The sequence below is a fragment of the Podarcis tiliguerta genome (genome assembly GCF_965153285.1).
Source record: "Podarcis tiliguerta genome assembly, chromosome: 8".
Lineage (NCBI taxonomy): Eukaryota > Metazoa > Chordata > Lepidosauria > Squamata > Lacertidae > Podarcis > Podarcis tiliguerta.
The window spans coordinates 70,543,712-70,685,930 of NC_139541.1; the positions used below are offsets into that span (position 1 = coordinate 70,543,712).

At 45.1% G+C, this 142,219-nt stretch overlaps 8 protein-coding genes across 13 annotated transcripts; 5 read left to right on the forward strand and 3 right to left on the reverse strand.

The window, feature by feature from the left end:
• Positions 1-3,102: 3,102 nt before the first annotated feature.
• On the forward strand, positions 3,103-21,840 carry LOC310684270 (B-cell receptor CD22-like). 3 transcript variants are annotated; one of them, XM_083455109.1, is made up of 10 exons: positions 3,103-3,409; positions 5,686-5,762; positions 7,702-8,115; positions 9,359-9,631; positions 10,535-10,804; positions 10,989-11,396; positions 13,373-13,666; positions 15,973-16,245; positions 17,496-17,765; positions 19,955-21,840. In XM_083455109.1, the coding sequence occupies exons 2-10, from the start codon at positions 5,747-5,749 to the stop codon at positions 19,957-19,959; spliced, it is 2,223 nt and encodes a 740-aa protein (XP_083311235.1). In that variant the 5' UTR covers positions 3,103-3,409; positions 5,686-5,746; the 3' UTR covers positions 19,960-21,840. The 3 variants fall into 3 exon arrangements, with proteins under 3 accessions (XP_083311235.1, XP_083311234.1, XP_083311236.1); XM_083455108.1 differs by having other exon boundaries at positions 5,686-5,743; XM_083455110.1 differs by lacking the exon at positions 9,359-9,631 and having other exon boundaries at positions 5,686-5,743.
• Positions 21,841-23,525: 1,685 nt separating this feature from the next.
• On the forward strand, positions 23,526-36,503 carry LOC310683548 (B-cell receptor CD22-like). The gene is made up of 10 exons (XM_083453480.1): positions 23,526-23,815; positions 25,936-25,993; positions 26,485-26,898; positions 28,261-28,557; positions 28,898-29,158; positions 32,109-32,369; positions 33,259-33,519; positions 34,356-34,415; positions 34,518-34,700; positions 35,719-36,503. Exons 2-10 carry the CDS (start codon positions 25,960-25,962, stop codon positions 35,820-35,822), a joined length of 1,875 nt encoding a protein of 624 aa, XP_083309606.1. The 5' UTR covers positions 23,526-23,815; positions 25,936-25,959; the 3' UTR covers positions 35,823-36,503.
• Positions 36,504-40,346: 3,843 nt separating this feature from the next.
• Positions 40,347-57,308, forward strand: LOC310683549 (B-cell receptor CD22-like). The gene is made up of 10 exons (XM_083453481.1): positions 40,347-40,364; positions 41,646-41,703; positions 42,195-42,608; positions 43,972-44,268; positions 44,610-44,870; positions 52,361-52,621; positions 53,511-53,771; positions 54,860-54,919; positions 55,022-55,213; positions 56,492-57,308. The coding sequence occupies exons 2-10, from the start codon at positions 41,670-41,672 to the stop codon at positions 56,593-56,595; spliced, it is 1,884 nt and encodes a 627-aa protein (XP_083309607.1). The 5' UTR covers positions 40,347-40,364; positions 41,646-41,669; the 3' UTR covers positions 56,596-57,308.
• Positions 57,309-58,901: 1,593 nt separating this feature from the next.
• On the forward strand, positions 58,902-82,167 carry LOC310684158 (B-cell receptor CD22-like). Of its 3 annotated transcripts, XM_083454653.1 has the most exons (15): positions 58,902-59,152; positions 60,882-60,986; positions 62,807-62,864; positions 63,348-63,761; positions 65,130-65,426; positions 65,788-66,048; positions 67,717-67,977; positions 69,522-69,782; positions 70,391-70,651; positions 71,916-72,176; positions 72,921-73,020; positions 75,293-75,356; positions 75,943-76,100; positions 77,133-77,205; positions 81,222-82,167. In XM_083454653.1, exons 3-15 carry the CDS (start codon positions 62,831-62,833, stop codon positions 81,384-81,386), a joined length of 2,610 nt encoding a protein of 869 aa, XP_083310779.1. In that variant the 5' UTR covers positions 58,902-59,152; positions 60,882-60,986; positions 62,807-62,830; the 3' UTR covers positions 81,387-82,167. The 3 variants fall into 3 exon arrangements, with proteins under 3 accessions (XP_083310779.1, XP_083310778.1, XP_083310780.1); XM_083454652.1 differs by lacking the exon at positions 60,882-60,986; XM_083454654.1 differs by lacking the exons at positions 60,882-60,986; positions 69,522-69,782.
• An 11,221-nt stretch (positions 82,168-93,388) lies between these two features.
• LOC310683551 (G-protein coupled receptor 42-like) lies at positions 93,389-94,339 on the forward strand (the record flags this gene model as incomplete). Its single annotated transcript, XM_083453485.1, has 1 exon — positions 93,389-94,339. The coding sequence occupies one exon, from the start codon at positions 93,389-93,391 to the stop codon at positions 94,337-94,339; it is 951 nt and encodes a 316-aa protein (XP_083309611.1).
• Positions 94,340-101,003: 6,664 nt separating this feature from the next.
• On the reverse strand, positions 101,004-105,754 carry LOC310684538 (free fatty acid receptor 2-like). Its single transcript, XM_083455855.1, has 2 exons — positions 105,608-105,754; positions 101,004-104,250 (listed from the first exon to the last, which is right to left on the reverse strand). Exon 2 carries the CDS (start codon positions 104,240-104,242, stop codon positions 103,202-103,204), a length of 1,041 nt encoding a protein of 346 aa, XP_083311981.1. The 5' UTR covers positions 104,243-104,250; positions 105,608-105,754; the 3' UTR covers positions 101,004-103,201.
• Positions 105,755-114,809: 9,055 nt separating this feature from the next.
• Positions 114,810-126,920, reverse strand: LOC310684034 (free fatty acid receptor 2-like). Of its 2 annotated transcripts, none has more exons than XM_083454441.1 (3): positions 126,835-126,920; positions 118,326-118,417; positions 114,810-116,961 (listed from the first exon to the last, which is right to left on the reverse strand). In XM_083454441.1, the coding sequence occupies exon 3, from the start codon at positions 116,948-116,950 to the stop codon at positions 115,904-115,906; it is 1,047 nt and encodes a 348-aa protein (XP_083310567.1). In that variant the 5' UTR covers positions 116,951-116,961; positions 118,326-118,417; positions 126,835-126,920; the 3' UTR covers positions 114,810-115,903. The 2 variants fall into 2 exon arrangements, with proteins under 2 accessions (XP_083310567.1, XP_083310566.1); XM_083454440.1 differs by having other exon boundaries at positions 118,326-118,413; positions 126,835-126,914.
• On the reverse strand, positions 124,130-125,302 carry LOC310683552 (free fatty acid receptor 2-like; the record flags this gene model as incomplete). The annotated part of the gene is made up of 1 exon (XM_083453486.1): positions 124,130-125,302. The coding sequence occupies one exon, from the start codon at positions 125,300-125,302 to the stop codon at positions 124,130-124,132; it is 1,173 nt and encodes a 390-aa protein (XP_083309612.1).
• Positions 126,921-142,219: the final 15,299 nt, after the last annotated feature.

The window sequence follows — 142,219 nt, forward strand, 5'->3', positions numbered from 1 at the left end:
TCCACTGTCGAACAGCTCTTCCTGTCAGGAAGTTCTTCCTAATGTTTAGGTGGAATCTTCTTTCTTGTAGTTTGGATCCATTGCTCCGTGTCCGCTTCTCTGGAGCAGCAGAAAACAACCTTTCTCCCTCCTCTATGTGACATCCTTTTATATATTTGAACATGGCTATCATATAACCCCTTAACCTCCTCTTCTCCAGGCTAAACATGCCCAGCTCCCTTAGCCGTTCCTCATAAGGCATCATTTCCAGGCCTTTGACCATTTTGGTTGCCCTCCTCTGGACACGTTCCAGTTTGTCAGTGTCCTTCTTGAACTGTGGTGCCCAGAACTGGACACAGTACTCCAGGTGAGGTCTGACCAGAGCAGAATACAGTGGTGCTATTACTTCCCTTGATCTAGATGCTATACTCCTATTGATGCAGCCCAGAATTGCATTGGCTTTTTTAGCTGGCGCGTCACACTGTTGGCTCATGTCAAGTTTGTGGTCAACCAAGACTCCTAGAAATGGAAACACACTGCATCCTGGCCAACCCCAGGTTTCATTATTACCAAGGCCCTGGATGTGTATGTTAAATTACAGTTGCACTGTATTATGGACTTTGCAGTTAGGCCCATGAATGTTTTCATACATATGAACACTTCAACCATACCACGCCACATAGGTGGGTTTTGTAGTATACCAAAATTATGGTGCACTGTGACCATGAAACACATACATGTCAAAACATCTGGGGGTTGACTACAAAGCCCATAATGCAGTACAATTGTGATGAATGTGCATGTATGCATGAAAAGCACCAATGGCCTGAAAAACAGTGATCATTAATATACAATGATCAATGGGAGTCGTCATACATTTTGTGCAGTGGACACTTATGGTTGATTTCTGCAAAAAATAAAAAAATAAAATTAAGTGCAATAGTCACCTGGGCTATTGTACATGTGCATTCCAGTTCTTTCCTCTAAGGAGCTCAAGGCAGCATATACGGCTGCCACCCCCAATGTTATTCTCACTACTAACCTGCAAGGCAGGCTGTGGCTGAGAGACTGCCCCAAGGTCACCAAGTGAGGTTCATGGCTGAGTGAGGTTTTGAAACCTGGTCTTCCAGATCTGAAGTCCAATACTCTAACCACTACAACCCACTGGCAGTGGCATCATCCTGGGAGAATAAAGACACCAGGATCCCCAGGCACATGTTGTGTTACAGGTGACAAGTCAGGGGAATCCTAGGACAGTGGCATCCATGGGCACATCATGGCAGAGGAAACATGAACTGAGCGCTCCTGTCTATTTGTTCCAGGAGCCGATTGAGAAAATACATTTCAATTCTGGAGAAATAATAGCAACAATGAGCTGCAGATAACAAAATTATACTGGTCTATGCACCATCCATACAGTAACAACAACAATTAACTAAATTTCTATACCACCCTTCATCTGAGGAACAGTAGGGTGGTTTACAATATCAAAGCACAAAAATGCATACCATAATAACAAACAAAACAATACTCCACCCACAGTTTAAAAGGCCATTGATTCCCTCTAATGCCCATTACTAGATGCTGCTAGAATGCAGACAGCACCACCTGGTGTGTATAGAAAGGGAGACCAGCGGCAGAGGAAGCAGCCAGAAGTTCATCTATCGGTTCAGGCTTCATATATCTGCAAGGACAGCAGAGCCATGTTAAGCAAGTGAAATGGTTCTGGGAAAACCATTCCCTGCACTGACATAAGAAGGACTGTGGCTCAGGGGCTTTGTTTGCAAAAGGTCTCAGGTTTGGTCCCTGGCATTTCCAGGTAGTGCTGATGGGGGGGGGGGGGCATGTCCAAAACGAGATGGGCAAAATAGTGTTCGACTCACTATAAACAAGGCAGCTTCATAGGACATGAAACCAGCTTGGCTCCATCCACTGGTGATGAAGGAGCAGCTCCTTCAGTGCTTGGTTTCCTCTTAGCTTTCATAGTTAGCTGCCTTGGGTTCAGGAAGGAAAGGTGGGTATAAATGTTTTTAAACAAAAACGAACAATTGAGTCCCACTGTGGCTCTACCATTGCACCTGTGGCACCCTGACTTCACTGCCGCCCTGCCCAGGTAAGTGACAATGAGACTACTGCCAGGTCCAAGGCTGTGTGGTTAGTTCTGCCGCACCAACTCTGCAGCTGCCCCTGCACAGGAGGGAGTGTTCAGAGCAATTATTTGTCCATTGCAAATGTGAAACAAATAGCATTTTGGGAGGCTGGACCCAGTGCACAGCGGATATGTGAATGGCCTAATCTTGCAACCTGTAAACAGAAAATGCCATTTCCACCCTCAAGTGGGGTTAATTTTGCCACACACCCCTTTTCTCAAGCCTCAAGTGGTTTCTCCTGGGGGAGGGACATGTGGGGCTTTTGAGACCAATCAGGATGGGGTGGTGATCAGGCTTTTCACGGTCAAATGGTCCCATGTTCAGGTAAGGTAAAGGACCCCTGGACGGTTAAGTCCAGTCAAAGGCAACTATGGGGTTGTGGTGCTCATCTGGTTTTCAGGCTGAGGGAGCCAGCATTTGTCCACGGACAGCTTTCAGGGTCATGTGGCCAGCATGACTAAACCATTTCTGGTGCAACAGGATGCCGTGATGGAAACCAGAGCACACAGAAACACCATTTACCTTCCCGCCGGAGCGATACCTATTTATCTACTTGCACTGGCGTGCTTTCAAACTGCTAGATTGACAGGAGCTGGGACCAAGCAACGGGAGCTCACCCCATTGTGGGGATTCGAACCACCAACCTTCTGATTGGCAAGCCCAAGAGGCTCAGTGGTTTAAACCACAGCGCTACCCACACCCCCATGTTTAACCCCCAGCACCTCCAGGTAGGGTTCCCTGCCTGAAACATTGGAAGCCACTGTCATCCAGTATGGAGAACACTCAGCAAGATGGTCTAACTCATCTCCTTATGGCAGGAAGAGGCTCCACATTGTAGTTCTGGTAACTCACCACACAGGCTAGCCTCAGAAGGAGCTGGAGGTTTACAGTGGCTTCCAATGCAGAGATTAGGAGCAAAACAGAGATACTTGCCATTGGCAGCCAAAACTGTGAAGACGTGGCTCTCCAATTCCTTGCAGCACCCCTAAAAAACAAGTCTGGTTGCACCAGTACAGAAGCTGCTTGTTGGAGAAGAGGAAAATAAGAATGTTTGGCCATGCAATTATAATGCAAGCCATTGAGATGCCAACAACCGTCCTTGACTTATTCCTGGACCAGCCCCAACTCTCTCCACATATACAAACATTTGATCTGGGGGAAAACGCACACACCAAAGGGACAAACTGATGCTTGATTCCTCCATGTGACATACCTCAACTTAGCAACTTCTTCATTTCCAGGCAAGAACAGCTGCCAGTTCTCAGCTTACATATTCACAGGTGAGTTTGCCTTTGCTGTTGTTGCTCAGGATAGCTTGGGTTTGCTTTCTTAAGCAAAGAAAGGGGAGGAGAAACCCTACCTTCACCTTGTTTCCAGGCTGCCAAGTTCACCTCCCAATCTACAAGGTCGCCTACTTTTAAAGAAATTGGGTTCTGCTCCTAGGCCTCAATCAGAAACTTGAACTGTGGACATTAGCAGGTGATGCTGCTGACCTCCATGCTGTGAAAACGTGGCTATCCTGTTTCCTGTATAAACAGCCATTGTTAAAGGTACAGAAGCAGGCTGGGCTGGCGTTTTCTGGTCACTTGGGAACCCCCTGTCTGGATGGACAGATAACCTTAGGCTAAGCAATGTCACTTTAAGACCCTGAGCTGCAGGAGAAATGGAAGGCTTATTCCTATAGATGATTGACTCAAAAGGGGTTTTGTTTCCCAATGGATTCTATTAATGATTCACTGGAGAATGTTGCATTGGCAATAGTGACCCTTGCGTCCTATGGCTTATCTAGCTGCTGGAGCTGCTCCCATCCCTTCATCTCCATTCTAGGAAGAGTTGCACTTGCTGCGTGAGTCATGGGCAGGGGAAGGTTCTTCTCTGTGCCTGCCAGAGACGGTCAAAGAACAAACCAGGACAGAGGCACAAGTCAGGAGCAACAAATAAACAGGACCATACTCGAGTCGAAGAAGACCGCATGGCTTGAGCAAGGCTCACTTGACACAGGAAATTCTTCCTAGATCCCAGAGTTTCCAATGCCCAGACTGGGCTGGTGGACTTAGCCCAGTGCCTGAGAGTGCCTGCAGTACCATCTGCAGTTCAGCGATTTACCACATGGGACAGATTTCCACAAATCTCAGCAACTCCTGACAATTCTTGCTTTGCATGCAGCATGCCTCCCTAGCTCTCAAAATTGGACTCTAACCATCTACCTGGACAATACACTTCTTAGTGTAAGCATACAGAAGGTGACTTGGAAACTACAATTAATTCAGAATGCGGCTGCTAAACCGGTGACTGGGAATGGCCATCAGGACCATATAACGCCGGTCTTATAGGATCTACATTGGCTCTCAGTACGTTTCCGAGCACAATTCAAAGTGTTGGTGCTGATCTTTAAAGCTCTAAATGACTTTGGCCCTATATACCTGAAGGAGGCCCTATACACCTGAAGGTCTCCACCACCATTGCTCAGCCCAGACACTGGGATCAAGCACTGAGGGCCTTCTGGCAGTTCCTTAACTGCAAGAAGTGAGGTTACAGGGAACCAGGCAGAGGGCCTTCTCGGTAGTCAATGCCCTCCCATCAGATGTCAAGGAAATAAACAACTATTTGACTTTCGAAGGCATTTGAAGGCAGCCCTGTTTAGGGACGTTTTTAATATTTGATGTTTCATCATGTTTTTAATATTCTGTTTGGAGCTGCTCAGAGTGGCTGGGGCAACTGAGTCAGATGGGCAACATACAAATATAACAACAACAAGAACAACAACAACAACTACTACTACTACTAATGGTGTCTCTTGCAGCTCCCTCTCCTTTTAAAAACAAAAAAGACAGTGGCGTAGCGTGGGGGTGCAGGGGGGGGCCCGGCCGTACCGGGCGCAACATCTGGGGGGGCGCGCTCGCACTCGCAGCTCTCTGCCCCTACCTGGCTCACTCGCTCTCTCTCACTGCAGTGCTGGCTGTGCGAATCCGATCCGAGCCGCCGGGTCGCCGCCCACTGTGGAGGGGAGGATGCCAGGCGTGCGGTGCGGAGAGAGAGCGAGGGACTATCTGGGGGAGGGACAGTGCAGTGGGGGGGGGGCGCAAATTACTTGCCTTGCCCCGGGTTAGGGGGTGCAAATTACTTGCCTTGCCCCGGGTGCTGACAACCCACGCTACGCCACTGAAAAAAGATATCTTTTTCCCTGGGCACCCTGCAAATTATAGTGCTGGGAAGACTCTAGTTACTTGGGACTCAGCTATACAGCTGTAAATGTAACATTTTAAGTGCGTTATACAAATGTGACACTAGATGGTGATGGGGAGCTTATGGCAAAATCAATATATTTTTCAAAACTCTTTTTAAAAAGCATTTCACAGCATTTTCATGTGTCTAGATTCCAACCTGCTGTCTTAATTAGCCTAGGATCCCTGATCTCCCAGGTCCTAGTCTGACACCTTAGCCACTACACCACACTGGTTCCATTCCATCCTCCTCCTCCTCCCTCCTCCCCTACTGAGAAGCATAATGTGAATGAGTGAAGGCTCTAAGTAATAATCCACTTTTCCTTTCCCAGGCTTTGCACTTGCATGGACTCATAATGAGGCATTTCCTTTGGCTGCTGTTCCTTGCAGGTAATGCATGCAGGTTTCGGTATGTGCTAAGGAAAGTCGTCTGGGACATCTCAAGCCCCATTGCTCTCCTGGGTCTGTGGGGTAGCATTTGGAGGAAGGGTTGAAGAATATATGAGTGAGCAAGCAACAATACTTGCATGCATTGACTCTGGAGTCATTCAGCTCAAAATCAGTGGGACTTACTCCCAAGCAATAGTCTACATACCATGGTCCCAGAATCCAGCAGCAATCCAAAGAGTTGGAGGCTGCAGAAGAACCAGATACCTCCCTGGGTATGAAATAGAGGAGAAGTGTCCTTTAAAGCTTTGAAGTTCTCCACAAGGGAAAGGAGCCCAGAGGAGGTAGAATAGAGCCAGGGGCTTAAAAGGCCTCAGTGCTCCCAGCCTTTGTTAGAGTAGCTTAACTCACTTTGAGCTATCCATGGTCCTGAAATGGCTGCCTTCCCCATGGGACTGGGCACCAGCCATGACACCGACAAAGGAAGACTTGATAAGAAGAAGTAGCACGTGCAGAAAAGAGAAAAGGCTAAACCCCAAGCTAGAAAGTCACTTTCGGGACTTGAACACACTTAATACGACATTTTTGCTTTGTACAGCAGATGCCCTCCTTTCAAAACTCCTCTCAGATTCCTAAATATCTGGCCATGCAACCATGGGTGGTGGAGAGATGGATGTTTTGCACAGTGGGCATCCAGAGCCTCCTTGCACAGATTAAAATCATGGGGTTCTTTGCATTCTGGCCACTGCATTTACAAACAATAGAGAGGCATTTATCAGGGAAACAGTGGCCTATGAGCTGGATGGAGCCCATGGCCCCTCTCCATCTGGCCCACAGCACCCCCTTGCGCTGCCCGCCCAGCTCCGGCAATTAGATTTGGGGGAAGTGACGCGCAGCATAAATTAATAACACAGCCTTCTTCAGTAAAAGAATAAAAGCTAAACTTGTTTGCAAATAACTGCATAGTGAACAGAAGATTAAACTAGCTTCAGAGCATACACAGAGTTCCTGAGTCACACAGATGCTCCATTGGGCACAGGCTTCACAGAGCACAGGCTCCACCATACTCTTACTCACACATACACACACACACACACAGAGAGAGAGAGAGAGAGAGAGAGAGAGAGAGAGACAGACAGACAGACAGACAGACAGACAGACAGACAGGGACTGAGACACTGCCTGCAAGCAGATACAATACTTATACAGATAATGAGTCATCCTCAAGATGAGTCACAGTGATTCAGCATGCTGAGTGATTGTGCAGCTTTTCAGCATTTCACAGCATTTCTAGACTCCTTTACTGCTTCTGCTCTCAAATACCTTTGTCACATGACAGGAAGGCCATCTATTAAAGCCTATAGAAGACTTTTTTTGAAACTTTATTGTACAGGGAGCATGGGGGTGGGGTGGGGAGAGGAAGGCTCACAGCTCTGAAGAGAAGGGTTAATTCTCTCTCTGTGCTGCAACATCTCTGGCAAAAACTACTCCCCTTGACTAGAAGGCATTTTTCCAGCCTGACTACAGCAGGGTAAGAAGGGTAGAACGTGAGACTCAAAGTATGTGTTTGTGAGAGAATAATGAGTATGGGTATGCGCCTGTATACACGCACGGTGTGAATGGATTTGTGCAGTGTGAGCTAGTGGGTGGTGGCCCCACTCACTGCTCTCTCGGGCCATGGCCACTTTGGTTTTGGCTCCACCCACTGCTAGAATGTGGCCCTCAGAAAGTTGGCCGTGAGAGAATGCGGCCCGCTACATTTTGTACTTTTGCATCATCCGATGCAAACTTATTCATTGTCTTCATGGTCAAGGGAGATGATAAAAACATTAAGAGGTCTTGGTTAATTTCTCAGTTCTTGGAGACGAATTCAGTTTATGGGTGACATCAAGGAGCTGGAAGCGAATTTTCATAGTAAGTGAGTAACTGACCAACCTTTCGTATCCGCTTTCCCGTTTCAGGTTATATATATTGCGATTACCCCCTAAGAATAAGCCCCAAAACTTTGGTTGCTTGGAAGGGTTCCTGCATGGTGATTCCATGCCAGATCAGTGAAACACATAATTCTGCTGAGGTCCGTGCCACGGCCGTGGCTTGGTTTTTCCAGCCTGTTTGGGATAACAGCTTATTTGACTATAGCGGCAGTCTCTTATATGACAGTTCCAAAAGGAGGAAAGGCAACACAATGGCAGTAAGTCCTGCCTTTCAGGACCGGGTGAAGTTCATAGGCAATCTGGGCAACAGAGACTGCAGCCTGATGCTTACTCAGCTCCAGACAAAGGACAGCGGCACGTACGGGGCAAGAGTTATTGCTTCCGTTGGAAACTACAGTTGGACAAACAAATGGTTTCGTAACACTACGGTCAACATTATAGGTAAGAGTTTTGCAGAGCAGTTCTAATTTGCCTTCATTACTTATGAAGGATGTGGGACCAAAGCCCTTCGCTTTCAAAGTGTTGATAGCAGCGTTTAATATGGCAAGTTTCAGCCCATAAATGATGCCTGGAGGTTGCAAACTAGCAAAAGGATATGTGTAGGCTTGTGGCTGTAGGACACCCAAAGATTCTCTTCCTCTTATACAGTGGTACCTCAGGTTACAGATGCTTCAGGTGACAGATGCTTCAGGTTACAGACTCCGCTAACCCAGAAATAGTACCTTGGGTTAAGAACTTTGCTTCAGGATGAGAACAGAAATTGCACAGCAGCAGTGTGGCGGCAGCAAGAGACCCCATTAGCTAAAGTGGTGCTTCAGGTTAAGAACAGTTTCAGGTTAAGAACGGACCTCCAGAACGAATTAAGTTCTTAACCCGAGGTACCACTGTACTTAAGAACTTAAGAAGGGCCTGCTGGGTCAGACCAATGGCCCATCTAGTCCAGCACCCTGTTCTCATAGTGACTTGTGAGAAACCCACCCCAGGATCTGAGCAAAAGAGCACTCTCCCCTCCTGTGGTTTCTAGCAGTTGGCATTAGGAGTGTGGTAGAGTCTCCTTCTTTGGAGGTCTTTAAGCAGAGGCTTGACAACCATATGTCAGGAGTGCTCTGATGGTGTTTCCTGCTTGGCAGGGGGTTGGACTTGATGGCCCTTGTGGTCTCTTCCAACTCTATGATTCTGTGATTCTAGGATGCATTACTGCTTACTCCTAATCCCCTCCCAGAGCTACGGTTCCCAGAGTAGATTAACTATCAATCCCTCTTTGCAGGGAATCCTAGGAATTGTAGCGCTGAGAGGCGAATGGGGTCTCCTAACAACTCTCAGCGCCCTTAATAAACCACAGCTCCCAGAATTCTTTGGGGGAAGCCATGATTGGTCAAATGTATAGTGTGAACATTGCCTTAGATATGCCCATTAGTTTCAATGGGCCTACTCTGAGTAGGAGTTAGGTGGATATAAGCCTGGACATTGATGTAGGAAAGACACCAACATAATTAAAGATGCACATTAATTGATTGCCCAATGTGCTCAATCCCCATTTCTAACAGGTACTTACTTAAATGAGTCTCTTTTTTGTTGACTGGTTTTTAGCCACATTCTCCTATTCCCCTGAGTATGCAGATGCACTGTAATAATGTTGTGATACATGTCATCCAGAAAGAAACATTTTGATCTGATTTTCCAGACAGCCCCAAGGGTGTCCATGTTGGCATTATGAATGACCTGCCCATAAAAGAAGGAGACACGGTTGTGCTGTGCTGCTCTTCAGGCAGAAATTACTCCAGAGACAACTGGTACAATTGGGTCAAGTCAGATCGCCATTCAGTTGAACATAAGTATAGTGCTTCAGAGCTGTTAATCTTCCCTGCGACCTCTGAACCGGTCACATCTTATGAATGTGAAGCATGCAACAATGCTGGCTGTACTTTATCCCAAATGGTCACTGTGGATGTACACTGTGAGTAGCATCACTTTATTTACTAGCTGGGACCCTTAGGCATTCTGCAATGACAAATTCACAAGGCGAGGGAGAGCAGGTCACTCAGCATGTTTGGTCCATCCAAGGTACATAGCATAAATGCACACTCTACCTATTTATGCAGCAAATTCAGGGATTGCAGGTTGAATACAAATGGATGAAGTCCAGGTTCCTGCAGACAGAGCTTTCTTCTTCCATCGTCAGGTCCAGCGCTGAGGGCCTTCTGGCGGTTCCCTCACTGTGAGAAGCGAAGTTACAGGGAACCAGGCAGAGGACCTTCTCGGTAGTGGAACACCCTCCCATCAGATGTCAAGGAAATAAACAACTATCTGACTTTTAGAAGACATCTGAAGGCAGCCCTATTTGAGGAAGTTTTTAATGTTTGATCTTTTATTGCCTATTATTATTATTATTATTATTAGCCACCCAGAGTGGCTGGGGAAACCCAGTCAGATGGGCTGGGTATAATTTACTTACTTACTTACTTATTTATTATCATTGTTTGTGGCTAGATAATACACTGTGGATGTCAAATACTTGACAGTGTTGTGTTTTATGAAAGTTTGGACCTTTGCCCATAGAAACTGGGGACTATTGTTAGTTATCAGATAGATCCACTGAGGCAAAACCAATTTGGTGATCTTTTTCCATGCTCCTAGAAATTGAGAGTAATGTAAGCTGTGAGCATTCACAGTTGGCCCAAGAAAAGAATATGAGCGTCAAGAGTTTCAGGGCTGATAAATTATGTTGTTTTCCTGACTTCAGTGCTGTTTACTTGATATGCAACAGATCCTTAGATGATGTGACTTTCCCGGGTTCAATTGACCAGGTGTGGGGTGTCTTCATATGATGGTTTCTCTTTGTCCTCCTCTCTTCCTGAAGTTGCCCCCAAAGGTGTAAAAATAAAAATGACACCAGCAGGCAAGATCCAGGAAGGGAAGTCTGTTCAGCTGAAGTGTGAAGTCAGAAAGGCAAAACCCCAGAATCTCACATACGCATGGTACAAAGATGGTGAATGGCTGGAGATGGACTCTGCGACTGAAGAGTTGTCCATTCCAGAAGTTACTTTAGCACACTCTGGCAGATACTGGTGTGAAGCCGGCAATAGTGTGGGCACATCGCGTTCCTCACCAGTCACGCTCAGTGTTATTGGTGAGTAAGATAAAGAGAGAGAGAGAGACGTTGAAATTGTACTAATGATAAAATCTTAGAGAGCTTGATTTCTGTGTTGTAACCTCTTAAATATGACTATTATTACAACTACATCATTATGTGATATAATGAGGTGGACAGGCGCAAGCTTATGACCATCTTCCTTGACCTTTTCCCATTTCAGGTTTCTTGTCTGATGAAAGTGGACTGAGGAAACATGCTAACTCTTTGGTGGCCTGGAAAGGATCCTGTGTGCTGATTCCGTGCGAGATCAGTGGAACATTTAACTTTGCCACCGTCAATGCCACAGCTGTGGCTTGGTACTTTGAGCCTTTTTGGGACCACAATTTGCAGGATTATAATGGTACCCTGTTGTACAACAGCTTCGAATTCACAGAAGGCAATGCAAGAAGTGCTGCCTTTCAGGGTCGGGTGAAATTTTCAGGGGACCTAGGTAATAGAGATTGCAGCTTGATGATCACTCAGCTCAAGAAAAGTGACAGCGGCAGGTATGGTGCAAGAGTTGTTGCTTCTGTTGGAAACTATCCTTGGAGACTCAAGTGGTTCCTTGATGCCACAGTTAATGTTACAGGTAAGAGCTTGGCAGAACAGCTGTGATTTTTTTGCTCCATCCCATATAAAAGCGGTCTTTTAGTTGAGATGCAGAACCCTCCCTTTCAAATTATCATCAGCAGTGTTTGAATAGTCAGCTTTCAGGCCAGAAATGATGCTAGCAGTGAATCATTCCCTCTATTTCCAAACTTCAGAGGAGAGGGGAGGTTTCTGTGTAGCCAAACCCCATGCACAAGTGCTGAGTATTAGCAGGCTCGGGGTCAGTTCAAGGTTGGCATAAGTACAAGTGATCTTTAGGGGAAAAAACTAAGACAGGTTTAGGGATGTTGCTGCGCTTGCAGGTGAGAATCCAAAGAGAACTGAACATTCTCAGTGGCTGTGGAATGCTGATGGAATGTTGATGTCACCTGTTGAATTTCTTCACATCAAACTACTGAAGATGTCATGATAATTCTTCGATTGCATACATTGGTTTCTTTTAATGAGATAAAGGTAAAGGGACCCCTAACCATTAGGTCCAGTCGTGACCGACTCTGGGGTTGCGGCGCTCATCTCGCTTTATTGGCCAAGGCAGCCGGCATACAGCTTCCGGGTCATATGGCCAGCATGACTAAGCCGCTTCTGGTGAACCAGAGCAGCGCATAGAAACGCCGTTTACCTTCCCACTGGAGTGGTACCTCTTTATCTACTTGCACTTTGACGTGCTTTCGAACTGCCAGGTTGGCAGGAGCTGGGACCAAGCAACGGGAGCTCACCCCATCGCGGGGATTTGAACCGCCAACCTTCTGATCAGCAAGTCCTAGGCTCTGTGGTTTAACCCACAGTGCCATGGACTGCCTTAATTCTTCTTTAGCGGTTTCTAGCCATCTGGAGCAGCTACAACACGATGCTGAAAATGGAAGTGGTGGTACATTATGACATGCCGTCCTTTCCTAGATAGTTGCATCAAGAAAGTACGAGCGCAATCTTGTTGGTAGAACTGACTGGGCCCCAAGAAAGAGACAAGCAGGGGGCCCACAGGTCAGCCCATAGAGTATTGTGTCCAACAGCCCCCCAAGGCCTGGAACTGTGCTAAAACACAGGTGGATACTGATGTTTTGGAGAAACTCTGTAGCTCAGTGGTAGAGCAGCTGCTTTGCAAGCAGAAGGTCTCAGCCTCAGTTCCCAGCATCTCCAGATGCTTCATCCACACACACACATTTAAAGCACTCTTATACCACTAACAGTCATGGAAAGTTGTTGGCAATGTTGCTGGTTACCAGGGCTTTCCCACCCATCTGGAACTCACGAGAACTGAGTTCCGGCATCTCTCAGGTGAGCAGTACAGTGGTACCTCGGGTTACATACACTTCAGATTACATACCATTCAGGTTACAGACTCCGCTAACCCAGAAATAGTGCTTCAGGTTAAGAACTTTGCTTCAGGATGAGAACAGAAATTGTGCTCCAGCGGCACAGCAGCAGCGGGAGGCCCCATTTGCTAAAGTGGTGCTTCAAGTTAAGTACAGTTTCAGGTTAAGAACGGACCTCCGGAACGAATTAAGTACTTAACCAGAGGTACCACTGTATTGCCATTATAAGAGAACAAAGGAGGCGTTCATGGTGAGTTCCGGCAACTTTTTTCCTAGAAAAATAGCACTGCTTGTTATGGTTTTGGAAGTAATATCTCCATGAGTTCAGCACCCTTAACAAACCATAGTTCCCAGGATTCTCCTTGACTGTTAAAGTGGTATAAGAGTGTTTTAAACACTTTGTAGGATAGGACTGGGTGAGACTCCTGTCTCAAATCCTGGAGAGAGCAGCAGCTGCTCAGTGTAGAAAATATTGAGGTGGATGGAGCAATGGCTTGGCTCGGTATATGACAGCTTCCTATGTATTGGTGGCCAAGACATCAGGTTCTCAGCAGTATCAATCAGTTTATCCAGGAACTTTTTATCATCACTTTGCCCTAACTAGGGACTGCTATTTTTCTTTCCTTTCCTTCTGTGGATTCAGAGTCACCTCCAGAACCCAGGTTGGAAATAGTCCCTGCGATAGTCTACCAAGGGAGGACTACAGAAGTGATCTGCTCGGTGCCTTACCATTGCAGTGATGTGCTCGTACTCTTGACTCTCAGTGGCTTAGAGAAGCATCACTTGTCTCCACAAATAACCATGCTTGAAAATCAAATCACAAAGATGGTGACGTTTGAACCCACATGGGAGGACAACGGGAAAATGGTGGGCTGCTCGCTGAGCAATCTGGATGGGTCAGAGATATCCCACAGTACCATGAAACTGAATGTGAGATGTGAGTGCACAGTGGGAAAGGATGGGTCCTTTTGTGGATTGAGAAGATGGTGGGGGCAAAAATCAACTAATGTGATTAGCCGCGTCGTGACAAAGGCTGCAATAGTATGCACCAGGGGTAGTGAAAAAGTGACTCCCACGCAAAGGGCCATCTAAGCTCTGCATTTAAACCTCCAAGGAAGGAGAGTCCACTTCCTGATGTTTAGTCTGAATCTCCTTTCTTGTAACTTGAATCCACTAGTTTGGGCCCTAGTCTCCAGAAAAGCCCTTTAGATATTTGAAGATAATAATAATAATAATAATTTTTGATGTAAGATGTTAACTCAAAGACATACCCATATTGAACTCCTGCTGCCAGCGGACTACAGACTACATGTGACCGAGATCTCAAGTCACTGTGTGCATTGTCCCATAATCTTTGCTTTAGAACCTTTTGGGCGCCTTCATAGCCCAGGTAATACAGTTGGGGGAGGGAGACAGACCAATAGAGGTGGCTTTTTTAGCCATGGTTTTCTGCCATTTGCTGACAAATTCCTCATTGGTCAAATGTTGGTACAGACCCTTCCCTAGATTAAACACTGAAATCCTGAGCCAATGTTTTAGGGCAGCCCACCACGCTCTAGCTGAAATTGGGCATTCACCAGCTTCCAACAGAAGTACGGAGTTAGGGACGCAGTTAGGTACCTGCAGCAGAGAGCGTATAAATTTTGCCTGAAAGCCATCTAGCTTTGGCAGGTCCCCATTAAGCCAGACATTTGCTGCATACAGGAGTTGGGAAACGGGCTTTGCGTTGAAAACCCTTAAGGCTGCTGGAACATATTTGCCACCCTTTGTGTAGAAGAATCTATGTATGGCTAGCTTTGTAATCTCTGCCTTTTGAAGGGAGGTTTGCCAATGGTGCTTCCAAGATCCTGTATGATGGAATGTGAGCCCTAGGTAACTGAAGTATTTTACCTGTTCAAGATTATGGCCATCCAGCACCCATTTAGACTGGGAGAATCTTCTTTCGAAGACTAAAATTTTAGATTTTTCATAATTAATGGATAAACCATTTCCAGAACAGTAATAGGAAAATTTCCTCATCAGATAATTCAAGCCCGGTCTAGAACGCGAGATGATGGCCGCGTCATCAGCATACAACAACAAAGGGGTCCTTCTCATTCCTATTTTTGGAATGTGTCCATCTGGGTCCATTAAGTTCTCTTCTAGGTCATTTAAGAATAGACAAAACAATGTGGGGGCCAAAATACAACCCTGTCTCACCCCCCTAGTCATCTCGATGCTGTTTGATAGTTGTCCCTGTCGACGTTGGCAGTGGCAAAGTTTTTGGCGGTGGTTGTAAGAACAAACGAGCCCTATGTTCCAAACAAGGTGCTTGATTGACCTGGAGGTGGGTTGTATGAACTCTGTATTAATTTGTAATGTTTTGTTGGGTCTCTGGACCGTAATAAAGATTGATGATGATGATAATAATTTTTATTTATACCCCGCCCTTCCCAGCCAAGGCCGGGCTCAGTGCAATAATAAAACAAGTTGAATGAATACAACTTAAAAACAAGATTAAAATGCAACATTAAAATATTGAAACATCAAAATATTAAAATGCAGCCTCATCACAGGAGAAGAAAGAAAAAAGAAAGAAAGAGGAGGAGGGAATCAAATTGGCTCCAAGCCAAAGGCCAGACGGAACAGCTCTGTCTTACAGGCCCTGTGTAAAGAAATCAGATCCTGCAGGGCCCTGGTCTCATGAGGCAGAGTGTTCCACCAGGCCGGAGCCAGTGTTGAAAAGGCCCTGACTCTGGTTGAAGCTAGTATAACTTCGTTAGGGCCCGGGACCACTAGGGTGTTGCTGTTTATGGACCTTGAGGCTCTCTGTGGGGCATACCGGGAGAGGCGGTACGAGGGTCCTAGGCCATGAAGGGCTTTAAAGGTCAAAAGCAGCACCTTAAATCTGACCCTGTACTCCACCGGGAGCCAGTGCAGCTTGAAAAGCACTGGGTGAATATGCTCCCATGGCAGAGACCCCATGAGGAGCCTCGCTGCAGCATTCTGCACCCCCTGGAGTTTCTGGGACAGCTTCAAGGGCAGCCCCGCATGGAGCGAATTACAGTAGTCAAGCCTGGAGGTGACCGTCGCATGGATCACTGTGGCTGTCATATCTCCTCTCATTCTCCTCTTTACCAGGCTAAACATGCCCAACTGTTCCCCCAGCTGTTTCTCATAAGGCTTTGTTTCCAGACCCTTTATCACCTCGGTTTGTTATTATGTATGCAATCCACAAACAGGCACATTGACCTGATTTTCCAGATCCTCCCGAGGATGTCCAGCTTACCATTATGAATGATTTGCCAATCAAGGAAGGAGATGCCGTCATGCTGAACTGCTCTGTGGGCAGAAGTAACCCTGGAAACAACTGGTACAACTGGGTTAAATCAGATTCACATACAGTTGAACATAAGTATAGTGGCTCAAATGTATTGGCTTTCCCTGCGACAGCTGGATCTGAAACGTCTTACACATGTGAAGTGTGCAACTATGTTGGCTGTACCTCATCCCAAACAGTCACTTTGGATGTTCATTGTAAGTAATGCTACTTAATTTGCTTTCTAGAAGCCCTGGAGCACACATCATTGACCAATGTACATGCTCACAGGGAGAGGGAAGGCTTTTGGAGGCAAGTGTATTCATTCAACACATTTAACCTGTCCAAGACACAGCCTCTGCCCAGCCCATGAAGCAAATTCAGCCTGAATGCTCAAGCAACTAAATCCTCTGTTCATTTGCGGGTGGCTGTTACACTGTGGATTTCAGGTGCTTTGTAGCCTCGCTTTGAAACATGTCAATGGAAACTGTGGGCCACTGTCAGTTACAATTTATACATAAAGACCAAACAGAGGGGGGAGAATTTGCTTTGGAGAGTTTGAGGATGATGTAAGTAGCAAGAAGGAAGTGTGTGCCTGGGGTAGGGCTGCCACATTCTGTATGTATGTGTCTTTGGGGACAGTACAGGAAATTCCTCTCTTGTGCAACTGGCTTTCATGCATGCCATGGCACTGCCAGGCAAGGAATGTCCAGCGTGAGGAATTAACTCTTTATTAGAAGTACACTTGCAAGTTAGGAACAGGCATGTCCACCAGTTCTACGTCTCTCAGCTACTCCTAGGTGTGCACCTGATGAGGCAGTTGCAATGACAGAGAGGCCTCAACCTCAGCTTATGTATTTTCCCAGTGCTTCCCTCCCCCTAAAAAAAAAGGTTAGGGGTACTCTCATTTTGATTCAAGCAAATCACTATTTTATAGTTCAAATCGGGGAAAATAAAAACAATAAATGGACAAAAGTACAAAGGTTCACAAAATGTTTAGGGGTATGCATACCCCCGTGTCCCCCCAGAAAAAAAGCACTGTATCTCCCCTACCTGAGCTGTGTGCAAGCAGGCGAGGACTATGTCTGTGTGTAACCTGTTTCTGTGTCTCCCATTTCAGTTCTCTTCTGATCCTGGGAGACAGTGGAGCAGGAGAGGTGGGGGCAGGAGGCGGTGGCAGCGTGGGGGTCCTTGACTTTACACCAGCCTGACCCATCTCTTTCTCCTCCTGCACCTGTTCTTCACTCTCCAACACTGCAATTTCTCCTGCATCTGACTTCAACCCCCCTTTTCCTGGGTTTCTCCTCAGCAGCCAACCACCACTCCTCAGTGTCCAGTCAGTCTCTGATGGTGCAGCAGAACTGACATGCAGCAAAACCCTTGGTGCTGCAGTGATGATGATGATGATTTTGCATTCATTTGCTTGTGTCTTTGTGTGATGCTTTGTATTTGTCCTCCCTTCTTGCAGTTGCTCCCAAGGAGGTATACATTTTGGGAATGACAGAAAAGGTGGTCCATCAGTTTAGCCGTTTTCAGGTGAAGTGCGAAGTGAGAGCAGCTAACCCCCGAGAACTCAAATATGCATGGTACAAAGATGAGCAACAACTGCTGCAGGACTCTGCAGATAATGTGTTGACCATCGATGAAGCGAAACCAGAGGATTCCGGGACCTACCATTGTGAAGCAAGCAACAGCGCAGGCCCATCACGCTCCCCAGCCATTCTTGTGTCCGTTGTGAGTAAGACTGATTGAGCTTATTTATAGGCCACCTTTCCGCAGTGAGCTGTGCCCAAGGTGGCTTACAACAAACATCCCCTTATTACCAAAATACAAAGAATTGCAGGGGTAGTTGTGGCTAGGAGTGCCTTTCTTCTGTTCTGGCTGGTTCTCCAGCTACGAACCCTTTTGGATAGAGATGACTTGGTCACTGTACTCCATGGTCTGGTATCTTCCAGATTGGATTACTGCAACACACTCAACGTGGGGCTGCCCTTGAAGGCGATTCGGAAGCTTCAGCTGGTCCAAAATGCAGCAGCCTGATTACTGGCTGGTGTTCCATTTAGATATGATATAACCCCATTTGAAATAGCTGCCTTGGTTGCCATTTAATTTCTGGGCCCAGTTCAAGGTGTTCACATTGGCGTTTAAAACCCTTAAACATCTCAGGCCTCAAATATCTGAAAGAGTGCCTCCTTCTTAAGCCTCACTTGGTTGCTGAGATTGGCTCTATTGGTAGTTCCTCTGCCCTCAGAGGCTGAATGTGGTGAAGGCCTTGGACAGGGCATTCTTTGTGGTGGCCCCTAAGCTGTGGAACTCCCTCTCAACAGTGGTACACCTGGCACCTTCATTATACAACTTTCAGAGGATGCTGAAGATGCGCCTCTTTGCCCTCGCATTTAACAGTTGACGTGTACGCTTTTAGGATCTGCTTTGTTTTTATGGCTTAAAGTTGTTCTAAATTGTTTTTAATACTGTTTTAGTGCTGTAGCTTACCCCTGGATCTTAAGGTGAAGGATGGGTAATAACTGATTGATTGATTAATAATAATAATAATAATCTCTTCTCCAGAGGAGGTTGAGGGCAGCAAAATGGAAATACTGCAGAGGATAATGGTGGTAATGCCTCTTCTTCAGCCTCCTGGAAGTTCCAATTGCTGGAGCTAGTTTTATTGAAATGATGGGTTGTTGGAAGCCTTCTTTTGTTCTAATACCTAGGCACTAATCCTATTTCATCCCACAGCTGAGCACAGAATCCCAACATCTCAGACTCCGAGTCTCTGTTGTAGGTACCAGTGGCCTTTTTCTTATGTCATATTTTCAAGCAGAGGTCATGGATGCTCACTCCACCCCAGCTGATAGAAACCAAGTCATTGCTAGTAGAAGGTCACACAACCTTCAGGCAAAAAGCCAGCTTCATTCACTAATAGGATTGTGGGGCTAAAATGAAATGTTGCCTACATTAAGCATTCCCATATTCACATTCTGAATTTTGCATCTCGCAATGTTTTCCATTTTGCTTTCCAAAATTTGCCTTGGGGTTTTGAAAGGCATAGACCTATAAATGACCTAGGAATTAGGTGTGGAGCTGAGTAAACTGCAGAGCTCACCTTCAGTGGGTGGTGTTTAAGACTAGTCCTACTCAGGGTAGACCCATTGATGGACATGGCTAACTTAGGTCCATTAATTTCAATGGGTCTACTCTGCGTAGCACTTAATTGAATACTACCCAGTTTGTGCAAGAATTGGCAGGAACCACCTCAAAAGCAATATGCGTAAGAATCCTTTGGATTATATCTGGCCTAGAGATGTCCTGAGAGATCTGAGAGAGGTGCACAACTTTACAGAATGATGCAGATAATGCTAGGGGTCTGTTAGTTGTGGGGATGGTAGGATGACGGATGTAAGATGGCACCCTTTTCCACCACATGCAGCACTGTTTCCATGCTGCTGCAGTTCTTCCTCCAAAAACTACATTATTTGTCTTCCTGTCCACTGTGGGAAATTTATGTAGCTTATGCAATATATGTAATTAACTATGGTGTCATTACATTATTCCATCTCATTTATTTCAAAATAAAAGAAACACAGTGCAAATGGGAGCAAAAACAAAACACATAATAATAATAATAATAATAATAATAATAATAATAATTTATTATTTATACCCGGCTCACTCTGGGCGGCTTCCAACAAAATATTAAAATACAATAGTCTGTCAAACATTTAAAGCTTCCATAAACATTTGCAGTCTGAAAGCAACAACAACAACAACAGCAAAGCAATCATATTCATTGGACTGGGTTTTTCAGAATGGCATGGGATGATTAAGTGGGCGTAGACAATTTCTGCTCCTGTTTCTGTTTTTGTCATAATTCTCTGACATCTCTGGAATATGATGCTCAGTATGTTTTCTTTCTTTGCCCCAAAGCTTGATTTATAGGGATTTCAAAGAACTGAAACAAGCAGTCATCAATATTGTGACCACTTTTTGAGAACAAAGAAGCAGAGCAAAGCCCCAAAGGATATGTCTGGATAAGAGAACCTAGAAGAAACCACAAAAGAGGAGACGCAATCAAGATCCCAACTACATTCTCACAAGTGATGATTCTTCTGCCATACTTTCCACTCTTTTCTCAAATGTTGTCTTGTGTTCACATCCCTTTTGTAAGAGAATGAATTCTTGATAAACATCTCCTTAAGATGAATCTTGGTTTAAACCCCCATTTAGAATCAAACAATGTTTGTAGGGTACCACATTGGCTACGTTGGACCCAAAGCTTAGGCCAGTCTGGAAAGTCTCAGGTTTCCTGCCTCCTCATCTCCCCATTTTTGCCTTTTCCTTTTGTGCACCTTCTCTGTATACTGACTGGGAAGGGCCATTGCTCAGTGGCAGAGCATGTGCTTTTAATGGAAAAGGTCCCAGTTCCAAACCCTGCTATCTCTTGCTCTGGGCTGGGGAAGATTCCCATATGAAGCCCTGGAGAGCTGTTGGAAGCCAATAACAGCACTGACTTGAATGGACCAATGGGATGAGCTCAGAATCCAGCCCCTTTCCATGTTCCTAATTGCCAGGAAGAGAGTATTCCCTAGCATACATTGAGGATGGGCGGAGGGAGGGAAGAGATACTTTCATTTGCTTTTTCATACAAACTCACCTAAGCTAACCTTCCCAAAGCAAAACCCAACTCTCCTTTGAAATCTACTTCACCGAATTTTGCATTGCACTAGGGGATATCACTGGCAAAAATGAGCTTATTAGGCATAATTGCATACAAAAAATCCATACATTAGGAGATCTGTGCATGAAAATGTGTTTGAATCTTCTCAAACACATTCCCCAAATTGATGTAAAAATGCAGCGAACTTAACGACTGAAAAACATGAGAGAGGGAAACCAAAATGGGCAGATTTCTCTGACCCTCATGAACATGCACTGAATTTGACTTGCAAAAATGGAAGTCACTTTCAAACTCCCACCATCACCCCTAGCTATTGATCATGTTTGCTGGGGCTGAAGGGAGTTGTAGTTTAGCAACATCTGGAGGGCAAAAGGTTACACACTTGTACTATCAAGACAAGGGATGGAGGTCAGGAGATAAAGATGGTAGAATGGCCAGTACCAATGCTTTGTGGACAACATAAATGTATCCCCATGAATTGGTAGGGAGCGCTTCTTCTGTTGATGTCCTGAACCCATGGCCTACATTGCGGCAAGTCAGGAGTCAAGTCCCTAGTCCAGGGTCAATCCATATGTCCACATGTGTGCTGTGTCATGTGATTGATTATGTGTGGTGGGGCTTACCTGGGCCCCCACAGTACTTTATTCAACTTGGCACCCCTGCACTGTTGTGTTTTCTGAACAGCTGTTGTCTTGATTCTAATGAGTGTGTGTGAAAACCAGCCTACTGTTTGAAACTGAAATTTACATTCATTGCTCCTCCCACTTAATCTCTGGCCCCACCCACCACTGGCACCCAGAACAGAATGCAGTCCTTGGGATGAGTAAGGTTGACCACATCTGTTCTAATCCAAACTGAACCCTCATTTGGCATTTCTGTTCTTAGCTGTTAGTTTCCTCCTGTAGCTTGCTGAGCTGATCAAAGTGTCTTTAAATAACATATTAAACATTAGTGCTGGCATTGCTAACCAAATATGAATACTGCTGTACAAAGCAATTGCTAGTCTACATGATTTGACTTGTTTTTTGTTTTGCTTTCGTTTTTTAACAGACTGTTGTATTCATCCTTTGGGTTGCTCTGTATGTTTTGTTCTGTTTTCTGAAAAATAATAAAAATTTCAGTTTTAAGAATGAAAGATTTGGATAAGTAGATTAAGTCTGGACTCCAGGGTGCTGACATGGAACTGTAGCGAAAAGTACATCATTTTGAGCCCCTCATGCTATCGCTTTGATAGTCAGTAGGCGGAGCTGTTTCTTTTTCATCAGGCTAGTTTTGGCCAGAGTCACATCAGCAACTAGAGTCCCCTTGTTCATGAGAGCTTATTAGGCAAACACACAGAGCTTCCAAGGTATTCTGGGCCACCTGCTGGCTCTGGGAAGGAACTGTAAGTCTCCCTTGCTCAGCAGCATTGAGACACTGTGAGTGAGCCTATAAGCGAGGGGGGTGGCAGATGCAAAAAGATGACCAGGTCACACAGCCAATATGCTGACCCTTCTTCTACAAATCTTTTGAAATTGCAGGAGCCTCATTAGCCTCAATTGCACTTTCATCTGGCCACTCCACAACCTTGTCTTCCAATAGAACTCTGCTCCAAACAAGCCTCAAGTAGTAATGGTTCATTCAGGCAGACCTGCAATTCCAAGGGGCACCATCTCCCTCTCTATTGCTCAGCCTTCACTCCTGCTGAATGTGTTTTTCCTGTCAGCTTCGATCGCCTTTAGTATTAGAGCCCAAATGGAGTTGGGGAAGAGAATTGGGGGTGGGAGTTGTGTTTGACCAGCAGTAAAGGGAGGAGGGCTAGGGCAAAGGGTCCAGTATATCCTGTGCTTGCATCCCTCTGGTGTCTTCAATTGTAGTTAAATTGTAGACTTGTCTTTGAAGACATGGGTCTGCCACTGTGGTCTTTAACTAGGATGTGGAGGCCTTGAGGCTGAATGCAGCTTTCCTGGGTGTTTTTATCTCTCCCTCAGAGCTCTCTCCAGCCACAAACACACTTTGGCCCCTGAGTGTTGTTGCTTGGCTGGAATGTGTCCTTGAACTCTGATCATGTGTCTTGGAGAATACAGAGAAAACAGAAAGGTGAGTGAGTGTTCGCCTACTATACAAAGGTATAATTTACCTTCCTTGCTCCTTCCATTTCTGCCTCTCGCCCACCCACCAGTCACTCTGGGTGACTTCCAAGATATATGAAAACAAAATAAGTCACTAAACATTTAAAAACTTCCCTATACATGGCTGCCTTCAGATGTCATCTAAGGTTGTAAAGTTACTCATCTCCTTGGCTTGGGGTTCGCATAACTCCATGCCTTCCAATATTTCTCCCATGAAAATAGGGAGGTTCTAAAGAAAAGCAGGACAACCCGGGATCAAATCAATAACTGGGACGGCTTCTGTAAATTCAGGACTGTCCCTGGAAAATAGGGACACTTGGAGGGTATGGAATTCTGGAGGCTCCAAAATTGTTATATTGGTCACATCAGTTTTAAAATACTGTGAAAAGGAAGCATTTAAACTATGACATACAGCTTGAGGATTAAGCCAGTTAACACACAAACAGTTTAATCTTAACCGGAGTTCAAATAATATTAGCTAAAACACAAAATATTATGCAAAGCAGCATACAAATGTTATGTTGGTCACTATGGAGTTACGTTTGCTACCCTCTCTCTGCTACCCTGTTTTTCCTTCTTCCACCCCCCCCTTTCTTGCCACCCACATGAAATCCGGCAGATGCCTGCAGCTGATGTTTGGGCCCACCCCTTCCTTAAATGAAACATTGGATGGTCCTCTGCTGTCAGGGGTTCCTGCTGGCCAGCCATGCATTGCTCCGGTCTCAAACTCACAGCAACGTGGGTAGGCTACTCTTCTAACAAAAATACCTCACCCTGAACCGCAGAGACTCAGCCAAGCTTGAAGCAGCAGAACCAGATGCCCCAGATCTTCTGCTCAGGGCAGAAAAGGGGAAGTTCTTGTCACAGATGCACAGCTTTAGTTGCTGCTGGGTTTATTGTTATTTTGGGCCATCACAGCTTGGCTGAATTGGACCCTGGCAAAGTGCTGCACTCAGCTAAGCTGAGCTCCTCAGCCTTCGTCTGCATCTTCACTATCAGGTAAGAATACAAATGAATGATTTCCAGGGAAATAACTTTTACTTGAGAGCTTTCATCTCCTAAGGGGTTTTTAATGAATGCTCCATAAGTGGATGTCTCACAAGGGGTGTTCACAGGTGACACACAGCAAGGGTACAATCTGTGTACCTGTGTAGCTAGGCAGCTGAGCTGTACACATGCACAGTTATTCACATCTAATGTTCAAGGGGAGTCGATTCTGTGTACACAAGAGTTGAGCTTTGCAAATCAACACATGCAAACTGCTTAATGCAAACCCTTGTACTGTGTAGAGGCAGCTTGCACCTCTGTCCAGTCAACTGTGTGAACAAGGCAACTAGCATTTGTGATCCATGCAGGGCTGGCTGTAGGTTTGGCAGGTCCCTGGGCAAACTGGAGCTCCAGGTCCCTGGGCAAACTGTCTCTTCCAGACAGCAGCCCAATGTACAGGGTTTAGTTGGGGAAACATTTCCCATCACTTCCCTGCTGGGAGAAACTCTGTAAAGGACATGTAAATGTTACATAGCTGTGCCTTTCAATGCAGGTGTGTTTGTTTACAGATTGTCACTGTGGGGGACCCAATCAGGAAACAAGGCAGTGTTAATCCTTCACCCCCCCCCGTGGCTTCTCTTCACCTGCAATTTGCAAAGTAAAACAAGATTTTGTTTATCTCAGTTGCGTAGGTTTGGGACTCTCAATTCTGAGTGAGAATTGAAGCAAACAGTTAAAGCCTTCTAACAGGCACTCCTCCCTGCCTCTTGGGTCCCGATCTGGATCCAGTATCATGCTGTCAATATATGTAGTGGGGTGTGGTGTGGTGGGGGAAACCCTTCCATTCCATCCACTTTGAGACTCCTTTGGGTAGTGATAAAGTGGGATATCAAATCCAAACTCTTCTTCTTCTTCTTTCCAATACAACTGTGGTGGGCAAGCATACAGATTGCAAAGTCTATTTATTGCAAGGGGAGGATGAACTCTAGTAGAACAGCTCAGTCTGCTGAGTCTTGCCTCTGCGAAAAAGAGGAGATAGAGACAGGAGCAGCTGATGGGGCAGCCTGAGACCCCTGCACTACCTCGCACATAGGGCAGATATCACAGGGCCTGCCATGTCTAAGTCTTCTGATCCAAGCTTCACTGTACTTCATGCAGCATCTCAGCACGGCGGAGAAGCAGTAGCTGTCAGCGGACAGATCGAAACAGGCAGGAGTTTGAAAAGGGGCTTTCAATTTTGCAAGGCAAATTCAGTGCATGTTCACTATGGTTGGTGAAATTGGTCCATTTTGGTTTCTCCTTATTTCGAACTGTAAGTTCTGTTTGCAATATAGTTGCATTGTTTTGGAAATGTTCTTAAGAAGTCTCCTTGCTCTCATGCTGTTCAAGCTAGTATTTCTGAGCTCTGAGGGGGAAGTGGAGAGGTTGGTGTCTCCTATTTATATCCTACTTCTGAGCATTGATATGGGCTCTGCAGAAGGCCTGAAATGGATGTGGGAGTCAGACTGGAATATTTTGATTGAAGACAATGGGTGGACTTCTATGTGGTTAAGGTTCCCATTGACATCCGTTTTATCCACCATGAGAGAACATGCATTGAAAATAACGCAAAAATGGTATACGACTCCTATGAGACTGTTTTAAAGAAGGTGTCCAATTAGAGACCATTTTGGAGAGGATATAAGGAGCCTAGGTAATTTCCTGTCAGGTAGAGGACTTGTGACAAAGTGTCAGAGTTTTGGACTGTGGTCTTTGCAGAAATTTCTATAACGATTGGACAACAAGTATTGAAATCTCTGGAATGACTCCTGTTAAATAGGAAGGGGACTACATTAGCTGATTGGCAGAAAGCGGTTTGGGGAGTTGCTTTGGTAAACCCCCCCCCCAATAATCTGGTTAAACAAAGAAAATATTAAGTTTCTTTTGTACTGGTTTGGTGATTTTTATTGTTTATGAAAGTGAAGAGGAATTTCAAAGACATCTCTTAGCAGTGTGCAAAACTTTCTGGCTGATGTGAACATAATGGATTAGAACTGTCCATACACATTCTTATGACTCTGGGAATATATTTTTGATGGTAAATAACTGTTACTGAATGAATCAATAATCCATTTCCACCCCCTTGCTTCCAGATTTGGCCCTTGCATGAATCCACAATGAGGTGCTTCTTTTGTCTGCTCTTCCTTCCAGGTAATGCATGATGTGTGATGCAGGTTTATTTGTGCGAACAAAAGCAAATTGGGCTTCTGTTCTCTTTTCAGCACCACTGCTCTCTTCGGTCTTTAGAAAAGAATGAGGAGAAGGCAGTGGCGGATGTTTGGCTCTCAGATTTCAGCAGTGCCCTTTGCGACACTAAAATTCCACAAACCCCACCTCTGTAGCTCCATTCTGAAACCTTGTCTTGATGCCACCTGCAGGGTAGTGCTCAGTGGGACCACACCACTCCTGCCACCCTAAAAGTGCTTCTGATGATGTGTAAATGGTCCAGTTTAAATCCCCCACTATTGCATTGCTATTGACATGTTTCAGAATATTCCTGCTAAAAAGCCACCAGTCTGGAGAGGTAGTCAGAAGTTTAGTTTAGTTTTGATTAGAGAGCACTGCCTTCAAACCATTTTCATCATCCTTCTGAATGCATGGTGGGAGCTGAGCAAAAGATCACATGTTGTTTTCTGATTTAGGTATCTTGGGTTATAAAAGTATGTTGACTATTGCACCGAATAATCTGGCTGCGTGGGAAGGATCCTGTATTCTGATTCCATGCAAGATCGATCGAACATATAAGAACGTTCGGGTTGACAACTTCTTCCTGATTTGGTATTTTGACCCTAAGTATGAAGACAATCTGAAAGATTATACTGGTATCATGTTATACAATGGCTCTTCGACCTCAAAGAACTACCTGACTCCAATAAGTCCCCACTTTCTGGATCGGGTGAGGTTTGTTGGGAATTTAAACAGCAGAAACTGCAGCCTGAAGATCTCTCATCTCCAGAAAAATGACAGTGGCAAATATGGAGCAAGACTTTATGGCTTTGTTGGAATCAATCGTCATCTAGACAAGTGGTTTGCTGCTGCTTCTGTTAATGTTAACGGTAAGAAACTTTCAGAGATGATTTGTCCTCCATTCATGCCAAAGTGGTCAAGTAGTCTGGAAGCTAAGGGCACCTCCAGACTGTCACTGTTCTGTGGGAGAGATTCAAGTGCATACCACAAATGTAGATTTATGCTCTTTTAAGTGCTCTGTTGCCCTAGTGCAAGAATTCACTTTTAAAAAGAATCAGCCTTTCTGTAGCTTGGCAAGTGACAGGGTCATGCACTGAAATGTCTGGGGTGAGCAAATGACTAATGTGGGAAGATGAGTAAATACCTCATAAAGAAATCAATATGAATAACAGATGCATAACTGCCCTGTGATCAAATCAGAACAAATGGTCAACAAGGATATACTCTGTGCAAGTTTCATGCAAGCAAGTAAAGATGAACGCTCAATAAATAGGTCTTCGGGTGGAGTCCTAAACTTTCAATTTTCTAAGGCTGTAACTGTAATCTTATAGGAATAATAGAACCACAGAATTATGGAACTGGAAGGGATTTCAGGAGTAGACTAACAGTAATGGGTAGACTGGTAACTGAAGAACATTTCTGGAATCCCCTCCTATAAGGGTTTGTTCAATGACACAAATAATGTATTTGCTAGGAGGCCTTGACACATCTTTGTGTGAAACTAATGTGCCATTCATCAGCCAGCCCCCTACATTGTGTTGCATCAAACATTAGTCCACTCAGAGTAGACCCATTGAAAATAATGGACCTAAGTAGATTAACTACTATAGATACAATGCACTGTGTTCTTATTTGCCTTGCCAGTATCTAGCGCTGAGTTTTTCACAGCACTTTGTTATGCAAAAAGAATCAAACATTTATTTATTTATTTTACTACGTAACAAATTTATAATCTGCTTTATAGCCTGATGGCCCTGAATTGGTGTGCAAGTTAAATATGGGGATACTGTATACACAAGTTCAGCTTTTAAAAATAAAATAAAAAATTCATATGAACTTCAGATCAAGAAAACCACCTCTGCAAGTTCTACAAAAAAAGAATAAAATCATTTCTGCAAATGTCCATTTGTCAAATATCAACTCAGAGGCAGGTATAACTATGCTAACATGCAGCATCACAGAAGGGGTTCAAAACAGGCCTGGATGCTTCTTGCCATTTTTGGATAGATGACCAAGGCTCTTCTTTGCTCAACAGGTTCCCTTTAGATCAGGGAGGGGAACCTTTAAACTTCCAGAAGTTGCAGGATTAGAACCCCCATCACCCCTGACCATGCTGGCTGAGGGGAGTTGGGGTCCAAGGACATGCGGAGAATCACAAGTTCTCCATCTCTGGTCTAGAGCTTTGCCTGATCAATGACTTGGAATTTCCCTTTTTAATTTTCTGCATGCAGTGTCACCACCCAAACCCCAAATAGAAAGCAGAATGGCACAAATCCAAGAACTGATACCAGTGACAGTGACCTGCTGGGTATTTTACCACTGCCCCGATGAGCCAATTATGTTGACTTTCAGCGGCTTGGAGGAGAGTCGTATGTCTTCCCAAAAAACAACCAGTAGACATGGAAAGGTCCAGACTGTTCTGAGTTTTACTCCAACTTGGGAGGATCACGGGAAAACGCTGACATGCACTCTAAAAAGCCACAATGGGACAGAGATATCCGAGAGCACCATGACATTGGATGTGAAATGTGAGTATTCGGGTGATGAAAATGGGCTATGTGGGGGAAATCTGGAAAAAAGATATTCCGCCTGAACTGCACAAGATTCTGTTCCTCTGAAAAGCCATCGTCTGAACTCTGAATCTTGTGAGGGATGGTGGGCTTTGGCTTAGGCATTTACAATAGCAAGAAGCATGTGATTGTCACATTTGAAAGGATGTCTGTTCTTGAGTACAAAATGTGAGGGGATCCTTGCAAGATGGGAGGGGGTTATAATTAAGGGTCCCTGATTATATTCTAGGACCTCCAGCCTTGCAGCTGCTGTCACTTTCTGATGGTACTTATGACTTCCATATTTTATTTATTTCAGATGGTCCCAAAAGAGTTAAGCTGAGCACCATGCCTGGAATCGCAGTCCGAGAAGGGGAGAAACTCTCTCTTGCATGTACAGTCAACAGTAGCAACCCTGAAGTTACATACCAATGGTACTGGAAGGATGTGCGGAAATATGAATGGACGAGCCCAATAAAGGAATTTGATTCTGTAGGAGAGCAAGATTCTGGTGTCTATCGCTGTACAGCTGAAAACACATTTGGATTCAGTAGCTCAGAACTGACCATCAATGTCCAGTGTGAGTTTCTTTGTTGGGCTAGTGAATGATGACCATCAGGATTTACAGACATTGCTTGCCTCTTATTTCCTCTTCTGGGGGTCTTTTTGTATTTCAGAAGAGAACTACTTTCCCCTTCTGATTTTCATGCATTGTGTGACTATCAGGACAGGAAGCAGGAAATAGCTTGTTTAAAGCCCATTCTACACACACACCAATATAGTTTGTAAACCTGCATCATTGGTCTTGCATAAAATGTACCTTTAGAATACAAACCTAAATCTGTTCACCTTCAAAGATGGGCAGGGTTGCAACCAGGGCATGCTAGTGATTTGGTTGCTGGCTGGGTCTGGAGGGGGCATAGACATGGCCTCACTTAACCCCGTAGGTGCCGAACTGCAGTATCTGAACACCTTTCTGTATGCACGGACTTTCTCAGCACCCCCAAAGGAGAAATAACAGATATGATGAGAAAATTATTTAATGCTATCCCAAAATCTTCCTCCTGGGGTTGGGTTGACTCACCCTGATTAATGTGGCATGCTGGACCAGGATCTTCAGCAGCAGGATTATAATCCCCACTCAGACATGCAGGTTACTGGGAGTTCCTGGGCCCCAGTCACCATTTCTCTCTTTTTTTTTTTTAAAAAAAATTAAATTAATTTTCCAATACAGTTGTACATTTTTATCCAAATTTTAACAAATTATCTCTTTTTGGACTTCCTTCAGCTTCTCTGGCAATCATCCGTATTATCTCTTCAGTACGCATTCCCTTCATTTGTATTGCCATTTGTCTTCCCTCCCCCTTCTATTTCTTTTTAACAATACCTCTCAACTTTTACAGCGCCTCTTGAAACCCCACTAGCGTTGTTTGTACATCACATACATTTTTCAGATATTCTACAAACTTTCCCCAGTCTTCGATGAACTTTTGGTCTCGCACATATCTGATTTTCCCAGTTAATTTATCCAATTCCACATAGACTGTCAGTTTCATTCTCTATTCTTCTATCGTCGGTATTTCCTCTTGTTTCCATTTCTGGGCCAGTAAAATTCTTGCTGCTGTAACTGCATACTGAAAAAGTTTACAATCCTTTCTTCTTATTTCCTTTCCTGTAATCCCTAAAAGAAAAGCTTCTGGTTTCTTTACAAAAGTATATTTTAACATCTATTTCAATTCATTGTAAATCGCTTCCCAGAAACTTTTCACTTCCTTACATTCCCACCACATATGATAAAACGTTCCTTCTTTTTCTTTACATTTCCAACACTTATTGCATATCTTATACATTTTTGCTGTTTTACCGGTGTGATGTACCATCTATAAAACATTTTCATAACATTTTCCTTCAACGCCGTACCTGCAGTAAATTTTAAATTTTCTTTCCACAGTTTTTCACAGTCATCAAATTGAACATTATACCCAAAGTCTTTGACCCACTGTATCATTACCGATTTAACCTCCATCTTTCATATTCTATTCCAACAATATTTTATACATTTTTGACAAAATTTTACGTTCATTGTTTATTATATCTGTTTGAAACTTTGACTCTTTTTCTCCATAACCACTTTCTTTTATATCTTTTTTAAACATTTCATTAACCTGGAAATAATGCAACCAGTCATATACATGTTCTTTAACTTGTTCATATGGTTTTAGCTTCCATTTCCCCCCCTCTTTAATTAGCATTTCACCATACGTAATCCAATTACCTCTCATATTAATTTTCTTTACACTCATAGCTTCCAACGGAGATAGCCAATGTGGAACTCTTGGCTCCAATAGATTTTTGTACCTGTCCCATATTTCTATTAACGAATTCCTAAAGATGTGGTTCCCAAAACCTTTATGAATTTTCTTCTTGTCACACCATAAATATGCGTGCCATCCAAATCTGTTATCAAAACCTTCGAGATCTAATAATTCCTTATTTTCCAATTTTATCCATTCCTTTAACCAACATAGGCATACTGCTTCATAATAATATAATATAATATAATATAATATAATATAATATAATAGTCACCATTTCTCAGCCTAGCCTACTTCACAGGATTGATGTGATGCTGAAATGGGGAGGTGGAGAACCACACGCAGCAGCTTGAGCTCCTGGGAGGAAAGGTGGGGTGAAAATATATACAGAAATAATAGTTGGCCAAATTTGCACTGCAGCAGTAAACATCATAATCACCACCAGTTAATTAACTGATGATGATGATAGAGGGGGCAGTAGTGATTCTGTTGACACGGTGGTAGCAGAAGTGGCAGTCAATGGTGATGATAAATGTATAGTCGTACTCTGACTTCCCCTGTGTGTGAAGACAGGCTCTGGCAGATTGAGCAGATGAGACCAAAGTGGGTCCAATGGTCAAGGAGACAGTTTCTGCACTTGCTATAGAGGGGAGTGAGGGGCAGATGGGCTCATCAACCCTGGGAAGGTAGCCCATCTAGGAGAAGGAAAACTCTGATCTAGAGTGGAGTCTCTATGCTGGTTAGATGGTGCCATGTATGCCTCCTTCCAGCAACTCCTGCAGTCAAGCTGGTGCCAATCATATTGCTCTGCTTTCTTGTGGACAACATCAGCAAGTCAGAGAAGGGGGTCTTGTAATCTGGGCAGCCCAGGACCTCCATACCCACTGCCCAGGCTCACGCCATATTGATGCTGCTAATGCAGTGATTTGACAAAACCCCCGGAAGCACGCTCTGTTGTCTCTCAAGACAGGTGGATGCCAACAACAGTCACCATCAGCATAGTAATGATCTGTCTTCTAACAGTATCCCAAAATGTCCCTGCTGGAGTGGGCTGACTCACCCTTCCACATGGTGGGGCCAGTTTTGCTATCTTCACGAATCCCTGAATACACACGTTACTCTCTCACAGTTCTCTTGTCCCCCAAGGCAGCACACACATTTTCTTGCCCTGAAACAAGAGTCTTGATTTCAGTGTCCTTAATATCTCTACCCCAGATCCACCTAAGGATGTGAAGATTGACATGCCACCAGGGATAATCAAAGAAGGGGACTATGTGGTTTTGCGGTGCTCTTCCCGAGGGAATCCTGCCACCATCCACCATGGCTGGTATAAAGATAGTGAGTCTGGCATAATTGGAACTGACAAGGAGCTGCATTTTGAGGCGATCCAGTCCAGTGATTCCAGTACCTATTACTGCATAGCCAGCAACGCCATTGGAATTTCAACATCCTCATCTGTCACCCTGGACGTTCAGTGTAAGTAACCTCAGTTTCAGGAAGTGAAGGGTCTATAGGAACACAGGAAGTTGCCTTCCAGCAGCTCAGACTTTGACTGGCAGGATCACAGATGTGCTCCGCATCAGCTACCACCTGATTCTTTTAAAAATTAAAACCCTGGAGGTACCAGGAAAATTGACCACTTGCATGCAAAGTGCAACATCATATACAAATTTAAAGGAGAGTTAGATGTATTCACTGGGAAAGGTTATCTATGGCAGATATGTTGTATCTGCACCCGTCCCCAAGACAACACTCTGTAAGTAATGTGACCGGAAGTCCTGGAGCACATGTACCAGCCAAGCAGAGGTTATGGGAAGGCAGGTGCAGTCATTTCACAAACTTGATCCACACAGGCTATGTGACTCCACTACCTGTTTTGGAGAATTGCAGATTGAACTTAAATAACTTACCCAAATCACAAGAAGGATGTACTCTTTGGCATATAGAGCCTCTTGGCGTAGACTGATCTTACACCTGAGATCCCAACTTGTTAGCAGCCTTATACATGACAGAAGCCAGGATGCTTGCCTATAGAAATTGTGAGCCATTATCAGTTGCAACTTACACAGGCAGACCTGCTATGGCAGAAAGATTTTGGAGAATGTTTTTTTCTGATGCTCCTCAAGGGGTGAGCACCCACTGTTGGCAACATTTAATAAAAGGCAACTGCCAAAAGCAGGGCTGTTGAGTGCAGCAGGCATGTGTTGTCAAGCTGAAAATTGAGGTTGTGAACTTAGATTTACTACAGAGGACTGTGTACTCAACGGTTGTTGTGTACGTGTGGTGGGTTTTGCATGTGTGTTCAGGTGCTAAGACAGGTGGGGCACCTCTTGTGATACATTGCCTTTGGTCTCTCCTCCTGCAGTTGGTCCCAAGGACGTGAAAGTTGTGCAAGAACCCCTGGGGCTGATCACTGAAGGCAGCTTTGTTAAGCTGAGATGTGAAGTGAGAGACGCCAACCCCCAGGAGCTCACCTACATATGGTACAAAGAAGGGCAACAGCTGCAGCTGGACTCTACGGTGACCATCCCAAAAGTGACCCCTGAGCATTCTGGCAGTTACTATTGTGCAGCAAGCAACCAAGTAGGCTCAGCACAGTCCTCACCAGTTTGGCTGAGTGTCCGTGGTGAGTATGGAAAGGAGAGACTCCTGAAGATGGCTGATGAGGACCCCACCCCGAGTATCTTATTCCCTGACTCTGTTCTCAGGGGTGGCCCATCCATTCTCGGTGCTTTGAGGCAAAATGGAAAGTGCCACTCACTCACTCAGTGAGATTGCACCTGAAATCGGGGTCAATACCAGCCCCACTTCACCCCTGTAAATGGGGGCAGTGGGGCAGGTGGGGTCTGCTTAGGCAGCTTCTGCTGAGGCAGCATCCTCACCCTGCCAAATGGCATGTCTGGCCTGCCTGTCCTTTAACTTCGCTTCTAGCTGAGGACAATCTTCCAAGAGTCTTCCAAGAGTCTTCCAAGGGTCTTCAACCCTTGCCTTTTAATTAGAACCAGTGCTGTGTGATTCATTCTCCTTAGTCTCATTGTTTCCTTTCTAGAACACAGCAGGGAAAAAGGATGGGGACAAAATTAAAGTTAAAAAGTTGGATCTGCCTCTCAACGGCTCTGGCTTTACCTACTGTTAGTCTCTTTGCCTTCTGCCCTACAAGCCCTGAAGGGCACCAGCAATCCCTGAGTCGTACTGAGAGCCTTAAGGCAAATACTATGGTGGACATTTGCCTTTGAGACCCAGCTTGGCAGGCCACCATCCCAGGAAGTGCAGCCCAGCTGCGAAGGCTGGCAAAGCACGATCACACACCTGCTCTCAGTGGGTTTGCTGTGTTGTAAGTCAGATGTAGATGCCTGCCTACAATCAAAATCAAAGAAAAGAATCAAATCTAAATGGCCATGAGTCAGAATAGTGGGATGAGCCATAGGCCAAATAACTCATTGGATCATTTTCTTTTTCTAGCTACCTGCCTGGACGTGCTACCCCATGCCACCTCTGGGCCCACACCCAAGACAAAAGATGGTAAGCCGACATCACAGGTTTGAACAGATTTCATTATTTGACTTCATACTTGGAGGGGTGTATGTGCACACTTGTCCCAGATACTTCTCCTTCCCTTCTCAGACGAGACACAGGCCTCCTCGCTACCAGGCTGCACCCTGGAACAGATCTGCTCCCTGTGTCCGACGACTCAGGCTTCTCCCCAGCCTCAACCATCCTCTCCAATCCCTCCTTCCTCTTCTCAGACACCCTGCAAGTGCAATGCTTTCTGGGAAGAGTTCTGCTCCACCAGGAAATCGCATGGTCGTAAGTATGACCTCTACTATTCACCATGGAAGGCATCCATTAATGTTAGCATTTTCCTCATCTTTTCGTGAAGTTTATGCATCCACTTTGTATGCAGACAGTCCTATGTTTAATCCTTGGCATCTTCAGGGACGCAGGTGGCACTGCGCTCAACAACCCCAAAATATGCCATCTGAGGTGTGGTGCCTTTCCCTCTCTGATGTTAGGGCAATTGTAGAAGAGCTAAATGGGACCTCCTCAGAACATTTCCCAAAAATAGTGGGTAAAATACAACCATCAAAATAATGAACAATTAGTTGCCCTTTGATGGTACCTCAAAATAAACCACCCCAGGTGGGCTTCCTTGCCCTTGTTGCTTTTGTTTTAACACCCACACCCACACACCCCTCGCCACAGTGTGACATTGTTTGGACACCATGCTAAGCCGAATTTGGGTTAAGTGAGAAGCATCAAGTGTACCCAGAAAATCCTAGGCACTTTGTTCCTCACCCAGCTACGCTACCCAGAGTGAAGCCACAGCATGTTTTAGTATTGCATCCAAACTCAGGCTCATAGATTGCCTTTATCTCAGCAAGCCAAAAGCGATAAACCAAGAACAAGGCCTGGATACAGCTCATGTTTTCTTGGAACTGAGACAAACCACCACAAGCCTGGGTTTGCACACAATGTGAAAGCAAACCATGGCTTAGCTTTAGGTAGTGCTTTGGCAGCAGGACGTGGGGAGGAATGAAGAGCATGAGACATTTAATTTTGGGGTCATGGGTTTGAGCCCCACCTGGGCAAAAGATCCCTGCTTTGCCGGGGTTTGGACTAGATGACCCTTGTGATTCCTTCAAACTCTACAATTCTACGATTCTATGATTTAGGCAACTGAAGCAGAGGCCTTCACATCACCGCTCAGATGGTTGTCTTTTAACGGCACTCCAAAGGAAGCCACCTCGGACACGTTTCCTTGCTCTGTCCAATATTATGGCTGGCTCTGACTACTTACCATAGTGTTTTTCTTTCTCTCCCCCAGAAAACAAGATCCTTAGCATGATCAATGAATTAAGATCTGCAATTGACAAACTCACAAATGAGCTGCAGCAAGCAAGGCGCTGGATCCGGGACCTTGAATCTTAGGCCAGTGGTGTCAGGTGGACGGAGTCAGATGAAGCAGTAGAAGAGAAGGATTCAAACACCTTTCTCATGTGTTTTGATGTTTCTGCCTTATGTTCAATTCCTATTTCTCATTTTGCCTTGTGTTAACACCCATTTAAAAAGCTGGCTGAGGGCTGCAATCAAGATTCACATTTTTATTTTTATTGCTTTTTGCCTTGCAGAATAAACTAATGATGGGGAACACCAGTTAAATGAACAGAACTCTGATTCTACCCCTGCACTGTTGTGTTTTCTGAACAGCTGGTGTCTTGATTCTAATGAGTGTGTGTGAAAACAAGCCGGCTGTTTGAAACTGAAATTAACATCCATTGCTCCTCCTACTTAATCTCTGGCCCTGCTCACCACTGGCGCACAGTTGATAGAAGGTTGCCCAGGACAGAGTGCAGTCCTTGGGATGAGTAAGGTTGACCACATCTGTTCTAATCCAAATTTAACCCTCATTTGGCAATTCTGTTCTTAGCTGTTAGTTTCCTCCTGTAGCTTGCTGAGCTGATCAAAGTGTCTTTAAATAACATATTAAACATTAGTGTTGGCATTGGTAACTAAAAATGAATCCTGCTGTACAAAGCAATGGCTAGTCTGCATGATTTGGTGTGTGTTTTTGGTTTTTTACAGAATGGTGTATTCTTCCTTTGGGTTGCTCTGTATGTTTCCTGAAAAATAATAAAAATTTCAAGTTAAAAAAAAAAGAAGAGAAGAATTCTTTGGATAAGTAGGTTAAGTCTGGATTCCAGGGTGCTGTTATGGAACTGAAGCGAAGAGTACATCATTTTAAGCCCCTCATGCAATCGCTTTGATAGTCAGTAGGCAGAGCTCTTTCTTTTTCATCAGGCTAGTTTTGGCCAGAGTCACATAAGCAGCTAGGATCCCCTTGTTCACGAGAGGTTATTAGGCAAACACACAGAGCTTCCAAGGTATTCTGGGCCACCTGCTGGCTCTGGGAAGGAATTGTAAATCTCTCTTGCTCAGCAGCATTGAGACACTGTGAGTGAGTCTATAAGGGGGGGGGGCGAGGGGGGGCGGCAGATGCAAGAAGATGACCAGGTCACACAAGCAACATGCTGACACTTATTCTACAAAGCTTTAAAATTGCAGGAGCCTCATTAGCCTCAATTGCACTTTCATCTGGCCACTCCACAACCTTGTCTTCCAATTGAACTCTGCTCCAAACAAGTCTCAAGGAATAATGGTTCATTCAGGCAGACCTGCAATTCCAAGGGGCACCTTGGAGAATTGGGGGTGGGAGTTGTGTCTGACCAGCAGTAAAGGGAGGAGGGCTAGGGCAAAGGGTCCAGTATACCCTGTGCTTGCATCCCTCTGGTGTCTTCAATTGTACTTAAATTGTAGACCTGTCTTTGGGGACATGGGTTCTAAAGAAAAGCGGGACAACCCGGGATCAAATCAATAACTGGGACGGCTTCTGTAAATTCAGGACTGTCCCTGGAAAATAGGGACACTTGGAGGGTATGGAATTCTGGAGGCTCCAAAATTGTTATATTGGTCACATCAGTTTTAAAATACTGTGAAAAGAAAGCATTTAAACTATGACATACAGCTTGAGGATTAAACCAGTTAACATACAAATCTTAACTGGAGTTCAAATAATATTAGCTAAAACACAAAACATTATGCAAAGCAGCATACAAATGTTATATTGGTCACTATGGAGTTACTTTTGCTACCCTCTCTCTGCTACCCAGTTTTTCCTTCTTCCACCCCCCCTTTCTTGCCACCCACATGAAATCCGGCAGATGCCTGCAGTTGATGTTTGGGCCCACCCCTTCCTTAAATGAAACATTGGATGGTCCTCTGCTGTCAGGGGTTCCTGCTGACCAGCCATGCATTGCTCCGGTCTCAAACTCACAGCAACGTGGGTAGGTTACTCTTCTAACAAAAATACCTCACCCTGAACCGCAGAGACTCAGCCAAGCTTGAAGCAGCAGAACCAGATGCCCCAGATCTTCTGCTCAGGGTAGAAAGAGGGAAGTTCTTGTGACAGATGCACAGCCTTAGTTGCTGCTGGGTTTATTGTTATTTTGGGCCATCACAGCTTGGCTGAATCGGACCCTGGCAAACAGCTGCACTCAGCCCTGAAAGGGCACTCTTAAGACAGCTAAGCTGAGCTCCTCAGCCTTCGCCTGCATCTTCACTATCAGGTAGGAATACAAATGAATGATTCCTAGGGAAATAAGTCTTACTCGAGAGCTTTGATCTTCTAAGGGTTTTTTTATGAATGACCCATAAGGGGATGTCTCACCAGGGGTGTTCGCAGGTGACACACAGCAAGGGTACAATCTGTGTACCTGTGTAGCTAGGCAGTTGAGCTGTACACACTCGCAGATATTCACATCTAATGTTCAATGGGAGTTGGGTCTGTGTACACAACAGTGGAGCTTTGCAAATCAACGCATGCCAACTGTTTCATGCAAACCCTTGTACTGTGTAGAGGCAGCTGGCATCTCTGTTCAGTCTATTGTGTGAACAAGGCAACTAGCAGTTGTGATCCATGTAGGGCTGGCTGTAGGTCTGGCAGGTCCCTGGGCAAACTGTCTCCTCCAGACAGCAGCCCAATGTACAGGGTTTTAGGTGGGGAAACATTTCCCATCACTTCCCTGCTGGGAGAAACTCTGTAAAGGAGATGTAAATGTTACATAGCTGTGCCTTACAATGCAGGTGTGTTTGTTTACACAGATTGTCACTGTGGGGGACCCAATCAGGAAACAAGGCAGTGTTAACCCTTCACCCCCCACTGTGGCTTCTCTTCACCTGCAATTGGCAAAGTCAAACAAGATTTTGTTTATCTCAGTTGTGTAGGTGTGGGGCTCTCAATTCTGATTGAGATTTGAAGCAAACAGTTAAAGCCTTCTAACAGGCACTCCTCCCTGCCTCTTGGGTTCCGATCTGGATCCAGTATCATGCTGTCAAAATGTGTAGCAGGGTGGGGTGGGGGTGGGGAAACCCTTCCATTCCCTTCACTTAAAGATACAGCTACACAGGTAATACAAACTGTTCTTTGGCCCATGTGTTAGAAAGATTGGTAGTCGGATTTGCTGAAGTTGGCTTCGCTCCATTTCTCATGTATCCTATCTTAATTTTTGGTTTGCCACATTTCCACATTCGTTTGCTTTTTTCCTTTAAAGTATCTTTTTAAAAAATTGTACACCTTTGTATGCCATTTTGCCTTATAGATACATTTTTCCAAGCAAATTTACCCAACAGAAAGCATTTTTAATGTGGTCATTCCTACCAATATATGCATTTTAATGCATACTTCCCCCTCCATGTGCATTTTAAATGGGCGTTTTGATGGAAGACTTGTGCATTTGGAGAACGGCCAAAGGATAGCTGAGTTTTGGTCAACACTTTATTTCAGGAAATGAGAAGTAGGTAGTTGAACATTAAAATATAGACTGAACCAAACTTCGCTCCCAACCCTAGGGAGGTCTAACCACAAGCAGCCTTTGAATTCAGTTCAGAACTCTTTTCACCCATGTGTCTGTCTGTCTTTCTGTCTGTGATCAACTCCGGCCCAAGAAACCAATGTCCGCACTGTGGAAGGACATGTGGGTCCGGAATTGGCCTCCACAGTCACTTACCAACTCATTGTTAAAACTGTGTCTATGGAAGACAATCTTACTCGGCTACGAGCGATCGCCAAAGAAGAAGAAGATTTATTTTTACAATGTTGCATTTATTGTTCATGTTTTGTCTGTATATGCACACACAGTTAGTTGTATTTATTGATTTGGATTTTGTTCTCCCCCCCTCCGGCTTTCCCAAATGCAATACATAAATTCAAAGTTTTCTGTGCTTAAAATACTTCAGTTTTGTTTGCTTCCTCTAATAACTTTTGTACTTGATCAGGAGGAAATGCTCAAGCAAAGAAACTGATGTGAAAAGAATGTCCCTGTTTTCATCTGAGGAATGTCGGAGGGTATAGCTGCACATCCTATTGATGGCCTGACTCTGCAAGGGATGCTACAACTGGGGTGGGCAGGCATACAGGTTGCAAAGTCTATTTATTGCAAGGGGAGGATGAACTCTAGTAGAGCAGCTCAGTCTTGCCTCTGCGAAAAAGAGGAGACAGAGAGGATGGGGCCGATGGCAAAGTAAAACAAGATGGACAGCTGATGGGGCAGCCTGAGACCCCTGCCCTGCCCTGCACTCATAAGGGGGGATGTCACAGGGCCTGGCATGTCTAAGTCTTCTGATCCAAGCTTCACTGTACTTCCTGCAGCGTCTCAGCATGCCGGAGAAGCAGTAGCTGTCAGCGGACAGATCGAAACAGGCAGGAGTTTGAAAAGGGGCTTTCAGTTTTGCAAGGCAAATTCAGTGCATGTTCACTATGGTTGGTGAAATTGGTCCATTTTGGTTTCTCCTTATTTAGAATCATAAGTTCTGTTTGCAATATAGCTGCATTGTTTTGGAAATGTTCTTAAGAAGTCTCCTTGCTCTCATGCAGATCAAGCTAGTATTTCTGAGCTCTGAGGGGGAAGTGGAGAGGTTGGTGTCTCCTATTTATATCCTACTTCTGAGCATTGATATGGGCTCTGCAGAAGGCCTGAAATGGATGTGGGAGTCAGACTGGAATATTTTGATTGAAGACAATGGGTGGACTTCTATGTGGTTAAGGTTCCCATTGACATCCATTTTATCTACCATGAGAGAACATGCATTGAAAATAATGCAAAAATGGTATAAGACTGCTATGAGACTGTTTCAAACGAAGGTGTCTAATTAGAGATCCTGTTGGAGAGGATATAAGGAGCCGAGGTAATTTAAGGTCAGGTGGAGGACAAAGTGTCAGAGTTTTGGACTGTGGTCTTTGCAGAAATTTCTATAGTGATTGGACAACAAGTATTGAAATCTCTGGAAACACTACTGTTAAATAGGAAGGGGACTACATTAGCTGATTGGCAGAAAGCAGTTTGGGGAGTCGCTTTGGTGACCCCTCCCACAATAATCTGCTTAAAGAAACAAAATATTAATTCTCTTTTGTACTGGTTTGGTGATTTTTATTGTTTATGAAAGCAAGGATGAAATTCAAAGACAACTCCCAGCAGCATGCAAAACTTTCTGGCTCCTGTGAACATAATGGATTTGAATTTGTATTCCGCCCCCCCCCATCCTTTATGCTTACTGGAGACAGCTGTCTTCCTGGTAGTTAGGGACATTGAAAAGCGCCATACACAGAGTCAGCCCATTGGTATTATTTATTGTTTAGTTATTACATTTATATACCACCTTTCTTTTTCTAAGGCGCTCAAGGTGGTGCACATGGTTCCCTCCTCCCTTTCATCCTCACTACAACCCTGTGAGGCAGGTAAGGCGAAGAGATGGTGACTGGCCCAAGGTCACCCAGTGAGTTTCAGGGCAGAGTGGGGATTTGAACCCTGGTCTCCCAAGTCATAGTCCAGCACTCTAACCATTACACCACACGGGCTCATTGGTCCATTCAAGTCAATATTGCCTACTGACTGGCAGCAAATCTCCAGGACTTGAGGTAGGAATCTCTCCATGCCTTGCGATGACATGCATTGGATCTGGGACTTTTGCATGCAAATCATGTGCTCTGTCTCTGAGCTACGGCCCTTCCCATAGGAGTACTATGGGAGAAGAAGCTCAATAGAGAGGAGTAGAGCTTGTGACAGGTTCTCCTCCTTCCACCAAGGTGCATAAAAGCACATTTCCATACACATTCTTATGACTCTGGGAATATATTTTTGATGGTAAATAACTGTTACTGAATGAATCAATAATCCATTTCCACCCCCTTGCTTCCAGATTTGGCCCTTGCATGAATTCACAATGAGGAGCTTCTTTTGTCTGCTCTTCCTTCCAGGTAATGCATGATGTGTGATGCAGGTTTGATTTGTGCCAACAAAAGCAAATTGGGCTTCTGGTCTCATTTAAGCACCACTGCTCTCTTTGGTCTTTAGAAAAGAATGAGGAGAAGGCAGTGGTGGATGTGGGCTCTCAGATTTCAGCAGTGCCCTTTGCGACACTAAAATTCCATGAGCCCCCCCCCCATAGCTCCATTCTGAAACCTTGTCTTGATGCCCCCTGCAGGGTAGTGCTCAGTGGGACCACACCACTCCTGCCACCCTAAAAGTGCTTCTGATGATGTGTAAATGGTCCAGTTTAAATCCCCCACTATTGCATTGCTATTGACATGTTTCAGAATATTCCTACAAAAAAGCCACCAGTCTGGAGAGGTAGTCAGAAGTTTAGTTTAGTTTTGATTAGAGAGCACTGCCTTCAGATCATTTTCATCATCCTTCTGAATGCATGGTGGGAGCTGAGCAAAATATCACATGTTGTTTTCTGATTTAGGTGTCTTGGGTAATAAAAATATGTTGACTATTGCACCGAATAATCTGGCTGCGTGGGAAGGATCCTGTATTCTGATTCCATGCAAGATCGATCGAACATATAAGTACGTTCGGGTTGACAACTTCTTCCTGATTTGGTATTTTGACCCTAAGTATGAAGACAATCTGAAAGATTATACTGGTATCATGTTATACAATGGCTCTTCGACCTCAAAGAACTACCTGACTCCAACAAGTCTCCACTTTCTGGATCGGGTGAGGTTTGTTGGGAATTTAAACAGCAGAAACTGCAGCCTGAAGATCTCTCATCTCCAGAAAAATGACAGTGGCAAATATGGAGCAAGACTTTATAACTTCGTTGGAAACAATCGTTATCTAGACAAGTGGTTTGCTGCTGCTTCTGTTAATGTTAACGGTAAGAAACTTTCAGAGATGATTTGTCCTCCATTCATGCCAAAGTGGTCAAGTAGTCTTGAAACCAAGAGTACCTCCAGGCTGTCACTGTTTTGTGGGAGAGATTCAAGTGCATACTACAAATGTAGATTTATGCTTTTTTAAGTGCTCTGTTGCCCTAGTGCAAGAATTCACTTTTAAAAAGAATCAGCCTTTCTGTAGCTTGGCAAGTGACAGGGTCATGCACTGAAATGTCTGGGTGAGCAAATGACTAATGAGGAAGATGAGTAAATACCTCATAACGAAATCAATATGAATAACAGATGCATAACTGCCCTGTGATCAAATCAGAACAAATGGTCAACAAGGATATACTCTGTGCAAGTTTCATGCAAGCAAGTAAAGATGAACGCTCAATAAATAGGTCTTCGGGTGGAGTCCTAAACTTTCAATTTTCTAAGGCTGTAACTGTAATCTTATAGGAATAATAGAACCACAGAATTATGGAACTGGAAGGGATTTCAGGAGTAGACTAACAGTAATGGGTAGACTGGTAACTGAAGAACATTTCTGGAATCCCCTCCTATAAGGGTTTGTTCAATGACACAAATAATGTATTTGCTAGGAGGCCTTGACACATCTTTGTGTGAAACTAATGTGCCATTCATCAGCCAGCCCCCTACATTGTGTTGCATCAAATGTTAGTCCACTCAGAGTAGACCCATTGAAAATAATGGACCTAAGTAGATTAACTATAGATACAATGCACTGTGTTCTTATTTGCCTTGCCAGTATCTAGCGCTGAGTTTTTCACAGCACTTTGTTATGCAAAAAGAATCAAATATTTATTTATTTATTTTACTATGTAACAAATTTATAATCTGCTTTATAGCCTGATGGCCCTGAATTGGTGTGCAAGTTAAATATAGGGATACTATATACACAAGTTCAGCTTTAAAAAATAAAATAAAAAAATCATATGAACTTCAGATCAAGAAAACCACCGCTGCAAGTTCTACAAAAAAAGAATAAAATCATTTCTGCAAATGTCCATTTGTCAAATATCAACTCAGAGGCAGGTATAACTATGCTAACATGCAGCATCACAGAAGGGGTTCAAAATAGGCCTGGATGCTTCTTGCCATTTTTGGATAGAAGATCAAGGCTCTTATTTGCTCAACAGCTTCCTTTTAGATCAGGGAGGGGAACCTTTAAACTTCCAGAAGTTGCAGGATTAGAACCCCCATCACCCCTGACCATGCTGGCTGAGGCTGATGGTAGTTGGGGTCCAAGGACATGCGGAGAATCACAAGTTCTCCATCTCTGGTCTACAGCTTTGCCTGATCAATGACTTGGAATTTCCCTTTTTAATTTTCTGCATGCAGTGTCACCACCCAAACCCAAGATAGAAAGCAGAATGGCACAAATCCAAGAATGGATACCAGCGACAGTGACCTGCTGGGTATTTTACCACTGCCCCGATGAGCCAATTATGTTGACGTTCAGCGGCTTGGAGGAGAGTCGTATGTCTTCCCAAAAAACAACCAATAGAAATGGAAAAGTCCAGACTGTTCTGAGTTTTACTCCAACTTGGGAGGATCATGGGAAAACGCTGATATGCACTCTAAAAAGCCACAATGGGACAGAGATATCCCAGAGCACCATGACATTGGATGTGAAATGTGAGTATTCAGGGGGATGAAACTGGACTATGTGGGGGAAATCTGGAAAAAAGATATTCCGCCTGAACTGCACAAGATTCTGTTCCTCTGAAAAGCCATTGTCTGAACTCTGAATCTTGTGAGGGGTGGTGGGCTTTGGCTTAGGCATTTACAATAGCAAGAAGCATGTGATTGTCACATTTGAAAGGATGTCTGTTATTGAGTACAAAATGTGAGGGGAACCTTGCAAGATGGGAGGGGGTTATAATTAAGGGTCCCTGATTATATTCTAGGACCTCCAGCCTTGCAGCTGCTGTCACTTTCTGATGGTACTTATGACTTCCATATTTTATTTATTTCAGATGGTCCCAAAAGAGTTAAGCTGAGTGCTATGCTTGGAATCACGGTCCGAGAAGGGGAGAAACTCTCTCTTGCATGCACAGTCAACAGTAGCAACCCTGAAGTTACATACCAATGGTACTGGAAGGATGTGCGGAAATATGAATGGACGAGCCCAATAAAGGAATTTGATTCTGTAGGAGAGCAAGATTCTGGTGTCTATCGCTGTACAGCTGAAAACGCAGTTGGATCCAGTAGCTCAGAACTGACCATCAATGTCCAGTGTGAGTTTCTTTGTTGGGCTGGTGAATGATGACCATCAAGATTTACAGACATTGCTTGCCTCTTATTTCCTCTTCTGGGGGTCTTTTTGTATTTCAGAAGAGAACTACTTTCCCCTTCTGATTTTCATGCATTGTGTGACTATCCGGACAGGAAGCAGGAAATAGCTTGTTTAAAGCCCATTCTACACACACACCAATATAATTTGTAAACATGCATCATTGGTCTTGCATAAAATGTACCTTTAGAATACAATCCTAAATCTGTTCACCTTCAAAGATGGGCAGGGTTGCAACCAGGGCATGCTAGTGATTTGGTGGCTGGCTGGGTCTGGAGGGGGCATAGACATGGCCTCACATAACCCCGTAGGTGCTGAACTGCAGTATCTGAACAGCTTTCTGTATGCACGGACTTTCTCAGCACCCCCAAATGAGAAATAACAGATATGATGACAAAATTATTTAATGCTATCCCAAAATCTTCCTCCTGGGGTTGGGTTGACTCACCCTGATTAATGTGGCATGCTGGAGCAGGATCTTCAGCAGCAGGATTATAATCCCCACTCAGACATGCAGGTCACTGGGAGTTCCTGGGCCCCAGTCATAGAATCATAGAATCATAGAATCATAGAATCATAGAGTTGGAAGAGACCACAAGGGCCATCGAGTCCAACCCCCTGCCAAGCAGGAAACACCATCAGAGCACTCCTGACATATGGTTGTCAAGCCTCTGCTTAAAGACCTCCAAAAAAGGAGACTCCACCACACTCCTTGGCAGCAAATTCCACTGTCGAACAGCTCTTACTGTCAGGAAGTTCTTCCTAATGTTTAGGTGGAATCTTCTTTCTTGTAGTTTGGATCCATTGCTCCGTGTCCGTTTCTCTGGAGCAGGAGAAAACAACCTTTCTCCCTCCTCTATGTGACATCCTTTTATATATTTGAACATGTCTATCATATCCCCCCTTAACCTCCTCTTCTCCAGGCTAAACATGCCCAGCTCCCTTAGCCGTTCCTCATAAGGCATCGTTTCCAGGCCTTTGACCATTTTGGTTGCCCTCCTCTGGACACGTTCCAGTTTGTCAGTGTCCTTCTTGAACTGTGGTGCCCAGAACTGGACACAGTACTCCAGGTGAGGTCTGACCAGAGCAGAATACAGTGGCACTATTACTTCCCTTGATCTAGATTCTATACTCCTATTGATGCAGCCCAGAATTGCATTGGCTTTGTTAGCTGCCGCATCACACTGTTGGCTCATGTCAAGTTTGTGGTCAACCAAGACTCCTAGATCCTTTTCACATGTACTGCTCTCAAGCCAGGTGTCACCCATCTTGTATTTGTGCCTCTCATTTTTTTTGCCCAAGTGCAATACTTTACATTTCTCCCTGTTAAAATTCATCTTGTTTGTTTTGGCCCAGTTCTCTAATCTGTCAAGGTCGTTTTGAAGTGTGATCCTGTCCTCTGGGGTGTTAGCCACCCCTCCCAGTTTGGTGTCATCTGCAAATTTGATCAGGATGCCCTTGAGTCCATCATCCAAGTCGTTGATAAAGATGTTGAATAAGACCGGGCCCAAGACAGAACCCTGTGGCACCCCACTAGTCACTCTTCTCCAGGATGAAGAGGAACCATTGATGAGCACCCTTTGGGTCCGGTCAGTCAGCCAGTTACAAATCCACTGAGTGGTAGCATAGTCAAGACCGCATTTTACCAGCTTCTTTACAAGAATATCATGGGGCACGTTGTCAAATGCCTTGCTGAAATCAAGGTAGGCTACATCCACTGCGTTCCCTTCATCTACCAGGCTTGTAATTCTGTCAAAAATCGAGATCAGGTTAGTCTGACATGACTTATTTTTCAGAAATCCATGCTGACTATTGGTGATCACAGCATTCCTTTCTAGGTGCTCACAGATTGTTTGCTTGATGATCTGCTCCAGAATCTTCCCTGGTATTGATGTCAGACTGACTGGGCGGTAATTATTTGGGTCCTCTCTTTTCCCCTTTTTGAAAATAGGGACAACATTTGCCCTCCTCCAGTCTGCTGGGACTTCGCCTGTTCTCCAGGAATTCTCAAAGATGATTGCCAGTGGTTCTGAGATCACATCTGCCAGTTCTTTTAATACTCTTGGATGCAGTTCATCTGGCCCTGGAGACTTGAATACATCTAAACTAGCCAAGTATTCTTGTACTATCTCCTTAGTTATTCTGGGCTGTGTTTTCTCTACTGAATCATTTGCTCCAAATTCTTCAGGTCGGGCATTGTTTTCTTTATTGGAGAAGACTGAGGCAAAGAAGGCATTGAGGAGTTCAGCCCTTTCTGTGTCCCCTGTTTGCATTTCACCATCTTCTCCTCTGAGTGACCCCACTGTTTCTTTGTTCTTCCTTTTGCTACGAACATACCCATAAAAGCCTTTTTTGTTGCTTTTAACCTCTCTAGCAAGCCTGAGTTCATTCTGTGCTTTAGCTTTTCTGACTTTGTGTCTACACGTGCTGGCTATTTGTTTGAATTCCTCTTTGGTGGTTTCCCCCCTTTTCCATTTTTTGTACACATCCTTTTAACTCAGTTAGAAGTTCTTTAGATAGCCACCCTGGCTTCTTTAGGCACCTTCCATGTTTCCGTCTCATTGGTATTGCCTGAAGTTGTGCTTTTACTATCTCCCTCTTAACAAACTCCCAGCCATCATGAACTCCCTTTCCTTTTAGTATTACTGTCCATGGGATCTCACCCAGCACTTCCCTAAGTTTTATGAAGTCGGCTTTCTTAAAGTCAAGAAATTGAGTCCTAGTATGCTTGGCTGCTCCTTTCCGTTGTATAGTAAACTTCAGAAGAGCATGATCACTTGCGCCTAATGATCCTTCCACTTCTACCCCATTAACCAGGTCATCGACATTGGTTAGGACCAGATCTAAAATGGCTGTTCCTCTTGTTGCATCTCCCACTTTCTGGACAATGAAGTTGTCTGCAAGGCCAGTGAGGAATCTGTTTGACCTTATGCTCTTGGCTGAGTTTGACATCCAACAAATATCCGGGTAATTGAAGTCCCCCATTACTACTATCTCCCTTCCTTTTGCATGCTTGGCCATCTGTTCCAGGAAGGCATCATCTATGTCCTCCGTTTGGCTTGGGGATCTATAGTAAACTCCCACAATGAGGTCACTGTTATTCTTCTCTCCCTTAATTTTGACCCAAATGCTCTCCCTTTGGCTTTGAGGTTCTAAATATTGGATCTCTTCACAGGTATACACATCCCTGACATATAACGCCACTCCTCCTCCTTTCTTGTCTGGTCTGTTTCTCTGAAATAGATCGTATCCCTCCATTTTTACATTCCAATCGTGGGACTTATCCCACCAGGTTTCAGTGATGCCTATTATGTCATATTTAGTTTGCTGTACCAAGAGCTCAAGCTCATCTTGTTTATTTCCCATGCTTTGTGCATTAGTGTACAGACATTGAAGTCCATTAGTCATTCCCCCGTGTCTCTTATTTAAGGATTTTTTCCTCCCACCACTAGGTCTGCTTGCTGTTTGCTCCATTTGGTCTATGACATTTGGATGATCATCTTCATCAATTGATAGACTCCTACCTTCAGGAGCACTGTCTCCCTCCCCCACATTAGTCAGTTTAAAGCCCTCCTGATGAGGTTTCTGAGTTTTTTGGCAAAAACATTCCTCCCAACCGTTGTGAGGTGCAGCCCATCGCTTGCCAGAAGTCCATCTTCAAGAAATTGCAGTCCGTGATCTAAGAATCCAAACCGTTCCTGTTTACACCATTTGCGAAGCCAGCTGTTTACTTCCACTATTTTCCCCTCTCTCCCTGGGCCACGTCGTTCAACTGGGAGGACAGATGAGATGACGATTTGTGCATTTAATTGCTTCAATTTCCTGCCCAGAGCCTCGTAGTCTCTTTTGATCTTCTGGAGGCTATTGCTTGCAGTGTCATTGGTTCCTACATGAACCAAGAGGAAGGGGTATTTGTCAGTGGGTTTTATGATTCCTGGCAGTCGTTCAGTTACATCTTGGATCTTAGCCCCGGGGAGACAGCACACTTCCCGAGACATCCTGTCAGGCCCACAGATCACTGCTTCTGTTCCCCTCAGTAGGGAATCCCCTATCACCACTACACGCCTCTTCTTAGCTTTGGTCGGGGTTCTTCCGTGAGCGGTCCGTTCCAAGGTCGCCTGCACATTCTCTGAGGACTGACTTTGCTGTTCATCTTCATATACCTGATCGACTGTAATGAGGGAGAGATCCTCAAATGGAGTCTGCTCTTCATCTTCCATGCTAGGGGAGAGGACCTGAAAGCGATTGTGTATTTCTAAACAATCAGAGCGAACCCTGGGCCTCCTACTTCTTTGAGTCACGTTTCTCCACATATCTGGCTCCTGTGTTGCTGAACTAGCCTCCTTCCCAGGGGAGTCCCCTGTCTCCTCCTTGGTGGAGACGGTGTGCTCTGCTGCTTCCAAGAAGAGCTCCAGCTCTCTAATTCTTTGGAGTGTAGCTACACGTTCCTCCAGTTGCTGGACTTTGTCTTTTAGGAGGGCAATCAACATGCAATTGCTGCATGTAAAGCTGCCTGCAACCTTTGGCAAGATGGCAAGCATTGCGCAGGAACTGCAGGCGACTGCAGCTGTTCCCTCCCCCTCCATCTTGAGAATGTGTTGTTGGGGGTGGCTACAGCGGTCCTGCATCATAAAAAGTGTGAAGACACTCCCCCCCAAAAATAATAACTCCCCCCCAAAAAACCTAGGTCTCCCCCAACAAACGTTTGAGACTAGCTCCCCTAAATCTAAAAGATGGATCAAACTACGCGCGCCGGTAGGCGCGCGCCGCTGGCCTGCAAGGTCTGATAAGCTCCTCCCACAGCTAATCACCTGCCTCAACAGAAACCCTGCCCCCTCTGACCTTTGTACAGGGAGAGCAGCTGATTAGCCACAAAGAATCACACACACAAGAAAACCCTTTTGGCTCCTTCTTCAGCCGCTGGCCTGCAAGGTCTGATAAGCTCCTCCCACAGCTAATCACCTGCCTCAACAGAAACCCTGCCCCCTCTGACCTTTGTACAGGGAGAGCAGCTGATTAGCCACAAAGAATCACACACACAAGAAAACCCTTTTGGCTCCTTCTTCAGCCGCTGGCCTGCAAGGTCACCATTTCTCTTTTTTTTTTTAAAAAAAATAAATTTAAATTAATTTTCCAATACAGTTGTACATTTTTATCCAAATTTTAACAAATTATCTCTTTTTGGACTTCCTTCAGCTTCTCTGGCAATCATCTGTATTTATCTCTTCAGTACGCATTCCCTTCATTTGTATTGCCATTTGTCTTCCCTCCCCCTTCTATTTCTTTTTAACAATACCTCTCAACTTTTACAGCGCCTCTTGAAACCCCACTAGCGTTGTTTGTACATCACATACATTTTTCAGATATTCTACAAACTTTCCCCAGTCTTCGATGAACTTTTGGTCTCGCACATATCTGATTTTCCCAGTTAATTTATCCAATTCCACATAGACTGTCAGTTTCATTCTCTATTCTTCTATCGTCGGTATTTCCTCTTGTTTCCATTTCTGGGCCAGTAAAATTCTTGCTGCTGTAACTGCATACTGAAAAAGTTTACAATCCTTTCTTCTTATTTCCTTTCCTGTAATCCCTAAAAGAAAAGCTTCTGGTTTCTTTACAAAAGTATATTTTAACATCTATTTCAATTCATTGTAAATTGCTTCCCAGAAACTTTTCACTTTCTTACATTCCCACCACATATGATAAAACGTTCCTTCTTTTTCTTTACATTTCCAACACTTATTGCATATCTTATACATTTTTGCTAGTTTTACCGGTGTGATGTACCATCTATAAAACATTTTCATAACATTTTCCTTCAACGCCGTACATGCAGTAAATTTTAAATTTTCTTTCCAGTTTTTCCCAGTCATCAAATTGAACATTATACCCAAAGTCTTTGGCTCACTGTATCATTACCGATTTAACCTCTTCATCTTTCATATTCCATTCCAACAATATTTTATACATTTTTGACAAAATTTTACATTCATTATTTATTATATCTGTTTGAAACCTTGACTCTTTTTCTCCATAACCACTTTCTTTTATATCTTTTTTAAACATTTCATTAACCTGGAAATAATTCTTTAACTTGTTCATATGGTTTTAGCTTCCATTTCCCCCCCTCTTTAATTACCATTTCACCATATGTAATCCAATTACCTCTCATATTAATTTTCTTTACACTCATAACTTCCAATGGAGATAGCCAATGTGGAACTCTTGGCTCCAATAGATTTTTGTACCTGTCCCATATTTCTATTAACGAATTCCTAAAGATGTGGTTCCCAAAACCTTTATGAATTTTCTTCTTGTCACACCATAAATATGTGTGCCATCCAAATCTGTTATCAAATCCTTATTTTCCAATTTTATCCATTCCTTTAACCAACATAGGCATACTGCTTCATAATAATATAATATAATATAATATAATATAATATAATATAATAATAATGTCACCATTTCTCAGCCCAGCCTACTTCACAGGATTGATGTCAGGCTGAAATGGGGAGGTGGAGAACCACATGCAGCAGCTTGAGCTCCTGTGAGGAAAGGTGGGGTGAAAATATATACAGAAATAATAGTTGGCCAAATTTGCACCGCAGCAGTAAACATCATAATCACCACCAGTTAATTAACTGATGATGATGATAATGATGATAGAGGGGGTAGTAGTGATTCTGTTGACACGGTGGTAGCAGAAGTGGCAGTCAATGGTGATGATAAAAGTGAAGTCTTACTCTGACTTCCCCTGTGTGTGAAGACAGGCTCTGGCAGATTGAGCAGATGAGACCAAAGTGGGTCCAATGGTCAAGGAGACAGTTTCTGCACTTGCTATAGAGGGGAGTGAGGGGCAGATGGGCTCATCAACCCTGGGAAGGTAGCCCATCTAGGAGAAGGAAAATTCTGGTCTGGAGTGGTGTCCCTATGACGGTTAGATGGTGCCTTGTATAGATGGTGCCTCCTTCTGGCAACTCCTGCAGTCAAGCTGGTGCCAATCATATTGCTCTGCTTTCTTGTGGACCACACAAGCAAATAGGAGAATGGGGTCTTCTCGTCTTGGCAGCCCAGGACCTCCATACACACTGCCCAGGCTCACGCCATATGGAGGTCACTTGGATGCTGCTAACGCAGCAATTTGACTAAACCCCCGGAAACACGCTCTGTTATCTCTCAAGACAGGTGGATGCCAACAACAGTCACCATCAGCATAGTAATGATCTGTTTTCTTAACAATAACTCAAAATGTCCCTGCTGGAGTGGGCTGACTCACCCTTCCTTATGGTGGGGCCAGTTTTGCTATCTTCACCAATCCCTGAATACACACGTTACTCTCTCACAGTTCTCTTGTCCCCCAAGGCAGCACACACATTTTCTTGCCCTGAAACAAGAGTCTTGATTTCAGTGTCCTTAATATCTCTACCCCAGATCCACCTAAGGATGTGAAGATTGACATGCCACCAGGGATAATCAAAGAAGGGGACTATGTGGTTTTGCGGTGCTCTTCCCGAGGGAATCCTGCCACCAACCACCATGGCTGGTATAAAGATAGTGAGTCTGGCATAATTGGAACTGACAAGGAGCTGCGTTTTGAGGCGATCCAGTCCAGTGATTCCAGTACCTATCACTGCATAGCCAGCAACGCCATTGGAAATTCAACATCCTCATCTGTCACCCTGGACGTTCAGTGTAGGTAACCTCATTTTCAGGCAGTGAAGGGTCTATAGGAACACAGGAAGTTGCCTTCCAGCAGCTCAGACTTTGACTGGCAGGATCACAGATGTGCTCCGCATCAGCTACCACCTGATTCTTTTAAAAATTAAAACCCTGGAGGTACCAGGAAAATTGACCACTTGCATGCAAAGTGCAACATCATATACAAATTTAAAGGAGAGTTAGATGTATTCACTGGGAAAGGTTATCTATGGCAGATATGTTGTATCTGCACCCGTCCCCGAGACAACACTCTGTAAGTAATGTGACCGGAAGTCCTGGAGCACATGTACCAGCCAAGCAGAGGTTATGGGAAGGCAGGTGCAGTCATTTCACAAACTTGATCCACACAGGCTATGTGACTCCACTACCTGTTTTGGAGAATTGCAGATTGAACTTAAATAACTTACCCAAATCACAAGAAGGATGTACTCTTTGGCATATAGAGCCTCTTGGCGTAGACTGATCTTACACCTGAGATCCCAACTTGTTAGCAGCCTTATACATGACAGAAGCCAGGATGCTTGCCTATAGAAATTGTGAGCCATTATCAGTCGCGACTTACACAGGCAGACCCGCTATGACAGAAATATTTTGGAGAATGTTTTTTTCTGATGCTCCTCAAGGGGTGAGCACCCACTGTTGGCAACATTTAATAAAAGGCAACTGCCCAAAGCAGGGCTGTTGAGTGCAGCAGGCATGTGTTGTCAAGCTGAAAATTGAGGTTGTGAACTTAGATTTACTACAGAGGACTGTGTACTCAACGGTTGTTGTGTACGTGTGGTGGGTTTTGCATGTGTGTTCAGGTGCTAGGACAGGTGGGGCACCTCTTGTGATACATTGCCTTTGGTCTCTCCTCCTGCAGTTGGTCCCAAGGACGTGAAAGTTGTGCAAGAACCCCTGGGGCTGATCACTGAAGGCAGCTTTGTTAAGCTGAGATGCGAAGTGAGAGATGCCAACCCCCAGGAGCTCACCTACATATGGTACAAAGAAGGGCAACAGCTGCAGCTGGACTCTACGGTGACCATCCCAAAAGTGACCCCTGAGCATTCTGGCAGTTACTATTGTGCAGCAAGCAACCAAGTAGGCTCAGCACAGTCCTCACCAGTTTGGCTGAGTGTCCGTTGTGAGTATGGAAAGGAGAGACTCCTGAAGATGGCTGACGAGGACCCCACCCTGAGTATCTTATTCCCTGACTCTGTCCTCAGGGGTGGCCCATCCATTCTCGCTGCTTTGAGGCAAAATGGGAAGTGACACTCACTCACTCAGTGAGATTTCACCTGAAATCGGGGTCAATACCAGCCCCACTTCACCCCTGTAAATGGGGGCAGTGGGGCAGGTGGGGTCTGCTTAGGCAGCTTCTGCTGAGGCAGCATCCTCACCCTGCCAAATGGCATGTCTGCCCTGCCTGTCCTCTAAGCTTCGCTTCTAGCTGAGGACAATCTTCCAAGAGTCTTTGAAGAGTCTTCCAAGGGTCTTCAACCTTTGCCTTTTAATTAGAACCAGTGCTGTCTGATTCATTCTCCTTAGTCTCATTGTTTCCTTTCTAGAACACAGCAGGGAAAAAGGATGGGGACAAAATTAAAGTTAAAAAGTTGGATCTGCCTCTCAACGGCTCTGGCTTTACCTACTCTTAGTCTCTTTGCCTTCTGCCCTACAAGCCCTGAAGGGCACCAGCAATCCCTGAGAGCCTTAAGACAAATACTATGGTGGACATTTGCCTTTGAGACCCAGCTTGGCAGGCCACCATCCCAGGAAGTGCAGCCCAGCTGCGAAGGCTGGCAAAGCACGATCACACACCTGCTCTCAGTGGGTTTGCTGTGTTGTAAGTCAGATGCAGATGCCTGCCTACAATCAAAATCAAAGAAAAGAATCAAATCTAAATGGCCATGAGTCATAATAGTGGGATGAGCCATAGGCCAAATACCGTATTTTTTGCTCTATAAGACTCACTTTTTCCCTCCTAAAAAGTTAGGGGAAATGTGTGTGCGTCTTATGGAGCGAATGCAGGCTGCGCAGCTATCACAGAAGCCAGAACAGCAAGAGGGATTGCTGCTTTCACTGCGCAGCTATCCCTCTTGCTGTTCTGGCTTCGGAGGTTCAGAATATTTCTTTTCTTGTTTTCCTCCTCCAAAAACTAGGTGCGTCTTGTGGTCTAGTGCGTCTTATAGAGCGAAAAATACGGTAACTCATTGGATCATTTTCTTTTTCTAGCTACCTGCCTGGACGTGCTACCCCATGCCACCTCTGGGCCCACACCCAAGACAAAAGATGGTAAGCCGACATCACAGGTTTGAACAGATTTCATTATTTGACTTCATTCTTGGAGGGGTGTATGTGCACACTTGTCCTAGATACTTCTCCTTCCCTTCTCAGACGAGACACAGGCCTCCTCGCTACCAGGCTGCACCCTGGAACAGATCTGCTCCTTGTGTCCGACAACTCAGGCTTCTCCCCAGCCTCAACCATCCTCTCCAAGCCCGCTTGCTCTCCCTTCCTCTTCTCAGACACCCTGCAAGTGCAATGCTTTCTGGGAAGAGTTCTGCTCCACCAGGAAATCGCATGGTCGTAAGTATGACCTCTACTATTCACCATGGAAGGCATCCATTAACGTTAGCATTTTCCTCATCTTTTTGTGAAGTTTATGCATCCACTTTGTATGCAGACAGTCCTATGTTTAATCCTTGGCATCTCCAGGGACGCAGGTGGCACTGCGCTCAACAACCCCAAAATATGCCATCTGAGGTGTGGTGCCTTTCCCTCTCTGATGTTAGGGCAATTGTAGAAGAGCTAAATGGGACCTCCTCAGAACATTTCCAAAAAAGAGTGGGTAAAATACAACCATCAAAATAATGAACAATTAGTTGCCCTTTGATGGTACCTCAAAATAAACCACCCCAGGTGGGCTTCCTTGCCCTTGTTGCTTTTGTTTTAACACCCACACCCACACCCACACACCCCTCGCCACAGTGTGACATTGTTTGGACACCATGCTAAGCTGAATTTGGGTTAAGTGAGAAGCATCAAGTGTACCCAGAAAATCCTAGGCACTTTGTTCCTCACCCAGCTACACTACCCAGAGTGAAGCCACAGCATGTTTTAGTATTGCATCCAAACTCAGGCTCATAGATTGCCTTTATCTCAGCAAGCCAAAAGCGATAAACCAAGAACAAGGCCTGGATACAGCTCATGTTTTCTTGGAACTGAGACAAACAAGCCTGGGTTTGCACACAATGTGAAAGCAAACCATGGCTTAGCTTTAGGTAGTGCTTTGATAGCAGGACGTGGGGAGGAATGAAGAGCATGAGACATTTACCGTATTTTTCGCTCTATAAGATGCATCAGACCACAAGACGCACCTAGTTTTTGGAGACGGAAAACAAGAAAAAAATACTCTGAATCTCAGAAGCCAGAGCAGCAAGAGGGATCGCTGCGCAGTGAAAGCAGCAATCCCTCTTGCTGTTCTGGCTTCTGGGATAGCTGCGCAGCCTGCATTCGCTCCATAAGACGCACACACATTTCCCCTTACTTTTAAGGAGGGAAAAAGTGAGTCTTATAGAGCAAAAAATACGGTAATTTTGTGGTCATGGGTTTGAGCCCCACCTGGGCAAAAGATTCCTGCTTTGCCGGGGTTTGGACTAGATGACCCTTGTGATTCCTTCAAACTCTACAATTCTACGATTCTATGATTTAGGCAACTGAAGCAGAGGCCTTCACATCACCACTCAGATGGTTGTCTTTTAACGGCACTCCAAAGGAAGCCACCTCAGACACGTTTCCTTGCTCTGTCCAATATTATGGCTGGCTCTGACTACTTACCATTGTGTTTTTCTTTCTCTCCCCCAGAAAACAAGATCCTTAGCATGATCAATGAATTAAGATCTGCAATTGACAAACTCACAAATGAGCTGCAGCAAGCAAGGCGCTGGATCCAGGACCTTGAATCTTAGGCCAGTGGTGTCAGTTGGACAGAGTCAGATGAAGCAGTAGAAGAGAATGATTCAAACACCTTTCTCATGTCTTTTGATGTTTCTGCCTTATGTTCAATTCCTATTTCTCATTTTGCCTTGTGTTAACACCCATTTAAAAAGCTGGCTGAGGGCTGCAATTTTTATTTTTATTGTTTTTTGCCTTGCAGAATAAACTAATGATGGGGAACACCAGTTAAATGAACAGAACTCTGATTCTAACCCTGCACTGTTGTGTTTTCTGAACAGCTGGTGTCTTGATTCTAATGAGTGTGTGTGAAAACAAGCCGGCTGTATGAAACTGAAATTAACATCCATTGTTCTTCCTACTTAATCTCTGGCCCTGCCCACCACTGGCGCACAGTTGATAGAAGGTTGCCCAGGACAGAGTGCAGTCCTTGGGATGAGTAAGGTTGACCACATCTGTTCTAATCCAAATTTAACCCTCATTTGGCAATTCTGTTCTTAGCTGTTAGTTTCCTCCTGGAGCTTGCTGAGCTGATCAAAGTGTCTTTAAATAACATATTAAACATTAGTGTTGGCATTGCTAACTAAAAATGAATACTGCTGTACAAAGCAATGGCTAGTCTGCATGGTTTGGTGTGTGCTTTTGGTTTTTTACAGAATGCTGTATTCTTCCTTTGGGTTGCTCTGTATGTTTCCTGAAAAATAATAAAAATTTCAAGTTAAAAAAAAAAGAAGAGAAGAATTCTTTGGATAAGTAGGTTAAGTCTGGATTCCAGGGTGCTGTTATGGAACTGAAGCGAAGAGTACATCATTTTATTTTTATTTTTTATAAATATTTTATTCGATTTTACATAAAAAACGACAAAGCAAAACAAAAGCAACGAACAATACACCAAAAACATACAGAATTACACAAACATAACATACTACAGACAACAGAAATAAAAACAATCTTATCTTCATATTGATCTTGCATTAACTTGTTTCTCTGACTTCCCCGAGTCTCCCTTCCCTGTATTCCAATTCATACTATTAAACAACAAATCCCTTCCCTCTGTCATATTTAACCTCCTGAAGAGTACATCATTTTAAGCCCCGCATGCAATCGCTTTGATAGTCAGTAGGCGGAGCTCTTTCTTTTTCATCAGGCTAGTTTTGGCCAGAGTCACATAAGTAGCTAGAATCCCCTTGTTCAAGAGAGGTTATTAGGCAAACACACAGAGCTTCCAATGTATTCTGGGCCACCTGCTGGCTCTGGGAAGAAATTGTAAATCTCTCTTGCTCAGCAGCATTGAGACACTGTGAGTGAGTCTATAAGGGGGGGGGAGGGGGGCGGCAGATGCGAGAAGATGACCAGGTCACACAAGCAACATGCTGACACTTATTCTACAAAGCTTTAAAATTGCAGGAGCCTCATTAGCCTCAATTGCACTTTCATCTGGCCACTCTACAACCTTGTCTTCCAATTGAGCTCTGCTCCAAAAAAGACTCAAGGAATAATTGTTCATTCAGGCAGACCTGCAATTCCAAGGGGCACCATCTCCCTCTCTATTGCTCAGCCTTCACTCCTGCTGAAGGTGTTTTTCCTTTCAGCTTCGATTGCCTTTAGTATTAGAGCCCAAATGGAGTTGGGGAAGAGAATTGGGGGTGGGAGTTGTGTTTGACCAGCAGTTAAGGGAGGAGGGCTGGGGCAAAGGGTCCAGTATATCCTGTGCTTGCATCCCTCTGGTGTCCTCAATCGTGCTTAAATTGTAGACTTGTCTTTGGGGACATGGGTTCCAAAGAAAAGCGGGACAATCCAGGATTAAATCAATAACTGGGACGGCTTCCGTAAATTGAGGACTGTTCCTGGAAAATTGGGACACTTGGAGGGTATGGAATTCTGGAGGCTCCAAAATTGTTATATTGGGCACATCGGTTTTAAAATACTGTGAAAAGAAAGCATTTAAACTATGACATACAGCTTGAGGATTAAACCAGTTAAAACACAAACAGTTTAATCTTAACTGGAGTTCAAATAATATTAGCTAAAACACAAAATATTATGCAAAGCAGCATACAAATGTTATATTGGTCACTATGGAGTTATGTTTGCTACCCTCTCTCTGCTACCCTGTTTTTCCTTCTTCCACCCCCCCTTTCTTGCCACCCACATGAAATCTGGCAGATGCCTGCAGCTGATGTTTGGGTCCACCCCTTCCTTAAATGAAACATTGGATGGTCCTCTGCTGTCAGGGGTTCCTGCTGACCAGCCATGCATTGCTCCAGTCTCAAACTCACAGCAACGTGGGTAGGCTACTCTTCTAACAAAAATACCTCACCCTGAACCGCAGAGACTCAGCCAAGCTTGAAGCAGCAGAACCAGATGCCCCAGATCTTCTGCTCAGGGTAGAAAGAGGGAAGTTCTTGTGACAGATGCACAGCCTTAGTTGCTGCTGGGTTTATTGTTATTTTGGGCCATCACAGCTTGGCTGAAGCGGACCCTGGCAAACAGCTGCACTCAGCCCTGAAAGGGCACTCTTAACACAGCTAAGCTGAGCTCCTCAGCCTTCGCCTGCATCTTCACTATCAGGTAGGAATACAAATGATGGATTTCCAGGGAAATAACTCTTACTCGAGAGCTTTGATCTTCCAAGGGTTTTTTGATGAATGACCCATAAGGGGATGTCTCACCAGGGGTGTTCGCAGGTGACACACAGCAAGGGTACAATCTGTGTACCTGTGTAGCTAGGCAGTTGAGCTGTACACACTCGCAGATATTCACATCTAATTTTCAATGGGAGTTGGGTCTGTGTACACAACAGTGGAGCTTTGCAAATCAACGCATGCAAACTGTTTCATGCAAACCCTTGTACTGTGTAGAGGCACCTTGCACCTCTGTTCAGTCGACTGTGTGAACAAGGCAACTAGCATTTGTGATCCATGCAGGGCTGGCTGTAGGTTTGGCAGGTCCCTGGGCAAACTGGAGCTCCAGGTCCCTGGGCAAACTGTCTCCTCCAGACAGCAGCCCAATGAACAGGGTTTTAGTTGGGGAAACATTTCCCATCACTTCCCTGCTGGGAGAAACTCTGTAAAGGACATGTAAATGTTACATAGCTGTGCCTTTCAATGCAGGTGTGTTTGTTTACACAGATTGTCACTGTGGGGGACCCAATCAGGAACCAAGGCAGTGTTAATCCTTCACCCCCCACTGTGGCTTCTCTTCACCTGCAATTGGCAAAGTAAAAAACAATATTTTGTTTATCTCAGTTGCGTAGGTTTGATTGAGATTTGAAGCAAACAGTTAAAGCCTTCTAACAGGCACTCCTCCCTGCCTCTTGGGTTCTGATCTGGATCCAGTATCATGCTGTCAAAATGTGTAGCAGGGTGGGGTGGGGGTGGGGAAACCCTTCCATTCCCTTCACTTAAAGATACAGCTACACAGGTAATACAAACTGTTCTTTGGCCCATGTGTTAGAAAGATTGGTAGTCGGATTTGTTGAAGTTGGCTTCACTCCATTTCTCATGTATCCTATCTTAATTTTTGGTTTGCCACATTTCCACATTCGTTTGCTTTTTTCCTTTAAAGTATCTTTTTTAAAAATTGTACACCTTTGTATGCCATTTTGCCTTATAGATACATTTTTCCAAGCAAATTTACCTAACAGAAAGCATTTTTAATGTGGCCATTCCTACCAATATATGCATTTTAATGCATACTTCCCCCTCCATGTGCATTTTAAATGGGCGTTTTGATGGAAGACTTGTGCATTTGGAGAACGGCCAAAGGATAGCTGAGTTTTGGTCAACACTTTATTTCAGGAAATGAGAAGTAGGTAGTTGAACATTAAAATATAGACTGAACCAAACTTCGCTCCCAACCCTAGGGAGGTCTAACCACAAGCAGCCTTTGAATTCGGTTCAGAACTCTTTTCACCCATGTGTCTGTCTGTCTGTCTGTCTGTCTGTCTGTGATCAACTCCGGCCCAAGAAACCAATGTCCGCACTGTGGAAGGACACATGGGTCCGGAATTGGCCTCCACAGTCACTTACCAACTCATTGTTAAAACTGTGTCTATGGAAGACAATCTTACTCGGCTACAAGTGATCGCCAAAGAAGAAGAAGATTTATTTTTACAATGTTGCATTTATTGTTCATGTTTTGTGTGTATATGCACACACAGTTAGTTGTATTTATTGATTTGGGTTTTGTCCCCCCCCCCCTCCGGCTTTCCCAAATGCAATACATAAATTCAAAGTTTCCTGTGCTTAAAATACTTCAGTTTTGTTTGCTTCCTCTAATAACTTTTGTACCTGATCAGGAGGAAATGCTCAAGCAAAGAAACTGATGTGAAATACAATGTCCCTGTTTTCATCTGAGGAATGTTGGAGGGTATAGCTGCACATCCTATTCATGGCCTGACTCTGTAAGGGATGCTACAACTGGGGTGGGCAGGCATACAGGTTGCAAAGTCTATTTATTGCAAGGGGAGGATGAACTCTAGTAGAGCAGCTCAGTCTGCTGAGTCTTGCCTCTGCGAAAAAGAGGAGACAGAGAGGATGGGGCTGATGGCAAAGTAAAACAAGATGGACAGCTGATGGGGCAGCCTGAGACCCCTGCCCTGCCCTGCACTCATAGGGGGGATGTCACAGGGCCTGGCATGTCTAAGTCTTCTGATCCAAGCTTCACTGTACTTCCTGCAGCATCTCAGCATGCCGGAGAAGCAGTAGCTGTCAGTGGCCAGATCGAAACAGGCAGGAGTTTGAAAAGGGGCTTTCAATTTTGCAAGGCAAATTCAGTGCATGTTCACTATGGTTGGTGAAATTGGTCCATTTTGGTTTCTCCTTATTTAGAATTGTTTTGTATGCAAGATAGCTGCATTGTTTTGGAAATGTTCTTAAGAAGTTTCCTTGCTCTCATGCTGTTCAAGCTAGTATTTCTGAGCTCTGAGGGGGAAGTGGAGAGGTTGGTGTCTCCTATTTATATCCTACTTCTGAGCATTGATATGGGCTCTGCAGAAGGCCTGAAATGGATGTGGGAGTCAGACTGGAATATTTTGATTGAAGACAATGGGTGGACTTCTATGTGGTTAAGGTTCCCATTGACATCCATTTTATCTACCATGAGAGAGCATGCATTGAAAATAATGCAAAAATGGTATAAGACGGCTATGAGACTGTTTCAAACGAAGGTGTCTAATTAGAGATCCTGTTGGAGAGGATATAAGGAGCCAAGGTAATTTAAGGTCAGGTGGAGGACAAAGTGTCAGAGTTTTGGACTGTGGTCTTTGCAGAAATTTCTATAGTGATTGGACAACAAGTATTGAAATCTCTGGAAACACTACTGTTAAATAGGAAGGGGACTACATTAGCTGATTGGCAGAAAGCAGTTTGGGGAGTCGTTTTGGTGACCCCTCCCCCAATAATCTGCTTAAAGAAACAAAATATTAATTTTCTTTTGTACTGGTTTGGTGATTTTTATTGTTTATGAAAGCAAGGATGAAATTCAAAGACAACTCCCAGCAGCATGCAAAACTTTCTGGCTCCTGTGAACATAATGGATTTGAATTTGTATTCCGCCCCCCGCCATCCTTTATGCTTACTGGAGACGGCTGTCTTCCTGGTAGTTAGGGACATGGAAAAGTGCCATACACAGAGTCAGCCCATTGGTATTATTTATTGTTTACTTATTACAGTTATATACCACCTTTCTTTTTCCAAGGCGCTCAAGGTGGGGCACATGGTTCCCTCCTCCCTTTCATCCTCACTACAACCCTGTGAGGTAGGTAAGGCAAAGAGATGGTGACTGGCCCAAGGTCACCCTGTGAGTTTCAGGGCAGAGTGGGGATTTGAACCCTGGTCTCCCAAGTCATAGTCCAGCACTCTAACCATTACACCACATGGGCTCATTGGTCCATTCAAGTCAATATTGCCTACTGACTGGCAGCAAATCTCCAGGACTTGAGGTAGGAATCTCTCCATGCCTTGCGATGACAGGCATTGGATCTGGGACTTTTGCATGCAAATCATGTGCTCTGTCTCTGAGCTACGACCCTTCCCATAGGAGTACTATGGGAGGAGAAGCTCAATAGGCAGGAATAGAGCTTGTGACAGGTTCTCCTCCTTCCACCAAGGTGCATAAAAGCACATTTCCATACACATTCTTATGACTGTGGGAAGATATTTTTGATGGTAAATAACTGTTACTGAATGAATCAATAATCCATTTCCACCCCCTTGCTTCCAGATTTGGCCCTTGCATGAATTCACAATGAGGAGCTTCTTTTGTCTGCTCTTCCTTCCAGGTAATGCATGATGTGTGATGCAGGTTTGATTTGTGCCAACAAAAGCAAATTGGGCTTCTGGTCTCATTTAAGCACCACTGCTCTCTTTGGTCTTTAGAAAAGAATGAGGAGAAGGCAGTGGTGGATGTTGGGCTCTCAGATTTCAGCAGTGCCCTTTGTGACACTAAAATTCCACGAGCCCCCCCCCCCCCGTAGCTCCATTCTGAAACCGTGTCTTGATGCCCCCTGCAGGGTAGTGACACCACTCCTGTCACCCTAAAAGTGCCTCTGATGATGTGATGATGGTCGGGTTTAAATCTCCCACTAATGCACTGCTATTGACATGTTTCAGAATATTCCTGCTAAAAAGCCACCAGTCTGGAGAGGTAGTCAGAAGTTTAGTTTAGTTTTGATTAGAGAGCACTGCCTTCAAACCATTTTCACCATCCTTCTGAATGCATGGTGGGAGCTGAGCAAAATATCACATGTTGTTTTCCGATTTAGGTATCTTGGGTTATAAAAATATGTTGACTATTGCACCGAATAATCTGGCTGTGTGGGAAGGATCCTGTATTCTGATTCCATGCAAGATCGATCGAACATATAAGACAGATCGGGTTGACAACTTCTTCCTGATTTGGTATTTTGACCCTAAGTATGAAGAGAATCTGAAAGATTATACTGGTATCATGTTATACAATGGCTCTTCGACTTCAAAGAACTACCTGACTCCAACAAGTCTCCACTTTCTGGATCGGGTGAGGTTTGTTGGGAATTTAAACAGCAGAAACTGCAGCCTGAAGATCTCTCATCTCCAGAAAAATGACAGTGGCACATATGGAGCAAGACTTTATGGCTTTGTTGAAAACAATCATCATCTAGAAAAGTGGTTTGCTGCTGCTTCTGTTAATGTTAACGGTAAGAAACTTTCAGAGATTATTTGTCCTCCATTCATGCCAAAGTGGTCAAGTAGTCTTGAAACTAAGGGCACCTCCAGGCTGTCACTGTTTTGTGGGAGACATTCAAGTGCATACTACAAATGTAGATTTATGCTTTTTTAAGTGCTCTATTGCCCTAGTGCAAGAATTCACTTTTAAAAAGAAACAGCCTTTCTGTAGCTTGGCAAGTGACAGGGTCATGCACTGAAATGTGTGGGGTGAGCAAGTGACTAATGTGGGAAGATGAGTAAATACCTTATAAAGAAATCAATATGAATAACAGATGCATAACTGCCCTGTGATCAAATCAGAACAAATGGTCAACAAGGATATACTCTGTGCAAGTTTCATGCAAGCAAATAAAGATGAACGCTCAATAAATAGATCTTCGGGTGGAGTACTAAACTTTCAATTTTCTAAGGCTGTAATTGTAATCCTATAGGAATAATAGAATCACAGAATTATGGAGCTGGAAGGGATCTCAGGAGTAGACTAACAGTAATGGGTAGACTAGTAACTGAAGAACATTTCTGGAATCCCCTCCTAGGGGTTTGTTCAATGACACTAATAATGTATTTGCTAGGAGGCCTTGCCACATCTTTGTGTGAAACTAATGTGCCATTCATCAGCCAGCCCCCTACATTGTGTTGCATCAAACGTTAGTCCACTCAGAGTAGAACCATTGAAAATAATGGACCTAAGTAGATTAACTATAGATACAATGCACTGTGTTCTTATTTGCCTTGCCAGTATCTAGTGCTGAGTTTTTCACAGCACTTTGTTATGCAAAAAGAATCAAATATTTATTTATTTATTTATTTTACTACGTAACAAATTTATAATCTGCTTTATAGCCTGAAGGCCCTGAATTGGCATGCAAGTTAAATATGGGGAAACTATATACACAAGTTCAGCTTTAAAAAATAAAATAAAAAATTCATATGAACTTCAGATCAAGAAAACCACCTCTGCAAGTTCTACAAAAAAAAGAATAAAATCATTTCTGCAAATGTCCATTTGACAAATATCAACTCAGAGGCAGGTATAACTATGCTAACATGCAGCATCACAGAAGGGGTTCAAAATAGGCCTGGATACTTCTTGCCATTTTTGGATAGATGATCAAGGCTCTTCTTTGCTCAACAGCTTCCTTTTAGATCAGGGAGGGGAACCTTTAAACTTCCAGAAGTTGCAGGATTAGAACCCCCATCACCCCTGACCATGCTGGCTGAGGCTGATGGGAGTTGGGGTCCAAGGACATGCGGAGAATCACAAGTTCTCCATCTCTGGTCTACAGCTTTGCCTGATCAATGACTTAGAATTTCCCTTTTTAATTTTCTGCATGCAGTGTCACCACCCAAACCCCAAATAGAAAGCAGAATGGCACAAATCCAAGAACTGATACCAGTGACAGTGACCTGCTGGGTATTTTACCACTGCCCCGATGAGCCAATTATGTTGACTTTCAGCGGCTTGGAGGAGAGTCGTATGTCTTCCCAAAAAACAACCAATAAAGATGGAAAAGTCCAGACTGTTCTGAGTTTTACTCCAACTTGGGAGGATCACAGGAAAACGCTGACATGCACTCTAAGAAGCCACAATGGGGCAGAGATATCCCAGAGCACCCTGACACTGGATGTGAAATGTGAGTATTCAGGGGGGATGAAACTGGGCTATGTGGGGGAAATCTGGAAAAAAGATATTCCGCCTGAACTGCACAAGATGAAAAGCCATCGTCTATGAAAAGCCATCTATGAAAAGCCATTGTCTGAACTCTGAATCTTGTGAGGGATGGTGGGCTTTGGCTTAGGCATTTACAATAGCAAGAAGCATGTGATTGTCACATTTGAAAGGATGTCTGTTATTGAGTACAAAATGTGAGGGGATCCTTGCAAGATGGGAGGGGGTTATAATTAAGGGTCCATGATTATATTCTAGGACCTCCAGCCTTGCAGCTGCTGTCACTTTCTGATGGTACTTATGACTTCCATATTTATTTATTTCAGATGGTCCCAAAAGAGTTAAGCTGAGCGCTATGCCTGGAATCACAGTCCGAGAAGGGGAGAAACTCTCTCTTGCATGCACAGTCAGCAGTAGCAACCCTGAAGTTACATACCAATGGTACTGGAAGGATATGCGGAAATATGAATGGACGAGCCCAATAAAGGAATTTGAATCTGTAGGAGAACAAGATTCTGGTGTCTATCGCTGTACAGCTGAAAACACATTTGGATTCAGTAGCTCAGAACTGACCATCAATGTCCAGTGTGAGTTTCTTTGTTGGGCTGGTGAATGATGACCATCAAGATTTACAGACATTACTCACCTCTTCCTTCCTCTTCTGAGGGACTTTTCTTATTTCAGAAGAGAACTACTTTCTCCTTCTGATTTTCATGCACTGTGTGACTATCAGGACAGGAAACAGGAAAAAGCTTGTTTAAAGCCAATTCTATACACACACCAATATAGTTTGTAAACCTGCATCATTGGTCTTGCATAAAATGTTGCTTTAGAATACAATCTTAAGTCTGATCACCTTCAGCCTCACTCACCTCACAGAGTGTGTGTTGTGGGGGAGGAAGGGAAAGGAGAATGTTAGCCGCTTTGAGACTCCTTCAGGTAGTGATAAAGCGGGATATCAAATCCAAACTCTTCTCTTCTTTGAAGATGGGCAGGGTTGCATCCAGGGCTGGCTGGTGGCTGGCTGGGTCTGGAGGAAGCATAGACATGGCCTCATTTAACCCCATAGGTGGCGAACTGCAGTATCTGAACACCTTTCTGTGGACTTTCCCAGCACCCCCAAATGAGAAATAACAGATATAATGAGAAAATTACCGGTATTTAATGCTATCCCAAAATCTCCCTCCTGGGGTTGGGTTGACTCACCCTGATTAATGTGGCATGCTGGACCAGGATCTTCAGCAGCAGGATTATAATCCCCACTCAGACATGCAGTTCACTGGGAGTTCCTGGACCCCAGTCACCATTTCTCAGCCTAGGTTACTTCACAGGATTGATGTGAGGATGAAATGGGGAGGTGGAGAACCACACTCAGCAGCTTGAGCTCATGGAGGAAAGGTGGGATGAAAATATATACTGTACATAAATAATGGTTGGCCAAATTAATACCACAGCAGTCAACATCATAATCACCATCAATTAATTAACTGATGATGATGATGATGATAGAGGGGGCAGTAGTGATTCTGTTGACACGGTGGTAGCAGAGATGGCAGTCAATGGTGATGATAAAAGTGAAGTCTTACTCTGACTTCCCCTGTGTGTGAAGACAGGCTCTGGCAGACTGAACAGATGAGACCAAAGTGGGTCCAATGGTTAAGCAGACGGTTTCTGCAATTGCTGTAGAGGGGAGTGAGGGGCAGATGGGCTCATTAACACTGGGAAGGTAGCCCATCTAGGAGAAGGAAAACTAGAGTGGAGTCTCTATGATGGTTAGATGGTGCCATGTATGCCTCCTTCTGGCAACTCCTGCAGCCAAGCTGGTGCCAAACATATCTGCTTTCTTGTGGACCACACAAGCAAATCGGAGAAGGGGGTCTTCTCATCTGGGCAGCCCAGGACCTCCATACACACTGCCCAGGCTCGCGCCATATGGAGGTCACTTGGATGCTGCTAACGCAGCAATTTGACTAACCCCCCGGAAGCACGCTCTGTTGTCTCTCAAGACAGGTGGATGCCAAAAACAGTCACCATCAGCATAGTAATGATCTGTCTTCTAACAGTATCCCAAAATGTCCCTGCTGGAGTGGGCTGATTCACCCTTCCATATGGTGGGGCCAGTTTTGCTACCTTCACCAATCCCTGAATACACACGTTACTCTCTCACAGTTCTCTTGTCCCCCAAGGCAGCACACACATTTTCTTGCCCTGAAACAAGAGTCCTGATTTCAGTGTCCTTAATATCTCTACCCCAGATCCACCTAAGGATGTGAAGATTGATCGGACACCAGGGAAAATCAAAGAAGGGGACTATGTGGTTTTGCGGTGCTCTTCCCGAGGGAATCCTGCCACCAACCACCATGGTTGGTATAAAGATAGGGAGTCTGGCATAATTGGAACTGACAAGGAGCTGCATTTTGAGGCAATCCAGGCCAGAGACTCCAGTACCTATCACTGCATAGCCTGGAACACCATTGGAAATTCAACATCCTCATCCATCACCCTGGATGTTCAGTGTAAGTAACCTCAGTTTCAGGAAGTGAAGGGTCTGTAGCTTGGACTTTGACTGGCAGGGTCATAGCTGTGCTCTGCATCAGCTGCCACCTGATCCTTATAAAAACCCTGGAGGTACCAGGAATATTGACCACTTGCATGCAAAGTATGTGGCACATCATATACAAATTTAAAAGACAGTTGGGCGTTATGGTGGAGAAGATTATCAATGGCAGCTGGACATGACAGCTTTGTTGTACCTCCACCATCAGAGGCTATTTGCTGGGAATCTCAAGAGGGGACAGTGTTCTTCTGTTCATGTCCTGCTTAAGGACTTCCCATAAGCATCTTGGTTATTGACCACTGTGAGATGGGCCTTTGGCCTGATTCCTATGGGCTGTCCTGAAGCTCTTACCTTGGGATGCAATGAGAGGTCAAGCAAGGCTGTTTGTATAAACGAGCAGCTCTGCTTGATTTGTGCAAGCTGAATTGGGATAGTAGCACCAGCCACCTTGAGTGAATCTTGTCCCAATCCTGCTTGTGCACAGCCCTTGAATACCATGCTGGCGGAGGTGGAGGGTGAATCCTTTACTCTCTGGTTAGAGCTTATGGAGAGAGTTGGGCACCACCAACCTTCCTCTATTGATGGTCTCCATGTTCATGATCCTCCTTTGCTGGCTAGTGTAGAGTGAATTAAGGCCATTGAATCCTTCAGTTAAGAACAGAGTTGGCTGCCTTATACAGAGTCAGACCACTGGTCCCATCTAGTTCTATGTTGTCTAAACTGGCCATGGCTCTGCAAAGTTCCATGCAGGAGACTCTCCCAACCCTGTGTGGAGATACTGGGGATTGAACCTGGTACCTTCCACACGCAAGACAGATGCCCTACCACTGAGCTATGGCCCTTCCTTTTAAAGGCTGTAAATCTGAATGTGCAAGGCTACCACTGCATTTTCAGTATAAGCAATTTCTTGCTCACCTGCTCCTGCATAATTTCTATTTGGGGGCATCCACAGTGCGGCAGACTAGCAGCCCATGTGTGTTGTCTGCTCCCATGCTTCTGCTGGTGATATTTGAATGATGCTGATCATGCTAGTGGGACTGGGAAATTGGGTAGCGATTCTGTCAGGGCAGGTGCCAGGAGCTGGTCAGTAATAACTCACATGATGTCAGTGAAGTTAACTCTTTAGTCAAAGAATCAAACAACTCAGGATTCCAGGCCTAGTGGGCACAGTAACTCTTCCCTGTAGATTATTGGGAGACATCAGAGATTGAACTACAATCTTTAAGCTGCAACCTTTTCCATGTTATTGTGAATATAACTCTTAACTTTTGGAAAGTGGGTATAAATGTAGAAATACTTCTGGAAAATGACCAGCACCCGTGCACATAAACAACTTGGAGATTATCAATATTAACTCGTCAATGTGCAACATTTGTATTTATAGGTATTTATGCTCATTCTTTGCTATTTTGTGTGTGACTGATTATTGTGCACATCTCCCAACTACGCACATCATGGATGATGTTTCTCAGGAATAAAAAAAGCATTGATTTGATTTTCCAGATGCTCCCAAGAATGTCCAGCTTATCCTTAATAGCCGTCAGCCCATCACAGAAGGAGACATTGTCCCACTGAACTGCTCTGTGGGCAGCAGTAACCCCAGTCACAAACGGTATTACTGGTTCAAGTCAGGGGAACGTATAACTCATACTCAGGAACTGTACACCTTTACTGCACCACCTGAAAAGGTCAGCATTTACAAATGTCAAGTTTGCAACGAGATCAGCTGTACAGATTCTGCACCCATCTCTGTGACAACACTCTGTAAGTAATGCTACTGGAAGACCTGGAACACATGCACCAGTCAAGCAGAGGTTATGGGAAGGCAGGTGCAGTCATTTCGCAAACTTGAGCCACACAGGCTATGTGGCTCCACTACGTATTTGGAGAATTGCAGATTGAACTTAAATAACTTAGCCAAATCACCAGAAGGGTGTACTCTTTGGCATATAGAGCCTCTTGGCGTAGACTGATCTTACACCTGAGATCCCAACTTGTTAGCAGCCTTATACATGACAGAAGCCAGGATGCTTGCCTATAGAAATTGGGAGTCATTATCAGTCGCGACTTACACAGGCAGACCCGCTATGACAGAAATATTTTGCAGAATGTTTTTTTCTGATGCTCCTCAAGTGGTGAGCACCCACTGTTGGCACTATTTAAAAAAGGCAACTGCCAAAAGCAGGGCTGTTGAGTGCAGCAGGCATGTGCTTTTCAAGCTGAAAATCGAGGTTGATCACTCAGATTTACTGCAGAGGAATCTGTATTCAGCGGTTGTTGTGTGTGTGTGGCGGGTTTTGTGTGTGTGTTCAGGTGCGAGGGCAGGTGAGGCACCTCATGTGATACATTGCCTTTGGTCTCTCCACCTGCAGTTGGTCCCAAGGATGTGAAAGCTGTGCGAGAACCCCTGGGGCTGATCAAAGAAGGCAGCTTTGTTAAGCTGAGATGCGAAGTGAGAGATGCCAACCCCCAGGAGCTCACCTACATATGGTACAAAGACGGGCAACAGCTGCAGCTGGACTCTACGGTGACCATCCCAAAAGTGACCCCTGAGCATTCTGGCAGTTACTATTGTGCAGCAAGTAACCAAGTAGGCTCAGCACAGTCCTCACCAGTTTGGCTGACTGTCCGTTGTGAGTATGGAAAGGAGAGAGTGCTGGAGATGGCTGATGAGGACCCCACCCCAAGTACCTGATTCCCTTACTCTGTCCGCAGGGGTGGCCCATCCATTCTCGCTGCTTGAGCCAAAATGTGAAGTGTCACTCTGCCCTGCCGTTGGCACCGCTGCCTCCACACCACCCTCCCTGCCGTTTCCTTCACTGGTGGAGAAGTGCTGATTTCAGGCGAGATCTCCCCAATTTCGGGTGAGATCTAGCCTGAAACCATGCAAGATATTGTGCACTTCACAAGAGCTTGTCCAATTTCAGTGAGATTTCAGCTGAAATCGGGGTCAATACCAGCCCCACTTCACCCCTATAAATTGGGGCAGTGGGGCAGGTGGGGTCTGCTTAGGCAGCTATTGCTACCTGAGGCAGCATCCCCACCCCACCAAATGGCACATCACCCTGCCTGTCCTTCAAGCATTGCTTCTAGCTGAGGACAAGCTTCCAAGATCTTTTCTTCAACCATAGAATCATAGAATCATAGAGTTGGAATAGAATAGACCACAAGGGCCATTGAGTCCAACCCCCTGCCAAGCAGGAAACACCATCAGAGCACTCCTGACATATGGTTGTCAAGCCTCTGCTTAAAGACCTCCAAAGAAGGAGACTCCACCACACTCCTTGGCAGCAAATTCCACTGTCAAACAGCTCTTACTGTCAGGAAGTTCTTCCTAATGTTTAGGTGGAATCTTCTTTCTTGTAGTTTGGATCCATTGCTCCGTGTCCGCTTCTCTGGAGCAGCAGAAAACAACCTTTCTCCCTCCTCCATGTGACATCCCTTTATATATTTGAACATGGCTATCATATCACCCCTTAACCTCCTCTTCTCCAGGCTAAACATGCCCAGCTCCCTTAGCCGTTCCTCATAAGGCATTGTTTCCAGGCCTTTGACCATTTTGGTTGCCCTCCTCTGGACACGTTCCAGCTTGTCAGTGTCCTTCTTGAACTGTGGTGCCCCCTTGCCTTTTAATTAGAACCAGAGCTGTCCATTCCATCCTCCTTAGTTTCATTGTTTCCTTTCTAGAACACAGCAGGGAAAAAGGATGGGGGCAAAATTCAAGTTAAAAAGTTGGATCTGCCTCTCAATAGCTCTGGCTTCACCTACTGTTGGTCTCTCTCTGTCTTCTGCCCTAAAAGCCCCAAAGGGCACCAGCAACCCTTGAGTCATATTGAGAGCCTTAAGACAAATACTGGACAGTGCTGAATGTATCTTCCCTGCCTTTCTTCTTGGCAGATGGGCCTCGCAATGTCCATTTACTCCTGAGCACCCAGGAGGCTATCATTGAGGGAATGACTATCTCATTGAGATGCGATAATGATGCCTCCCCACCAGCTGATGTTTACGCATGGTACTGGAACAAACAGAGGCTCCAGGAAACTTCCAAGATACTTCAGCTTAAGAAAATCCAGGTCGACCAGTCAGGATCCTATCACTGCAAAACTTCCAATAGCATCTCTGAGCAGGAGTCACCGCCCATGGGCCTCACTGTGTCCTGTAAGTAGTTTAAGGTTACCAGATTTTTTCCAATGAATCCGGGGACACTTTTCAACTTCAATAGGAATGATAGGATTTTGTATGCGGACTGATTTGTAAATCCGGGGACTGTCCCTGGGAAACGGGGATGTCTGGTAACCTTAGAGTAGTTATTAATGGCAGGTCAAGAATTCTACCTTGCAAAATGTTGTTTTAGTAGCTGCATGACCATGCTTTGTCAAGAACTGTGTGTTGATAATTATTGTGGAAGGACGATCCACGGATATAATGGCCAATGCATTTCCAACAACCTGTGATTTTGGGAGAGTATTGTGACCTGACCAAGGAGCATGGGCAAAGGAGAATCTTGAGAGCTAGACAGATAGTTCTGGAGGGCTGTATTTGAGCCCAGGACCAGAGGTTCCCCACTGCTAATCTATACAGATCTGCTGTAGTGTCAGAGTTATTGTGGGAAATAAACATGGCAGCAAACCCAGCCACTCAGAGCACTAGATGGTGGTGGTGGGGTTCAGAAAGTGGGCATACACAGCCCTGCCTGGGACCTTCTGCATGCAAAGCCAATGTTCTGCAGCTGAGCTCAGGCCCTTCTCACTGCTTGCAAGGCAGATGGATGCCAAGGAGAGGAACCTGGTGGACTTCAGTGTGCAACTGAACAAAAGCCTGCTTGAGATCAGGCAACAATCTTTTCGCCGTTACAGCCAGGTGTTGCAAATTCTGTGCTTTCTCCCTTTCTGTGTCATGTAGACAGCAGAGCTACTGTGTTGAAGCATGCCCTGATTGGCCTGGGCAGTGTCCTATTTGCGGTTTTCCTCCTGGGGTTGCTGTCACACGTGGTGCAGAGATGGTAAGTGGTTGTGAGGAGAGCCTCTTTGACCCAGGTAGGTCATTAACTGGTGGTGTTTCTGAAGGAGGTAGCCTTCCCTGTTCTGCTGGCATTGTATTGTTGTGCATTTAATTATGTATGGATTTTATAATCGAGCTAATGCTTGTAAACTGCTTAGAAGCCATTTTGGCATGTAAGCAGTATGTAACTGTAAATAACTAGTGGGTAATGTCTGGCATTGGCCAGGAATTTGTGAAAAGAAAAGAAAAGAAAAGTGTTTTTTAAATGGATAGTGTAGTGGCCCGTCATGCCCTAAACCAGACAAAGTCACATTTGGGCCTGCCATCCTACTTCACAATGGCTCCTGGCACCCAAACTTTGATGAAGCCTCCTGCCCTCACTTCTGGACACCTCATGCTAAGTTTTGTGATGAAATCACAAACCTATGGCAAAAAATTATCAAAGTCATACCCATGTCCAGCTTCAGTCTGCCATCTTGATTCAGAATAATAATAATAATAATAATAATAATAATAATAATAATAAATTTTATTTATACCCCGCCCTCCCCAGCCAAAGCTGGGCTCAGGGCGGCTAACAACAGTAAAAACAATCCAACATTCTAAAAACTTTTCACCATAAAATCAATCAGAAACAAATTGATGGCAACCAGCAAGCAGGACCCCGTGCAGATTGCCAGAGGAGGGGGTCAGGCTGCGCCCTGACCAAAGGCCTGGTGGAACAGCTCTGTCTTACAGGCCCTGCGGAAAGATGTCAAGTCCCGCAGGGCCCTAGTCTCTTGTGACAGAGCGTTCCACCAGATTGGTGCCACAGCTGAGAAAGCTCTGGCTCTAGTTGAGGCCAGCCTAACCTCTCTGAGGCCTGGGACCTTCAGGATGTTTTTATTTGCAGACCGTAGGTTTCTCTGTGGGGCATACCAGGAGAGGTGGTCCCGCAGGTACGAGGGTCCTAGGCCGTATAGGGCTTTAAAGGTTAAAACCAGCACCTTAAACCTGATCCTGTACTCCACCGGGAGCCAGTGCAGCTGGTATAGTACTGGATGAATGTGATCTCGCAGTGACGACCCCATAAGGAGTCTCGCTGCAGCATTCTGCACCCGCTGGAGTTTCTGGGTCAGTCTCAAGGGCAGCCCCACGTAGAGCGAGTTACAATAATCCAGTCTGGAGGTGACCGTCGCGTGGATCACAGTGGCTAGGTCAGGGCGAGAGAGATAAGGAGCCAACTGCTTAGCTTGGCGAAGATGAAAAAATGCCGCCTTTGTTATAGCTGTAATCTGCGCCTCCATAGAGAGGGAGGTATCGAAGATTACACCCAAACTCTTAACGGACGATGCTGGCACTAGTTGCACCCCCGCAAGAGATGGGAGTTGCCCCCTCAATCCCATATCGCCCCGTCCCAGCCAGAGGACCTCTGTCTTCGAAGGATTTAACTTCAACCGGCTCCCACGAAACCATCCAGCCACAGCTTCCAGGCATCTGGTCAGTGTGTCTGGGGCCGAGTCAGGATGGCCATCCATCAACAGATAGAGTTGGGTGTCATCAGCATACTGATGGCAGCCCAGCCCAAAACTCCGGACAAGCTGGGCGAGGGGGCGCATAAAGATGTTAAAAAGCATCGGAGAGAGAATCGCACCCTGAGGCACTCCACACACCAGGGAGTGGCGCGATGACAATTCCCCCCCAAGCGCCACCCTCTGTCCCCGACCAGAGAGAAACGAGCGCAGCCATTGAAGGACTGTGCCCTGGATCCCCACGTCGGCAAGGCGGTGGTCCAGGAGTTCGTGATCGACCATGTCGAAGGCTGCTGACAGGTCTAGAAGAATCAGCAGCCCCGACCCGCCTCAATCCAGCTGCCTGCGGAGATCATCTGTTAGGGCGACCAGAGCCGTCTCGGTCCCATGACCAGCGCGGAAGCCGGACTGGAATGGATCGAGAGCCGATGTTTCATCCAGAAACCTACCAAGCTGTTCAGAAGGGCATTTGGCATCCCAACAATGACAAAAACCACTACCCCACCTTGATAATTCTCATGCTGAATTTAGCAACAATAGCTTGATAGCTGGGAAAACCTGTAGAGAACAAACGGACAGACAGACCAGTTTCCAAAATATGTAGAAGAAGAGATTGACCAATGATCTGACAGTTTAAATAATGCCTATCAACTTTCTATAAATCACACACACCTTCTGTTTGGTGAAGGGGTTTGGAAGTGGTGGTAGTCCTCTGGTGAACTGCCCCAATGGAACAGAACTGTATCTTTTCTACCATTGCAGGAAGAAAACATTGGACCCCGGCACTGGAAGGGCACGGAGATCAGGCTCATTTTTTGTGAAGAAGGTTAAGTCTTATTTTCCACTGGTATCAGTACATTGCGGGAGGGTGAGGGTGTTGAATCTGTTTGCAAATAACAAGTGACATGGCTGCTTCTGTGACCAGCCAATGACCTCTAGATGTTGCTGGCGGTTGTGACGATCAGCATGAATTAATAGGACAAATTAGATGAAGCTGCACCACAGTCCCAAGTATGATGACAGTGGTTGCTTCTTCTCCCTTGTGGCAAGTAGCAACCTGTGGGAGTCATCCCTCCAGCCTTGCGATTGGGACTGTGGTGCAGTGGGAATTGGTTTTCTGTCCCCTTGCTTTGAAAAAGAATGAGATAAGTTCATGGGAGATATCAGTCGGTACTAGCCACAATGACTATGTTCCACCTTTACAGTCAGAGGCAGGGTAGCTCTGAATTTCAGGAGTGGTGGCTTTTCTCAGCCCTGAGTGACACATGGGACACCCTGTGAAATACATCTCAAAAGGCACAGGAGCCTGTCATCCTTTGCATGGAGGTGTGGGTGGGCAGGTGGAATATATGTCCCTGCAGAGAAAATGAAGGTGTCCTAGTCAAGAGTGTAAACACTGCTTTGTTTCTTAGACCAAGGGAGAAAAACTGTGTAATGGTAACAACAGACTGAGAGAAAATGGAGCAGATGGCTCCATTGGATTCCTGAATCAGGGTGCAGAAACTTCAATTTCTTATGCGGCGCTCAGGTTCCCTCCAAGTTTGTCCGAGGAACGCACTGTTTATGCCAGGTATGATGGGGAGCAGACTAGAGGGTTGCGGGAAGCTGTGGTAGATACGTTGCCTTTTTTGGAAGAAGGGAGAGTCAGACAAGTGATGGGTTTAGATGAACTGCAGTAGGAAGGGGCTTCCACATGCAAGGAGCCACCACTGAATAGGCCCTTCCTATACACTGCCTGTAAGGGACACGGGTGGCGCTCTGGGTTAAACCACAGAGCCTAGGATTTGCCGACCAGAATGTTGGCAGTTCGAATCCCCGCGACGACGGGGTGAGCTCCCGTTGCTCGGTCCCTGCTCCTGCCAACCTAGCAGTTCGAAAGCACGTCAAAGTGCAAGTAGATAAATAGGTACCACTCAGGCAGGAAGGTAAACAGCGTTTCTGTGCGCTGCTCTGATTTGCCAGAAGTAGCTTAGTCCTGCTGGCCACATGACCTGGAAGCTGTATGCCGACTCCCTTGGTCAATAAAGCGAGATGAGCACCGCAACTCCAGAGTCGGCCACGACTGGACCTAATGGTCAGGGGTCCCTTTACCTTCATACACTGCCAATGCCCATATTTTCTCTCTCCTTCCTTCCCTATGATGGACCAGATACAAAGGAGGTCACCAGAGCTCCTGTGAGTTTATCACTGGTGTAGAAGAGGGGATTTCAGTTGGTAAAGCTTCTCATGTGGTGGGTGGGGAAAATGTGCCCATCCTGAAACCACATCGTTTGCATGATGATTAAAGACTCAGCAACCCCGGTTCTTCTTTGCATCTGGTACTTCTGTTGCTCATCTCCTGTGAATGGGAAAGTGTATATAGTCAGTAAGGGACCCACCCACTGAAAATCAACAAAATGCAACATGGTGCATTCTGGATGTAGATTACAACTCCAACCATCCTTCACCATTGACCATGCTGGCTGGGGATGATGGGAGTTGTGGTCTAATGGAGGGCACAAAGTTGACAAAGGCTGCTATATTGCATTCAGACAGCCTAAGCACTAAATTCCTCTTCCATACTCCGAATGCTTTTCTAACTGGAATCTTCAATTCTTTACAGCGTCAAAGCACCGCAACCTTTGGATGATGCCGTGATCTACAGTGTGGTAAAGAAACCTCAGCTCCCCACAAAGGTACATCTTCATTGTAAGACAGAATCCCATGGGATGTGTGAATGACTTGGCTTCTCCAGTATTGTAGCCCATGATCTCCTATGGTTGGCATGTCTGGGCATATGGTTGGAAGTATGCCAGGGGCCCACATCCTAGCAGGTTCTCCACTGACCAGAGAACCCTGGAGATGCTGCGGTGAGGAGGTAGACTCACAGAGGGAAAGAGGCCCACGGAGGGTGTCCTCTCAAGGTATCCCCCATAACTCCAAAACGCTGTGAGGTTTGGTCCATGCAAGGTGGAGGTAGGGGCTTCAAAGGGGTCTGGTCCCAACACAAGCATGACCAATGTTTCAGGTAATGTACTAAATTTGGTTGTCATTCAGACTGCAAATGGCAGTTTGACTCACACTGTAGAGAAACAGGTTTAAGAGCAATATGTCTGCCTTTTTTAAAGCATCACAGAGAGTTGCAGCTTTCAATAAACGTGTATTGAATATATGGGAAATAACTGTGTACAGCTGAAAATGCTGTCAGCATTAAGATAAATTCAACAGTGTAAATAAGTTTTGATGAGCACAATAACAGAACACAGATAGGTATAGTTTTTGTAAAATGTGCAGGGATTTATCATATGCAAAATCAACCATGGAAAGAAAAGAATGGAAGTCATGGATATCTCAAGGGTGTAAAATGAGTATTTTAAATTGTAAAACAGAAAATTAAATATATATTAGAGAGAGAGAGAGAGAGAGAGAGAGAGAGAGAGAGAGAGAGAGAATTGCAGCTTTCAGTTTAGTACAGGGAATTCAAACTGTCACTAGAATATTTTTCTCAACTTTGTGGTCAGCTGTAGAATAGGTGTGTGGTGAGAAGAACAGAACAGGGGAAGCCCTGATGCAATTTTCCCCAACCTGGTACCCTCCACCTGTTTTGGACTAAAACTCCCATCATGCCTGATGATTGGCCATGCTGACTAGGAATGATGGGAGTTGTAGTCCAAAGCAGCTGGAGAACATCAGATTAGGGAAGTTGCCTTAGTAGCACCCTCCTTTGGAGCCATGAAAAAATCAGGTTTAATTCCACCCTGTTTTTGTAAAGCAACTTGAGAAGGTGGTTTTTGTTTTAAAGGACCTTCAAAAACAAAGAGCACACGAATCTGGCAAAATAAAATGCCAGATACCTTTAATTAGCTGGGCTAATGTCACAACCACAAGAGAAAGGTAAACCATCCCTAACCTTCCCAGGTAATCCACTTCTGGATAGATAATGAGCTGCCTTCATAGTGATTTGTTGCTCATGGCATTTGTTTTGGGACAAGTGAAAACTGAACTGAGCGGGTACCATTTATTTTTTTAATTTTAATTTGCTTTGAAACTCATATCATCAGGCTTGCTAATGCATAGGGCCATGCTGTCCTGATTCAGCTTCTGGTTTCTTATGCTGTCCCACCCCTTTGTTGGCAATTTACAAGAAATCGTCACCCTTGAAGTGAAAACCATTTTTCTTAAAAAAGGCGAACATGTGTTTCCTTTGTAAGGCCCAGATAGAATCTCTGCAGAGCGTAACACGGCCCCAGGGATATGCACTGTCAACAGCATCTCCTACTAGCTGTGCTACTTTTTAAAATCATTACAGTATGCCAGTTACTTCTGCTATCTGCATGAGAAGCAGAAATTCAATAGGTAAAGGAGGCTTTCCTTGCCATAGTGGTAAGACGGGAGAGAGGAGAGAAATCTCTTGAAGTCTGCTCAAACAACTGTTTAATAAAAGTTTTGGGGCATGCGGAAGACCTGCCCTAAAGATGGGGGGGGGGGGGAACAAACCTAGATCTGTATTAATTGGCACTTCTAATGAAGCTACAAATCCATAGCTGTCAACTTACAGATTTGAAAATAAGAGACCAGCAGCCTCGAAAATAAGGAACCAGCAGCCAAAATAAGGGATCAACAATTACTTTGATAAAATACATATTTTGTTGCTTTAGATACCTGTTAGGTCCATAAATCACCATAAAGCATATATTCAACACAAAAAAAAACAAACAATTTGTTGTTGACAAAGCACTGCTGGACATAGAAAGGGCTCCATTACCTTCAGTAGCTTATTTAAGGGACATCATCAATAAGGGACAGCAGCGGGACATGGTGCTGGGATAAGGGACTGTCCCGCCAAATAAGGGACGCTTGACAGCTATGTACAAATCTCACCACCCCTGAATGTTGGCCATTCTGGCTGGGACTGGTGGGAGTTACAGTCCAATGATGTCTGGAAGGCACTGAGGTGGGGAAGGATGCTCTGTTGCATCCAGGAAGCTTAACCACTAAATCCAAAATGTAAAAGTTTTATCAACTGCATAGGGATACCTGTTGTAGCTTGGCTGGGTGGGAGTGCAGATGTAGTATCATGAAAAACTGTGGTCCTTAAAAAACATGAAAAAACCAAGCTATTAGTCCTTAAGTTTGCAGCGAGCACCCTGAAAAATGTGTAGGTGGTTTCTACTAAATATTCCAAGGCTTTGGGTGGAAGCTGCCTTAAAACTAGCCAAACTATTGGCCTTTTTAGCTCTGTATTGTCTATTCCAGGGGTCAGCAACCTTTTCCAGCTGTGGGCTGGTCCACCGTCCCTCAGACCATGTGGTGGGCCGGACTATATTTTGAAAAAAATATATGAATGAATTCCTGTGGCCCACAAATAACCCAGAAGTGCATTTTAAATAAAAGCACACATTCTACTCATGTAAAAACATGCTGATTCCCGGACCGTCCGCAGGCCAGATTGAGAAGGTGATTGGGCTGCATCTGGTCCACGGGCCTTAGGTTGCCTACCCCTGGTCTATTCTGATTGGAAGAAGCTCTCCAGGATTTCAGACAGGAGTCTCTTCCAGCCCTGGAGATGCTGAACTTGCCATGCAAGGCAGATTCTATGCTAGGCTTTGATGAAGGGCCAGGGAGGGCTGGGGAGGATTCTTACTCTGAAACCCTGGAAAGACAGTACTTGCAGACAACACTGAAGTACAGTAAATGGACCAGTGATCTGACTCAGTAGAAGGCAGCTTGCTATGTGTGCGCTGCAAACATCAAACAAACACCACCCTTGTTGTCAGCATTTCTTCTCCACAGATTTTGATAATGGACATTCTCTGCAGCTGTCGGGATTCTGACAGCATCTGGCATGCAGAAGATAGTACCTGACAATGCAAAGCTGCAGCAGCGGACACTGTTTGATATTAGGCATGATTTTAACAGCTATAATCTAGCAGCAGCTAAGATTTGACCATTTGTGATATTCTATAAGTATTAGAGCAAGGATGCAGAGGTTCTTGGACTCCGGCTCCCATCAGCCCCAGCCAGAACACCCAATGGTCAAGGATGATGGGAGCTGTAGTCCAACAGAATCGGAAGGACTACAGGTTCCTCAGCTGTGCAACAGAGGTCACTATTTGACAGCATCTCACAGGACAGTTGTTATGCAGCCACCACCAGTTTTGCTTCTGCAATATACTAGCCAACAATTGACATATGAAAGTTGGTAGATGACATGCAATGAAATGTACTCCAGTTTATATAATGCATTCATTCAGTCAGTCAGTCAGTCAGTTATCCAATCAAAACAGGCAAATTGCAACATTTTGAGATCCCCCCATACAACTCAATTCAAATATTGCATTTTGGAAAATGGGCATTTATTGACCTTCTTTGGACTTTCATTTCAGTGTAACCCTGGGTCTCTCTAACACAGTAGAGAAGTCTTCCCCAACTGAGTGCCTTCTGGATGTTGTTGGACTACAGCTCCCATCATCCTTGACCAATGGTCCTGCATGCTTGGGCTGATGGGAATTGGGGTTTAATTACATCTGGAGGACCATTGCCTACCCATGGTCTACTGGCAGCAGCTCTCTGGAATTTGAAGCCAGGGTTCGTTCTCAGCCCTGCGTGATGCCAGGGGTTGTATCTGAGACCCTTTGCCTTTAGAGTAAACCCTCTGCTCCACCACTAAGCTACACTCCTTCCCCTCAACTTGTATCTCCTTCTGCTTTAGGGAGACACCAAACCTGACTACGAGAATGTGGTGAACAAGAGTGAAGAGGAACTGCATTACTCATCCTTGGTGAACCTGGGCCCACGGCCTCGCCCCACCTATGTAGACTCTGAAACAGACTCTGAATCAGAGGAGAGCATCCAGTATGCATCCTTGAAGCACTGATCCTCTTGGAACTAGCAGAGATCAGGAACTACTCCTAGACTCTTTCCCCTCTGTGTTGAGGTGGTGCCAGCGGCTGGGCCTGTATTATAGCTTGCTGTTTGCAACCAAATGCAGCAGAACTTGAGCGGGCAGTACAGATGATCTGGCTGTACTGGGAGACAAGCAAGGCTGAGGTTTAGATAGATATGGTGCATCACTGCCAGCACAGCGCTCCACCTATCAACACATTTCATTGGTGATCGAGATCAGTATCCCCAAGTCTTGTCTTTCCCATCGGATCATATGGGAAAGATCTGCTCTTCCTTCCTTCCTTCCTTCCTTCCTTCCTTCCTTCCTTCCTTCCTTCCTACAAGTCAATCCATACTTGCAAAATAGAAAACTGCTCTCTGTATATTCCAGGTGAGACTATTCATTCATCCATATCATCATATCATCAATCTTGGCTAGAAGCAGCTCTGCAGGCTCAGAAGTCTTTCCTATCATCTGCTGCCTGATCCTTTGAACTGGACATGTCACAGATCGAACCTCTGCGTGGATCCTTCCACTCAGCTATGGTTGCATTTGGTTCAGGGATTCCCAAACTGGGTGGGGTCTCGCTGTGCCTTGAAAGGGATGGGGAAGATATTTGATGCAGATCACGTTTTACGGTAAACTTAAAGAATTCTCATTTCCCAAAGCCACACACAAACCGAAACACAGTTGTCCCTCAAAATTCTCACTTCTGCAAATTTTGCAATGTAGTTCTCCAACCATGCGATGCGTATAAAGAGGTATATGCAAAGTGGGCATATATATCTCTTTGTGTGTGTCCCAACTTTTCATATCAAGTGGGCCGCAAGGGTACTTTGACATGAAGCCTATGGGCCTCCCACTGCCTTGTTGTGCACATGGAGGGAACAAGGCCAACATTTGACCCCCTGTCAGCCCTCATTCTACCTTCCCAAAGCTGAGTAAGCAAGGTGCTGGCTTTGGGAAGGAGGTGGGAGGACTCTAGGACCCTATCAGAGCCCTTGTGCCTCATTCCCAAGGCCCAGTGCCTTGCTTACCTGGCTTTGGGAAGGCAGTGCAATGGCTGTGGGGGAACATCAAATGTTGCTGAGGGCTGCCAAAAAGACCTTGAAACTTTGAGAGAAAGACCACAGTGGACCACCCATGTGTGCGTGTGTGCACACACATGCATATCTATTAGTGAAAACAACATGGGAAAATGTAGTATATAAAGGGAAGTTGTTTTGCAAAATGTGCATTAGGCAAAATTGCAGACAAATATGTGCATATTGGGGCAGATTCACACTAAAAGAGCTAGTGTGGTGTAGTGGTTAAGAGCGGTAGTCTTGTAATCTGGGGAACCGGGTTCGCTTCCCTGCTCCTCCACATGCAGCCACTGGGTGACCTTGGGCCAGTCACACTTCTCTGAAGTCTCTCAGCCCCACTCACATCACAGAGTGTTTGTTGTGGGAGAGGAAGGGAAAGGAGGATGTTAGCCGCTTTGAGACACCTGAAGGGGAGTGAAAGGCGGGATATCAAATCCAAACTCTTCTTCTTCTTCTAAAATGGGTTATGAATTTTCATGATGTGAAAATGTGAAGAACTGAGCTTGGAAAGAATGAGAAACTGAGAGAAACCAAAACTGACACATTCACCTATACTGCCAGGAACTTCTTGCAGAGGCAAGAGGGCCAGAGGCTGACCCAGGGGAGGGGAGGGGTGATATATGAGCTTTTGTGCTACCCAAGGGGCATGAGCTAGGGCTGGAGGAAGAGGGAGAGTCCAAGCAGTTGGCGATGAGGTAGGAGGTGTCAGAAGTGGAGGAGGAGACTGTTGCTGCCCCCTTCCCCACAGTCTCCAAGGACCAGGAGGGCTGGAAGAGGCAGGCATCTTGTGTAGGTCGCAAGTTTCTTGTGCATGCCCTATCAGGCAAGGGGTACTTAAGTCTGAAGGGGGGCATGGTCACACCATTGCACCAACAGCCTAGTTTGGGGCACAAGTGTGGGGCGGCGATGCCAGCTATTTCTTTGCCAAAGCTGTGTGTCCGGGTTCCGTGCACCTTAGGAGCTACATTAAGTGTGCGCTTTATCAATAAATGATTAAACTACTGGTCATTTGTCCTCCTTAGGCCAGAAGATACATATGTACTGAAGAGATCATGGGACATACTGCATACCAACCAAGCATATATATATACTCTCGCTGAGCCGCAGCCATTACTAAGCTCGTGGTCACATTTGTAGACCTATGAGCCCTATATGGTCAGTGACAAGACATCTGGTTCTGAATGGTATTGCTACAGCCTTGCCTTCCTTCTGTCACTCAGATGTAATCCATCAGTTTTGACATGCAAGTGTATCCATGGAGTTTGCTTTTGAATCTGTCTATTGATTGAACAAACAGTTGTCTCCAATGTTTTGCAAAACTTTCTCCTAGCAGCACTGATTGTATCTGAAAGAAGTTTATGGCAGTCCGCTTATATATCCTTTGTATCACATGGTGGAAATACTAATGGTTCCCAGAACAGCTTGAATCCAGGTATCATATCTCAATAACCCCATTCATTTTGTTCTAAAATGTCAAGGCTAGTGGACAGGTCTACCGCAAATGTACGTAATATCAATAACCACCTCCTTCCTTATGATGCTTCCAGCAAATGGGGATTGCATATATCTGATACCTGGCATACATTCCTCAGTGTTGTATGCCATCCTGCAATTCATTTAAAATACATTACTGTTTGAGTAGTACGTAATGGAAATCCACACACTGTTCTATATATATAATCCCCTGTATCAAAATGGAAAACAGGTTTTTGTCTTCAGCTACTGTCCTTCCCTGCAGCAGCCAACACAGAAGGTTGAGTGACAGCCGTATCAGTTTGGCAGCAAATTGGGACCAGCAAAAACTAAGGGAGTTGCTTCTAAATACTTGAGAGGTTCCCATGGTATGCACATGTACATACCGATGGAAGATGTTCTATAAAAGGAAGGGCGATACAATGCAATGAATAGTGACGGATAATTAAAACCCTCTTAGCAATATGGAAAGGACTATGACTCTTTGCGATCGACAAAATATTGAGGTGACAGTTGAAAGGGTGATACCACCAACTAACGTTTTTCGCTCCGTAAGACGCACCAGACCATAAGGCGCACCTAGTTTTGGGAGGAGGAAAACAAGAAAAAATATTCTGAATCCCATAAGCCAGAACAGCAAGCAGGATCGCTGCGCAGCGATCCCTCTTGCTGTCCTGGCTTATGGGATAGCCGCTCGCAGCCTCTCCCAGGCAGCGGGATGAAGGCTCCCTCTGACCGAAGAGGCTGCGTACGGCTAAGGCAGAAGCCAGGAGAAGCGCTTGGCTGAAGGGGTGTTGCACAGAGAGCGAGAGCTGCGCAGCGCCCTTTCAGCCAAGTGGGAGGAGGAACAGAAGGAGCCCCCTCTGTTCCTCCTCTGGCTTCGCAGGACAGGCGCTGCACAGAGAGGGAGAACTGCGCAGCGCCCCTTTAGCGAAGTGGGAGGAGGAACAGAAGGAGCCCTCTCTGTTCCTTCTCTGGCTTCACAGGACAGGCGCTGCACAGAGAGGGAGAACTGCGCAGCACCCCTTTAGTGAAGTGGGAGGAGGAACAGAAGGAGCCCCTTCTGTTCCTCCTTTGGCTTCGCAGGACAGGCGTGTCGCTGAAGGGCCGCTGCGCTGTTCTCCCTCTCTGCGCAGTGCCATTCGCTCCATAAGACGCACTCACATTTCCCCTTACTTTTTAGGAAGAAAAAAGTGCGTCTTATGGAGCGAAAAATACGGTAGGTTGGCTTTAAAAGAGGATTGGACAAATTCATTGCAGATAAGGCTATCCTTGGCTACCATGTTCTACCTCCACAGATGGAGGCCATAATACTGGATGTCTGAAAATGCAGGAGAGGAAAGTGGTGTTGTACTTAGGTCCTGCTTATGGGTTTCTCATGGGCACCTGGCTGGTCACTGTGAGAACAAGATGCTGGACTAGATGGGCCATAGGCCTGATCCAGCAGGCGTTTCTTACGTATGGAGAAGGAAACTGGGTGAGTTGGTGGGGGGATGAGAGAACTGACCTATTCAAACCCCTAACAACCTACAGTAAGCATCATGGACTGGAGAGGGTTAAAAACAAACACCTATGCTGGACAAGTATGTGATTTGTTTTATTTTTTTGCTACAAATACTGTATTGCAGTGCAATACTTTGCATGTATACATTGAATTTTACAAAATGATAAGAAAAGGAAGGGAACAGATTTTCGCCCCTCTTTTACAGTCCTCCCCCCAGTGTGTGTTTGTGTGTTACCGAACATTGCTCTCACTTCTAGGAACTTACTTCCCCAACAGGCAATATCACAATGCCTGTCTTCCTCAGTAAATAGACCATCTTTCACAACTTTGCTGGCCTGTACAGTTAGGAGCCTGACACTGTTTTGTATTTTGAAAGCAAGAGGTTATGAAACAATAAAAATAAGTAAATCTGTGACGTCTGGGTTCCAGGGAAATCAAGTGGAAGATGACTTCAGCCTTTTCCAAGACTATGTATCCAGACTGCTACCTCTGTTGACTCAGGCCTGCCACTCCCCCACCCCACCCCAGGTAGAGGTTTTAGATCTTAACAGCTAGGGATGTCACTGAGCAGGGACCCCATCACCACCCATGGTCTTCTCCCAAACTTGAGTGGACCATCACCTACACCTGGGAACTATAACATGATGCTCATGAATACTACAGCATCCCCAGATACTTTCTTGGCACCTGCCAGTGCCTCTTGCCCCTCTTAATGATGGCTTCCATTCTAGGGCCCCTGTGGGCTGACCTGGGAGCAGAAATACTTTGATCAGAGCTAGGTAGGGGCCCAAAATTTATTCTACCACAGTCCCCTGGAGGAAGCTCTGAGGCACTGGGTGTCAGTGGCTGTGGGACCTGCTAAAAGATGCTGGATATGATGAAGAGCCTGCCTTCTGTCACTTTTATAGAATCTAACATACAAAAATCAGACTGTGAAACTTTTCATGGTATGGATCTAAACATCAACTTAATCTACACATTAGGGTGGTTGTGTACCTTGCTTTACAGAGAGATGCCAGTTTAAAGACTAAGAGCATAATAAGAAACACAGCCATCATTTGAAATTCTGAATTTTGCAATGCAGTTCTCTGACCAAGTATTGTGTACACAAATGCATATGTCTGTGACAATCACACAAACACACACAGATTCTACTGGGGAATATTGCTCTGCAAAAATGTGTGTGTTGGGCAAAGCACGGTTAAAAATGTTTTTCATTGGGAGAAATATGCACTAAACACTAAAGGGTTTCAGGAGGACTGTTAAAACCACCACCATCACGCTGCTGTGGAGAACTGAACATAAGAAAGGACAAAATGAGAAACTGAGAGAAAGTGAAATTGGCAAATTTGCTGATGCCTAATCAGGATGTAAGGGACGTGGGTGGTGCTGTGGGTTGCAAGCCTAGGACTTGCCGATCAGAAGGTCAGCGGTTCGAATCCCCGTGATGGGGTGAGCTCCCATTGTTTGGTCCCTGCTGCTGCCAACCTAGCAGTTCGAAAGCACGTCAAAGTGCAAGTAGATAAATAGGTACCGCTCTGGCGGGAAGGTAAACAGTGTTTCCAAACACTGCTCTGGTTCTCCAGAAGCGGCTTAGTCATGCTGGCCACATGACCTGGAAGCTGTACGCCGGCTCCCTCGGCCAATAAAGTGAGATGAGCGCCGCAACCCCAGAGTCGTCCACGACTGGACCTATTGGTCAGGGGTCCCTTTCCCTTTCCCTTTAATCAGGATGTAGCTCTCAGCAAAGCTCACCTGCTTGTTCCTTCCCATCTACCTCTTGTGGCCTTAGTGTTGGGTGCGCAAACTGGGACATGCATGTTGGGAGCAGTTCTCATACCCTTCCTGCATGGGGAAGCAGGAGGCCCTATCAAAGGAAGCATTTTATAGGCTATTAACAGGGACAGGAGTGAGCAAACCAACAAACACTCTAGAAGCGGGCTAGATCTCCTCTGCAACAAGCTGGAGGGAATGCAAACAACAGCTGTGAGCAGGAGAGCCATGAAACACCAGCAAGTCAATATTACTGTTTCATTGGCTGTGCATGTGTCAGACACTTCATTAAGAGGCCCTCTTTCCCTTCCAACCAATCCTGATCTTCAGACACTTTTATCAGTTAATGCGATTGTGTTTGCATTTTTCTTTTTAAATGCCATGCAATCGTTCAGCACCATGACCTGCTGTAAATGTGTTACTGGTTTAAAGAAGCTGTTTTGTTGACAGGGTGGAAAACACACACACACACACACACACACACACACACACACACACACACACGGGGACAGTTAAATGTAGTGTAGCAAAGTACATAGTTATCTGTGGAGCACACTCTTTGGGGATTAGCCTGGGGATTAGACTTCCAGAAGCTGTGAAGACTCTTAGCTCCTGTGGGTTGCTAGCTTTTATAATGGCCTTGCTGCTGTGCTGTTTAACACACACAAAATTAAGTGAGAAGACTTTACCTCATATGGGGATAATATTGTTGAAAAGGCAACATATGCTAAATTTGAATGGGTAATGTTGGTATTAAAAGTAGCAGCAATAACAACAGCTGAAACTTAATCCAAATAAGACAGAGACATTGTTGTTGGGGGGATCATCTAAATTGGGTTAGGGCTAATTCCTGTCATCTGGAGATGGTTCTTAATCCAGATACTTGCTTTACATGGTCTGGTGGTGGTGGTAGCTCATTTTGACAAGCATATCCCCCTTATCTTACCTTACTAAGGGAAGAAGGAATGATTAGATTTTTTGCGAACATTATTTTTTTGCTAAAATCATACCATACATTTAAAACTCTCTTAGACCACTGTAATGGTTCTAGGGGTTGCTCATGCGTAAATCGCCGCCACACCTGGGTGGGTTGCCTGAGTGAATCCTTTCTGTCTGGACAGCCACTCGCCCGTGGCTGTCTCAATCGCTGGCAAAATCCGTCAGTGGGCGTTTCTTGAACTTCTTCCAGCATAAAAGTTCTTTGACGCCTAGTCTATGCCTACTCTCCCTGCGCGGAAGCCTTCTGCGCAGGGAGGGTGTGGGCATCGGAGGACCCGTGCTCTCCCCGCTGGTCCCCGGCGAGGAGTCTTGGAGCCACCTCGCCAATTCCCCCATCTGCCCCCCTCCTCCACTGGTGCTACGCTGATTTCCTTCCCCAGAAGATGTGCTGCTTCTCTCCCTCCTGGGACGCTCTCCGGAATCCCTCTGGAGCCCTCCCTCTCTTTCTGGCTCCGATGGCAGTTCCCTGACAACCACTTTAACAGTCACGGCGTTTCCTGAAGAAACATGGGAACTGCAGTTTGTTAAGTGCGCTGGAAGTTATTAGTGTCACGACTAAAGTCTTTGAGGTCAGAAACTGGAAAGTGCTGGGAAATTCTGGAAGCTTCTAGAAGGTTCACTTCTGATGCAAATGACTACTTCAAGGTTATGCTGAGCCAGTAGAGATAAATTCTTGCACTCAGTGAGCTACTCTGTATCTCTCTCTTACTTTCATTTGTACCTCATGTGTCTGAAGTTTTTTTCTGAAGATTTTGCAACAAGCCTTTGCCATTTTAGTAAAAGTTTTTTCTTTTGGACCTTTGACTCTGTGTGGTCTTTTTTATTTATTGCAAGATGCTGTCCATCAATTAGGAGATCCCTCAAAGAGCTACAATTTCCAAAGTTCGCCATGAAGAGGGCTTGCTCGTTAAACTTCACAGGCAAGTATAGCTATGTGTGAAGAATAACATGCCTGAACTACTGGCAACACTATGGAACTGTGGCTTTTAGACCAGTATATAGTGGTACCTCGGGCTAAGAACTTAATTCGTTCCAGAAGTCCGTTCTTAACCTGAAACTGTTCTTAACCTGAGGTACCACTTTAGCTAATGGGGCCTCCCGCTGCTGCTGCATGAATTCTGTTCTCATCCTGAAGCAAAGTTCTTAACCCGAGGTACTATTTCTGGGTTAGCAGAGTCTGTAACCTGAAGCATCTGTAACCTGAAGCGTCTGTAACTGAGGTACCACTGTACTGGCATGTCATGCTAAATATCATTCGCTCCAGTAAACATGGTGTGACACAACAATGAACATCACTGGACGCTGTTGTTTTTGTTGTTAGAATTAGTATGCTGCCCTTCATTTGAATATCTCAGGGCAGTTCACAACATAAAAATACAGTGGTACCTCGGGTTAAGTACTTAATTCATTCTGGAGGTGCGTTCTTAACCTGAAACTGTTTTTGACCTGAGGCACCACTTTAGCTAATGGGGCCTCCTGCTGCCACCGCATGATTTCTGTTCTCATCCTGAAGCAAAGTTATTCAACCGAGGTACTATTTCTGGGTTAGCGGAGTCTGTTACCTGAAGTGTATGTAACCTGAAGCGTATGTAACCCGAGGTACCACTGTACAGAATGAAAACACAGAATACATAATAAAACAAAAGCAAAACAAACCCCTCTTAGAGACCCATTTAAAAGGCCAAAGAATGTTAATAAGCCAAATGCCTAGTTGAAGACAAACTTTTTTGCCTGGCGCCTAAAGGTATGTAAAGAAGGCACCAGGTCAGCCTCTCTGGGGAAAGCATTCCGCAAACAGGAAACCACCACAAAAAGACCCGTTCTTGTGTTGCCATCCCCTGGACTTCTTGAGGAGGCACATGAAGTAGGGCCTCAGATTGTGATCACAGGGTAAAGGTTAGTTCATATGGGGAGAGGTGTTGCTGTCCTGAGCTTCAATACCTCACTCTCCTGTACCTTTTCTGCACATGCGTGCAGAAAATAAATGACAACAACAATGATGATTCCCCCATGAAAATAGCAGGAAAGAACTGTAAGCTGGTATACAAACCCAAGTTTAGTTACTTTACTTCCAGGGGATTTTTTTTTGGTTAAGGGGGCTGCAAACAGCTTGTTTCATTTGTTTTCAGGAAGTGGCTATTATGTTATGGGAAATCTCAAATACAATGTGGAAATTAACAGTTGGGGGAATAAACTGCTGCGTCACTGCAGCCACAGCTTATGGCAAGCACAATGGCTCAGTGGCAGAGCTGTTGCTTTGTGTGTTAAAGATTCCAAGTTCAAGCACAGGCATCTCCTGGTTTGGGTGGGAGACAAACACTGAAAAGTGGAAACTGCTGGTTCCTCCCAGCCCTAAATCAGAAGAATTCTGCCTGTACCTTTTGTCCCATATCTCAGGTTTTGGAAATGCTAGAAACTCACTTTAAAAAAAGGAAGAAAGCTGGGTATCTGGGGATTCTGGTCTGTTTCAAGGGGCTGCTTCTTACCTAACCCCCACCCCACCCCTGCATAGATGCCCATGTTTGGGACAGACATCTGATTGAAATCTTGGAGATCTGCTCCCATTCAGGGCACACAATACTGAGTTAGCTCTGAGCTGGCATGGGGCAGCTTTTTAGGTTTCTAGGAGAACCGTTTCCCACAGTGGCATCTTGACTGAATCACGTAGGCTGGTGATTATTCAAACTCGAAGGGGGAAAAAAATAACAACAGGGAAATGTCACCTCCGGGGTGGGGACATTTCCCCGGCTTGTGCTTCTCTGATTGGTTCTTTTAGGAGAGTAAACTTTCCATCAGTCAGCAGAGCATGCTTCCTCACTGAGTCACTGAATCTGTTTTCTCACCCTGGTGGAAATAATGCCATGTGATATGTCACTAAAATAAACATTATTTGAAATGCTTTTTTTAAAAAAAATGATGGCCCATAAAGACTAAAACAGCGGAAGGATGAGCGGTATAGTTAACAATTGCAGAGAGTCAATAAACCAAAGAATAATGTATGAAATGGGGCAAAGAGAAGCTGAGGCATCAGACTGTATAGTCATTAGGAAATAACTTATTTTTTATTTTAATCAGTGATTGGTTACTCACTTAGAAAAACACTTCAAAACTGGCACACAAGGGAAGAAGAACAGCCATAAAACAGGGACTGGGGAACTTCAGGCCCAGGAGGAAATGCAGCCCCCAAGCCTCTTGGAAGCCAAATCTCACCTCAACCCCAAGCTACACCCCTCTCCCCAGGCATCATCCTTCCTTGTCTCCCTCCTTGACAGCTTTTACCAGGCTGTATTTGCACCCTGATAATGCCATTTGCTCGCTAAGATGCAGGATAGATAGGAATGTGTGAGTGCGTGTAGAAACTAGCCTACTTCATAAAGGTTGATGTTATATTTAGTGTTCTGACCACTTTTGCCTTTGGGGAATCTTTGGCTCTCCAGATGTTGCTGGACTACCGCCCCCCCGCCATGATTGGCCATGTTTGCTGGGGCTGATGAGAGGTGCAGTTCAGCAATGCCAAAGCTTTCCCATACCTGCTCTTAAAAGATGTTTTTTGGCTTTGGAGAAGCGGAATAATTCCCTACTGGCATCAAAGACTCATTTGATATAATGTCTAGTTTGGTAAAGCTCCCAAAACAATTTCCCCCCCTTTTTTATAAAAAAGGTAAATAAATGACAACAACAATGATGATGCAATAAATAGCAAAAGCAGAATGGCAAGAGAAAGCAATGGCAAATCAAAACAGTGAAAAACAGGCATTCACCTGGTGTTAAAAATAAACTGTGGGTGGTGACAGGCAAGCTTCCTTGGGGAAGAATTCCAGAGATGAGATAACAGAGCAGGCTGGTCTAGGTCATCAGGCCCTTAGGTGCCTGATGCCAGATTGGTGCCTGGTGCCAGATTGGTCTCCAATGTGGTTCTTCATACCTGGCAGGTACCTTACAAATCTCTTCACATATACAGTGATGGGAAAAAGAAACAAAATAAAAAAAATCAATCCAGTAGCACCTTAGAGGCCAACTAAGTTTGTTATGGAGGGACACGGGTGGCACTGTGGGCACTTTTGGCATTGGTGCTCTTGAAGACTGGGAGGGTGGTGCCTTCACCTCCTCCTTCTTCTTCATCAGGTGTCAGCCTAAAAGGCTCCTCAAGGGGATCCTTGATATTGGATTCAGGGGGCTCTTTTCTTCTGATTCATCCTCTCAGGTTTCTGTGTTTGGCACCACCTCAGAGTGGCGCTGTGGGTTAAACCACTGAGCCTAGGACTTGCCGATCAGAAGGTCAGCGGTTCGAATCCCAGTGACAGGGTGAGCTCCCATTACTCGGTCCCTGCTCCTGCCAACCTAGCAGTTCGAAAGCACGTCAAAGTGCAAGTAGATAAATAGGTACCACTCAGGCAGGAAGGTAAACGACGTTTCCGTGTGCTGCTCTGGTTCACCAGAAGCGGCTTAGTCATACTGGCCACATGACCCGGAAGCTGTACGCTGGCTCCCTCGGCCAGTAAAGCGAGATGAGTGCCACAACCCCAGAGTCGGCCTTGACTGGACCTAATGGTCAAGGGTCCCTTTACCTTTACCTATGTAAAAGAGGGTGCACTTTATTTTTCCCATGACTGCATATATTTGAGCTTTATCTCCAAAACCCCAGGGGCTAGTAGCTTGGTTTATGTCAAATGTTAGTTGAGATTTTCAGGGATGCAAAATTTTGTAGAAGGCAACAAAGCCCCACAGTCTTGAGCGCAGTTGATGCTTTCAACAATTTCCCTAAAGGTAACTCCAAATGTCCAAGGAGGTCTGTTCCTGCTTCCGAGTCACTTGTTCTCCCCACCCCCACCATTCAATCTAGGTGTATTTAAAAGCCCAATGGGCCATTAACAATTCCTGCTCTTGCCTAGCTTTCCGGGAGTTTATGGCTTTATTGCCTTGGCTCATGGTCACCTGCACCGAACAATCTCTCACAGTCCATTTCACCTTAAGCGTGATTTGCTCCCTGTGTCTCAACTCTCTCTCTCTCCGACACACACACACACACAGCTACTCAGCACTCAGTTTGGGACCCCTCCGGTACGACTCGAGAAGTTGCTGAAGAATGGACGAGCAGGTAGGCAAGCAGTGATTAAAGGAAATGCCTTTGGCTCAGCCTGCCCTCTGATCCCGATGCTATGGAAGAGTGGGAGACATTGGTCTCGTTGGTTGTCTACGGGGTTACCATCCTCCTGGGGCTGCCCTCCAATCTTCTGGCCCTCTATGTCTTCTGTTGCCGGGCCAAGGCTCGCCTGACCCCCAACCTCATCTACATGATGAACCTTTGCCTGTCGGACTTGGTCTTTGTCCTTTTCCTACCGCTCAAGATGTTGGAGATAAGCAAGGTGAACTGGGTCAAGCCAGACTTTGTCTGTCCCCTTTACAACCTGATCCACTTTGGTGCCATCTACACCAGTGCCTGCTTCCTGACTGTGGTCAGCGTGGGGCGCTTCCTAGGAGCTGCATATCCCATCCATTATCAGGCTTACAAAAAGCCGTGCTACTCGTGCCTGGTCTCCTTGGGGATATGGAGTCTCGTCGGATTCCACGGGCTTCTCATCTTTGCCCTGGAGACCAACAGGGACATCCCGTCCAGGGTCTTTGAGAGCAATGGCTCCTCTTGCTACAGCAACTTCAGCAAAGAGCAGCTGGCAGTGTTGGCACCTGTGAGGCTGGAGCTGTCCGTGGTCCTGTTCTTCCTTCCTTTGGTCATCACCTCTTTCTGCTACGCCGGCAGCATCCGTGTCCTGGTTGGGTCGCATCTCCACATGCGAAAGAAACGCCGTGCCGTGCGGGTGGCCACAGCCACACTCTCCTTCTTTGTTCTCTGCTTTGGTCCTTACAATGTGTCCCATGTGGTGGGCTTCATCGTGATGGATAACGTCTGGTGGCGCAGTGTGGCTGTGCTGCCCAGTGTATGCAATGCTTTCCTGGACCCCTTCATCTTCTTCTTCCTCTCCTCCGCCATGGATGATGGGATCACTAAAGTATGGCGCTCCATGATGGAGAAGTGTAATTCCATCCGGCTGAAGATTGCTGTGGCCCATGGGAAAGGAGATAGCAGTCCGGGAGTACTTGCCATTGCCTGAGTTGTGGAGGGGTTCCTTCTGGAGCTCAAGCATCCGTGGCCTCCAAAACCTTAGGAGAAATGCAGGCTTCAGTCTGGGATGGGACAGTACATTAGCCAGAATGTTGCCAATTCAGAAAGGCATTCGGAGAGCAAATGATCTCAGCAGCCATGAACAGGAGCACAGATAAGGTGCACGGAACATGAGTGTAGCTTGTTTGAATGTCATCATCCTGATCGTTTGACGGTCTGAATCAAAGAATTTTACCTTCAGCATCCAGCTGTTCTAGGTAACGATAAACTAGTTTATTAGATTAACCTGCAATTAAGATGGGACCAGCAAACGTAACAATGTTCTCATTTTTAAAGACACGACATGAAAATAGAGATGGGAGTCATGGAATGGGGGTCAATGAAAGAAGGGAGGCCAATTGTGGATTGCATATGACTTAAGGGCTAATCAGGGTAAAATGTCACATTACACTGTGATTGATCTGATGTCTTTTTTTCAAACTTTTTGAAATGGTTGGGCCATAGCTCATTGCCAGAGCATCTGCTATGCATGCAGAAGGTCCCAGATTTAATCTCCAGCAACTGCAGACAGGGTTGGGAGAGACAATGAACATCATTAGACAATATTGCTATTTCCTGTTTTTCTGCATATGTGTGCTTTTGTTCCCTTCAGGGCCATATTTAGGTTTGATTTAGGTTTAAGTTACTAACGGTAATGGGGCCCTTCATATGTCCAGCTGTCCTTCATCAATAACAAATTGTCACTGTTTTTTGTGTTGAATATATGCTATACGGTAATTTATGGACCTAATCAGTATCTAAAGCCATTTGCACATAACAAAATTTGTATTTTATCAAAGTAATTGTTGAACTGAAATACAATTAAAAAGAAGTTTATTAATAGTGAAATAATTATTAAGCTCTAATTTAAAATGATTGGGGGCCCATTACTTACACCATAGGAGCCTACACAACACAAAACACTATTGCTGTATGTAGGTTTTATTTTATTTGGTTCTTATCTTATATTTTGGAAATGTACATCCATCCTGTTTTTTCCCCTTAATTTTTTTGGGGGCCCCCAAGAGTGTGGGGCCCTAAGCTATAGCTTGCAGCACTGGTTCCCCTATGGTTCCCTGATGAAGACAGCAGGGGGGGAAAATTATGCTGGTATAGCAACCCAAATTTTGTCACTTTACCCCTGTGATTTTTCCAGGTTAAGGAAATGATCTCCCCCCCTCCCCCCAGAATCCAAGAACACAGAAACGAGCATTTACATTGTGCAAAAACTCAAGTATAATGTGGAAAATAACAGTTAGGGGAACGTTAGGAAAAAAGAGACAAGTTGCCATGTGAATGCAACCCTAAACAACTTTGCTCCCAAATAGCTGGAAGATTGGTAGAGCCGCCCCCCCCCATCGATATTTCCACTGCCCTTGGAAGTCCATTGGGTGGGAGACTTGCAGAGGGCATTCTCTGGGGCAGCCCCTAAACTGCAGAATTTTGATCTTTCTGCACAGAGGTGTGCCTGCCACCTTCGTTGTATGTGATATAGTTTCATTACATGCTGACATCACACCTCTTTGCCCTGAACTTTAGCATCTAAAATATACCAATATCAGAACCCACCCTATTCTCTTGATTGTAAATTGTTTTAACTGATTTTAGTATTATAAACTTAGGAGGCTGCCTTATACGGAGGCAGGCCATTGGGATATCTAGTTCAGTATTCTCCAACACTGACTGGCAGCTGCTCTCCAGAGTTTCAGACAGGAGGTCTCTCCCAGCCCTACCTGGGATTGAACCTGGGACCTTCTGCATGGCGAGCAGAACCTCAAGCGCTGAGCTACAGCCCTTCCCCATTCTTGTGTACGGCATTTTCATATTGTTGTAACCTGCCCTGGGGTCCTAAGATGAAGGGAGGGTAAGAACACCTATCAATGAATGTTGTAAAAAAATGTCAGGAAGAATTATTCTGCATCCAGAAAGTCTGCTTTTCATTGGGGGAAGAGTTGAAAGTCACAATTCCATACTTGCAGGTAGAAGTGGTATAGTCTTCACGCTAAGTGACATCATGTGATTTTCCTGGCTGTGTGGCTCAACTCTCAGAATAACTCCAACTGAAGATAATGGCCCATTGCTCTGTGAAACTGTCCTCCATCTGCACCTCAATTCATGTACATCGCTTAATTCTTACAGCTAAACTGATTTATTTGTAAAACAAATAACTAACGCATACATGCACGACAGGTTTAGGAAAGGATGCAACAAACGCTGTATTCCATCTTTCTTTGACATGGTTGGGAATCGGAGATGTGGCATTGTAGGTTTACTTCTGTGCAAATTCTGCAATGTAAAGTGCACCTTTAGCCCCAGTGCTGTTAAAGAAGGTGCAAACTACAAGAAAGAAGATTCCACCTAAACATTAGGAAGAACTTCCTGACAGTAAGAGCTGTTCGACAGTGGAATTGGCTGCCAAGGAGTGTGGTGGAGTCTCCTTCTTTGGAGGTCTTTAAACAGAGGCTTGACAACCATATGTCAGGAGTGCTCTGATGGTGTTTCCTGCTTGGCAGGGGGTTGGACTCAATGGCCCTTGTGGTCTCTTCCAACTCTATGATTCTATGATTTGCTGCCACAAATGTCAGCCTTGGCTCCCCCTGATTCTCCATTTTCTCATGGTTAACACCTACTTAGGGGAAATGTGTAGCAGCACGATGTCATCATTTTGTCTCCCTGTGCCCATTCCAATGCATTAGTAGGGAGGAGAGAGAAGTGAAAATACACTCTGTAGTGATGCAACAGCTTAGGGTTCAGCGTATCTAGACATCACAGGAAGAGGAAGGGGAAGTAGCTGTGTGTGGCTGCTGATTCCAGCACGTCGACCATGAGATCTACCGAGCTCGTGGCCCAGTTCATATGGGGGGGGGGGGAATTCTGCACTGGTTTTCCCCGAGTGTGCTGGTGAATTTCCAGAATAAGAGTGACTGAAATACTGAAAGCTGGCATAGCATAGTAATTTAGGGCACTGGGCTAGGACTGTGGAGACCAGAGTTCAAATTCCCACTCAATTATGAAGCTCTTAGCCTAGCCTACCCTACAGGGCCATCGTGAAGGTAAATCGAAGACAGGGAGAAACCATGTAGGCCCCTTTGGGCTTCTTGGAGGAAAGGTGGGAGAGGTATGTCTTAATAATACCACTAATTTATTAATCACGTTATAAACCGCAATCTCAAGACATAAAATAATAAAAATGGTTAAAAACACAAAACCAACAAATATTGTTAAAACAAAACTGAATCCCCCACTGGGAAAGCCCGGGGGAGCAAAAATATATTCAGGGTAGTGTTGTGTTGTGGTTAGAGAGGTTAGAGACCAGGGCTCAAACCCTCACTTGGCCATTAAGCTCACTGGGTGACCTTGGGTCAGTCACTGCCTTTTAGCAGAACTTCCCCCACAGAATACAAGGGATGCGGGTGGCGCTGTGGGTTAAAGCCTCAGTGCCTAGGACTTGCCGATCATCAGGTCAGCGGTTCGAATCCCCGCGGCGGGGTGCACTCCCGTCACTCGGTCCCAGCGCCTGCCAACCTAGCAGTTCGAAAGCACCCCCGGGGGCAAGTAGATAAATAGGGACCAGCGGGAAGGTAAACGCCAGATGCAGCTTGTCACACTGGCCACGTGACCTGGAAGTGTCTGCGGACAGCGCTGGCTCCCGGCCTATAGAGTGAGATGAGCGCACAACCCTAGAGTCTGGCAAGACTTGCCCGTATGGGCAGGGGTACCTTTACCTTTTTTACCCCCACAGAATTGTTGTGAGGGTTAAATAAGGAGGGGGGGGGGAATCATGTACACTACCTTGAGGTCATTGGGAAAAAAATGGGATATAAATGCAACAATCAATCAATCAATCAATCAATCAATCAATCATAAATAAATAATTCAATCAAACAAACAAACATAACAATATTTCAGCATTACTGTTGTTGTTGTCTTTAAAAATTCCTTCTGCTGGTTGCTGATGTCTCGACTGGGGACTTCCTGTAGCCGCTCAAGAGTTGAAACAATAGGTAAGAAAGGTAAAGGACCCCTGGATGGTTAAGTCCAGTCAAAGGGAACTACGGGGTTGCAGCGCTCATCTCGCTTTCAAGCCGAGGGAGCCAACGTTTGTCCACAACTTTCTGGGCCATGTAGCCAGCATGACTAAACCACTTCTGATGCACTGGAACACCATGACACCATTTACCTTCCCACTGTAATGGTACCTATTTATCTACTTGCACTGGCGCGCTTTCGAACTGCTAGGTTAGCAGCGGCTGGGACAGAGCAATGGGAGCTCACCCTGTTGTGGGGATTTGAACCTCCAACCTTTTATTGGCAAGCCCAAGAAGCTCAGTGGTGTAGACCACAGTGCCATCCGCGTCCCCGTTGAAACAATGCACTCTACTTCTTTCCAAAGGAGCTGTCCAAATTCTTATCTGGCATTGTCTAGGGTTGAAACTTGGCATGGAAAAGACATGTCCAGGGCAAAGCTGTGGCCAGCCATGGCACAAACAAAGCCCTGGAGCAGTGTTGGGAATGTGATGTACCCCCATGTGTTCATCAAACAACGACATGTAGCGCACATGTCTGAAGAGTAGATGTGTGCCCATTTTGATGTACCTTCCTTGCTAGCTCCATCAGAGGAGGAAGAATCAAGGAGGGCTGCGTGACAAATCTTACCTCTTCAGTAAGCATGTGACGTAGAAATTAGCACAAAAACAACATCTGATAGGGGGGAAAGGAGTAAAAACTCCACTGTTTTAAGTACTGCTAGTCATCTGTAGCACAGCAACACAGCAACACTCTCTCGCCTATAAGCTATTTTGTGTGTTTTTTACAAACATTTTACTGTCTAGTGACCTAGAGTCAATCTTTGCTCACCACAGGCAACCTGGTAAATGGTAATTTGCAAATTTGCTTTTGCATGTTTGTCTGGCAAGTCCTAATTCAATGATCCAGTCAGGATGGGGGTGGACACAGTTCACAACTCTGTGCATACACCTTTATTTTAAGTGAACATCACACACACAGTGAACAAGCATAGATGTAAATCTGAAGTCAATGGTTTGGGAAATATGAACTGCGTAGGTTTATAATAAAACTAGAATGATGCGAATTTCTTCTCTTACCTCTAGCCCTTGCAGCAGGTTGACTTCTCTTCCCCATTCTCACGTTCAGCTCCTGTATCTCCTCTCCTTGCCTTGGAATAGCTAGATTTTGTAACTATCTTCAAATAGGCAAATGATGGGAGGGCACTTATATCATGCCCAGGTCTAATACTAGCCATACTTCAAGGTCTTTGAATTAATTTACAAAACTTTGACCAACTGAAGTCCAGGGTACCAAAGGACTGCCTGGACCCTTATATCCCAGCTTGATCCAATGATCCGAGTGCAAGAATCTGACAAAACATCAGGAAGAACTTTATGACAGTAGGAGCTGTTTGACAGTGGAACAATCTCCCTCAGGAGCTGGTGAACTCTCCTTCGAGGTTTTTAAGCAGAGGTTGGTTGGCCACTTTTCATCAATGCATTGCAGGAGTTTGGACTCCATGATCCTCAGGGCCCCTTCCAACTCTATGATTCTTTGATTCTATGATCACCGAGATCATCTGCAGGAGTTTCGGTCATTCCCTGAGTTGGTGAGGATAATTTGACATTGACACAAAACCAAACCTTTAGTACCATCGACTCCAGTTCTGTGGAATGCTCTACTGATGGAGTGTCTTCCCTTTAACTTTCTACCATTTAATGAAAACTTTTCTATGCTGCCAGGCTTATGCAGACAATTAAGAAAACATATTCTGTGAAAGTTAGCTGACAATTTGAATGTTTAGGTGGTTTTCACCACGCACACAAGCACACACATTGTAAACCATGAAATTGCAGTATACAAGCATTTTTAGAAATAAAACGAACACAACATTCTTATTCCTTTATTTTATTTCATATGCTTCTATGGTACTTAACACCAAAACAGTCTCCTATTGGTTTACAGAAAGGTAAAAAATATAACAGAAGCTAAAAAAATAATAATACAAAATACAATACCGGGTCAAATAATAAAATCCCTTCCCCACAAAAAAATCACAACATAGCAGCACATATAGAAAACATCTTAAGAGTGAGGGCAGCATACCTGGCTACCCCACCCCATATGATTCTGACAACAACCCTGTGTAGTAGGTTATGCTGACAGATAGCAACTGGTGAAAAGTCACTCAGTGAGTAGGATTTGAACCTTCTCCCCTGACCTCTTGCTTGACACTGTAATCACTGCACCACATATGCCAGCCCAATTCTGACTTAGGCTCAGGAACAATAGAGTGGAAAGGATGTGGAATCAAGCAGCCCTGTGTTCTGGGAAGATTTCCAGGGTTTGCGTGAAAGAAAACAGATAAACCTTTCTGAAATGTGAATTGCCCACTGCAGTCTTGCACTGGGCAGTCACACAAGAAGGTAGGTACAATCACTGGCTGCCCTCCTAAATTGATCAAATTGGCTGTTGTGCTTTTAGCAGTGGTAGACTGTCTGCAGAAAGCTTTCCAGCACATGGAGGTGTATATTATCACCTGCTAAAGCTTCTATTTAAAAAAAGCCAGGAGCAGAGGTAGCTTTGAAAAGGGGGAAGAGAGAAGCCTTTGTGTTTTGGGATGTTCTCTGGCACACACTCTGTTTAAATGGGGCACCGATGAGGCCCTATGGGATAGCTCAGGTAGTAGAGCATGAGACTCTTAATCTCAGGGTGGTGGATTCAAGCCCCACATTGAGCAAAAGGATCTTGCATTGCTGGGGTTGGACTAGATGACCCACACAGTCCCTTCCAGCTCTACAATTCTATGATTCTAAGGAGGTTTGGTGGGTGCCCATGTGAATTAATCTTCCACCTGCCATCATTTCCCAAGGAATTGAATTTTCTGGAAATCTTGATGTTGAGTTTAGCCACACACTCCCACCCCCCAATTCCTGTCTTGCTGCTTGATCCTTTTGAGAAACAAGGGTGTTTTTGTTTACCACGTCCACTAAAAATACAATCAATTCTTTCTGAGATTTTTTTTTTAAATCACTTTCATTAAAAACAATCCCCACATGCACATTCACTGCAGGTTTCCTCAAGCAACCAGCACATAAACAAATGCATACAACACTGCATAGAACTATATGCATAATGCATATATGCATAATGAATGTTAATATTTAGAAAAACCCTGCTGCAGAAATATAATGCCACTTGTGGCTTGACATTTCATACATGTATTATTTATTATTATTATTATTTTAATTTTATCCATATAACTTATATGGTACATATTAAAGGGACAAGAATGGTACACCATTAAAACAACCATACAAAAATATAAAACATGAAATCATCAAAAAGCAACATTATTATCAGGGTAGCAGTAACTAACACTGGTGGGAAAGCAGGAGAAGAAAAGAAAATAAGTTCAAAGGGCATGGGGAGGAGACAAAGGGCCAAATAAGTTCTGTGATTCTTCCAAATAAGATCATACTTGGCTGGAACAAGGTGGTCCATCACATTCATTTAAATAAAAAAAGGCTACCATTTGGTCACAAAATCTCTCGGTGCAGCAGAGCCCTTGGTGATTTTGAGTTCATGATTAAGCTTCTCCAAGTAAACAATGTACAGACCCCTTTTATGCCACACATCCTGTGTAAAAGCCAAGGCATCCTTCCAGCTCTGAATTATAGCCAGATGGGCTGCGAGCAGGAGGAATGTAATCAAAGGTGAGAACAATTGGGGTGCTATTTATTGTCTAACTTTGGGTTGCCAGCTATCAGCTTACCAATTATGGATGCAATTGTGGATGGTCCCAGCACATATGCCTATAAGTGCCCTTATCTGGGCAGCCCCACCAACAGGTAAAGTAAAGGTAAAGGGATCCCTGACCATTAGGTCCAGTTGTGGCCGACTCTGGGGTTGCGGCGCTCATCTCGCTTTATTCGCCGAGGGAGCCGGCGTACAGATTTTGGGTCATGTGGCCAGCATGACTAAGCCGCTTCTGGCGAACCAGAGCAGCGCACGGAAACGCCATTTACCTTCCCACTGGAGCGGTACCTGTTTATCTACTTGCACTTTGACGTGCTTTCGAACTGCTAGGTTGGCAGGAGCAGGGACCGAGCAACAGGAGCTCACCCCGTCGTGGGGATTCAAACCGCCGACCTTCTGATTGGCAAGTCCTAGGCTCTGTGCTTTAACCCACAGCACCACTTGCGTCCCTTCCACCAGCAGGTATTAGACCATAAACCCAAGGTGGGGGCAAATGTGGCCAGTGGGTGGAGAGAGTTCTCCCATGTACTGGCAGAGACTGATGTCTGTACCCCTGCATACTACTTGCATATAACCAGGCTTTTTAAAAAAAGAAAACTGAGACCACATAAGCAGCTCAGACATGTGAGTTCTCAGTGCAAGAGGCAGTCTGACACAGGAAAAGTTCAATCAGGTCAGAACTACCAAGTCCACCTATAAATCCATTTAAAACGGATTTCCCTCCATCCCTACTCTGGAGGTAGAACACCTGGAAATCACTGGAAGATGCAGTCTCATCCTTGATGTTTGCAAACGACGACAACTGAGATATTTCTGCCAGCCAAAAGCAACCAAATTTCCCCATTTTCAAGGTGATGTTAATTTCCAGTTCAAAATGCAGGTTGAAATGGTAAGTTCATGGCTTCAGATGGAAAACTTGCGTTGGGAAACTAGAACAACTGGCAGATTATGGATGGGGATACTGTTTGGATTTGAATGTTCTCTGCTTCCTGTGAGCTTAAGCACCAGGTTTGCTTCCTTGTGTGGCGTGCTTGCTCCAGACTGCTCAGTCATCTGATGACCCAGATCTTTGCTGAGTCGTAAAAGGCGTAGGGGTGGGAGCCTCTGCCAGTCCACTGGGGAGATCTGAAGCAGTTACATGTCCAGCTCCTGCTTTGTTGTCTTCAGGAGTCTTGCAGCAACACAAACAGCAGGGCGACACAACAGCCTGGATCTTGCTACACATGCCAAACCAGCAGTTGCCGAAGGTTCGTCGGATGGTGTGGGAGGAGAAGAAGAAGATGATAGGGTCCAAGGTGGTGTTCAGGGAGGTGAGGAAGAAAGTCTCTACTCTCCAGGAAGGACTCTCCTTATTAATGAAGCCCACAATGTGGGAGATGTTGTATGGTGCAAAAGCAATGGAGAAATTGAGCAACGTGGCCACCGCCAGGCACACCGCCCGTTTCTTTTTGTGGGGAGGGATGTTGGGCATGGTGCTCAAGATGCAGATCACGTTGACATAGCAGAAAAGGGTGATGGCGAGAGGCAGGCAGAAGAGGAGGATGCAGAGCTCCAGCCGGAAAGGGAGAAGGATGCGGAGCTGCTCTGGGGAGAAGCTGTAGTAACACGTGGTGATGTTAAGGTCTGACGGGGTCCTGTTGTGGTATTCGACAGCATAGACAATGCTGGCACAGTGGGAGCAGGCCAGGAACCAGAAGAAGATGCTGGCTGCTATTGCCGAGGTTGGCTTGCGGTTCAGCTTGTGCTTGACCGGATGGGCAACACAGAGATAGCGTTCCACACTGACCGCCATGAGGAAAAGGGTGCTGAGGTAGATGCTGCTGTAGAAGAAGAAGTTGGTGAGTGGGCAAAGGAAGCCAGGAAGAGGCCAAGTCATGTCACTGGCAACCTCCACCATTTTAAAGGGCAGGAAGCACAGCAGGAAAAGGTCGGAGATGGTCAAGTTGCACAAGAAGATGTCGATGGGCACTGGCTTCTGCCTCACTTTCTTCAGGAATGCGTAGCCAGCCAGTAGATTGGAAGGCAAGCCTGTCAGGAAGGAGAAGGTATAGATTCCAAGGACAAGAGCCTTCTTCATGGGTGTCATCTCAGCTTCTGCAAAAGAAGGGTGAGATTATGAGATAAGAACGTTAAGTGAGGAAAGCTGTCTCTAATGCTTAAAGTATCATTCAGAGATGACTGTCCTCTCTCTTGGAACCCACTCAGTCTCCTGAATAGTATGAACTATAATGGTTCCCCAGTGGATAGATCAGGGATGGTCAATGTGGTACCCTCTGGATGTCATAGGATCACAACCCCCATCATCCATTACCACTGGCCAAGGGGCTGGGTCTGTTGGGAGTTGAAGTGCAAAGCATCAGGCAAGTACAACAGAGGGATGAAATGGACAAATCCTTCCATGGCCGTCAAGGAATAGGCATGAGCTAAGCAGGCGTGAGCTCTGCGTGTCTTAAAGTAAGCTGGAGATACCACTTCTTTTTTTGTGGGTTGGTAGTTAAACTGCTGTTTTGTCAGCCCCTTCAGTGAAATCTTTCAAGGGCAGCTTGATGTGTGATGCAATGTTGAAGATTTTGCAGTTCAAGCTGTTGCCAAAGCACAAGAACAGTCTGGAGTTTCCTTTTTTATTTGTAATAAAAAAAAGATGTGTATCAGTTCCCAACTCTAACTGTGCATTGCATTGCAGTGTTGTGTTGGCTGTCGCTTCATGTTGGGTTGGATCTTAATTCATTCATAATTTCGGTGGCCCTGATTTGCATTGCACCAAGGAGATGGCCCAGCTTTGTGTTGTGAATGGAGAGCAGATGTCTCAACAAGGTAAAATATACTGGTTCATGAAAGACACTCAGCTGGTCTCCCAGCTTAAACAGATGTGCTTCATAAACCCAAACCCCATTATTCCTTCTCTGCGCAAGGTCTGCCTTTGAGTTTTCCCAGTTTGCGATTTCCACCTGCCTGAGGCCACGTTCACACCATAGATTTAAAGCAGTAGGATACCACATTAAACAGGCAAGGCTTCCCCACATTTTTGTAGAAAGGCATAGCCTTATCTACTGTGCATTTGTCTCGTTCACTTTTAAAGCTACCCAAATTGGTGTCCGTCACCACATTTTGTGGTAGGAAATTTCTTGGCTTGACTACGTGCAGCATGAAGAAATGCTTTTTGTTATCTGCCCTAAATCTTCTCAGCATTTATGAGTTCTAGTATTATGAGAGAGGAGAACAGTACCTCTCTAGCATTTTCTCCATACTGCACAAAATTTCCTACACCTTGATCATTCCCCGTTTACATCTAAAAACAAACAAACTTAAAAGCCCCCAAACATTGTAATTTTCCTCATATGGGAGTTGCTGTAACTTCTGGATTCATGTCTACCAATAATCATAATTCTAACTATTTCACTATATTAAGTGTTTCCCCCCAAAAAATTCTAGCCACATTTTCTAAACTTACTTGTGTTCAAGGGGATCAATCACTCTGCTCTGTCTCCACGGAGGACTAGAACCACAACCTTCCAGAGATGACTCAAAGACCAGCCTGAATTCTTTCTTTCAAAAAGATGCCAGTGGGCATATTCACATGTGCCTTGAGAAAGTCGGAGCATCTGTCCAACAGACGAGAGTGCAAGTCCTTATGAGACAATCTGGAGGAAGTGAGGTCATTTGCAGAAAAAGGAACCCATCATAAATAGCAACAAATAAACTGGAAACCCTGTGGCAGAGGGGGAGGAAACTGATTTCAACGTCACTTTGAAAGCCAACCATTGTGCAAACCTTTAATGAAACCCTCTCCAATCTTCTTTTTAACTAAGCTTTTCCATTTCCCTCCCCACTCCCCAACATGGCAGAATTAGATGAGCTCCTGTGTTTCTGGAGCAGTCTAGCTGAAAATCCCACAAGACCCATAATCGTCCATAATGAAATGTTGGCCTTCCAGTCCTTGCATCTAGTTTCCTTCTCTTCCCCACCTATGCTATTTGATTCCTTCATCACAATGTTTTGGACAAGATGATCCTCAGGATCACTTCCAACTCTACAATTCTATTATTCACTCTCAAAGCCAGCTTCTGCCTCTCCCATCCCTGCTTGCGAGAACTGCCGAGGGAAGAGGTGTGTTTTGGAACCAGGTTCAATTAAGGAAATGGAGGAGGATGTTCTGAGCAAATTACAGGGAAATTGCTAGGAAAGGACACACTTTGTGGCTTTAAGTTGCTGCTACTAGGACTTTTTTCTGCCTAACCACAGATAGATCAGAAAAGTAGCATCCTTCTTCTTCCACACCTTCAAAGCCATGTCAACAGTCCAATTTGTCCTGTAATGAGAGCTAACACCCCTTCACAGAGGCATGCTTTTGCTACATTACGCATCCTTTCTAACAAATTAACTTCTGTGACTGCCCCAATCAGAAATGGCTGAGAGGTTGCAGATGGGAAAAAGTTGCATGAACCCCTTTCACAGAATTTCCCCTTTGGAAATGATTAAAAAAATATTTTTTAAGAGATGGAGATGGAAGGACTGCTCAGTTTTGGTGCTCTTGGTTTAAAATTGAAAAATGGGTGTTCCATATTTCCGCAGCAATTTGTGATTTAGAAAAAAAAATCAAGAAAATATATCAGCATGTTTGCATGCAGTTTGCTATAATATATTCATTTTTGTGCACACTTTCCCCTAGTGTGTGTGTGTGTGTGTGTGTGTGTGTGTGTAGACAGAGTGGATATTTGCTAGTCGTCTTCAAATATATAAAGGGCTGTTACAGGGAAGATGGAGCAAACTTGTTTTCTCCTGTTCTAGAGCTTGGACTACTGTATTTTTCGCTCCATAAGACGCACCAGACCATAAGGCGCATCTAGTTTTGGGAGGAGGAAAACAAGAAAAAAAACATTCTGAATCCCATAAGCCAGAACAGCAAGCGGGATCACTGCGCAGTGATCCCTCTGGCTTATGGGATAGCCGCGCACAGCCTCCCCCAGGCAGCTCTCCTTTGCAGGACAGGCACTGTGCAGAGAGTGAGAGCTGCACACTGCCCCTTCAGCCAAGTGGGAGGAGGAACCGAAGGAGCCCCTTCTGTTCCTCCTCCGGCTTCGCAGGACAGGTGCGTCACTGAAGGGGCGCTGCACAGTTCTCCCTCTCTGCGCAGTGCCATTCACTTCATAAGACGCACTCACATTTCCCCTTACTTTTTCGGAGGAAACAAGTGCGTCTTATGGAGCGAAAAATACGGTAGGTGTTCCTCTGGATCCCTTTCAACTCTACAATTCTACGATTCTATTATTCTATGTACAGAGCATCCTTCTCCCCAGGTTCTGTCTTTCAGGTTGTGCCACCACGAAACCACTTCCTGAAGCTCGATCTGTCTGCTGGATGGAGACCGAAAATCACCTAAGCTCCATGGCAGACATCTCAGGAAGCTGAAACTTACAGCTCTTTCTAACATACAGAAAACAAACAGAGAAGGAACTTGCAGTGCTGGGGAAATTCAAAACTCATTTTCAAGCTATGAGGGGATCCTCATTAACTGTTCTTAGAGGTTCAGGGTCTTACACACAAAAGATACCTCAGTGTGGCTAAGATGAGGCCTGCTAACTGTCCATTATGTTGGCTGCTCTCTGCTTCAGCTGCCTTACTCAGCATGTACAGAGTCATTAAACAATGCACACCAGTGGGTTACACAGTGCTACAGTATGGCAAATGATGCATAGGAGAATAACAAACAGATGGCGTGCTGATTTGATCACTTAGATCTGCGCAATGTTCACTTGCTGCAAGTGCAGCAAGCTGGCTGTTCGGCATTAGCACGGAGCTACTCCTTTACAATAATAATAATTTATTATTTATACCCCGCCCATCTGACTGAGTTTCCCCAGCCACTCTGGGCGGCTCCCAATCGAGTGTTAAAAATGATACAGCATTAAATATTAAAAACTTCCTTAAACAGGGCTGCCTTCAGATGTCTTTTAAAGATAAGATACCGTATTTTTCGCCCTATAAGACGCACTTTTTCCCCTCCAAAAATGAAGGGGAAATCTGGGTGCGTCTTATGGGGCGAATGCAGGCATCGCGGACCTCTCCGCCAGCAGCGGGAGCGCTCCCGCTGCTGGCGGAGGGGTGCCTGCATGCCGAAGCCTGCGCGCGCTGAGCTCAGCGCGCCCAGGCTTCGCGGACCTCTCCGCTAGCAGCGGGAACGCTCCCGCTGCTGGCGGAGAGGTGCCTGCATGCCGAAGCCTGCGCGCGCTGAGCTCAGCGCGCCCAGGCTTCGCGGACCTCTCCGCTAGCAGCGGGAACGCTCCTGCTGCTGGCGGAGACGTGCCTGCATGCCGAAGCCTGCGCGCGCTGAGCTCAGCGCGCCCAGGCTTCGCGGACCTCTCCGCTAGCAGCGGGAGCGCTCCCGCTGCTGGCGGAGACGTGCCTGCATGCCGAAGCCTGCGCGCGCTGAGCTCAGCGCGCCCAGGCTTCGCGGACCTCTCCGCTAGCAGCGGGAACGCTCCCGCTGCTGGCGGAGAGGTGCCTGCATGCCGAAGCCTGCGCGCGCTGAGCTCAGCGCGCCCAGGCTTCGCGGACCTCTCCGCTAGCAGCGGGAACGCTCCCGCTGCTGGCGGAGAGGTGCCTGCATGCCGAAGCCTGCGCGCGCTGAGCTCAGCGCGCCCAGGCTTCGCGGACCTCTCCGCTAGCAGCGGGAGCGCTCCCGCTGCTGGCGGAGAGGTGCCTGCATGCCGAAGCCTGCGCGCGCTGAGCTCAGCGCGCCCAGGCTTTGCGGACCTCTCCGCTAGCAGCGGGAACGCTCCCGCTGCTGGCGGAGAGGTGCCTGCATGCCGAAGCCTGCGCGCGCTGAGCTCAGCGCGCCCAGGCTTCGCGGACCTCTCCGCTAGCAGCGGGAGCGCTCCCACTGCTGGCGGAGACGTGCCTGCATGCGGAAGCCTGCGCGCGCTGAGCTCAGCGCGCCCAGGCTTCGCGGACCTCTCCGCTAGCAGCGGGAACGCTCCCGCTGCTGGCGGAGAGGTGCCTGCATGCCGAAGCCTGCGCGCGCTGAGCTCAGCGCGCCCAGGCTTCGCGGACCTCTCCGCTAGCAGCGGGAGCCAGCACTGGGCTCCCACGGCTTGCAGAGAGCTGCCTGTTTGGGGGCTGGGGTCGGGGGAAGCTCGGGCTTCCCCAACCCCGCGCCTGGGGGGGAAATAATTTTTTTCCTTTATTTCCCCCCCAAAAAACTAGGTGCGTCTTATGGGACGGTGCGTCCTATAGGGCGAAAAATACGGTAGCTGCTTATTTCCTTCACATCTGAAGGGAGGGCGTTCCATAGGGTGGGGGCCACTACCGACAAGGCCCTCTGTCTGGTTCCCTGTAAGCTCACTCCTCGCAATGAGGGAACCACCAGATGGCCCTTGGCGCTGGATATCAGTGTCCGGGCTGAACGATGGGGGTGCAGACGCTCCTTCGGGTACACAGGACTGAGGCCTTTTAGGGCTTTAAAGGTCAGCACCAACACTTTGAATTGTGCTTAGAAACATACTGGGAGCCAATGCAGATCTCTCAGGACCAGTGTTATGTGGTCCTGGTGGCCACTCGCAGTCACCAGTCTAGCTGCCATATTTTGGATTAACTGCAGTTTCCTGGTCACCTTCAAAGGTAGCCCCATGTAGAGCGCATTGCAGTAGTCCAAGCGGGAGATAACTAGAGCATGCACCACTCTGGCAAGATAGTCCGTGGGCAGGTAGGGTCTCAGCCTGCGTATCAGATGGAGCTGGTAGACAGCTGCCCTGGATGCCCTTTATTGTAGCTTTGGAACTCCCCGACTATTGACATTACAGAAACCCCCTCACTGTATCATTTTAGATATCCGCTGAGCACTTTTCTGTTTTGGCAAGCCAACCCAGCCACATGATTTAGTTACCTGTTGGGTGAGCTATATTTAAGGGGACAATGTGTAGTCATTTTTTTTTGCCTGAATCTAACACAGGTACACACAGGTACTTACACACAGTAAGAATCTGTAGCCGAGTCATACAGTGAAGCCTATCCAGCCTCCAAATAAGAAGCAGCCTTTGAAGAATGATGCAGATAGAAAGCGAGAGACCTTGTGCTGCGGTTATCCAACAAACAAACAAAAGTTAAAACCAGAAAACAAGTTAAAAAGAATGAAAAACAGTGTCGTATATACAATAATGAAAAACAATTCCATATATAAAAACAATATGACCATTAAAAATTAATTCCATAGAAAAGCAGTTGGAAATAGTTCCCACATACGTACCCGCAGACAGAGGAAGGTCTGCTGAAAGAGGAAGGTCACTATTTCATGTCACTATTTGTATCAGAGACTTTTTCTCATAGTTCCCATGACACTTATTCCATAGTTGCACAACAAGTGATGTTGCACAACCATAAGAATAGGCACAGGGAAAAGAGTCTTGTTCTCTGTTTTCTGGAGGAAGCCCTATAAATATGTATGCACGTCTGTCTTTAATTACTTTCGGTTTCAGTTGTACAGTGGATGCTCGGGTTGCAAACATGATCCGTGCAGGATGCACGTTCGCAACCCGCGTCTGCGCACCTGCGCATGTGCGGGTTACGATTCGGCACTTCCACACATGCGCAAAGCATGATTTAGCGCTTCTGCGCATGCATGACCACTGAAACCCGGAAGTAACCCATTCTGGTACTTCCAGGTTTTGGCGGTCCGTAACCCAAAAAAACGCAACCTGACGCAGCTGTAACCCAAGGTATGACTGTATTTAGAGGAAGCTGGACTCCCTGGTGCTTTTATGACAGACTTTGGATTTCTGTATTGTATTTTCCTAGACATCCTCCTCTTTTGCTGTGTGGGTGATCTAGCCTGCCTATCTGATAGACCTACTTGGATCAGCTGACCTACCTCAAGCCTGGGAGCCAAAAGCAGCCCTCCAGATCTTCCTGTCTGGTCCCCAAGATTCTTCCCCAGGACACCCCCCTTCCTCAACCATGACCCTTCTCCTAAGGACACACCACTCACAAACTTTGTTTCACATCCTCATTGAGTGCTTTTGTCTGTCTGGACTGCTTCCTTCAATTCTGATAATTACTCTTGCTTGCCTGGAGTGTGATTCTGGGTAGAAATTATCTGGCTGTAAAATTGAAAACATAGATAGTGAAAATGCAGAAATTTGAAATGAAAGATAGAAACTCACAAGGAAGGTTTGAAAGAAGTCAGGGCCCTAAAAAGCCAAAATGTATAATATAATATAAGAGGAGAGATTGTAATGGGAAGCATTAATGTAAAACTAATAAAAATGATGTGAAAAAGAAGAAAAAGAAATTATCTGGCTGTATAAAGGCAAGAATTGCATTCATTTTTCCATCCCCCTTTGCCTTTGGACCTGCCCACCACTGTCATGTGGCCCTCAGAAGGCAAAGTGGCCCTTGGGATGGAAAAGATTCCCTACCCTGAGGCAGAGCAAGTCCTAGAAGTTAGCCCCAAAAACATTCTCTCAGTTTTGCTTGACTGCATTCTGTTTTGTACATTTCTGTTGGTGAATCTTAGCAAATTTTGTGAGTTCTGGGTCATTTGTTGTTGTCTCTTGTCTGGACCTCTCAGCCAAGATAGTGCAAAATGGTTTGCTAATCCCCTGCAGGACTTAAGCAAGTGAATATTATAAGCTGGCAGAGTTGTAACTTGGCATTCCATATCTCTCTCTCTCTCTCTCTCTCTCTCTCTCTCTCTCTCTCTCTCTCTCTCTCTCGTGCTGGAAGAACCCCACTAGCCTTGTAGCTCAGTAGGCTGGGACAGCTATTGATTTTGGTGGGTATTTTAGGGTGGCCTTAGTGATATAACTGGGCAACTGGACATTCTTCCAATGGAACTTACATAGTGCAGAGGGGAGTGAGAGACAGGTGGGGCTCATCAACCTGGGAAGGTAGCCTATCCAGGAGAAGGAAAACTCTAACCCTAAACTTCTGCTGCCTTGCGGGATAACTTCAGGAGAGGAAAAGGCTTAAGCCTGCACGTATCCAGAGTATAGTCCTTAAGATGGTTGGATGGTGGCTTGTATGTCTCCTTCCAACAACTTCTACAGCCAAGTTAGTGCCAAATATATTGCTTTGCATTCCTTTGGACACATCAGTGAGGTCAAGAGGAGGGTCTTGTCGTCTGGGCAGCCAGGGACCTCCATACGCACTGCCCAGATTTGCAGCTTGGGGAGGCCACTTTGGTGCTGCTATCCCAGATGTTTGACTTCGCCCCCCAGAGCTGCCCTCCAATGCCTCTCAAGACAGACGGATGTCAGCAACAAATATATAGTCTGGCCTGTTCTTGTGGTTTAACAGCAGCTTGAGTTGCGAAAACTTTAATATTGCTTCATGCATCAAGTTGCGGTTAAAGGATCTGAATGCCAGGGCTGGCAGAACAGCTACCGACCTTAACCCCAACCACCAGACCACAAGAAAGAAGTGGTATTTCCAGCTTGCCAAGAAAGAGCTCACATCTGCAAAACTCATGCCTGTTCCTTGTTAGAAATAGGATGTCAGTTTAAGTTCTCTCAGTTTCTCACTTTTCCCAACCTTAATTCAGTTCTTCATGTGTTGCAACAATATGCATTTGTTTTCTTAAAAATTTCCCCAAATTCACCAGCATTTTAGTGAAAATATCCCCAGATAAATCCCACTTTCTATGCAGCTTTGACTATGCAGTACATTTGACTAATGTACAAATTTTTGTAAGCTGTTTCCTCTAATAAATACATTTTTGTAAACATGGTTTGGTTGGCGAACTGCACTGCAAAATTCAGAGAAGTGTGAATTTTGAAGTACGGCTGTGTGAATTTTGAAGGATGGTCTTGTGAATTTAATAGAGTCAGCTTTAAATCAGAGCTGAACTGAATTTTCTCCCACCCCTATTATTTGATCCCCTCTTTCTGGAGCAAGCACAAGGGCTGCAAAACAAACATTAAGCTGGAAGTGCAACAGGGGCGAGCCTGCTCTGTTCCTACATGGAAGATGCATTGAATGCATCCCTCTGAGATTTGTCTGTGAGCATGGAGGGAGGGAGACTCCTCCCAACTGCTTTGAAGCCAATTGCAGAGCATTCTGTGCTGCCCTGTTTAATGGTGGCACTGTCCCCGCCTTTGGCTTATTTTGTTAGCCTACCCATCTGCCATTGTGTAGTATGGAGGAGTGGGGGTGGGTGGGATTTGGTTCAGTTGGAGTTTAAATGTGAACCTACTAGATGATTTGCACTTCCTGGTACAATACACAAAGCAGATTTCTTTGAAATCCTGCAAAATTGGCACTTTGCTGAATTTTGCAATGTAGTTTTCCAGCCAAGTACATTTACAAAAAATGCATATACTACAGTAAAGTGTTCATAAAAATGTACAGTGGTACCTCGGGTTAAGTACTTAATTTGTTCCAGAGGTCCGTTCTTAACTTGAAACTGTTCTTAACCTGAAGCACCACTTTAGCTAATGGGGCCTCCCGCTGCCGCCGCGCCGCCGAAGTCCGATTTCTGTTCTCATCCTGAAGCAAAGTTCTGAACCTGAAGCACTATTTCTGGGTTAGTGGAGTGTGTAACCTGAAGCATATGTAACCTGAAGCTTATGTAACCCAAGGTACCACTGTATAGTGAAAATAACATACAAACTTGAATTATATTTCGGGAAATTGCATGCAAAGGTGTATATTTTAGGATAGATTTGCTGGTGAGTTTTTTTAGTGAGGTTTTAAAATAAATAAAATAAATAAAATAAATAAATCATAAACTGATACAGAAATTATAAACTGATACGGAAATCTGAATTTAGGACTGGGAAAAGGAGAATCCAAAATTGACAGAATGTCTATCCCTAGTAGTATGCTGCTCCACAAGTCAGGGCCATGTCACCTACCTGAGGAAGAGAAGGGATTCTCCCTTCTACCTCTTCATTAAGTTTAGGCCCACAAATAGAGATGCTGGGGACCTGTATTAAGAAGATTAGAAGAGGCTGATGGATCAGATCAACAGCCCATCTAGTCCAGCATCCAGTTCTCACAGTCGACAACCAGATGTCTCTGGGAACTCCAAAAGTAGGATCTGAGTACCTCACTTCTGATTCTCAGCAACTGGCCTTTGAAACATGCTGCCTCCAACATTTCTTCTCAGATTACAGGTAGGTAGCCATGTTGGTCTGCCATAGTCGAAACAAAATAAAAAAATTCCTTCCAGTAGCACCTTAGAGACCAACTAAGTTTGTTATTGGTATGACCTTTCGTGTGCATGCACACTTCTTCAGATGCATGCACACCAAAGCTCATACTAATAACAAACTTAGTTGGTCTCTAAGGTGCTACTGGAAGGAATTTTTATTTATTTATTTTTGTCTTCTCAGAGTTCTAATTAGTAAAGTTGTGGCCTTTAACACGGTCTTCCATCTTCCTTCCAAGTATGGGGACAATATTTAATTGCAGAAAATGTTTCATATACAATTTATTTTATTTAAGATTTCTAACTTGCTAGGTAAAAAAGCCAAACACTCCCAAATGCAGACGTACAAGGAAACAACCAAGCCATTAAAAAACACTAAGTTCAATACAATAAATAGTATTCAACATATGGATTTACTTAATGCAGGTCACATGTGCCCAAGATTGAGAGGGCCCAGTGTGCATTGCATGTGGTGCACACACCCAGTGTGCATTGCATGCCCAAAGCCACATCATGGGGAGGAGGCCAAGTGCGGAGCCCAGCATAGTGTGCCATCACTGGCTGGCAGCTCCTCCTTTCTCACACTCAGGAGGAGCTGGCCACTGAAGCTGCACCACATTTGGCTCCTTGCCATGCCTCCTCCACCCACTCGACATTGAGGGTCCCCAGCTCCTCCCAATAGATATCAGGGCCCCCAAATACACCTTGGTCCCATAGAATTGGCACTCTTAATGCAGGCTAACCTCTTCCCCAGGTTTGTTTGCTTTTTGGAGGGGGAGGGTCTGATTCAGCTCTCAAGAATTTTTTTCTGCCCACTACTGATTTGGATGGTGGCAGCAGATAAGAGAAAAATAAATAAAGTAGACACAGAGCTAGAGCACAGCACCTTAGTGGGGAAACAAATTGTTCCCTTCATGACCATCAGATTGATCATTTGAAGAGTGGAGTTGGAGTGATAATCCCGTCCTTAGCACAGAATAGCTGGGGGGCAGAGCTGTCTGTCTCTTGTGTGTGCCGAGACGAATCAGTTGTCCTCAGCCAACTGACCAAAAATGACCTGAACTGCTCTTGTGCTTTTAAAGGTAGGAGTTTGATTTGGAGAAATCAGCCTGTTTACAATTTCACAGACAGGAGTTGACACTAATGCCAATAAAGGTAAGGCTGGGGAGAAGGGTATGAAAACAAACTGGCAACTCTGAATGTTTTGGACAGTTATTGGGTGCATACAGGGAAATTAGATAACTCAGTTGACATAGCTGGTGTTCCTTACAAATGTGCCATGTATTCTAGGTAATCCCTCTGAAATAAGTAGAAAGGTTTCTCTGAAGGCAGAATGTTTGGAAGCATCTGGCTGATGTGATCTCATAGTTGATACCTGCAGAAACAAATGGACAAACAAACTGGAAGATCCAAGGTGTCTGAGAATGTTGGGGCAATAATTTCTCTTTCAAAATGCAAGCTTGAAATGTTTGAATTCATGGTTTCAAAGTCAAAATCTGCTCGGGGCTATTCGAAACTTTTGAAGGTGTGTAAAGGTTCATTTCAGTTGGCATGTTTTAGAGTCACATGTCTTGTTATGTGCAGGGAACATCTTTCAGTATGTTCTCAGTGCTCAGATATCCCTGACCTTTGCCGGCTGGTACAAAGAGTGGAATCCCTGGCTTGTGCCAATTCACTTGGGAGATTTGGAAGAGTTTGACCAGCTCCTGCGTCTTCTTCACCACCATCATCATCTCCAGGAACTTTACAGCAAGGAGAGCAGCAGGCTGACACCATGGTCCAGAGACTCTTGGACATACCAACCCAGCAACTAGAAAAAGTCCGCCGTATGGCAGTAGAGGAGAAGAAAAAGAGAACCGGGTCCAAAGTGGTGTTGAGGGCACTGAGGAGGAAAACATCCACTCTCCAGGAAGGGCTTTGCTTCTGAATGAAGCCAACAATATGGGATGTATTGTAGGGAGCGAAGCAGATGGTGAAATTGAGCAGAGTCACCAGAGCCAGGCCCATGGCTCGTTTCTTTTTATGGGATGGGATGTTGGGCAGGGAGGCCAGGATGCGGATAACATTGATATAGCAAAACAGGGTGATGGCGAAAGGTAGCCAGAAGAGCAGAAGGCTGATTTCCAGCCGGACCGGAAGGAGGATTTGGAGCTGGCTGGAGGAGAACTTCTCATAGCATGAGAAGTTTTTGTCAGAAGGCAGCATGGTGGTGTTGCGGTTTTGGACAATGTAGACAATACTGCAGTGGGAATAGGCCAACAACCAGAAGAAGAGGCTGGCTGCTATTGCGTAAATTGGCCTGCGATTCAACTTGTACTTGACAGGGTAGAGGACACACAGGTAGCGCTCCACGCTGACCCCCATCAGAAAAAGGGTGCTGATGTAGATGCTGCTGTAGAAACAGAAGTTGGTGAGGGGGCAAAGGAAGACAGGGAGATGCCAATTCATGTCCCAGGTGGCTTCCGCCATCTTGAAGGGAAGGAAAAGCAAAAGGGTGATATCAGACACGGTCAAGTTGAGCAGGAGGATGTCTATGGGGACAGGCTTCTGGGACACTTTTCTGAAGAACGTGTAGCAGGCCAGGAGGTTGGAAGGGAGACCAGTCAGAAAGGTGAAGATGTAGAAAGCAAGGACCACACCCTTATGTGCCATCTTCTCGGAGTCTGTAACAAAAGGGAGAGATGGTAAGTCCCTACCAGGAACTGTATACCAGTGTGAGCAGAGGAGGCTGGTCAATTAAGATGAATGGGGTATTGCGCCACCAGTCTTGGTCTGCCCACAACCACCTTAATCATGTAGTACTTTATATCCTGCCCATCAAGTTTGATTTAGGAATGGAAGTTGGCACACAAAATTGTTGTCTTCAAATTAAGAAGTAAGCTGAAGGATTTAAGTTGTCTTTGATTAACTTTCACAATCGAACATCAAACCTGAATCTTATAAATGTCTGATGTATTTGAACTTGAGTTCCTTAAAGTGCCGAATTTCAGATATGTGCCAAATGTAATTTGAGAACTACCTTGCATCATACGAATGGAAGCTAGTGCTTGGAAAAACAAATGGAGGAGATGGAAATAGAGGTCTGCTAATCATGAGCAGAGGGACGCGGGTGGCGCTGTGGGTTAAAGCCTCAGCGCCTAGGGCTTGCCGATCGAAAGGTCGGCGGTTCGAATCCTCGTGGCGGGGTGCGCTCCCGTTGTTCGGTCCCAGCGCCTGCCAACCTAGCAGTTCGAAAGCACTCTCGGGTGCAAGTAGATAAATAGGGACCGCTTACTAGCGGGAAGGTAAACGGCGTTTCCGTGTGCGGCTCTGGCTCGCCAGAGCAGCAATGTCACGCTGGCCACGTGACCCGGAAGTGTCTTCAGACAGCACTGGCCCCCGGCCTCTTTGAGTGAGATGGGCGCAGAACCCTAGAGTCTGTCAAGACTGGCCCGTACGGGCAGGGGTACCTTTACCTTTAATCATGAGCAGTATCTAGGACCTCCAATATCCATGGCACCATAAGTATTTTGAATACTAGTTGCTAGGTATAGTGGCATCATGGAACTATTCTCTGCTTGTCCTCTGTGAGAAATAAGATGTTAAATAAGACAAATCTTTGGTCTATCCCAGCATGTGTCTTCTCAGGTTCTTCCTTCATTTGACAGCATTGTTCAGAAAAGGTATAAATCCTGCCCAACAAGTTCTGGGCAGTTTCTCTTTTTTAAAAACTTTCAAATTTTCAGAAGTATAAGTTAATTCCCATTAAAGAACTTGATTGTGACTCCTTATTTTACTGCAAGAGTACCCAACGTGGTGCTCTACAGAGCCTGCTGGACTGCTATATACCCATCAATCCCAGCCAACATGGCCAATGATCTGAACAAGATAAGATGAGGCTGCTGGGCCAGCATTATATTCTCACAGTGGCCAAGAGACGATGGGATTTATAGTCCAATGACATCCATCCATAGTATGCATTTGTGAATAATTTTAAAAGAGGTATACCCAATTCTGGTTGCATTAAAGAAAGGAAGGAACCACTTACCTGTGTTGTCACTCAGGAACCCCTCTGTTTGATCGCCAAGGAAAAGATGAGGCACTTTCCAGAGATAATCCAGCGAACAGTCTGAAGCCTGCCTTGCAAAACCAAAGAGACAAGATTTTTACATTCACTGAAGCATCTGTCCAGGGGAGGAAAGATAGTATAGTCTGTGGTATTATGGAGGATTTGGAGAATCAACCTACTCCTTAAAGTTGATAAAGAAAAAAACCTCACTAGCAGGCAGTTTCCGGCTAAATGGTAGCCAGAGAGTTTGTACTGAGTTCTGTGGTTTGTTTTAGCTTGATTAATGTTTCTTTTTTTTTGGTGGTGCGATTTGCTCATCAGTGCTAACTGCTGTATATGGGTAATGGGCATATTCGACTCATATTCTTTTTTGCAGACTCCAAAGTTTTTACTGTATTAATTGCAGTGTATTTTGAGTCTTTAGGAGTTTGCAGTTCTGAAATCAATATAATATGAGGCCCTGAGGAGTACAATATATCCAAGAGGATTTTCCATCATCATATTGACTGCTCTGGATTACCCCAAGGATGAGCAAAGCACATGAACCCTGGTTAAAAGAGGTAAGGTTTCACTCCACCCCACCCTGAAGTAAGAGGACCTTGAAGGATAGAGCAGAGGATGCTGATGCTGCAAGCCAAACACTCAGATGTCCCTGTGAGGACATTTTATTTGCACGTCTGCTCATTTGCCTCGCCAGCCTTGTGGGTGAATAACATGGAGTAATGGTTCTTACGAGGCAAGGATACAAGAAACAGGGGGCACTACCTGTATCTGAGAATGCTGCACATGTAAGAGAAAGGAGACAAAATAAAATGGCCAACTACTTCCCCCCAAGGGATAAGATAAAGGGACAGGACCCCTGACAGTTAAGTCCAGTCACAGATGACTCTTGGGTTGAGGTGCTCATCTTTACAGGCCGAGGGAGCCAGTGTTTGTCCGCAGACAGATTTCCAGGTCATGTGGCCAGCATGACTAAATCGCTTCTGGCACAACGGAACACCGACACCAGAGCAGCACACGGAAACACTGTTTACCTTCCTGCCAGAGTGGTACCTATTAATCTACTTGCACTTTTGGGGGTCCTTTCGAACTGCTAGGTTGGCAGGAGCTGGGACCGAGCAGCGGGAGCTCACCCCATTGCGGGGATTTTAACCGCCGACCTTTTGATCGGCAAGCCCAAGGCTCAGTGGTTTAGACCACAGCGCCACCCGCTGTCAATAAATGCATATCTCCATCGCTTCCTGCCCGCAATTTGGACTGGTCTATTGACTACAAGTGTGTAGCACAAGAGGCTAATTGGGAAGAATATGTCAGTAGCTTGGCTATGGAGATGGCTTTGGGTGAAACAGCACCTGCTACTGGTAGGATGGAATGGGTGGTATGAGGGAAGCTAGTCAATTTCATGTTAAAGCAGGTGAATGAGCAGGCGAAGTGCCATATTAAATCAGAGAATTAGGTTCCCCTACCTAGAGTGGAGCAGGGGGAGGAGAAAGACATTAACTCACAATTTCAATTGGCCAAAGACATCTTGGAAAATATGAAGCTGATAAAATAATTTCTTTATGAGTGTCATGAACTGCCACCAGGGCTGGATTTAGGTTTGATGAGGCCCTAAGCTACTGAAGGTAATGGGGCTCTTTATATGTCCAGCTGTCCTTTGTCAACAACAAATAGTTGCTGGTTTTGTGTGTTGAATATATGCTATATGGTAATTTGTGGATCTAATAGGTATCTAAAGCCATTTGCACATGCAGAATATAGGCACCCCATATATAGAAATGAGCAAATCAGTGATATTTCAGGGAGCAGGGTAGCAGGTGGGGCCCATTACTTACATCATAGGAGCCTACACAAAACAAAAGTCTGTTGCTGTATGTAGATTTTATTTTATTTGTTTTTTATCTTATATTTTGGAAGTGTACATCCAGGTCCCCCACTTTAATTTATTTGGGGGGCCCCCAAGAGAGTGAGCCCCTAAGCTATAGCTTGTTTAGCTTGTATGTGAATCTGACACCGACTGCTACCCACATTAAATGAGCTGCATAAGAAAACTAGGAATGACAGTGGGCTAGTGGATATAGGAACTATAAATTCCCTCAAAGGTCCCCATGTGGATAAACCCTCACCTAAAAAGGAAAGCATTTACAGGGGAAAATAATGTGGCAATTAAGATAAAGAAGAGCAACAACATTAAGAACTTAATTAGGCCAAAAGAACACCACATAGGAAGAATTATTATTATAACATATTCAGCCTTGTTGTTGGTATCCATCTGTCTTGAGATACATGGAGTGTTCCCCCGGGGGGGGGGGGGTGAAGTCAAAATGCTGTGTTAGCAGCCTAAAGTGGTCTCCCCAGGGCACATGCCTGGCCAGTGTTTATCTGTTTTCTGCCTCATTTTCTTTATAATTGTGGGATTGATCTCACCTTATTGTTGCAAGGTGCCCAAGGATGCTTCATGTGTATGTGCCTTTATTTCTATTAAGCATCTTCCCAGTGCTCTGCAATCTTCCTGGCTGCCCGCCCTTCCCGATCTGAAAAACAGCAACACACACCATGGAAGGAACTGCCTCATGGTGGGTTTCAACTGAGAGTGGGTAGGATGGCTACCAAGTTCCAGAGACTGGTGCACTCGCTGATCTTGTTTTTGTGGGTTAAACCACAGAGCCTAGGGCTTGCCGATCAGAAGGTCGGCGGTTCGAATCTCCGCGATGGGGTGAGCTCCCGTTGCTCGGTCCCTGCTCCTGCCAACCTAGCAGTTCGAAAGCACGTCAAAGTGCAAGTAGATAAATAGGTACCGCTCCGGCAGGAAGGTAAACGACATTTCCGTGTGCTGCTCTGGTTTGCCAGAAGAGGCTTAGTCATGCTGGCCACATGACCCGGAAGCTGTACGCCGGCTCCCTTGGCCAATAAAGCGAGATGAGCGCCGCAACCTCAGGGTCGGTCACGACTGGATCTAATGGTCAGGGGTCCCTTTACCTTTACCTTATTCTTTTTACCTTTTACCAAAACTTTCAGCAGTGATTTCATTAAGGGTAATATATATATAAAATAACACTGGACAGCTGTCAGGTGCATTGTACTTGGCTTCCTAGTTTCTTGAGTTTACAGAAAAGCCTAACAGATGATGCTATGGGGTTTTCAGGAAGCGTGGGCACTTGGGAATTACACAGAATTCAAACCCTTGGAGATACTGTTTTTGTAAAATGAAATAAAAGACTCTCAATCTCTTTGTCTGGTTCAAAAGTAATGTGAGCTCCACCTATGACAATTTCACTGAAATGTTTTCTCCCATTTGCTTATTTTCAAATACAGTGGTACCTAAGGTTACAGATGCTTCAGGTTACAGATGCTTCAGGTTACAGACTCCGTTAACCCTGAAATAGTACCTCGGGTTCAGAACTTTGCTTCAGGATGAGAACAGAAATTGCGCGGTGGCGGCGCAGCAGCAGCGGGAGGTCCCATTAGCTAAAGTGCTACCTCAGGTTAAGAACAGTTTCAGGTTAAGAACGGACCTGTAGAACAAATTAAGTTCTTAACCCGAGGTACCACTGTACATTTCTTTCCCCAACCCTTTAATGTTGCAGAATACACACACGTACACTTTTTATTTTTTATTTTTTTACAGCATAGCACAAGTGATATCTTATGATCTGATACCTAGACCATAGTTTATAAACATTACACACTCTGAGTTTCTGTAGATTTGATAAAACATGTTAGCTTTTGCCTGGGTCGGATCTACCAGACTCAGAGCAGCCTGTTCCTCAGAGTGAAGTTCCTCCCATTCCTTTTTCTTGGACCATAACATAGAAATCCTGACTTGTGGTCCTTGCAAATGGTTTTCTTCAAAGTCAGTGTCTGTATTTTCTGACCCTGTTTGTCCTAGGTACTAGGAAGCACTGTGATTGGTTACTATCTTCAGAAAGGCATAGGATGGGACATGGTGCATCATTATATGAAAAATTGGCACTTAGACATATTACATTGCTCCTGTTATACCTGATGTTGTTCCAGCTATGCTCCTGCTCAGCCGTGATCTAACGCCCTGCCAGTATCAGCAAATACATCCCTACTTCAATAAGTAATGATCATCTGCGATGCTTGTGTCCCTTCAAGTCATATATATTTTATTAGCCCATCAATGCAATTGGCTCATTTTAATTTTGGCCTGGCCTGCAGACCCCATAGACCCATCAAGCCAATCACAACCATGGACAGTGACCTACCAAATCCTTGATAAATGTCACTGTTTCTGCAGTTGTAGACAGGTATGAGAAAAAGGAGATTTATTGAGTCTGCGGTGGACCACATTGCAGGGATGGCGGGCAGCACTTAAATTAGTCGATCCTTCCTGACATGTGGAACTACCTGTTGTCGATTAGATCCAGAAAGTTTTCAGAAGGCTGAGGAAATGGGAAATCTAATAAAAACCCAAGTGTTTGCACTATAAGAGAGTCTGCAAATTCGATCGTTCCTGTACTGGAGTGGTGTTTCCAAACGATGGATGCATATCAGACATCTTCTGTGTTGCAAGCCTTCAGCTTCAAGAGCTTCATCTTGAACTTCATCTAAACCCAGGCATAGATGAGATAGAGAGGTTGCAGGTCCTCTTTATCTCTTTGAGAACCGAGTTCTGACATAGGTCACAGGGAAAGATGCATTAGTAAGAAGGATGTGGAACTGTGGTCTAAAGAAACCTGGGACTTCACGGAAACTTATCATGATCATGCCCCCGCCCCCCCCCCCCCGAAATCAGTCATGATGGACAAATGTCTGTAAAATGTAATGTGTTCACTGCTGCCAACCCCACCCCCAGGGGCCTACTCCAAAGAGTGTTGGGTTGTTTGCCAGAGGACCCCAAAATACTTGGACTGCTCTTCTGCATTCCCCCCTTCCTTTTCTCTTTTTCCCCTCACCCATGTTGTCCTCTATCATATATACTCCAGTGTTGTGGTGGTGGTGGTTAACTATTACTACTTCAATGTATTTATTTTAATACACCTCTATTAACTTTCCAATTTGTTTGTGTATTTCCTTATGCTAACGTAAGTTAAAAATCAGCATTTCCAAGTGTGATCAGGAGGAAGTTGATGTTCAAGAGAGGAAATAAGTTTGACAAGCAAACTGGCACGGAAAGAGGTCATTTGAAGTTGCAAAGTATGAAAAACCACAGACAAGGGTTGGCTACATCAGATGACAAATCCTGGGTGGTAGGGAGCGGTGCCAAAGTGTTGGTGGAGAGAGCTGAGTGCCATATATGGCCTGCTCTAAGTTACCCTTTCACCCCCAGATGTTGTGGAAGACTGCCTGTCGCCAGTCTTGAGGTAAGAAGAAGAAGAAGAAGAAGAGTTTGGATTTGATATCCCACCTTCCACTCCCTCTAAGGAGTCTCAAAGCGGCTAACATTCTCCTTTCCCTTCCTCCCCAACAACAAACACTGTGTGAGGTGAGTAGGGCTGAGAGACTTCAAAGAAGTGTGACTGGCCCAACGTCACCCAGCAGCTGCATGTGGAGGAGCAGAGACGCGAACCCGGTTCCCCAGATTACGAGACTACCACTCTTAACCACTACACCACACTGGCTCTCCAAACGCCAGACCAACTGCCTTCTATACATGGAATTGGAAGGAGGCAGCAAAGCGCGTGGGGCTTGTCCTGCCACCCACTTACACAATCACATCTTTGATGCTGGTGAAGATGATCTGGACCACAGCAACCTCCCAAGGTCTCAGATTTCAAATGTCAAGGTTCGCGCTCACGATTTCAGGTTAAAGTTCCCATTTAGGAAAGATCTGACCCATCTGGAAGATTTGTATCTGCGCCGTTCTGTTCTTTATACCCTTGCAGCTCTGGGCAATGTAGGGTGGCTTCTGTGTAGCCTCGTAGTCCTGCGTGAAGCACTTGCACTTGCTGGGGGCTCAAGGCTCTGATCTCACAGGCCCTTGCAGTTTGGACAAAGGAGGCTTCCGTAGGGATGGCGGCCCCTGCCAGTTCACCAGATGTCGATATACCACCTTCTCCTGCTTCTTTGTCGGGCTCTCCAGCAGTCCTGCAGCAAGGCAAAGACCACTGGGACACAAGAGTCAGCAGCTTGCAGTGCGTTGCCTGCCAGCAGTGAGCAAAGGTTTGTTGGATGGCAGTGGAGGAGAAGTAGAAGATGACAGGGTCCAAAGTGCTGTTGAAAGAGCCGAGGAGGAAGCCATACACCCTCCATTCAGGGCTCCAGAACTGAATGTAGCCCACAAGGTGAGAGATGTTAAAGGGCCCAAAGCAAACAGCAAAATTGAGCAGAGTGGCCACTGCCAGGCCCACAGCCCGTTTCTTCCTCTGGGGTTTGATGTGGGGCAAGGAGGTCAGGATGCAAATGACCCTAATGTAGCAGAAAAGGGTGATGATGAAAGGGAGGAAGAAGAGGATAATGCAGAGTTGCAGTCGGACAGGGAGGAGGATTTTAAGCTGGCCATTGGAGAATGACTCATAACATGTGGAGTTGTGAGACATGGGTTGGGCCTCGGGGTGGTATTGGACAGTGAAGATGATGGTGCAGTGGAAACAAGCCAGAAACCAGAAGAAGAGACTGGCCACTATTACATAGGTCGGTCTACGTTCCGACTTGAACTTGATGGGGTAGGCGATGCACAGGTAGCGCTCTATGCTGACCCCTGTAAGGAAGAGGGTGCTGCTGTAAATGCTGCTGTAGAAACAGAAGTTGGTGAGGGGGCAAAGGAAGTCAGGGAGAGGCCAGGGGACATCTGAAGAGGCCTCTGCCATCTTGAAGGGCAAAATCAGCAGATGGATAAGATCAGAGATGGTCAAGTTGAGCAAGAAGACATCCATGGGGGTTGCCTTCTGGCGCACTTTCCTCAGGAAGGCGTAGCCAGCCAGCAGGTTGGAAGGGAGGCCAGTCAGGAAGGTGACGATGTAGATGACAAGGATAAGAGGCTTTGTGGCCATTCTGCTGTAAAAGGAAGGATATTAAAATATCCGGAAGCCTGATTCCTATCCCTCAAGGAAATCACCAGGGGGCAGAATATGCTTGCAGCCTCTCCTGGTGTCACTCAGAGGCTGAGGTCATTTCTTCCAGCATGTTCTGAGTCAGAATAATTTCTATAGCATCAGTCCTTAGACGTAGCAGCACACTGAGAAAGAGCAAAATATAAACTGGAGAACAAAATGTAGATGAACTTGCATGAAAACATCACTATTTACCATTTGAAATTTATCCTTAGTAAAATTAGGATTAGTAAAATTAAAACATATGCACCTCAAAACACCGTTATGTACACCATTTAGAAATGTTAATGACTGAGCAGTGTATGAATACCTCAAATAAACATAAAGTAAATAACAATAATCATTGTGAAACTTTTCATTTCTCTCTCTCTCACACACATCTCTTCTTTAGTTAGGAGAATTAGAGTGCTTTAAATGTATGAGATAGATGCGACCTCTTTCTGTACCCTGTCCTTCCAGAGACATGGAGATGACAATATATCTCTATCTTGGGTTGGTACCAACTGTAAAATTTGACTTGTATCCAGACTTCTAGGAAGCCATCTGATTTGTTTTGGATCACCATGGTATCTTTTAGTCCTGCCTCCTCCCCATTAACTATACAGTTGTCCCTCAGCTCCCGAACTCCTTGGGATTTGAATGTTCCGGCTCCCAAACAATCAAAAATCGGAAGTGAGTGTTCCGGTTTTTGAATGTTCTTTCAGAAGCTGAACATCCGACGGGGCTTCTGCGCCTTCAAGTTGGCTTCAGGAAGTTTTAAATCCTTCTCCAAAATAATTGTGTTTGGAGGGTGCCATTCTTAGCCCTGAGGTAGTGCCAAACACTGAAACCTGAGAGGATGAATCAGAAGACAGAGGAGCAGGCAGAGACCTCTGAATCCAGTATCAAGGATCCCCTTGCGAAGCCCTCTAGGCTGACACTTGATGAAGAACTGGAACCTTCAGAGAAGGAGTGAAGACACCACCATCAGTTTACTACAAGAGTACCCAATATGGTGCGCTACAGAGCTTGCTGGACTACTATATACCCATCAATCCCAGCCAGCATAGCCAATGATGTTAACAAGATAAGATGAGGCTGCTAAATCAAGCCAGTGGGCCAGCATTATATTCTCACAGTGGCCAAGAGATGATGGGATTTGTAGTCCAATGACATCCATCCATGGTACCTCGGGTTAAGAACTTAATTCGTTCTGGAGGTCCGTTCTTAACCTGAAACTGTTCTTAACCTGAGGTACCACTTTAGCTAATGGGGCCTCCTGCTGCCGCTGCGCCGCCGCTGCATGATTTCTGTTCTCATCCTGAGGTAAAGTTCTTAACCCGAGGTACGATTTCTGGGTTAGTGGAGTTTGTAACCTGAAGCGTCTCTAACCTGAAGCGTCTGTAACCCGAGGTACCACTGTATTTTGTGAATAATTTAAAAAGATGTATACCCAATTCTGATTGCGTTAAATAAAGGAAGGAAACACTTACACCTGCGTTGCCACTCAGGAACCCCTGTCTGTTCGCCAAGATGAAGCTCTTTCCAGAGATAATCCAGTGATCAGTCAGAAGAGTGTACTGCAAAACCAAAGAGACTAGATTTTACATTCACTGAAGCATCTGTCCAGGGAAAGAAAGTCTGCGGTATTTTGGAGGATATGGAGAATAAACCTACTCCTTAAAGTTGATAAAGGAAAAAAAAACCTCACTAGCAAACAATTTCCGGCTAGATGGTGGCCAGAGAGTTTGTTTTGAGCTCTGTGGTTTGTTTTAGCTTGATTAATGTTTCTTTTTTTGGTGGTGCAATTTACTCATCAGTGCTAACTGCTGTATATGGGTAATGGGCATATTCGACTCATATTCTTTTTTGCAGACTCCAAAGTTTTTACTGTATTAATTGCAGTGTATTTTGAGTCTTTAGGGTTTGCAGTTCTGAAATCAATATAATATGAGGCCCTGAGGAGTACAATATGTCCAAGAGGATTTTCCATCATCATAATGACTGCTCTGGATTACCCCAAGGATGAGCAAAGCACATGAACCCTGGTTAAAAGAGGTAAGGGTTCACTCCACCAGCCGCGCTTTGGAAGCTGAATGTTTCAGAAGTCGAATGGATTCTGGAACAGATTCTGTTTGACTTCTGAGATACAACTGCAGTGTGAGATCTAAAAACAGCTATAGCATTTCTTTTCAAAGAAGTGAGTGGAATTTGTAGGCATGGCAGTCCTCCAGAGTGGTTCAAGCCTTTACCATGCTGGAGTGATTAAAATAGAAATTATGAAGGGCTGGGTGGTGGTGTTTGTGTGGGGAATGGATTCCCAAGAAAGGTTGGAGTGGAATAAATGCCCCCCTGCCAGCAATGTTCCTGTTTCCCCAAGGTCATTGGTGGTGGGTGGAATCAAGCTTCTCCCATAGATATTTTGGGTGGGTGTGGGGTGGAAATACAATGGATAGTTCTCCATTGACTTGCATAGGGAAAGGGACAAACCCATGTGGAAATCAAACCGTTTTTAATCCTTCTCCAAAATAATTGAGTTTGGAGGGTGCCATTCCTAGCCCTGTAAAGGTAAAGGGACCCCTGACCATTAGGTCCAGTCGCGGATGACTCTGGGGTTGCGGCACTCATCTTGCTTTATTGGCCGAGGGAGACGGCATACAGCTTCCGGGTCATGTGGCCATCATGACTAAGCCGCTTCTGGCGAACCAGGGCAGCACACGGAAATGCTGTTTACCTTCCTGCTGGAGCGGTATCTATTTATCTACTTGCACGTTGATGTGCTTTCGTCAACTGCTAGGTTGGCAGGAGCAGGGACCGAGTAACAGGAGCTCACCCCATCATGGGGATTTGAACCACCAACCTTCTGATTGGCAAGTCCTAGGCTCAGTGGTTTAACCCACAGTGCCACCCTGAGATGGTGCCAAACACAGAAACCTGAGAGGATGAATCAGAAGATAAGGACCTTGAGGAGCAGGCAGAGCCCCCTGAATCCAATATCAAGGATCCCCTTGAGGAGCCTTTTAGGCTGACACCTGATGAAGAAGAAGGAGGAGGTGAAGGCACCACCGTCCCAGTCTTCAAGAGCACCAATGCCAAAAGTTTTGGGTCCAGGCTGAAGAGAAATGGCACAATATGCACCAATGGGCTCAGAGTTGTCAGTCCACTTGTGAGTAAGGGGCCTACTAATGAATAACCCATCCCTGATATTCCTTCACTGCCAGCAGCTGTGATTATTGTGTGGTGGCTGGAAACAACACATTTCTCTGTCAACCCATCTCTTTTGGTGAATCCCATGTGACATTAATGTTGGACTGTGTCTTGATTTTACTTCCAGGTCATGTTTGGGACCTAGCCTGTGTGCTTGGTCTTGGCTAGTTGAGACTACACTGCACTTAGAATCATGCTCACTGAGACTCTAGTCCCTGAGGGTGACCACTGGAGACCAAACAGTGCCTTGAGAAAGTCCGCTCACCTTTTCTGGGCCCTACAGTGTCTCTCTTCGATGATTTAGCTCTATAATTCAGCACCACCTCTGTGACAGTTCTACATTTTGCTGCAGCTGAATTGAAATACCGTATTTTTTGCTCTATAAGACTCACTTTTTCCCTCCTAAAAAGTAAGGGGAAATGTGTGTGCGTCTTATGGAGCGAATGCAAGGCTGCGCAGCTATCACAGAAGCTAGAACAGCAAGAGGGGTTGCTGCTTTCACTGCGCAGTGATCCCTCTTGCTATTCTGGCTTCTGAGATTCAGAATATTCTTTTTCTTGTTTTCCTCCTCCAAAAACTAGGTGCATCTTGTGGTCTGGTGCGTCTCATAGAGCGAAAAATATGGTAAATCACCGCCTTCGAAATGGAGAGGTCCAAGTTCAAATGCATGCTCTTTCAGTTCAGTTTGCCCCATCCTTCTTAAATATTTTGGGTTCAGGGACTTTTGCTAGTGAAATTATGCCACTCTTATTTTGAATCCAGAGTTGGTTACAGCGTATGTATTAAAACAGCAGCAAAATATAATCATAAAAATGCAAATAAAGCAATTCATAACAAAATAAGATTTTTTTTAAATCCATAAAATAATACAGTCTTTAAAAATAATAGCACAACAGCTCATAACAAATCACTAAATAACTATAACTAAAGCAGCTGCAATCCATCTATTTGCCTCATTGGGTCTTTCCTCCTACAAAACCCCCCACCCAAAATGGTAAATCTTAACCAAACATAGCCTAAATTATAAAAAGATAATGCCAGACATAACTCAGCAGGGACACAGGTTTTCTTATTTGCATACAGGTCTACTTCTACAGTCAAATTTCAAATGTCAAGTCTTCAAAATGCCCTTGTAGCTCTAGCTTGGAACCAGTTCAGGGAAAAAAATCTTCCCTATGACATCTGAGCAAATACTTCTCGTCCATGAGGAATATCAATTAGTTCCTGTTAAGATCTATTAATGAACCAAACTTCGTCTCTCTGACTTTCTTTCATTTACTATGTCTTTTTTTTTTTTTAAAAAAAAAGCAATATAAATCCTAGTTACAGTTTCAAATCTTACTTGAGTTCTTGTTGAGAAAAATACCACTTTGTTGAGAAAGAAGCACAGCCTTCTGCAGTGACTTCTCCAGTGGCTGGTCTGTGCTCCCACCTGTGTAAGCAAGTGGATGGACATGCATGTAACCCCCATCTGGAAGCCTAAAATCTGCCTGGTACAGTTTTATATGGTGTTTGGGAGTGGTCGTGGTGGAAGCAGATGTATTGGGCAACTGAGTTAATCAGTAGAAAAAGGAACCAGATTGTCTGTACGATGGAACCAATTTACGTAGAAATCACTTGGCAGAGTGGGAGGAACTGTATTTTGACCACAGTGGAAAAGTTCTGCATTTTTTTAAAAGTGCCACCAGGCTCCATCTCCTTCTGAACTCAATAGGTCTTTCATACAGACCCTCCTGGATATTAAGATTATCAGACGTTTTAGCTAGTTACGTTGCCCTGAGAAATTTAGGGTGGTGGTGGCAACCAGAGAGAGAATATTCTTCGTAGCAGCCCCTAAGATGTGGAATTCCCTCTCCAAAGAGGTGCATCCAACACCTTCATTATGTCATTTTCATTGGATGCAGGAGACAGTGGTAGAGCACCTGATTTGCTTTGTTCAATCTCTGGCATCTCCAGGTAGGGTTAGGGAAAGAATCCTACCCAAAACCCTGGAGAGTCTCTGCCAGTCAAGGTAGACAGTACTGAGCTACATGGACCAAAGATCTAACTCAATCCATCTCTCTATGCCCATGCCAGATGCTTGAGTTGTCTAGTTCAGGACCCACCCTATTATAATTTGTTTTGTCTTGATTTTTAATTTGTTTTAACCGGTACCATTCTTTTATTCCTTGGTCAGACCACACCTCAAGTACTGTGTCCAGTTCTGGACAATTTAAGAAGGATATTGACTAGCTGGAACATGTGTGGAGGAGGGCAACCAAGATGATCTGGAAGCCAAGCCTTATGAGAAATGGTTGCAGGTGCTGGGTATGTTTAGTTTGGAAAATAGAAGACTGAGAAGAGATATGATAGCCATCTTCAAATAGTATATCAAGGGCTGTTACATGGAAGATGGAGCAAGCTTGCTTTCTCCTGCTCTGGTGGCTAGGACCCGAACCAATGGCTTCAAGTTACAAGATAGGAGGTTTTGATGAAACATAAGGAAGAACTTTCTGACAGTAAGAGCAGTTTGACATTGGAACGGTCTCTCTCGGGAGGTTGTAAACCCTCCTTCCTTGGGGTTTTTAAGCAGAGGTTGGATGGCCATCTGTCATGGACACTTTAGTTGAGATTCCTGCATTGAGGGGGTTGAACTAGATGTCGCTTTAGGCTTCCCATAGGCATCTGGTTGGTTAGTTGGTCACTGTGGGAGATAGACCAGGGATAGCCAATGGGGTGTCCACTAGATGCTACTGGACTCCATCAGCCTCAGTCAATATGGCCAATAATCAAGAATGATGGGAGTTGTAGTCAGGTGACATGAAGATGGCACCACATTGGCTATCCCTTCCTTGGTGATGTTCGAATCAAAGCAATGTCTACACTGACTGGAAAGACACATTCCAGGGTTTCAGACAGGGGTCTTTCCCAGTCACTTGTGAAGAAACCAGGGATTGAATTTTGCACCTTCTGCATTGACAACTTGTGTTGTCCCCCTAACCTGAGGGACTTCTCTGTGTCTGGGGCTACAGAGGATGAACCAAGAAGCTGAAATGTGTTCTGAGTTACTTAACATAGCAGATTAAAAGCAGGCGATCTTTTGAGCACACTTGATAATTCGCAGTCTCGAGCTGCAACAAGATGTTTTATATTTCTCATTGCCATTTTTGGTAATTATGCAGTATCTCTCTCATTCCCCTTTCTTGCACTGATGACTAGTTAAGGGGCATGTGATTTATGACTTCAGTTCCACAAAGTCAGGTGCCTGATGTAACAGAAGAAGACCTTATGGCCTGGACATTGTCACCTGCTCTGCTCCTGAATCTGCTTTATTTTTTTGAGAGATCTGTGTGTTCTTCTGAGCAGAGACTGCTCTTATTCAAGGGCAAGGCAGCCAGAACCACCAGCGACAATGGAGAGGCATTGCTTCTTTTCTAGACAGCAAGGGTCCTCATAGACAGAGCTAAATGACTGTTATAAGACTTGCAGCTGTAAGACCTTTGACTTGAGATTGCTTCTACCCACTCACTCCCATTCTCTCTCTCTCTCTCTCCCCCCCCCCCATTATGTATCATGTCTAGGGAAGGGTGGATTGGAAACACACAAAATGTGGATTGCAAAGCAGACTTGTCTGCTTTGATCCTGGCAGATTATGACTTGGATCAGCTCAGGAGCCCCCTTTAGAATTTGCAATCTAGTAGATTCCTTTACAAAGTGGCCTGAATGCCTCAGTTTTGCCATTGCCCTCATTTCATTGCACCCTCCTTTTTTTAAAAAAAATAAAGGTCCAGCCTCCAAGACTCTTTCAGACTGGATTGACTAGCATGTGTGGGCTTCTTTTTGCCATCACACGCTTTTCATAGAATCAAGGAGCTAGTCCCCATGGAGAAGCAGGACTTGATGAATATTTGCTGCTCTCTAAGTGAATTGTGTGGCTGCTCTGATATAAATACTAGGGATAACCATGCTGTTTCCGTGAAATTGTATTTTTCCATAAAATTTAATATCATGAGGACTCCCCCACCCCAACTTTACATTCTGCATGGAAATAGGAACAGATGGACTATCTAGGGATGGTGGAAAAATTCAATTCACATCACATTTCAAGGTGAGTTGGCTTAATTCACAAAACAATATGAAAATGCAAACACTGCCAGCTTTCAAAATGTGCATGTCTTTGAATTTTGCAGTGCAGTTCTCCAGAAGAAGAAGAAGAAGAAGAAGAAGAAGAAGAAGAAGAAGAAGAAGAGTTTGGATTTGATATCCCGCTTTATCACTACCCTAAGGAGTCTCAAAGCGGTTAACAATCTCTTTTCCCTTCCTCCCCCAACAACAAACACTCTGTGAGGTGAGTGGGGCTGAGAGACTTCAGAGAAGTGTGACTGGCTCAAGGTCACCTAGCAGCTGCATGTGGAGGAGCGAGGAAGCGAACCCGGTCCACCAGATTACGAGTCCACCGCTCTTAACCACTACACCACAGTGACTCTTTTGTACAAAAAAAGCATGCACTAGGATAAAGTGTGCAAAAAATGCAAATATTAGTGAAAGTAACATACAAGAATGTGTTATATTAGAAGAAATTCCTTTGCAAAAATATCTATATTGGGCAAAATGGCATGCAAACACACACATTTTAGTTTTACAAATTAAAATTTACAAACAAACTCATGAATAACTTTCTTTTTTTAAAAAATAAGCAAACAAAGATTTGACTGAATCTCTGGACTTCCTCCCACCCCTCCATGGGTTCCATTGCCAGTCTTTTTCCACTGCATATTTTAAGTCAGTTCAATTTTTATATATCCATTGCATCCCTAGTTCTTGTTACATTACAAGTGTTATTCAAATCCTGCTAAAGAGCTCAGCTGTTTACAGTGGTCTCCAAGGTAAGTTATAAATTTTCCCCATTCTTAATTGAAATTCTGTTCTTCCTGGTTTCTGATTTTCCCAGTCATTTTCACCATCTCCGCATAGTCCATCAGTTTGGTCTGCCATTCCCATCCTGTGGGAACTTTTTCATCCTTCCATCTCTGGGCTGAGAGCATCCACGCAGCTGGTGTTGCGTACATAAAAAGTCTTTTGTACTCCTTTGTTATTTCTGCACCTATTATTCCTAACAACAAAGCTTCTGGTTTTTTAAACAAAAGTTATTTTAAACATCCCCCCCCCCCCCAATTTATTATATATCATTTCCCAGAATTCTTTTTATAACCTTACATTTCCTCAGACATGTTATTTTAGGGGGAAAGTCACACTAAAATGGTGATCAATTTCCACGAGGACTTCTTAAAAAAATGGCAAATGAATGTGGAGAACAGAACTTAAGATTACAAAAAGAAACCGAAACTGACTGACTCATGCATGTCTAGTCTCAACCCCATGAAGACTTTGATAGGTCCATCCACAACCTGAACATGTCTATTTCAATTATGACCTTGACCCCCATACACACAGCCCAGGCTTATACCCCAAAGTGGTCACTTACACCCTGGAGAGGTGCTGCTAACATAGGGGTTTAACTTTGCCCCTGGAGACACACTCCACTGTCTCTTGAGACAGACAGATGCCAACAACCCTTCATTATGGCCAATGGGCAGAATATACAGTGGTACCTTGGGTTACAGACGCTTCAGGTTACAGACGCTTCAGGTTACAGACCCAGAAATAGTACCTCGGGTTAAGAACTTTGTTTCAGGATGAGCACAGAAATCACGCAGTGGTGGCACGGCGGCAGCAGGAGGCCCCATTAGCTAAAGTGGTACCTCAGGTTAAGAACAGTTTCAGGTTAAGAACAGGCCTCCAGAACGAATTAAGTTCTTAACCCGAGGTACCACTGTATATTCTGCCCATTGGTATATGCCTCAAAGAAATGTATACAGTGGCGACGGGTGCCCATAGGGGCTGGTAGGCAGAAGGCAGAGAGACCCACAGAAGGCAGAGCTAGAGCCAGTGATAGGCAGAGCCAACTAATTCTACTTCTGTCCCTGTCCTCCTTACTCATGACTTCTAGAAGTGCAACATTACGACCAAGGAAGAAACGAACTGCCAGTGTCCCCTGGGGTGAGGGCTCACTGAGGGCACATTCCAGTGGACCATTTTTCTCTGAATCTATGTGACTGCATGCCCCTGTTCCACATTACTGATGATAGATATCACAAAACACAATTCCCAAACTAGAATCTGTAGTTAGATGAGAGGGAACTCATGATGTGGCTTCCATTTTAGTAGAGAATGTGCCCTTTTAATGAAGTGTAGTTGAAGCCTGTTTGAGTTCACATGTGACATATTTTCTATAAGGGTTGTTGCAGCACTGAGTTTCTGGAAAAGCAGATGCTGGGACTTGTATACATCTGGCAACAACAGTGACTCATCCAGAGTCCTTCTGTCAATTTTTTTTTGGGGGGGGGGGGCGAGTCTCTGGAGTAACTTGGTGATTAAGGAAAATGCAATCCACAGCTGCTCAGAGGAACTGTTGCAGACCATCCACCGCAGTGGCTTAAAGATCTTGCCACTTATAAGGTATGGTTTATAATTGTCAATTTCATTTGGACACCTGTTTGGACAACTTGCATTAACATACAGTTTAATGCAGGATTGATGGAAAAGTCGTCTTGCCAATGGCAGCTAGGAATGGATTTTTGTTGATATATCACACCTGTGAAATTAGCTAAAATGTATAAGACAAGTAATAAATGTTGGAAATGTAAAGAAAAATAAGTATCATTTTATCATATGTGGTGGGAATGTAAGAAAGTAAAAAACTTCTGGGAAATGATATATAATGAGATGAAAAACATACATTTTTAAAAAGACCAGAAGCATTTTTACTTGGTATTATAAGTGAGGACATTAATAGACAGGATAGTAAACTGTTTTTATACCCAACAACAGCGGCAAGTGTTGGCCCAGAAATGGAAACAAGAAGAAATACCGATGAAAAAAGAATGGCAGACGAAATTAACGGACTACGCAGAATTGGATAAAATGACAGGAAGCATTCGAAAACCTGCAGGACCAGAGATTCACAGAAGATTGGAAGAAATATACAAATTATTTGAAGAGCAACTGTAATCAACAAATTACGCTAGTAGGACCACAAGAAGTTTTGTAAGGAGGAAGATATGAAATATTGTAAAGAAGAGAAAGAAGAGAGATATTAGTTAAATAGTGAAAGTAAGAAATGTAAATTAAGTGAAAAGATTGGAAAATTTTCAGATGTGATTGATGGAAGTTAAAAAAATTGTATAAGATATGAAAGTATGTTTAATAATTGTTTAAAATGATATGTTAAAACACACACACACACACACAAACACACACACACACACGTATGAATGGATTTTTGTTGCTTCTGTCCTTATAATCACCACCACTGTCGTTTATTTTTCCTTTTACCTTTACAGTTGCAAATTTTAAAAACTGGTAGTTGTGGGGAGACAAGACAAGCACACCTGTAACTCCTTCTTCATGCCTGCCATCAGAGGAGGAAGAGAGCATTTGCTTGTAGGACAAAGGAGAACTTCTAAATAAGGATGTGGCATGGGATGTATTGCCACTGAGATTCATCTGTGTTTGAAGAAAGAAGATCATGAAAACTCAGTTGTCAAAACACCCCCACCCCAGAACTGTATTGTTGGAAGGGACTTCAAAGGTCTTCTAGACCAACCAGTTGCTGATGTCAGAAATCCCAACTACAGCATCCCTGATAGGTGGCCATACAGCCTCTGCTTAACAGCCAGAGTCCGCTGCTATTAGCCAGGGGTAGCCCATTGACACCCTGAAAGAGCCAGCTGTTTTCCACTTTACAAAGTTTCCCTGCCTGGTGGCTCAGAGGTGATCCTTATCCATCACTGCTGGTCAAGCAATGGGCCAGGGATCACATGGCGAACTGTGCAGCCAGTCAGTGATGCACCTGACGAAAGCCAATTTGGGAAGCACTGCAAAGAAGCAAGAAACTGGAGTTGACTTCCCCTAAATTACTTAACTTCTACTTTTAGGTTGGGCTAAAAGAGGAAATACCTTAAAATAGCCCACATCCTGAGAGCAGACTGGATTTGACTGAGTGGCTCTAATGCATTTTGAGGAAATTGTGTTTTTCCTAGTAACTCGCTGTGTCCTTGTGAAGCCAGGGTTTCTCAGACTCTGGAACTTGATCTATTCCACTCCCTAGTGATGGGTCACCAACACCTACAGGTGCCAATGTGTCCTCCAGAACCAGCCCCCCCCCCCAAGATATCCAAATTGTGAGATGAACCATATCTCGGTGCCCCCACCAAGTGAGGTGTGGTGGGTGGTTTCATCAGAGGCAGATTTAAGGCAGTGCTACCGGTTCCCCCGCACGGGACATAGGAGTCATGGTGCACCTTCCTGCCTCCTTCCTGAAGCCTAGTAAGAGCTGTGCTTTGGGAAGGAGGCATGAGGGCTCTGACAGGGTCCTAGAGTCCTCCTCCTCTTCCCCTTGCTTTTCCAGCTTTGGGAAGGAAGAGGAGGGCTCTAGGACCCTGTCAGAGCCCTCATGCCTCCTTCCCAAAGACCAGTGCCTCCGTTACCCAGCTTTGGGAAGGTATTGCAAGGGCTTGGAGAGGGGTATCAAATTTTGGCCTTGCACAGGGCACTCACCATATTACCAACGTCCACCCCTGGTTTAACAATAGTGACTGGTGTTAGGGATAAAAATGGAAAATCACCAGAGGAGCTGACGGAAGTAACAAAATATTGTATAAGACAAGAAATTATGTTATATGAATGTTGGAAATGATATGTTAAAAAACTAATATATGTTGTGTGTGTGTGTGTGTGTGTGTGTGTGACAATCGTGTGTGTGGCTGGTGTTATTGGAACTGGTGGGGCATAAGGCAGAGAGACCAACAGTAAATGGGCCCAGAGCCAATGACAGGCAGAGTCAACTCATTCTAGTTATCTAGAACCAGCCTTTCTCTCTTTTATTCCAATGGGAGAGAAATAAACTATGCACAGAGCTGGTCAGGTCCTCCCAACATTTCTGTAGACAGGAGTGACGGCTACCAAGGTGGATGGCCTTTAAAAAGGATGGGACAAATTAATGGAGAACACAGCTATCAATGTCTATTAACTACGACCGCTGTGTTCTACCTCCACTGTGAGAGGCACTATGGGAATCAGAGGTGGGCAGAGTGATGTCACGCTCATGTCCATCTTGCAGACTTTCCACATGCATCTGGTCAGCCACACTGAGATAGGATGCTGGCTAGATGGGCTCTTGGCTTGATCCAGTAGGATTGTCTTAATTCTTATGATGTGCCACGGGAATGGGAAGCTTCTGGCACATCCTTGGCACAACCCTCTCCTTCCTTTTTCCTTTATGTAGAAAGGACACTGTCAGAGCTGGCTCCAGGTCCCAGCTCACAGAGGACCAACGCTAGCCGGTAGTAATGTACAAAGGTCTTTATTGAAGTACAGTTTCCATTTTCAAGCCGGAGCGCCCCAGCTCTACGTCTAGGGTTTAGATCGGCGAAGCTCCATCTGAATCTCCGCCCCCTGTACACCAGTTTAAGATTCTAGCCTTACTCCACCTCTTCCGTCTCGCCTTTCTCCTCTGGGTCCTGCTACCCCCCGGGGTCCCTTCCTTCCTGGATTCTTCTGAAGCTGACGTTGACCCCCCTGACTCCTCCCGCTCTCTTCGGCGGGCTTTGGGACCTGGCTCCCTATCCGGGCTGCCAACTGCGCCGCCCTCCTGTACATTTGAACTTGGCGCGCGCGCCCAGCCTTCAACCTTCCTCTCGACCGTTTCCTCGCTCCCCGATGGAGGCGTGGCCAATCCTGACTCATGTCCTCCCGCTGGCAGTGCGCCGCCTGATCCCGATGCCTGGGACTCCTCCCCCCTACTGCACTCTGGTGTGGGCGCTGGTACTGATTCCCGACTGCTGCTCTCTGAGTCCCCTCCGGCCCCTTCTTCCTGGGGTGCCCCCCTAGGCACCCCCCTTGCTCTGACCATGGGAGCCCCTTTCTGTGAATCTTCCGATTCGCTGGAAAGACTCAGAGACCTCGGACCGCTGTCATCGCTAACATTTCCTTTGGACTCCTCTCCCTCGCTCTCTATTTCCTCCCTTTCTTGTGCCTCTGCTCCTGAACCCCTGACAGACACATTATTCAGAATGCTCAGTGGCATTTTGGGTGAGACTGTACATCCACAATAAAGCTCATGCTTTGTGTGCAGATGATCTGGCATCTGAAGAAATCTCAGGTAGCAGGTCTGGAAAAGACCTTTGATTGGACCTTGGAGAATGGTTGCCAGTTAGAGTAGGCAACATCAGACTAGGTGGCCCAATAGTAGGACTCTGTATACAGCAGAGAAAGGGAACTCATGGCGCTCCAGATGTTGTTGGACTCCAGAGGCTAGTGATTGAACCTAGGATCTTCTGCATGCAAGGCATATGCTCAGCTGCTGAGCTAGAGTTCCTCTTTCACTTCATTGGAAAAGGAAAAGGGAGCTCTGCACATGCCCAGAGGTAGCAGGGGTTTCCAGTAGGCCTCATTCATCTGTCTTAACCTGATCTCTAACAACATAACATCCAGCTTGGATCAGGCCAAAGACCGATCTAATCCAGCATCCTACTTCCCCACAAAGACCACCCAGATGTCAATGGGAAGTTCATAACTAGGACAGGAGCACAATAGTTTTCTCCCACTGTCATTCTCCAGCAAAAGGAATTCAGGGACATTTGCGGCTCTTTGCTCTACTTTCCCATCTTCTCTGAAAACCATCTTTGGTATCTGCACCCGACCCCAATCAATATCACTCAGTTCTTTGTTTGGCCTTCCCAGGATTAAGCGGCACTTTGTAACCAGCTTCCATTAGGGGAAATGAGGAAAGGATGTTTACGGTGCCTGGATCTTACTGGCGAGCACGTTGTTTGGGGAAATTGCATGGAAAGTAGAACTTTGGAGGGCAAGCACTTAGTGGCCATTAAGCCACCGTCAGGAATCCTCAGTTTCAACCACAGAGTGACTAGAAGTGATGTCACGTCCCACTTCATTCTTTACCCAGCTGTTCTTTATCAAGGAATTGGGAACTTGTGGCCCTCCAACTGGTGCTGAACTACAGCTCTCAACCACCCCTGGCTATGGGGCATATAGGCATGTGCACTGCTTTAGATATTTGGGGTGATGGGTGCCTTCTCATACAGGAAGCTGGTCACAATGTGCAGCAATTACAGAAGGAAAAGTGTCAGAAGCAGCACTGGGTAAAAATACAGACTGAGGGGTGGACATTTGATAGCACCAGCTGTGTGACAGGATAGTCACCCCACAACTTCTTTATGGAATCCAGGGGTGGGACTCTGGGAACTGAAGTCCCTTGGAGATGGCCCAAAACCAGTTTAGGACGCAACCATTGTTGGTGGTCTCCACTCTAAGCCAGCCTCTTCTAATCTATTCAGAGCTGGTTGCATTTGTTACAAACAGCAGCATAGAGTGCAAACAGCCTTGGGCATCCGAGAGTCATTTTTTTCCAGGACCCACCCTGTTCTTGTAAGTGTAATATTTTAACAGTTTTTAATTCCAAATTTTTTAAAATGGCTGTAACCCACCTTGGGACCAGCAGGTGATGGATGGTTAGTACATTGCGTGGCGAGTTCCCGCCTCCCACCAGTAGGAATAAAGACACATGACACTATTATTTTAGGTTAATGGGCTAAAATTGGCCACAACTTTATTGGTTACAGGTGGTGAACATTATTGGATTAGGCATTGGTCCTATCCAACTATCCGGCTTCAGCCTGTTTGCTTGAAGATCAGGAAGGGTTAACCACCAGTAGGGGGAGCCCTGCTGATGCACATCAACTAGGGACTCTCCCAGGGTGACGGCTCGGGGGCGTGCTTTAAGCCCTGACCTCCATAGGCTTCGGACGAGGCCACACCCCCTGGAATCCTTTACCAGACTACCCTTCAATATCCAGAGGAGGTGATGGTGCTCCCCCCCTACATAACAATACCCATACCAATGCCTAACCGCCAAAACCGAGAAAGGTGTGACGATTTGCTACGAGGTAGGTGAAAAACCAAATGGCGGTGCCAATTTGCGAAGCGGAAAAAAATCCTACCAAGCCCCTTAACGGCGACCAACCGAGGTCCAAAGCAAGGTCAGAAGTGGAACCTTGAAGGGTGGGCGGGTGGGAAACCACAGAGGCTAAGTGGCCAAAGAGGGAGATCCCCGGCCGCGCTTGCCTTAAATGAGGCAAGCCGCATTCCCTGGGCCAGCCGATTAGTTGGCCAGGGGATGACGCGGCCAAGGATTCCCCAGGTTGCACTGGGGCTGGGAGCCAGCCTCCACGTGCGTGTTGGGGGCATGAAGCCAGAAAAACCACCTCCTCCTGAGGTCGGAAGCGGCTTTTCATAATAATAATAATAATAATAATAATAATAATAATAGAAATAATTGAAAATATTCTCACACAAACACTGACAATTCATACATACAAAACACTCACATACATAACAAAACCCCTGGAGATATCGAGGGATGAACATGGGAACTTCAGCCCGCAAGTCGCTTGCTCTTCCACAGAACTAGGAACCTACTCCCACCGAAGATACCTGAGATGTTAAGTAGTTGCAAGCACAGGGAAGACCGCTTTGCTAAAATGTGTATCTTACATGTAGCGAATGCATATGAAAAGAAATTCACACTAAAATGTTGCTGGATTTTCTTGAGAATTGTTCTTATTTAATTGCAAACTGATGCAGAAATATGGAGAACTGAATGTACAATTGAAAAATGAGAGAAAACAAAATTGCTGGCCAGGCAACTTTATTTGCAGCTTCCTTGTTGCTTCACCAACATCAGATCTGAAGATGGTTGCATTGACACAATCCCTCGATTGTATTTCTCTAATGCCAAGCAAGACAAGTTCTACGCCTTCCAGGAATTATTTGCAAAAACCAAGGCAGGCACTAAATGCAGAAGTTTCACTTCCACGTTTGGACAAAAGCCCGGATTATTATTAGCCCGAGTGTTGCAACATTGAAGCGTCCCAGTTCAAGGAGGTGGACAGAGCTTAGTGACAGCTGGCAGGGGTCCAGTAAATCTTCTGGAGGAAGACTTTCTGGCTATGTTTCAACAATTGGAATGAAAATTTGTCCTCCTCTTCATGTGATTATTGTGATGGCTTCATTTCCCATCCTCTCACTCCAGTGAAATTAATTCATGCTACAGTCATCATTTCCTCCAATGATTTCTTGAAGCTCCCTGATTCATCTCATGAGAGACAGCTGATCTACTTCCCTGCTATATTTAATCATACTTTACTCCTCTAAAAGTGGCACCTTTTTCTCATTTCCACACCGTTTCACTCCAGGTAATGACAGGTTGCAACTGGATGGGTTTATCAGATATCTGCTACAGGGTGTGTCAAGGCTGAGCATTTGGCAGGGTGTCCAGAGAGCCTGCTTGGAGATGGGTGAATGTGTCAATTTTGGTTTCTTGCATCTTCTCAGTTTGCCAGTTGAGTTCCCTGCATTTCTGTAGCAATTTGTATGTTGTTCATGTTTTCTAAATCAGCCTGACAATTTGTCCACATTCCTCCTAATTGACACATTTTATATGCGGTTTTGACAGATATGCACATTTGTGTAAAGAATTCCCCTAAATAGTCAATATTCAATGTTTATTGAATATAAGGGAAATAATTGTGTACAGCTGAAAACGCTGGCAGC

Bases quoted from the DNA above. Each gene is read 5' to 3' on its own strand.
- LOC310684034 (XM_083454441.1), bottom strand. From the start codon at position 116,950: ATGGCACATAAGGGTGTGGTCCTTGCTTTCTACATCTTCACCTTTCTG.
- LOC310683548 (XM_083453480.1), top strand. From the start codon at position 25,960: ATGAGGTGCTTCTTTTGTCTGCTCTTCCTTCCAG. The intron at 26,899-28,260 runs GTAAGAAACTTT...TTCTGCATGCAG, and splicing joins TGCTTCTGTTAATGTTAACG to TGTCACCACCCAAACCCCAA. The intron at 29,159-32,108 runs GTGAGTTTCTTT...TCTCTACCCCAG, and splicing joins ACTGACCATCAATGTCCAGT to ATCCACCTAAGGATGTGAAG.
- LOC310684538 (XM_083455855.1), bottom strand. From the start codon at position 104,242: ATGACACCCATGAAGAAGGCTCTTGTCCTTGGAATCTATACCTTCTCC.
- LOC310684270 (XM_083455108.1), top strand. From the start codon at position 5,710: ATGAGGCATTTCCTTTGGCTGCTGTTCCTTGCAG. The intron at 11,397-13,372 runs GTAAGAGCTTGG...CTGTGGATTCAG, and splicing joins TGCCACAGTTAATGTTACAG to AGTCACCTCCAGAACCCAGG. The intron at 13,667-15,972 runs GTGAGTGCACAG...CTGATTTTCCAG, and splicing joins CATGAAACTGAATGTGAGAT to ATCCTCCCGAGGATGTCCAG.
- LOC310683549 (XM_083453481.1), top strand. From the start codon at position 41,670: ATGAGGAGCTTCTTTTGTCTGCTCTTCCTTCCAG. The intron at 41,704-42,194 runs GTAATGCATGAT...TTTCTGATTTAG, and splicing joins TTGTCTGCTCTTCCTTCCAG to GTGTCTTGGGTAATAAAAAT. The intron at 44,871-52,360 runs GTGAGTTTCTTT...TCTCTACCCCAG, and splicing joins ACTGACCATCAATGTCCAGT to ATCCACCTAAGGATGTGAAG.
- LOC310684158 (XM_083454653.1), top strand. From the start codon at position 62,831: ATGAGGAGCTTCTTTTGTCTGCTCTTCCTTCCAG. The intron at 67,978-69,521 runs GTAAGTAACCTC...TTGATTTTCCAG, and splicing joins CATCACCCTGGATGTTCAGT to ATGCTCCCAAGAATGTCCAG. The intron at 75,357-75,942 runs GTTAAGTCTTAT...TTTGTTTCTTAG, and splicing joins GCTCATTTTTTGTGAAGAAG to ACCAAGGGAGAAAAACTGTG.